The sequence below is a fragment of the Juglans regia genome, chromosome 11 (genome assembly GCF_001411555.2).
Source record: "Juglans regia cultivar Chandler chromosome 11, Walnut 2.0, whole genome shotgun sequence".
Lineage (NCBI taxonomy): Eukaryota > Viridiplantae > Streptophyta > Magnoliopsida > Fagales > Juglandaceae > Juglans > Juglans regia.
In genome coordinates this window covers 29471391-29584943 of record NC_049911.1, presented here as the reverse complement: position 1 = coordinate 29584943, position 113553 = coordinate 29471391, and the positions used below count along the sequence as shown (strand labels likewise).

At 33.8% G+C, this 113553-nt stretch overlaps 11 protein-coding genes and 1 pseudogene across 24 annotated transcripts; 5 read left to right on the top strand and 7 right to left on the bottom strand.

Moving 5' to 3' along the window:
- Positions 1-455: 455 nt before the first annotated feature.
- On the bottom strand, positions 456-4685 carry LOC108991360 (annotated as a pseudogene).
- Positions 4686-9927: 5242 nt separating this feature from the next.
- LOC108991358 (mannan endo-1,4-beta-mannosidase 7-like) lies at positions 9928-12652 on the top strand. Its single transcript, XM_018965581.2, has 5 exons — positions 9928-10412; positions 10509-10703; positions 10993-11115; positions 11707-11900; positions 11993-12652. Exons 1-5 carry the CDS (start codon positions 10089-10091, stop codon positions 12426-12428), a joined length of 1272 nt encoding a protein of 423 aa, XP_018821126.1. The 5' UTR covers positions 9928-10088; the 3' UTR covers positions 12429-12652.
- Positions 12653-13168: 516 nt separating this feature from the next.
- LOC108991357 (glucose-1-phosphate adenylyltransferase large subunit 1-like) lies at positions 13169-17942 on the bottom strand. Its single transcript, XM_018965579.2, has 14 exons — positions 17066-17942; positions 16835-16957; positions 16452-16625; positions 16174-16266; positions 16014-16097; positions 15877-15932; positions 15679-15772; positions 15384-15569; positions 15126-15206; positions 14681-14767; positions 14506-14610; positions 13898-14004; positions 13754-13814; positions 13169-13624 (listed from the first exon to the last, which is right to left on the bottom strand). Exons 1-14 carry the CDS (start codon positions 17297-17299, stop codon positions 13523-13525), a joined length of 1587 nt encoding a protein of 528 aa, XP_018821124.1. The 5' UTR covers positions 17300-17942; the 3' UTR covers positions 13169-13522.
- A 4186-nt stretch (positions 17943-22128) lies between these two features.
- On the top strand, positions 22129-22955 carry LOC108991398 (50S ribosomal protein L31, chloroplastic). The gene is made up of 2 exons (XM_018965637.2): positions 22129-22272; positions 22374-22955. Exons 1-2 carry the CDS (start codon positions 22198-22200, stop codon positions 22710-22712), a joined length of 414 nt encoding a protein of 137 aa, XP_018821182.1. The 5' UTR covers positions 22129-22197; the 3' UTR covers positions 22713-22955.
- Positions 22956-30564: 7609 nt separating this feature from the next.
- LOC108991323 lies at positions 30565-31362 on the top strand. The gene has a single exon (XM_018965505.1). The coding sequence runs from the start codon at positions 30565-30567 to the stop codon at positions 31360-31362; it is 798 nt and encodes a 265-aa protein (XP_018821050.1).
- Positions 31363-40284: 8922 nt separating this feature from the next.
- On the bottom strand, positions 40285-44358 carry LOC108991343 (jasmonate O-methyltransferase). Its single transcript, XM_018965537.2, has 4 exons — positions 44025-44358; positions 43143-43550; positions 41490-41765; positions 40285-40653 (listed from the first exon to the last, which is right to left on the bottom strand). The coding sequence occupies exons 1-4, from the start codon at positions 44100-44102 to the stop codon at positions 40297-40299; spliced, it is 1119 nt and encodes a 372-aa protein (XP_018821082.1). The 5' UTR covers positions 44103-44358; the 3' UTR covers positions 40285-40296.
- A 15241-nt stretch (positions 44359-59599) lies between these two features.
- On the top strand, positions 59600-67158 carry LOC108991378 (inositol-pentakisphosphate 2-kinase). 3 transcript variants are annotated; one of them, XM_018965604.2, is made up of 10 exons: positions 59600-59935; positions 60112-60315; positions 60679-60826; positions 61383-61423; positions 61576-61686; positions 61903-62502; positions 62813-62994; positions 65410-65587; positions 65760-65825; positions 66660-66706. In XM_018965604.2, exons 1-7 carry the CDS (start codon positions 59765-59767, stop codon positions 62942-62944), a joined length of 1407 nt encoding a protein of 468 aa, XP_018821149.1. In that variant the 5' UTR covers positions 59600-59764; the 3' UTR covers positions 62945-62994; positions 65410-65587; positions 65760-65825; positions 66660-66706. The 3 variants fall into 3 exon arrangements, with proteins under 3 accessions (XP_018821149.1, XP_018821150.1, XP_035551557.1); XM_018965605.2 differs by lacking the exon at positions 66660-66706 and adding an exon at positions 65951-65969; XM_035695664.1 differs by lacking the exon at positions 65760-65825 and having other exon boundaries at positions 66660-67158.
- Positions 67159-68756: 1598 nt separating this feature from the next.
- Positions 68757-70414, top strand: LOC108991354 (protein HYPER-SENSITIVITY-RELATED 4-like). Its single transcript, XM_018965570.2, has 2 exons — positions 68757-69946; positions 70018-70414. The coding sequence occupies exons 1-2, from the start codon at positions 68972-68974 to the stop codon at positions 70384-70386; spliced, it is 1344 nt and encodes a 447-aa protein (XP_018821115.1). The 5' UTR covers positions 68757-68971; the 3' UTR covers positions 70387-70414.
- Positions 70176-76286, bottom strand: LOC108991352 (putative bifunctional dihydrofolate reductase-thymidylate synthase). 6 transcript variants are annotated; one of them, XR_004802806.1, is made up of 12 exons: positions 76204-76281; positions 75157-75677; positions 74703-75081; positions 74410-74454; positions 74134-74199; positions 72979-73043; positions 72823-72897; positions 72575-72740; positions 72365-72488; positions 72090-72196; positions 71354-71531; positions 70176-70276 (listed from the first exon to the last, which is right to left on the bottom strand). XR_004802806.1 is itself a non-coding variant. In XM_018965566.2 (12 exons), the coding sequence occupies exons 2-12, from the start codon at positions 76004-76006 to the stop codon at positions 71421-71423; spliced, it is 1704 nt and encodes a 567-aa protein (XP_018821111.1). In that variant the 5' UTR covers positions 76007-76048; positions 76175-76286; the 3' UTR covers positions 71166-71420. The 6 variants fall into 6 exon arrangements, 5 of the variants coding, with proteins under 5 accessions (XP_018821111.1, XP_018821113.1, XP_035551555.1 ...); XM_018965566.2 differs by lacking the exon at positions 70176-70276 and adding an exon at positions 75962-76048 and having other exon boundaries at positions 71166-71531; positions 76175-76286; XM_018965568.2 differs by lacking the exon at positions 70176-70276 and adding an exon at positions 75962-76048 and having other exon boundaries at positions 71166-71531; positions 76204-76221.
- A 244-nt stretch (positions 76287-76530) lies between these two features.
- LOC108991351 (phosphatidylinositol/phosphatidylcholine transfer protein SFH8-like) lies at positions 76531-83350 on the bottom strand. 4 transcript variants are annotated; one of them, XM_018965557.2, is made up of 15 exons: positions 83053-83350; positions 82403-82703; positions 81739-81838; positions 81338-81604; positions 81149-81226; positions 80939-81040; positions 80780-80829; positions 80577-80676; positions 80360-80458; positions 80154-80267; positions 79198-79330; positions 78503-78903; positions 77781-77855; positions 77655-77682; positions 76531-76613 (listed from the first exon to the last, which is right to left on the bottom strand). In XM_018965557.2, exons 1-14 carry the CDS (start codon positions 83084-83086, stop codon positions 77665-77667), a joined length of 1872 nt encoding a protein of 623 aa, XP_018821102.1. In that variant the 5' UTR covers positions 83087-83350; the 3' UTR covers positions 76531-76613; positions 77655-77664. The 4 variants fall into 4 exon arrangements, with proteins under 4 accessions (XP_018821102.1, XP_035551553.1, XP_035551552.1 ...); XM_035695660.1 differs by lacking the exon at positions 76531-76613 and adding an exon at positions 77368-77377; XM_035695659.1 differs by lacking the exon at positions 76531-76613 and adding an exon at positions 77373-77410.
- A 3690-nt stretch (positions 83351-87040) lies between these two features.
- On the bottom strand, positions 87041-91376 carry LOC108991371 (bifunctional nuclease 1-like). 3 transcript variants are annotated; one of them, XM_018965594.2, is made up of 11 exons: positions 90997-91376; positions 90301-90618; positions 89955-90125; positions 89794-89843; positions 89614-89670; positions 89428-89493; positions 89213-89287; positions 88493-88611; positions 88067-88158; positions 87571-87625; positions 87041-87380 (listed from the first exon to the last, which is right to left on the bottom strand). In XM_018965594.2, exons 2-11 carry the CDS (start codon positions 90599-90601, stop codon positions 87365-87367), a joined length of 1002 nt encoding a protein of 333 aa, XP_018821139.1. In that variant the 5' UTR covers positions 90602-90618; positions 90997-91376; the 3' UTR covers positions 87041-87364. The 3 variants fall into 3 exon arrangements, with proteins under 3 accessions (XP_018821139.1, XP_018821140.1, XP_018821142.1); XM_018965595.2 differs by having other exon boundaries at positions 87042-87380; positions 90301-90699; positions 90997-91357; XM_018965597.2 differs by having other exon boundaries at positions 87042-87380; positions 90301-90621; positions 90997-91353.
- Positions 91377-96125: 4749 nt separating this feature from the next.
- On the bottom strand, positions 96126-101707 carry LOC108991305 (transcription factor bHLH110). 2 transcript variants are annotated; one of them, XM_018965484.2, is made up of 7 exons: positions 101136-101707; positions 99964-100651; positions 99160-99285; positions 98992-99057; positions 98585-98650; positions 96962-97027; positions 96126-96695 (listed from the first exon to the last, which is right to left on the bottom strand). In XM_018965484.2, the coding sequence occupies exons 1-7, from the start codon at positions 101258-101260 to the stop codon at positions 96537-96539; spliced, it is 1296 nt and encodes a 431-aa protein (XP_018821029.1). In that variant the 5' UTR covers positions 101261-101707; the 3' UTR covers positions 96126-96536. The 2 variants fall into 2 exon arrangements, with proteins under 2 accessions (XP_018821029.1, XP_035551367.1); XM_035695474.1 differs by lacking the exon at positions 101136-101707 and adding an exon at positions 100827-100960.
- Between the last annotated feature and the right edge of the window lie 11846 nt (positions 101708-113553).

The window sequence follows — 113553 nt, the reverse complement described above, 5'->3', positions numbered from 1 at the left end:
TCGATGAAGTACTCTGCGAATCATGTACCAATAAAAGCAGAATATAAAATAGAATACAGTGCATAGTCATCAGAACGAGGGCACCAAGGTGAAAGGTGATTATGTAAGATTTAAAATAGATGAAACATTAAATTTAAAATATATTTTAATGTTTATTATGAAGTGGCACTTTTATATTGGATGGTTGCAAATAGGATCATAAAATGGACTGTTTTTAGAAGATGCTAGATCCTTCATGCCCTGCACTACTCCACGTTGAAGGGAACAATCGCAATAATTTGAGGAGGCATTACATGCCACAAATAAATTTACATTACAAACCATCAGTTCATACAACTCTCAAATTAATTCTCCCCTTGAGATCACAACGGGAGATAGCCCTGATCTCAGAAGAGATTTAAAAGACCATTATTTTGAGTACCAGAATACTTGTTACACGTACAACACTTACAACCTTAGTTTGTGCCGTCAAGAGTTTTTTCAGCCGCCGGAGGAAGCAATCCCTTGGCCGGCATGTTTGGACCACTTCCACAAACATGTCCTCCAAGCTGTACTTGAACTGAAACCCCAAATCTTTAATCTTTTTTTTGAAAGAGATAATCTCCAAGCTCTCGTCCACACCCTTGAATCTGAGCATTCAATGCCCAATTAGACTCCAACTTACAGCTTTATGGAAGACATTAAAGACACCAACGAATGCAAAAATGTCAGGACGGTGGGGACTAGGGCTTACTTTGTGGGGACATTGTACTATGGGAATTTTTCTCTGAGCAATTTTGCAACATTAAGAATGGTAGCATCGCATGCGGAGAAAATATACCTGCCCTCTGCCTTGGGGTGCTCAAATCGACAAATGTGGCCCATGCAAAGGTCATCCAAGTGAACAAATTGGCCTTGCTTTATGATCGAATAATGAGCTTCATACCTGCAGTTAAACACATTATTGTGAGTGAAGGCATACAAAGGACCGACTAGGCTTAGGTCCAGTTCCCGGATAACAGGAGCTGTACACAAACCAGGTATAGATTAAAGTCGTGTTTAAATATTGAGTTGAATTGAGTTGAGTTATTTATGAATAGTAATGAGTTGAGATGGTGAAGTAAGTTTTATGGGATTTACCTAAAATGAATTTAAATGTGTTTGAATGTTAAGATGAGCTTAGATATATCTATGAGAAGTTGAAAAAGATTGTGAGTCTCGTATATAAAGAAGTGTTGAATTGAAAAAAAAAAAGCTATAGGTCCATGTGTAAAGAGGTTTTGAGTTGAGATGAGTTTAATAATTTGAGAGTTGAGTGTTAAGTGTTTGGATGTTAGATTCATCTAGTCTGTCAACCAAATGGTAGAGCATAAAAAAAAAAACCAGAAAATCAGGAAACCGGACCGAACATGCCCGAATAGGTGGAACAGGTCCAGTTTTAAACTGGTCCAGTCTGGAATCAGTTTCCTTAATGGAAAAACCAGTCGGTATTGGTCCGGTTCCGATTCTAGACTTTTTAGGCTTGGCTCGGACCGGACCGGTTCCATATAATATATATTTTAAATTATTTTTTTAATATTATATATAATATTATTTTTATATAAGAATAATATAAATTATAATTATATGTAAGATGGAAAAACCAGTCGGTATCGGTTCGGTTCCGATTCTAGACTTTTTAGGCTCGGCTCGGACCGGACCGGTTCCATATAATATATATTTTAAATTATTTTTTTAATATTATATATAATATTATTTTTATATAGTAATAATATAAATTATAATTATATGTAAGATAATGTTATTATAATTTATAAAATAAAAATTTAATCTTAAACATGAAAATTTAATTGATCATATACTTTAAATATAAAAAATATATATATTAATAGCCAAATGCTTGTGGACTGATTGATATAACCCTCAACCTCCAAAATGGAAGTATGGAGTTCGAAACCCCCTCCCCAATCAAAATATATATATATATATATATTAATAACATTTTATCATAAGAACCACTTAAATTGAGAAAAAATACTTAAAAATAAAATTGATAAATCATAAGATTGATAAATAATAAATTAATTTAAAAATAAATTGAAATTGTAAAACTGAAATTGATAAACAGATTTTTAGGAGGGTAACCGGTGCGTAATCAGAATTTTAAAATATAAAATCGATTCATACCAATTCAGTCTTTAATTTTGTTCAAAACCGGATTAAATCGAATCAGTTACACCCTTACCAAACTGGGTGAGAAAATTCAAGAATTATGATAAACAAGGGCATGACGATTTGTATCAGTGATAGGGGATAGCGCGGTTAATGAGACTTGGTGGCATTGAGGGCATGAGAAATGGTCCAACCAGTACAGGGGGTATAACACTGGCGAAATCCAAGTTGTTCTCTTTGGCAAACTTCCATGCGGCTTGCTCAGCCTGTGTCTTTGACACAAAATACATCTGGACATTCGAAAAACTTTCAAAATGTTAAGATGCCAAGTCTAATGTTCAGTCTAAATTTTGTCTGAGCTGATATTCTCTCCTATACTATTGGGGAGGCTTTACAAAATGTTGTTAGACACTAATCTTTACATGGTATCATCTATCATGGATGTACAATATTAATTGAAATCTTCTCTAATTTCTTTATCAAGTCAGATAGTCCAATATAAATAAAAAATGAAAGATAAATGAATCATTAAATATCTGCTTAGAATAATGTTTTTTTTTAAGAAAAATAGTAAAAACACGTCACTTTTGACAATACTTTATACAATAATATTTTAAAAAATGTAAACTATCTCATAAAAATAAGGTCATTTTACAAAAATATCATTTTTTATGACATGTATTATAAAACATGTGAGGTCAGAAAACTGACCCATCCAGTCATCTTTTTGGTACTGCAAAATTCAACATCACTCCAGTAGCTTTCATCATAGACTGGCCTTTGGTGCTCTGAAACATCAAGGGCTCCAGCGGATGATGTGAAGACAAGCCTGCGAAGTTGCGAAGGTTTTTGCTTGGACCGTTGGACGCATGCTTTCATGATGCTTAAGACCCCGTTGACCGTTGGCTTTATCACTTCATTCCGCAGATCGAACAACCATCTACTTACTCAATTAAATAATAAATTAAAATAGGTATTTAATTAACCGAGTTAAAATTTTCTTTTCTTATTTATTCACGTATGATTATGCAACTCATTAGGAATGTTCTAATCGAACATTTTCCATATGTTCGTGTGAGTCCCATTATATTTAATAATGGGATCTGTATTATTTACTGAAAACATTTAATGCTGTGAAATCTGCATATTAGTCTGTGTTTACCTCTCAAAATTATAGAGAATCTTAACTATAATACTATATATAGAGGTTTACTCGTAAAGCCCCAAGGATTACTTCCATGTATATCTAAAATACTAAAGGGTTTATTAAGAGAGTAACGACATAGATACCATTTTTTAAAAACTTTTCTAGGAATATGTTTTAAAATAATGGTATTTTTGTGAAAAATTATTATTTTTATAAATTATTTTGCAAAAATGCAATTATTTTAAAATATCATTATAAAAATATCATTTTTCATAAAATACATAACACTACCACGTGAGGTAAAAATAATAATAATATAAGGATTTGCTATATACTAACTACTATTTATCTTTATATTTAAAATGGTTTTTATTTTTATTTTTTTATATAATATAAAATATAATTAATAATTAATAATTAATGAGAAGAATTATTTATAAATATCCTAAAATCATATACTAGTAAATGGGCTAAGAAAGACCAAAATATACAGGTCGCACTCACGCCTCGGGCTCGGGGTCCTTCGACTCGAAGTCCATAGGCGGGCCACGTGAAACAATCCGGTGCACCCTTCAATCGCGGCGTCAAAGGTTCCTTCGTCAGCCAGGTCAGCCTTCCAGAGTGTTAGGTGCGTCTCTGCTTTGGGCAATCCCACCATGGAGGAATGCTACAGCTCCCGCTCCAGCTGGAACATGTGTTTACATAAAAAAAATTTTTAAGTTATTTTTTATATAAATTTTTAAATTTTTTTTAATATTTTAAAAAAATAAAATAAATTAAAAATATGATTAAAAATATTTTCTTACTTAGAAAATTAAAAAAAAAATTATTAAAAAATATTTTTTTAATTACGAAGTAAAATGAAAAATTATAAAAAAATATTTTTTTATTTTACTTTATGATTAAGAAAGTATTATTTAATAATATTATGAATTTTTTTTATTTTTTAAAACTATTAAAAATTATTAAAAAAATCTATATAAAAAAATAACTAAAAGATATACATTATAAAACACACTAAAATTCTAAGAGTCCCAGCGAAAGCTTTAGCATTTTCCTTCCACCAAATGCTCGACCCTCTTCAGATTCCATGGAACCACCAGACCCGACAGTGACACCCCCACCCCACCAAAAAAGAATCATTATTATTTTTTCCAAACTGCACAATTTTTACTTAACGGCGTGAGACCAGACCGAACCTGTCGCGTTAGGTGGCTCGAACAGTGTAACCAGGCTCTAGCAGCCTCATGACCAGCTATGATCCGATGAAACCAGACGCGCCGGTCACGCAAACTGCTCCTTTTTCTTAAAAAAAAATAAAAAATATCAATCTGAACAAGTCAATAAAATGAGATGAAAAGGGCTAGAAGATACGCCAACGTGCCATAATTGTCAGGTGATCACGTGTGGGTGGTTTGAGCTGAAAAAACAGAAGCAAGGTGTTAGATAGGATCACAAGAAACCACCACTATAGAAGCATCTTATTGGTTCGATCGAAATTAAAAGAGGACTAAAATTTAAATAATTTATGTTAAAAAAATTCTACGTTATATTGAACATTTATAAAATAATTTAAATTTTAACTATAGTACTTTATTAAATATAATTAACTATAATTATTTTATCAAACATTAAAATATTAATTTCTCATTCTAATCAAATAAATTAAATTAATTAGAATATAATTAATTTAACATTTAGAATATATTTATTATTAATATTTAATAATACTTTTAATTATAATATAATTATTATTAACATTTAATTAGTATAATTATAAAATGTGATTAAATTAAATTAATTAATTATTAAAATAATAATATTTTATTATTATATAGATAGTAAATAGATAATCTAATATGGAGATTAAATTTAAATAGAATAGATAAATGTAAATTCACGTGATATTAACTAAAATTTAAATATACATTTAGTCAATCTAATGAGAATGCTCTAATATCGTACAGTTCTCGTCAAGCAAGGCGATCTCATTAGAGTTTTGCTATACAGCCTCCACCACACTCTTCACTCCACTTTTTTAAAATTTTAAAATTTATTTTTTTTAATTATTTCAAATTTTCTATTCATTATTTATATAATAAATATATAATAAAATTAAAAATAATATATAAAATGTAGAGTATAAAGAAATTGTGAAGATTTATTCTTATGTCTATCACGTCCCTAGCTATTTTACAAGGACGCTGCCGAGTCACAGATGAATTCGAAGGTGGCCACCGAGAAATGTAAATTTTTGTTATATATATATTTTATATTTTTAAATATATATTTTTAAAAAAAATTATAATAACATTTAAAAATACTTTCTATTTTTATTTTCAAAAATATTTAAAAAATAAAAAAATAAAAAATAAAAATAAAAAGTGACTAGCGGTATAAACGAACGGTGCTACTCAAGCGGCAGAGTAGCACCGCTCTTTAAAAAATTTGCAAAAGGTCTAACTATTAGTAAGGTGGGATTCATTTTGAAGTAGGGTTAAAAGTTAAAACTTCTACATCTATCTTAGCCTAGAAAAATTCTTCCTCTCCTCCGTATTATCATATCATAACACTTAAAGGAGCACTTGTAATTTGTAAGATACAAGTAATGACTCTTTTTTGTTTTAGTTTTAGTTTTTTTAAAGGATAAAGGGAGAGAGTGGAGATTGGTTTCTTAAACCAAGCTACGAAAATAATTAATTGGGGTTTTGTCAATTCAAATCGATTCATATTAATCGAACCGCTCAAGAGTTGACCCGAATTTATCCAATTATTAAAGATTGATCTGAATTCACTCCAATCCAAACCGTACTAATTCTTATCGGATCCCCATTGACTTTGACGCCAATGGCCCAATATTGGTTGGAAAATACTATTCTTATAGTTAGTTTTTACCGTTAATTTCTACGGCTGTGATTATTATTATTATTATTTTTTAGTTAATAATTAAGTAAATATTTTTTAATAATATTATAATATTTTTATTTTTTAAAAAATATTTAAATGTATTAAAAATATATATAAAAAAATATAAAAAAATACATTTCAAAAATACTAACGAGAGCTCCAGCGGGAGCTCCCAGCTGTGAGAATAGCACCGCTCATATTGGTTACGTTGGCACGAGCTCAAATATCACAGGCCGGTTAATACAGTTGGGGTGGGACTTGGGCCTACACTTGTAAATTAAGCGATACCCAATAATATACTTCAAAAAGATCGCAGTCGGCGTAACATTTGAGCCGACCCCTAACTTTTATATTTGAGCCCTAACAATCAGCAATACCCAGTGTATTTGAGTCCGCTACAAAAGAAAATATGCGAAAAATAAAGGACCCATTTATCAATTTCAAAAGAAAAATATGCACAGCTGTTTCAGATTCACGAGTTCCTCCCATAATGTCTGTCTGTTGATGCCTTCTCATTTATTCAGTACTTTTGTATCGTTTTGGAGCTCAAGGGACGTGATATGACAGTCCAAAGTAGTCTGCATCCCAAATAACAAAAAAGTCCTCTGCTGAATATCTCTGACTACAAAACATATTACAAAGACGGGCACTGCTCCCGAATTTGGGACTTATTTTGTGTTCCGAATAGATTTTTTATTTTTTTATTTTTTTTTAATTATTATAAATATTTTTAAAAAATATTTTTTTAATCATTCAGTAAAAAAAAAAAAAAAAAACATTCAGGACATACTTTGGGTCCCGAATTCGAGACCCAAAGTATTTCCCTTTAACTGTTGAGCTGCGGGCAAAAAAAAAACAAAAAAAAAACCATGTTTTTAGAAAGTGATGACGTTATAATGCCAGAACTGACACCATGTTTCCTTCTTCCTTTTCTATTTTTTGTTTTCGAAGTAACACATCATAATGACCATGTAATATGAATATTCATTATTCATCTTCCAATACGGTTGTGACATTAATATTGTTTACGATCCACGTGCAATGTTCTCGTGGCCGATGGGTGTTAATATCTAATCCACGTGACAATGTCGTCATATACATAAATTAAGTACAAACAGCTTCACGCATGATGTTTGCAAAGTTAAAATACTCTTTTTTAATATATATATATCGATGAGAAATGCCATTAATTTAGACATACTATTTTAACATCAAAACTAAAAGTTTATAGAATTGATCATTGCAACAATAAGATCAAACAATAATTATATTATGTGAAACTTGTTTTTTAACATCAAAAACTAAAATACTTTTTGTTATTTGTGACAAGAGAAATATTTTAATCACAAATAAATTTTATAAAAATAAATTCATAAATTGACGTGATTTTATGTGATACGTTAAATTATAAAATTATTTTTATTATAAAATAAATATAACGTATCATATAAAATCACATCAGCTTATAGATTTATTTTTATAAAAAAAATTTATGATTGTAGCCTCACTTCTCTTGTAAAAATATTATACTTATTCACCTATTTTGATGCTTTACCCAATCCAATGTGCTACTGTTCTAATTAGTTGAAAGCTACAATCTCTCTTAATCACGTGTATATACATATCAAGACTCATGCTGCATTGATGTCCAGCACATGGCACATAGTGTTATTAGGTAAATCCCGATATCATTTACAATAGTCCAATGGAAATTAGTTCAAATCACATCTAAATTTATATTTCAAAAGGAATAGTTAACTTACATTTGAAATCAATTATAGAAGTTAAGATAATGTCTATCATAAATGAATTTATGTTTGGAAATGTTTTAAAACAGATACGTAGTTTGACTTGTAGTTCAAAATTTTCTTATATTAATAAGTCACAACTGTAACTTCAATTTATAAAATGAAATGAAGTATACTTAAAAAAAAAATCAATTATAAACTACAACAATTTATTCGTCATTTAAAGAAAGTAAAATGTTATGGCCGTGAGTCATGTAAGAGTACTGAGGATTTCAACGTTATGTTTAATTTGGAAGACAATAGAAGAAGTACTGATGCCGACCAACTAAGTGGGTTGTGACCACAAAATGACCAATTATGTCCGGGATAGTATGTTATTTTCATTATAATTTTTTTAAAATTTTATATAAAATTAATAAATAATTTAATTTTTTTAATTTTAAAATAATAATAATATTAAAAATTAATATTTTATTTAATTTATCTAAAATTATTTCATTTAATCTAATCTCACCTCACTTCACCTTGTTATCCAAACCAGCACATTGAAACAAAAACTTTCCCGTGATTTATGCTCTCTCTCAGCTTTTATTCTTTGCTTTGGTTAGTGACCGTCTTTTACTTCTCCATTGCGCGTTTGAATCTTTGGGCTTGTCTCCATTTACGTCATTCCAAAAGTCTCGAGAGTTCTCCTTCCATCAATCCCATTCCACTCTACAACCCTTCACTCAGCATTTCAATTACTCTTGTGATCATCGTACACGATCTCCCGATGTCACATAGTCAAAAGAGGTCATTTTCCTAGTACTAATTGTCGTGTTCCACGTGTTATTTCTGTCATATTTCCTCCACAAACTGATGTAGAAGATCACTTCCTAGCAGAGTCCACAGCACGAAATTTCGCCTTGATTTGCGCCACTATTTCGAATAGCCAGCTTTGAGCTCACTTTCCGTCAAAAATATCCAAACCCATATGGCAAAGCAAACACAATAAAGTCTAAAGGAATAGGCAAGAATTGTTTTGAATTGTTGATACAATAAATACCCACTTTAATAAGGTAGTCCTTCATATAAACCATAATTTTCTTGCTTAAAGGGGGATAAACTATAAAGAATGAACTATTTCCGTCGATCTGGGCATAATCGTGGATGCTCCTTTCACCGTATAAAAATGGGTCTAACTCTAAGATATGGCACACCATACCCAAATGAAATGTAGACACATGTAAGGCCATGTTATTTGGTTGGAAAGCACGTATCTTTTTCACAGAATGTGACGTTGACGAGTGCTGGATTCATGGTTTAACCTCATTTCATCCTTATCCAAGTATTCATGTGATATTATCCTACATATTTCTTTCATTAATTCTTATATTTATCATGTTAAAAAAAATAAATTCTTATATTTCAACTCATATCATCTTATTATTATAATTTTTTTAAATTATCATATAAAATATAATAAATAATTTAATTTTTTCAAATCTCAAAATAATTTTTTTTAAATTTTTATATAAAATATAATAAATAATTTAATTTTTATTTTACTATTAATAAATTATCTCTTCAAATCACTTTGTGGACATTTTGAGTTGTTTGACCGACACTTGCTGCGTAAAAGTCCAAAAGGAAATTGCAGTAGCCCATGATCTTAGTGACAACTGACAAACCAAACGACTGTGACATGGAAGTTGGGGTGGTCGAATAGTTATTGCCCCCAACCATTTGGACAAGAACATATTTAATTTATTATATAAAAATAAATATACAAATTAACGTAATTATATATATAATTATTTTTATTATATAATAAATTTAATAAATCATATTAATTTAAAATTTTATTTTAAATAATCTTTTTATTTCTATAACAATTCTACGATGCTACCCCTATTCTTCTCGTACAGACCATCACACACCACGAGGATATATTTGGCTAATCGTTTAAACCGCATAGGGGAAAACAATGGAAGACATTATTACTGCAACAAAAAGAAAAAAAACAAAACTACAGACCTTTTTCAAGCGAATCCATCTATATATGGCACATACTTCATTTTATAATCTTTACCAGGAAATCTTTTTATTGGGTTTAGCTAAGAAGCAGAGATAGATCAGGCATTAGTGCGAAGAAGATGAAGTATTTGGGTTTGGCGCTCGTAGTTCTTATTTTGGTCCAAAACCATGGTGTTTTCCAACATGTCGGAGCAGACGATGGATTTGTGAAAACCAGAGGGGTCCAGCTTGTGTTGAATGGGAGCCCCTACTATGCAAATGGATTCAATGCGTACTGGCTGATGTACGTGGCTTCCGACACATCTCAGAGAGACAAGGTCTCTTCTGCCTTTCAAGAAGCTACGAAACATGGCCTCACAATAGCAAGAACTTGGGCTTTCAGTGATGGAGGTTATAGGCCTCTGCAATACTCTCCTGGCTCCTACAATGAACAAATGTTCCAGGTCTCAGTTTTGATTCTTCCTTCATTTTTTTCTTAATCCAAACATTTATTTGTTTATATTTTCGTTTTTAAAGCTTTCCCTGTTTTTGCTGTATAGGGGTTGGATTTTGTAATATCTGAAGCAAGAAAGAATGGGATTAAGCTAATTTTGAGTTTGGTGAATAACTACGAGAACCTTGGAGGAAAGAAACAGTACGTGGACTGGGCAAGAAGTCAGGGCCAGTCTATTACATCTGACGACGATTTCTTCACCAACTCTGTAGCGAAGGGTTACTACAAGAACCACATCAAGGTCGAGTACATCATTCCTCTCTCTCTCTCCAATGATTTAGCTGTATATATATTACAAAATTTCACATTCTTATTGAGTTTATTTTGCATTAATTAATTTTTTAATAGTCTGGAAAATGGTGAATTGCAGACCACAGAAAGTTAGAGAAATAAGAAAAACCCATTCCCCACATAGGAAAACTTAAAACTGCTTAATTCCTCGTATATTATTTGTGGTTCCTTGGCATTTTAATTGTGACGAAAGATGATATTGGATTTAACTGATAATAGTTTGTGGTATTGTGTTGTAGACTGTTCTTACAAGACGTAACAGCCTGACTGGAATTGTTTACAAAGATGACTCAACCATAATGGCATGGGAGCTTATGAATGAGCCCAGATGCACTTCCGATCCATCGGGAAAAACCATTCAGGTTAGCAAAACCCCCCTTCCCAGGACTCTTTAATTTTTGCATCTATGCTACAAAAACTCTCTCTCTCTCTCTCTGTGGGCTTCTAAAATTTTCTTTTGATCGAAAATTTCTTAAGCAATTTTTTCCCATTTATGTGCAATTTTTCAGTCCCTTATAGCACCGTAGCACTAGAATGGTTTTCCATTTTTATACCTTTTTACATGGACGAAGGCCTCAGTTGTAGCTAGGAATCATTAAAATTTTCCTGTAATACATTTAAATGATTTCATAGTCATTTAAGACGGTCACATTTTTTGTTTTCTTCAATCACTTGGTTTCCATTTTCTTCTTCAAAACCGAGAAACCTCATGTTTTTAAAGTGGAGTCGGTGGCCTGTCACTTGTGCTCGGTGGTCCTTAAGTTTACACTTGTCTGTTGGTGTCTACCCAGTACCCGCCTTCCAGTTGGACATTGAAGGAGTAGATTTTCTTTGCCTAGCTGCTTGAATGGGTGGAAAGTAAACTGAACCTATTAGGCTGGGGCCAGGCTTCGAAATTAGTTTGATTTTAATTAGGAACTATTTGGTTACACTAACGATGTTTTATCTGGCAGGCCTGGATTACAGAGATGGCATCTTACCTGAAATCCATAGATGGAAATCACTTGCTAGAAGTTGGTCTGGAAGGCTTTTATGGAGCATCAAAGGAGTCATCGAATCCTAATTTTCAAGTAGGAACAGATTTCATTTCAAATAATCAAATCCCAGGGATTGACTTTGCCACAGTTCATTCATATCCTGATCAATGGTAGGGTAAAAAAAAAAAAGGTTTCTGCTTAACACTGACAACAATTAACCAAAACCCATTTCCTGAATTGGTTCATTTTCTTTGATGAGCAGGTTATCAGGCTCGAATGAGGAAAGTCAACTCTCATTTTTGAACAGTTGGCTCAACGATCATATACATGACGCTCAGAACATCCTGCGCAAGCCAGTTCTCCTTGCTGAGTTCGGAAAATCTTTGAAGTATTCTAGTAATAATCAAAGAGACCAGCTTTTCAACACAGTTTACTCACAAATTTATTCGTCTGCTAGCGGAGGAGGTGCAGCCATAGGCGGCTTGTTCTGGCAACTTCTTGCTGAAGGAATGGACTCTTTCCGAGATGGGTATGAAGTGGTCCTCAGTGAGAACTCCTCAACAGCTAGTTTGATTGCTGAAGAGTCTCGTAAACTTATTCGAATTCGAAAGATGTATGCCAGGCTGAGAAACGTCCAGAAGTGGAAGAAAGCGAGAGAGACTAGAAGCGGCGGCAAGGACTATAATAGTGGAAAATGAGAAAACGAGTAACGAGACTCCCCCAAGCCCCAACTATGTTAGAATCTATATTAGAGCAAACTGTTAAAGATGAGCGGCCCGATATATTCATATTTTTACATGTGTTCTGGAATATATGACTTTATATAGGTGAAGAATATACAACACTGATTTTAATATTTTATAGCATAAATTTGTACTCCATCTCAACAAAGAAATCTGAAATGGATTCGTTGGAACTGGAAGTGATATATATATATATATATATATGTAGAAATTTCTGTTTTTCGAAATGGTATGGGGTATGCATTCTTCTATTATTTAAAAGAGAAATGTTTTGTTTACACTAAAATCTTACACAAGAAAGTTTATACAATGATTATTTAATGTGTTTCATCATATTGCAAAACTCTTTTTAGTTTGAAGTATAACATAATTATATTAAGACATGTCAGCAGGTAAATTTCCTTGTGTAAGATTTTATTGTAGACCTCTAACACTTTTAAAAAAAATATATAAATACATGAATAATAGCTTAAGAGATGATTTTCGTTCGTTCATGCACTATAAGAGATTCTTCCTTATCACGGTTAGAATAGTCCAGCATTGCTTAGATAAAATTGTATGGTTGCTTTAGGCTCTATAAGCTAAGAGACTCCTTGTAGAGTTCTATGTGTTGTAACACTTTACATGGTGTCAGAGCTAAGTATTTTAGCCCTGATACCATGGAAAGAATTCCAAGGTATGTTGAGTCATGTAAATAAAAAAAAAAAAACAAGGTTTATATAGCCCAAAGCAAATATACAAATCTCATTCTCTACACTAATATTTGTTAGCTTTAACAGTCTTGTGGAGTCGTGGACTTCTAGTAGAAATGAATAAACCGAGCAGAAGTTCTTTTATTCAGGAAGTAGGAGCCCTTCTTCGTCGTTTACATACATACATACATACATACATATATATATATATATATATATATATATATTATAGGTATAAAAATAGGCGCATTCCTGCTAGTGGTTATTGCTGCTACAATTTAAACTTGCTAACGGCCTGCTCTTGCACTTGCAACACGGGCTCAATCTGACGAAGGAAGCTCTTGTATGTGCAAAGATTTATATGACCTTTCCGTCCCTAATTGTTGCATTCTTCAATATGACGGTGATCCCTGACCGGATGTAAAACCCTTCATTTGGTCTATCCGCTTCTTGGACACCCTGAGAAGTTTATGGAATCTATTTCAGTGGGGTGTCAATGGAAAGTTCAAACACCATTCGCAGAATATTTGGATAGCTTGCAGTTTTAAAGCAGTCTAGAATTTGCAGAGCACAGAAAGTTACACTTACATCACCATTTGTGATGACCACATTTCTTCCTATCTTGGCGTTCTTATCAATTATGCAATTCCTTCAAAAAGTTGACAACAGAAATTAGCTAATAGATCTCGCCGAATGAGAGAGAGAGAGAGGCCCAGCCCCATGGGATCTCACCTGATTTTGGTGTTCTGTCCAACACCAATTGGAACCTTTCCCTCGGCTAGCAGAGATGCAATTTCAGATTCAGTTTGGTAGTAGTCTGCACCCATCATCATAGTATCCTGGAAAGTGGATACCAGTCCCATAACCAAATATAATCAGTGTTGACTCATAAAATGAAGAGAAAAACAGTCAAGCTCAGATCACACCATTTCCCCCAATCAAATATTAATTTTAACAGATTCAAACATGATTGCGCATACATGAGCAATTTAATCTTATTGAAGCAACTCTGGATAAGAATAACTTAAAACTGGCAGTTGAGTTCATAAAACTCAATCACTGGCAGGGATGATTAGTATTTCTATCTTTCAGAGTTTTGACATGCTTACATGGAAATTTGTACAGAGTTGTTCCTACTTGTTTATTTTTTAGTCAGCAATATGCAATCTCTGGGTGTCACCTCTTTGTTGCGGCACATATCACGTTTCAAAATTCATCCGCGATGCACGAGGGCACAATCAGTGCCCAAATGTTTCCAAGTGAATTGTAGAGCAGACAGCATGGTCTATGACTTTAAATAGTCTTGTAAAAATACATGAGCATAAAATATGTCACCTCACCTTAAGTTCTACACCATAATCTAAACGTGAGCGCACACCCACAATAGAGTGCTGAACGCTGCATTCCCGCAAGAAGCAACCATGAGAAATAATTGCATCAAGAATCTGCAAGAACCAGTTGAGGTGTGAGACAGAAGAAGCAAGCAAATCTCACATACCGAGCTTACGGTCATACCCTGCTTTTTTCAACTTTAGTTGGTGGCAAGAATCTTGGAGATGTGTAGAAAGGGGTCTTGGGGTCATAGAATTCAAACTTCGGAGGCTGAAAGGAGGAACCATATGATTAGTTCAGAGTGTTTTCTCATTTGTGAAGAAGAAGGCAACAATTTCCAACTCAAAAGTTTAACCGAAGTTTATGCAAAATGTCTTTTTGCTTTCCCAGAAGATGCACAATTTCCAGTTAATAATTAAATGCGTGATGCTTTTCCCCTACTCTTTTATATTCTTGTATTTATAATGATTTGTCTCTAAAGTTTTTCCCCACCTTTTTACAGGGAACTTTCTAGATGACTCAAAGAGTCAAAGCTGCCAGACTATTTGATCATAAAATTTAGTTTCTTTAAAATTGTTTATGAAAAATATTGATTATAAGATGTTATTTGGGTAACAGTGGCACCAACCTGTTTGGTCAGGGCCAAGTTGGCATCAAAAAAAGAACTTATAGTTCCGATGTCCTCCCAGTAATCATTGAATAGATATGCCTGAAAATGAATATGAAGCAAGAAACTGAGGCATTCAATTACCATACTTAAATTTTGCTTCCATGGTTCAATAATATTAGTATTGGAATATTTATAACAATAAATTACAATATATATATATATACATATATATATATATATATATATATATATAGAACTTCATCTATTCAATCTTACTTGAACATTGTGCTCCCTCACAGCTGATGGAATAATTTCAGACCCAAAATCGTTACATGAAGGATATCCCCATCTCAACAGCTTTAGTAGGACATCAGTTCTAAATACATAGACACCCATTGATGCAATGTACGGGTATTTTCTGGCATCTTGTTCAGAAAGCCCTAGCAAAGTGGTGTCAACTTGCTGCAGTGCATGTGGTTGAGATAAAATAACCAATATTAGAGAGGACAGAAGGATGTACACAGAACGCTGAAACATGGTCAATACAACAAGAGTGAAATCAATTTCTTACCATTGCTTTCAGGTCCAGACCCTTGGGTTTCTCGGAGAATTGAGTAATACGTCCTGAGTTACCGATTTTGATCAGTCCATAATCTGATGCACGGCTGCAGTACAATACAAAAGTTATAAGATGTCTGTTGAGACACCAGGAATTGAATTAACGTACTTTATATGTGCCAAACTGTGACAGAAGTTTCACCAGACATACCTCTCATCCATGGGCACACATGAAACTGTAATATCAGCGTTTGTGTCAACATGCCTCTGCAGGTAGCAGGATTTTCCAGCTAAGTAACCAAGTACTAGATGAAATCTTCCACCAGTAAGTAGTTAAAAAATAATTACCTGCACAAAATCCATATAGTCCATCCTATAGAGGTGATCACCAGACAGTATCAATATATGCTCAACACTCTTGTTCTTGGCATCCTGCATGAATGAAAAAACCAAATATGTATTATGAGGATATAATCTTCGGAATTGATTTAAAATCATAATTACGCACCTCAAAGACCCATATAAATTGCCTCACGGCATCTGCTGTTCCTTGGAACCATCTCTTCCCTGCTTCTCCTGGTGTTTGAGTGGCAGCCAAAACCTGTTTGTCCATCATGTTAGGCTTTAAATCATCAAAGAACTTCCACTAAAATCATCCTAATTCCCGAGAAAATTGAGAAAGATTCGAATTTCTAAATGACTATAACAAAGTTACAATTCATCAAGTACTATGCATTTCCTAGAACATGAAAACTCGGAAGTATTCTATCTGCCTTTATATCTTACCTCCACAAAACCATCTCCAAAATTAACACCATTCCCGAGATTATATGTGCGAGCAAGGTGACGGTTGAGGGAAAACGAGTTAAATTGTGTTAAGATGAATATCTTCTTTATGCCACTGTTGATGCAATTACTCATTGGGATGTCGATCAGCCTGTAATACCCCCCAATCGGAACCTGCAGATCATATCAGATAATAAAATCCCACTTCCACCCGCAGATCATATTCAACTTCATCCATTTTGTATTCCCTATTACTGGGTCTGCGTGCAATCCATTTTATATTGCACAAACAAGAAAAATAAAATAAAGAAAGAAACTTCTAAGTAATCAGTTGGCAAAATGGGTAAATTTGAGATCACAAAGCCCGAGTAGTGATATCGTACCGCGGGCTTGGCTCTTCTGCTGGTAAGAGGAAATAAGCGAGTTCCAGCACCTCCACCTAGTATGATAGAAGCTACATTTTTCGGGTCTACTCTTGGAGTCTCAAAAATGGGGGCCTGAAATGTCTAAGATCAAAATTTTAATGCAACCGTGAGAGTCTACCGCCACCTCCAATTAATAAAAAGAATTTAGCTCAAATCTGATTTGACTGACGTTGCTCGGAAGTCACTTACCACAACCTCCTTGTTGATATCTGATGTGAGAACAGAGAAGGGAACACCGGGCTTAACTTTAGTAACCCTCCTACCTTCACTTTCCGAGCTCTTCAAGAATTGTGCACTCAAATCCCTGCGTTTTAGGCTCACCCCTATACTCTCACCCCAAAACCCCGTTCCCATATTCCTAACTCCTCTGCACACTTTGACTGGATGAACGTTGGCCTTCAGTGTCGCAAAACAAGAATCCATGGCTTACCCACCACGAAATCAAATTCCAAGATGACTATTTTTCAGAGATTTTTATTCAAAGCAACAGCAAAGAATGCAAAATCCAGGAAATCTGAGGAAAATTGAAATACTACAAGTGCTATCCAAGGAAAAAAGTAACACGACTTTCACAGAGGTCCCAAACTTTCAAAATCACAAAACACGTCAAAAGTAACGAACCCCAAAAGCAACATCCGGATCAGAAAAACAGCCTGAAACGAAGAATCAGAAGCACCCAGAAGCCTAAAAGAAAAGATCGAAACTTTGATAGAGGTAGCTCTGTCCACTTTTAAAAGTGGACGGTGAGGAAATGTGATCAAAGTGAGAGCTTATGGTCAGCCCAGAAGGCTATAGGTGTTTGAGAGAGTGACAATGCCGATGATGATGGCGAAGGTAGTGAGAAATTAGAATAGTATTATTGGCTTGTGAGCCATCACGAGAAAACCCCGCAAAGTTGCTATGATACTTGGGTTTTACTATTCCACTATGCACTTTGTGGGGTTCTCTCCCTGTCACACATTGATTCCACACCCTACGGTTGCTATGGAGCGGACTTCTCTGGCATCTGAACGAACGAGTCCTTCTGAAAAGTGAGACTCCTTCCTCTCAACTTCAACTGACTCCTCGTTTTTTCGGCCACCAAGATTTTTTCTTTATATTAAAGTAGACTAATGGTATGCCATGTGCATTGGTTAAATGCACGTAACACTACGTTTTCCTTTAAAACTGGAGTCATCTATAAAGTTAAGAGTAGTTTTGACTGGAAAATATTAGCGTGGAGATCATTTTAGGTGAATTTCGGGCCCCGTGCAATATGAAGCAAGATTTGGTTTAGAAAATCGAGCTGTGAAAGCTTAATCCATGGACCATTGATGGCGATCACAATAACGTCAGGATTGGAAGGATTAAGATGAGATGGAGGTTAAGATTTAAATAAAATATTATTAAAATGTATATTAAAATATAATTTTTATTTGTAAATTTAAAAAATTAAATTATTTATTTTATTTTATGTGATAATTTAAAAATATTATAATAATTAGAAGATATAAGTTGAGAAGTTTTAAAAAAACAAAATAAAGCTAAGTTCTCTTGTAATAATTCTTTTTTATAATAAAGGATCACATTCCATTTATAAAAAAGGACATACAACTTTGACTTTAAAAAGTCAGTTACAAACGTTAATAGCACCTCAGCACACTTTCGTGGCTGACATGGTCTAGCCCAGACGACAGAACTCTAAAGACCGAAGTCTAAGAGATTCGTCGTACACATCTCTGTCCCCGACAGAGTAAACAAATCCCATACCCCGACTACGCGAGGTAGGGTACACCAATCCCATACACCGCCAAAGCGGAGATGGGGATATACCACCAGTTCGGACCAAGGTCCGCGGGGACTAAATTTTTTATTTTTGATTTTTTTTATAAAACAGAACACAAGAAAATACATTGGAACACAACTAAAACCAACAGCAGAAAAAAAGCTCCGAACGGCTGCAGAAAAAAAGTTCTGGGCTCACAGACCCCAGCGGCGCCGCGCGTCGCGACGGTAGAGGGCCTCTCGGCGTCGCGAGAAGGCCACTCGCCGAACGCCTACGAGTTTTTTGGCCGCGCGTGCGAGCAACTCGCCACTCCGGATGGCATCGCCTTCTGTAGACTTGAAGATCGGCGACTGGGCAACACCATGGGGAGGCGCGTGCTGATCTATTGTTGCCGGAAAGACCAGATCCGGTGTTCCCCCTTATTTAGCTTACAAAACAAAAAAATACAAAAACGAAACAGCTGTGTGCACAGAGCGGACGGAGGAGGGAGAGGTGGGGAGAGGGGGAAGGAGCCGAAGCTCCCACCCCCTCGAGAGAGACGGATTCGAGGCGCTGAGGGAGGCAGGCGGGTTCGGGAGAGACGAGAGGTGAAGGAAGCCCCTTCGCAATGATCGAGTTAGATCTTCCTTGTCTCCCAGCTTCTCTTGTAATAATTCAGAGAGACATAAATATATTTTACAAATATATTTATTTTACTCAAAGTTTAATATTATCTAAAATATTTATATATGTAGATAAAAATAAACTTATAAAACTTGTTATACATATTTTATCCCTCTTATATTCCAAACATAAAATTGATAAAAAAAACAAACAAACAAACAAAAACAAAATCAAGAGAATTTCAACGCGAGATTTGGATTCAAGTCATGTAAATTATTCACCTTACTTTTTCTTTTTTTTTTAATTATTCACCTTACTTATATCTAATATAATATGATATCTAGAGTGCTTCTAGAAGCTCAATTAAGTGGGTCATCTGGGTTGGCTTTGTATTTATTTATAGAGCGGTTGTGACGGTGGTAACTATATTTTTATAATCTAGTCAGCAATTTCTTCCAATCAAACCTTCCTCGTAGTAAATTATTATAACAAGTATTTCATCCCATATCATATCATCATTATAATTTTATTAAATTTTTATATAAAATATAATAAATAATTTAACTTTTTAAATATTAAAATAATAATATCTTATTCAATTTTTAACTTTTATCTCAATTCATCTCATCTCAATTCACTATCCAAACAGCATCTAAAAATATGAGCGGAAGAACTCCATAAATTTCAACAGTTTCACCGTCATCTGATTTAAGGAAGTCGAGATAATTGTCATGTTTCTCCCCCCCCGCAAATTATGTTGTCTCACTTAATCATTCTTTTATTAAATATTTTTAAATTTATTAAGTCTCATCTAATCAAAGGGTAATAAAAACTCATGTTTTATTAGATAAAGATGAATTACAGTGACAAACAAAATTTATAAATTTTTTTTATAAAAAAAAATAATTATACTATGTAACTTACCATATTAAATCATGTTTAACTTTTACAAAATTTGTATATGTACGAAAGCATTTCCGTTTAGATGCACACGAATGGCGACAAAGCCATTCCAAGCCAACAAATCAAAAAGCCGTATCACATGAACTGAAACAGCAAGAGTTTACGAAATAGCAGAGATTTCAAGTCACTCTGCAAAACAGAAACAAGAAAGCTCCCTTTCGAAAGGAGAGTGGGGACACAAAACAAAGTGCAGTGAATATCAACCACAAGTATGAAATAAAACGGTTATTTTTGTTAAAATTAAAAAGTTGAATAAAGTATCGTTATAATATTTTTTTTAATATTATTTTTATTTTAAAATTTAAAAAAGTTAAATTATTTATTTTATTTTATATTACAAGTTGAAAAAGTTATAATAATTATATGAGATGAAATGAGATAATATGTTTTTTGAAAACAAACGAGACTAATGTTCGAGTCGTAAGTGACATCCGGTGAAACATTATTTCACAAGGGTCTACTACCGATACATTTTATCGGTTCCGATAGCTGGACCTATAATTTTTTTTTATATATTTTTTAAACATGTTTAAATATATTTTTTTTAATAAAAAAAAGTCAATTAAATAATAAACACTTCCTTAACATTAAGGAAGTGGAGCTCATGGAACTTGGAGTCACTGGAACCACATAGAAGACAAATGGGATTGAGGTTATCGGTGTAGTGTTTATGTTATACATGTTTTAGTGCATCCAAAATGTGTGTGCAGACACACTTTTTTTCTTTTGTTTTTTCTATGGAAATAGTCTCATTTCATTAATGAATCGAAGTTATAACTATAATTTATCAATACATGAAAAAATTCAGACTATAAGCCAAACTACACATAAATTTTGGAACTTCCCCACAAACAAATTCTTTTATGATAGACATTGTCTTAATTTCTCAATAAACTATCTCTTAACAAAAAAAGCGTTATGTAAATAGAACTTGCAAGCCTCTCTATCCTCATAGGAAGGAAAAGTACGAGATACTGTTATGGACACTAAATCCAATAGTTTATTTCTATTTTATTAAACACTAAAATAACAAAAAAATAAATAAATAAATAAAATACATTAACAACTAACAACTAAACCACAAAACCACAAGCCTCGGTGCGACCAGGGTGTCACGCTCACCGCAAGCATTGACATCTCGAGCCCTGACTGCACGAGCACCCAGCTCACGCACGGACACAACAACCTCCACTACGCAGGTAGCACCTATGCGCGAGCACTGGTAGTATGATATCACCGGCCGTGACGTCGCCCCCCACTCTCGAATAGCTTTTGCCTCAGATTGCGTCCGATCTAAGGCTTAACACCTCACTCGGGTCAGCAAAAGAACAGAAGAACAGAAAAACAAACAGCAACAAAATATTGGAATAGAACAACAAAAAAACAAAACGAATGAATAGTGCACAATGCGTCGGCATTGGTGCATGTAGGATACTGATCACTCAGGAAGAAAAACCAACGGTCAATTTTGAAAGCTCCGGAGTCAGGGAGTTTAGAGAAGCCAAGTGTGATGGACACGCATTGACGAGATTTGGAGCTTTGTCCCGCGCGTGCGGGCTACGCTCCACTCCAACGAATGTCATATTTGATGGTCTTAAAGATCGACGATTGGGCATTACTTTTTTTTTTTTTGGTTAGTAATGAGAGGTAGATGGGAATCATTAAAGTTAGGTGATCTTCAAAAAGGTTGATAGGTTCATGAGAGTAAACGTAAGGCCCAGAATAGCCCGTAAAAGTTGAAGTTGTAAGCAGACCCAAAAGCATTAATGTAGGACCAAAGTATGGGCTTTTATTGCTTTTGAATCCTGAACCCATTTGTCCCAAAACCCTGAGGCCTGAGCCCCCATCTTTTACCAATATATTTATAATACTAATAAAAAAAAAGACAAAAAATGAAAGGGCTGTAAAGTAATTTTTGATCCTCAGGCACAAAATCTCATCCGCACTCGCAGACGTTCTTCTTCACCCATTCCCCCCCACACACACAGAAATGGCGGTGAGCCTAACCAACACATTCCTTCGAGGAAAACCCTGCCCTTCTCCCCATCCCCCTGTCATCAACAAGGTAGAATCTCTTCTAAAACCCACTTTACCTAACCCCCAATTATAAAAACATTTAAGCAACACTTGTTTGTTTTTTTAATTGTCGAATTACTTCTTTTTCAGGTGAGAGCAGCAGGGACTTACCGGCCTGTGGTGACGTGCAGGAAGAAGGACATACACCCGGAGTTCCATGAGGATGCCAAGGTGTACTGTAACGGCGTACTGGTAATGACCACCGGCGGGACCCAGAAGGAGTACACCGTTGACGTGTGGTCGGGCAACCACCCTTTCTATCTCGGCAACCGTTCGGGTCTCCTCGTTGACGCCGACCAGGTCGAGAAGTTCCGCAAGAAGTATGCCGGGCTATCGGAGATCATGGATATCCCCGTTCTCAAAGGGGAGATTGTGCTCCCCTCTAAGGGCAAACCCATTTCGATCAAAGGAGGGAAGAAGAAGAAGTAGATGAAGAACTCGCAGTGCTTTGGCTTCTCGTGGTAACGAGGAAAGTATCAAAAGAAACTATAGATTTATTAAGCGTTTCCTGGCATGTGAATTGTTGGTGCATATCTTGTTAGTTGTTACGAATGAATGCATATTTTTATATGTTCCTGGAAATACTTGAAGAGTGAAATGCTCATCATCTGTTTGTGCAAATGCTTGGTTTTACCCACAACGCTGAGCTATGCCTGGATTCTGAAGCTTGAAGTCCAATATGTTCTTCATAGTTGATAAAAATTAAAAAAAACAAAAATTGAATTAACAGAACCTTGAGTGTGTATGAGAAGATCCATGAATTGCCTTTTTTAGGGTTTCTGCTGTAGCAGTCACAGTTGCCGGATCAGAAATTGACCTCCTTTTGTTATTCCTTCATTAGATTTTCTTTTCTTTTCACCATCCACAACTCTTCTGCATCCCAGTGTACATGCATTGTAAAATCATATTAAGAATGTAATTATGAATTATCATAAACGCACACAAAAGGATGCATTGATATGCTAGAATTCAGGTTTTAGGAGAGTAGTTGCTTGACTTACTTCCGAATGATTAAATTTCTTGGTGCTTTAATTAGTTATTACTACGAATTGAAACCCCAAAAATTACTTATCTAACAAAAACAACAGAGAAAAGAATAACTCTACTCCCAAAACAACTATTATAAACACACAGCACACAGACAAGCAAGCATTGATATGCAACATTTTCGGTTTTAGGGGAATGTTGCTTCTGAAAGATAAATTTCTTGATTCCTCAATTGAGGACTACTACATCCACAAAAGAATTACACAAAAAACAATTCTACAAACTGATGTAGTTTCATCTGATCCGTTAGATCTATTTTATAATAAAAGTAAGTATATAATCTGTGAATCATATCAAGCCATGTCAATTTGTGGGATTGTTTTTGTGTAATCACTTTTTTGTTTTTTATGGCCTTCACCATTTTATCCTTATTCATCTTTACTTTTGGAAGATATATTTATAAGAAATGGTCAATTAACAGATGACTACAATTTACGCATGCAGTAAAAGTAGCAGCACTAGTATTATCTTATTGTTGACAAACAACAAAGCAATCAGTTGCACATTAAGATTAGTTTGCATAAAAAATTACTTTTATTTTGTGTTTATACGGTTAAGAAGTATAACTCGAATGGGAAAGAAAGAGAGAGGATTGCATACGATAGATAGTTGTCAGGAAGCTACTTAGCCAGATTTGTTTCTGTTCTTTGGGAGGATGAAAGAATTAAGGGTACTCCTGTAGTTCTCGATTGTTATTTATTGCATGTTGCCTCAAAATATCCTTCCTTTTTCCTTTATAATTTGGGGATACATCATTACATCTGAGCAAATCTAGCTAGAAACGCACATTATTTTAAACTTCATAGAAATCGGCCTTCACCCAATTTGTAAATAAAGGAGATGAACATGAATAGATACTGCAGATTTGAATACATAGTGCAATCCTAATCCGCAGTATTTATATATTTGTTATGCAACCTGGGCCAGTGGCCACTGGCACAGCCCATTAGTCAATCTCTATAACATCAGTCGTTTCAACGTGAAGTCCTCTAGACTTTTGGATCGTTTTATAATTTTGGGCCTTGGGCCTTACGTCCCTAAACAGTTGTTGCCCAGGCTGTTTGTACTTTGTGATTTAAAATACAACTGTACTTGTGGGGTACTATTATTCAAAGGATCGCCGAATCATATTATTTCCTTCCATGTGGTGCGGACGTACGGAATCTCAAGTGAAAGCGACATTTGTACACTGATTACAAATTTCATAATCTTAATGTCTGCTAAGCTCGAGCATTAATTTGATCATCACATGGAACGATTAAATATGTTTTAACCCCTATCATCAAGCGAAAATTACTGTTTCTTTTCTTTTTTGAGAGAGAAAAACTGCTACCGGTATCGATAATTTTTAAACATAATTTTTTTTTAAAAAAAAATATCAATTTACTAATAAATACTTTCTTAATCATTAATTTTTAAAAAAAAAAAAAAACAAGTATCGCCACCGGTGCAATTTGGAGTCCAATTCATCGGTCCCCACATTTTGCAATCAAAATATAACCTGTTTATAAATGCGTACATCAACTTTTTAAAGGACATGAAATGTTGCTCTTTTTGACTTTTTCTCCCCCCACAGCCAAATTTCATGTGACAGCTAGAGTTTAATAAGGCAATGAGGATTGAGGAGCAGTTAATGAAATCAGTAAGCCTTTTTCTTTTCATATTATTATACCTCATGACACACGCATTCAGCTCACGAGTCACGACATTATATTATATTATATATATATATATATCAAAACTCGAGCAAATTAGCGCTGCGTGGATGCCACTTGGCCAGAGCCGTTGGGTTTTGTACATCATGTTACTCAAAAGTTTGGTGGTCCTAATTCATTGATTTTACTTATGCAATTCTAGTTTCTTAACACCTATGAAATTAATGGGCCATATATATCTTCCATTAACTCAATCATCTCTCCCTCAAAGTTGGCTTTTACGATAATGATGTTCCTTTTATTTGGTGGGATTCGGATATTCTTACTTCTTTGCATATATATATAAAATATATAAATATATATATATATTACATATACATATATATATTAGTAATTATATATACAATTGTAAAGTGAGTAAACGTCGCGTAATCGTTTTGAAAAATAGTAGAATTCACTGTTAAAAAATTAATTTATTTAATGTAGATTTTATGTTTTATTAATTTTTTTTAAAGTGATTACACGATGGTTGCACAATTCACAATTATAAATATTTTTTTTATATATATTCACTGTTCACTTTACAGGAAAATTTTACATGCAATAATAAATTATAGTTCAACTAGGCCTGAATTCAGAGTATTTAGCAAACCCTCTACGCTCCGTTTCAATTCAAGCCAGTAAAAATAAAAATAAAAAATGCAGAAATAAAAAGTTATAGTCTGGGGCAATCCACGTAGCGCCGTAACATATTTCTGAGTCCTTGCGTGCAGTACTGCCAGTGGTCTTCTCAGCAAAAGATGTTTTTGTCCCAACATCCCCAGCTAACATCGTCATGCATGCTAACAGGCGGCCGGAAAGGTCATACAGAAATCCTATGCTTCTGGAACTTCAAATATTACCACCCATGCATTGACGCGTGGCAAATTTCATTTTTTGGAATCGGGAATACAAGTGACACCGTGCTATTGTTGGAAAGAATGATCTCTCGCGTCAAATCACACAGAGCATGTGGAACAAGGCAACCAAAACGTAGACGTGGCGCTTAATCTACAAAAGGCTGCAGGCTGCATTATTGTTTCGGGGGTGGTTTTAACTTTACAAGTGCGTAGTGTTGGTTTACTTCTTAGAGAGGAAGCAAGAGGAGTATTTCATTTTTTATTTTTTATTTTTAAAAAAAGGAAAAAAATAGGAGGCCGAAGAAGATGAAGAAGGGGGCGCAAAGTGTCACCCACTCCACCAAGCCACCGAGTTAGAATGTGAAAAAAGGAGTTGAATCTTATCTATATATATTAATGAGATACACATGATATATCTCTCGCGCGCATACAATCTTTCAGCTTTCACAATGTCCTGGTTAATCACATATATACAGTACTCTAGCTTCTTTTATCTACAATTCTGTGATAAAATCATATCTCATATGAAAGGTGGCATGCAGTTCTAATTCATATATATATATATATACACATATATATTTACAAGTGGATTTTTTAATCAACTTTTATATAAAGATGATTTGATCGATCCTAAATATTGCTAGGGATAATTAGTTGTTTCACGGGTATTTTCAAAACGTACAGGTCGGTTCCAGAGTACTCTCAACTTGCATGGACTCATCACTTTTTATACTCTTATCTTGCCTACTTTTTGCCATAAGCAATAATATAATATTAAAGTTGAAGTCTATCCCTCGCTCGATAAAGTTTCTATGATCTTCTGGATATGATCACTCGATGCAGATCAACTTGTTGTTACAAAGTGCATATCTGGTGAGTGTTGACAGGTGTCCAAAGCGAATATGATTACATGAACAAGAGTTGGGTCATAATTTGAGTAACAGTAGCTAGCAGTGTTCACTTTAACCTTAAAATCTGGTTCTCCTTCTGTTTATTTACACCACGTATTATATATAAGATATGCAGTATAATTTGACTTTTTTTTTTTTGTTAAATAAAGATAATTCTGATTTCTATGAACACTCAAAAGACTTTTGGGCATATCATGAGTCGCTAGCTTCAAGTAAAATGTCATGAGAGGATTACTCAGCCGTACGTACGTGTCTAATGCTGTAATTGTATCATAATTTACACGACCCTTATTTAAATCTTATACCGGACCTAATAAATAAATAAATAAATATATAGTACGCTTCTTTTCCCCTCTTTGCTTTATTTTTATGACCGACTTCTTCTACGACACGGCAGCTACGTACCTAGCTTTGGTTTATAAGCCGATAAATGTTTGGCCTTCACTTACAGACATGATCATGGATCTACATGAGGAGGTCATTATCATAGTCAAATTCTACATATACATCCAAATGAAATAAATTGTCTTCGAACTCATGTCTTCATGCAAATTCCAATTCTATCGCATTCTGGATTCCTAAATTTCAGGCAAATATTGAATGCAATTTGGTGGGATTAGTTGGCATGCAATTGCCAGTTCTAATTTTCCACACGAGCTAGGCCAGAGTTTTGAATTCTAATCTCTAAGTATTATATCTACTTTGTTTTAATTAGTTAGGAAGAGTAGAACTTGGAGATGAATATAAAACTACGTAGTAGGTGCAAGCTGGCACGTGTATTAATTGGGTTAATTGGTTGTGGTCAAGCTAAATTTTACTTATAAACCCGGAAGTCTTTCCTTTTCTCCAATGAATTTTGTACCAAATTAGCCGAACTTAATTTTGACCTTCACTTCGATTGCTGAATAATATATTAATTCTACTGCATGGGCTATTAATCCAACAATAATTTGAATGACTATTGAAAGTGGCAGGCGACATGATTTCAAAGAAATAGATCAAAATCCTCAGGAAATGTTGGCTTATAAAGAGGCTGATCATCGTATAAGCAAAGCCCTAGATCGAGATCCATATATAATATTCTACCTTTCTTTATTTTCTGGGACCCGTTCAAATGTAGCTTTTTTTTTCCTATTACCCTAAAATTACCTCAATCCAACATAATCTCTACCTAAATCAATCCTAGTCAGTAATCACTTACTTAATCGCGAAGCCAAGGGAAAAAAAGGACCAGTAATATTGGAAGTACAAGCGTTGAACACGGGGAACATTTATATATATATATATATATATATATATATATATATGTTTTCTTGTCTGCTCAATTATACCGCTGATTCCTTCTCACTGCATGGCTGCAAATGGCCCATAATACAGAACCTAACTCATGATGTACAAAAGCCTTCCAAAAGTGCTCAAATTCCAGAACACTGTTTTAGACTTACAGTTGATCAATCATGTTTTGCAAGCCATACATGCTAAAGCCTCAACTACTGTTCTAACTTCTAAGAATTGTATTTGTTTGATGGAGAAGATGACATGATGATGTATTTCTTCTCCCTAATCCAATTGAAACTGGACAAGACAATTTGATTAATAATTACTTCAAGGCCGTCTAATTAAATGGCATGCGTCCCCTCTTTTAGGATCCCTTCTTCCAGCAAAAACAAAAGGCCAGTTTTTTCAGAAGTAGAACTAAATCGTCGTTTTCCCTACCGGGCCCATATTTGAACGTTCAAAATTATTCTTTTGGTGACCAATCAATCAACCCCACGAAAATGGTCGATCTAAAGACTCTTCGATCTCTTTCTGTGACGACCCTAGAGGCAAAAGTTTAAAATCTACATCTTTTTTATTTATACCGATAGATTCGTCAAAACGCATTTCCTACAAGGTGAAGTTATCAGTGCTTCTCCCCACACTCAAGGAAAGAAAAAAGCAGAGGACAGGAAATCCATTTTCCTTGAGAAATCCAGGAAAAAGCAGAGAGCCCACTTGGTCCCTTTGAAAAGTAGGAGAAACCAAACCGTGAGGGTTCTATTTTCCCTTGTTCTTTTTTCGAATATTAAATAAGGAACAACATATTTGCCATTTGGCGTGTCTGTCGCTTGACTTGACTCTTTTTGTGTTCAGTGGTGCGTACATAACAATCTGAGACTGGCGAATAGAAGTGCGATTCTTTCATTCATTCAATCATACCTGCAGAGTGCAGAGGGAAACCCAAGTGGCATCCCTTTTCCACTGCCAGTTCATTCTGGTCATAGTCAGCCTTTGCTTTGGAAGAGCGTGACCTTTACGCGATCAGCAGATGTCCTTTTTAATTAATTTGAATAAAAAATCATGCGTTTCCTCAGCCCCACGGCCAAGCTAGCTCGAGTTCTTGATTTCGGTGTTCTTTGGATGGAGAGACTTTTGATTTTTGAAAGAACGCCGAAATCAATTCCATTCATCTTTATGTATCTCATAATTATAAACTTTTTTAATTTTTATATAAAATATAATAAAATTTTTAAACTTTAAAATAAAATTAATATTAAAACATAATATTTTAATAATATTTTAACTTTTTTTCACATTTTATCTTATTTCAAACTAGCTAAAACCTCCCATTCGTCTCAAAGCAATGATGGTATTATCTCCAGGAGACTTTTTGCTTTTGTTTTTCTATCTCGCTTTTTCGGAATTTCATGAGCTCCCCATGCAGGCCCCGCTCTCCGGATCTTCGGGTTGGAAGTCCTGTCTCCTCATGGCAATGAAAAAATCTCACGGTTTCTTAATTTGTTCATTTATTTTTGTGATTTGTTTTTATTACTACCCACTGAGAAAAAGACATGCGTGGTTGAAATTATATAACTACTTAAAAGTTCACAAAAATAAATAAATAAATAATTAGTATATAAATAACACAAATTAAGACGGCGAGAAATGACACGTTGCCAACCGTCGGTGTCCGTTCTTGACTTGTCTGCAGTCAGCGCACCTACGGGCGCTACTTACCCGCGGAGTCCCAGTCCCAGTCCCAGTCATGCTATATACAGTATGGTTGGCGTTCGCTCCATGTGCAGCAGCTTCACTAGTCTTACCCCTACTCCTCCTTCCCCTACACCCCTCACTTTCGAGATGGAGAAATGATGTTATGTTATTTCTCTATATTTTAGTGTCTTTGTTGCATTTCTGTGAAAATCTGAAATATATCTATTAATATGATTAAAAATGATAAAATGTAAGAATAAAAGTAGAATTAGATATATATATATATATATATTATTTGGCAGGGAGATAAAGAAATTAATATAGTACTGTTTTCAACTTTTTAAAAGAAAAAAAAAATTTGAAAAATGAACCCTGGAAGTATTATTGATCAGAGCTAGCTGATCTATAAAAAGGGGCAGTGGATCTTTCTCTCCACCCATGCCATTCTGAGACGGCCCAATAATTCTTAAAGTTGCAAATACTAAGCTAAACCTCACAGTTCGCAGGCAGCAGCATATAATTTAAAGAGCTACTTCTTCCTCCTCTTCCCACTCTATGTCCCTAGTTTTCTTCTCTCCCTTTCTTTACTTTTCTCGCACTCCGTTTAATTTCTCGGAAATCTTTCCGCTTTGATCACCCGTAATACCTTCCTTCTTCTTCTTCTCTCCCAACGATATAATACCCAACCCTGAAAACCATTTTCTGCGCTTCCTATTTATAAGTACGTACAACTGATCACTTCCTTATATTCTCCCGGCGAACGGTTTTGTGCTTTGAGAAACATACATATCACTAGATGGCTTCGTACGAAATTGATAGCGTCAAGGTTGAGAAAGCCAATGCTTGGAGAAGGTATAATCGGCAGCGAAACCTTAAGTGGATTTTCGAAATTTGTGCTGCTCTGTTAATTGTGCTTTCGATATCCACTACCTGGGTTCCGGTTGCCGTGGAAACAGCCAGCGATTTTCTCCGGCGATTCATCGCCATATTTGATTGCACTTTATACGTCCTCCTTCTCGTCATGATCATTATTTTAATCATATACGCCTACTCCGGTGAAAAAGACGCTACGTCCGATGTGTACGACGAGTTCATCGAACACTACGACTCTAGCAGGAGGTTCGCCCCTGGCGAGGAGCCACCGACGCAGGAAGAGACCTTTCATGACAAGCACATGGTTTGCTCCGACAATGCTGTCTCTCCGGTTCATGAGGAAGATTGCATAGTTTCTCTTGTCACCAAGCCTTTGGTCTCTCCAATTCAGTCAGAGAGAGTTGCTGCGGTCAGTGAGAAGGCTTTGCGTAAAAATCCATATCGGAGGACTATATCCGAGAGATTCGAGCAACGAATTGAGGAGAGGTCTCAACGATTGTTACGGCGATCAGCGACGGAGATATGCAGGAAATTGGTGATTTCCGGTGAAGAACCTTCTCGAAGGTCGTGGTCTTACTCTGTGGATAACTTGAGCAAGGAGGAATTCAACCGCAAAGTGGATGCCTTCATTGCAGAGAAAAAGAAAATTCTAAGGGAAGAGTTTAAGGAAGAACGGAAAAAAGAGTCAACTTTGGCCCTCGCCATCCAGAAGTACTACTGAGCCTCAGCAAAACAAGAAAAGGAAAGAAGAAAGAAGTATATTACCGGCGACTACTATGGATATTACTATGTATTAGGAGCGAAAACCTATCTGGGTTTTCGTGCTAATTAACTAGTCCTTGTTATCATAAACTGAGAAAAGGAATGTACAGTGATTTTCTTATTCCGTTTCTCAAGTTTTAATTAACATGTCATGGCAGCTAATTTAAGGAGTTTGGGTAATGTTTAATCCGTGCTTGTGTTGATCATATATAATCTCAGACCTCGAAACTTATGTTGTTTGGTCTGTTTGCAAGATAATGTTTTCCAAGTAGTTACAGATATTTTTCAAGCTAAAAAGTATCAGTTATGGGATACACAATAGAACAGATACCAGAATCCGGATTAGAGGGTAATGCAAAGGCAGATATACTGGGCTAGCTAGCTTCCATTTTGCACGAATCTTTTTTGTTTGTTTGCTTATGGTTTTTTGGCCTTTTCAATGGTGGATTATTGGTTATGTTAGGCTGGGATCTTATATAAATAATTCATGCGAAACTTCCTTTTTTTTTCCCAATTTATTTATTCCTTTTTCTTCTACTTAATTAAATCCTCTTTGATAATTGTGAATTGACAATGGAGAAGAAGGAATTATAACTTCTTTTTTGGAGATATTCCTGATTATTGGGCGTTGCTATCTGTCTGCTTTTGCACTTCAAATTCTGCATACTGAAAGTGACTTCTACGTCAACCCAAATCCTCCAATGTTTCGTCATTTGTGTAGTAGATTGAGTTTAGGACACCTAGCGTTAGTTTCGAGATTTCTTCAAATCTCTTCTGCTGGAAAAATCTGGGATGATGCCTACTTCTTTTGATCGCATGATTTGCTTTGATATTGACAATTTTCCTTTTGTTTGGAGGATAAGATCATCAATTTGTTTAATTGGGTTTTGCAATATTGTTACCTACTCTTCCTGGTGATCATGATAGTATATATTCCGCAACACCAAACATTGAAAATTTTTATTTACGTTTCTACAGATCTTTGTTTTATATATATCTTTTGGGGATCTCACAAAATTTAATGCTTGTTGGTGTAAATTTTTAGTGGGGCCGGAGGAGAACAGAATGATCGAATTGCCCGTGATGATGTTTTAAAGTTGATAAGATATTGTTTAATTAAATAATAAATAAAGCATATAAAAATTGAATGAAGAGAAGTATATAAATTTAGACATAAAAATTTATATTTACGGATCGTTTGAGATGAAATTCACTATGTTTAATAATAATAATAATAAATATCCGTGGTCCACATGAGTTGTTGAGTTTGAGCTATGCATGCTAGCTTTTAAAATTTGTCCTTGCAGTGATTTTTCCCCACGAATAATTAGATAAAATAGCAATCCATAGTGCATTAATAAAAAGCTAGCGAGCTAGGGATGGAAGGCATGGCGGCCAGATTAATAGGCCGAAAGTCAAGACGGGATTTGCTTTGTTAATATTTTTAAAGAGTAACAAAATTTTCACACCGGTTGTGATGATCATATGATTGATGGTCCCCTTACATAGTGAAATCTTTTTGGTATTAAAAATTGCATCATGTCATTAATTATTTGAAATAATGGAGAAAAATAAAATAAAAAACAAAATGATGGAGGCACAGTCTACCATGCACGCTCAATTAACACTCAAAAGTATGCAATGATCTTGATCTCATGTAAAGTTACTTTGGGTTACACTTTAGGTCCTGCTAGTGTACTAGACTGTCTAATCAGCTAATCTTCTTTAGTTGGGACCTTCATCATTACTACATGCACTAACCATGGCAAATGTCTTTCTTTCTTCTTTCTTTTTCTTTCTTCCTTCTTCTTCTTCTCGGGTGTGATAATAAAGTATAATTTGCAGAATGTACCACAAACATCCTCTTCCACAATGATGACCCTTTTGTGGCTTGTGGGGGTCATGTTGGTCTTCGAATTTTCTTTTCCCCCCCTCCATTAATTTCATTTTAGCTCCCATAATTCTCACCTTTCCATTTGAATTTGTTTGATTGTTTTTGTCAATTTGGGGCCCCATGGAAGAAGAAAAAGGCAGGCAGGCCGGACTTGTAATTGAGAGGTGTAGTACTGCATAAAACACTCTCTTTTGTGTAGATTGTGGGGTATTGGATTTTGGCTAACTTTATTATATATTATTATATATAATCATGTATCTTTGTTTTTTTTGTAATTATATATATGGGGCTCTTTAATTTGTGCAAGGAAGTAGCACAATTCATGAACTTGTTCTTTTTTATTAGAAGAAGACAATACTCAAATTTATTAATAACTCTCATTTATGACAGAAGAAAATCATGATTATAAGTAGATTCAATTGGTTGTAGGAATTATGCAGCTAGCAAAGAAGTCTTGCTTTTTTAATAATAGCACGCCCCTACCATATCTTTCTCTTTTATAGCTTTGTTATATATTTTCCCTGTGTCACTTTAGCCAAACCACCAACAGTTGTCCCAAAATAATTATCTCAATTATTTTGGTTTGGTTGTGGAAGAAGCACATATCCTCTCATCCGTACATGAACAGATCCAAACTTTTTTATTTTCTTTTTTGGATATTTGGACAGTCACTATGTAATTATATTACCTCACGCAGTTGGTACATTCAAATGATCCCATGAATGATTACCAAATTAATTGTCTGGCCTTTGGATTATTTATTAGTGATCAGAATTTTCTATTCAGGAGTGGTCCTAAGTTGCGATTTTGGTCAAACTGTGCTGCTGCATTAATGGAATGATCGTGTGCTGTGAATTCTTTTAAAATATTAGTATTAGATTATGCATCTACATATTTATATATATATATTTATATTAAAAATTTGTATAACTATAAATAATATTTTTATAAATTTAAAGATGTACTGTTCATTCTTTTAATTTTATTTTATTACTTTTTCTATCTCTCCACCAACGAATATAATTTTAGAAAAAAAAATTTAGTAGGTGTTAAATGATATAATTTGTAATGGTGTTAATTGCAAAATATTAAAAAAATAAGAAAAAAATTATTTAGCTCAAAAATATATAATATACTGTGAATTTTTTTTTAATATGTAAAATCAATTTCTAAAAACTATGATTTTGCATATGTCTATAAAAAAAACCAATGTTAGTACTTTTACACTTTTAAATTTTTAAAGGGAGACAGGTGAATGAGTTTTTAGCGTAAACACTTTCATCCAAAATTGCTTTAAAAGTGTAATTTGCAATCATGATTATGGAGCTAGAAGAAGCTAGCCTTATTTTTTCAGATACTTTATATAAATTAGATAAAAATAAATCAATTTAATTATATATGGTATAATATAAAAACTCAAACCATTGGAAATAGTAAATTTTAATCATTTAAATATTAATTAAAAAATATATCTGATGACTGGTTTAAACTGCATTAATCCCCTTCGTTTGACAATAAAAATCCAATCGTTTCAAACTGATCACGCATGTAACCTGATGCACGGTACTTGAAAAAGTTTGACACGACGCATAAAAAAGAGAATTTTTTGAAACCCTAGGCTCTATAATAAAATTGTCTTTATTATATACCAAGCAATAATATCCTTTTGTCGCATGCATGGCTCTCTCGCTTCCTTTTCCATTGATATCACACTTTCTCCGTACCAACAAACACGCACTCTCTCTCTCTCTCTCTGGTCTTTGCCGCCCAACATTATTAAAATGAAATTTTATTAATTGACATGACCATAGATTAATTACAGTGAGTTGGTGACAGATAACCAAAGGGATGACTATAAACAATAGCACGAGTCTTTGAATAGGATAAATCTATATATATATATATATATATAATCCACGTTAATTGCAACCTGATAGGCTGATACTGCAACAAATCTTAATCAAAACGAATATTTGTCCCCACATTTGTTACCATGATGCCCCCACTTCTTAGGTGACGTTTGGATAGTGAGGAGTGTTGAGAATATTTATAAATAATAATAAAATAGATAAAAAATAATAATAAAATAAAAAATAGTAGTGAGAGTACTTCAAGTACTCTCACTTGCCAAACATAGTATTATCTTTTTGCCTTTTGGTCCTCCAGAGATAAATATTATTACACATGGAGTTGTTTTGTTTTGATTAGGTGGCCATACTAATACTAAATTAAAATAATAAATTATCATTTAATTAATGTCGTTTCACGAATACATCGCGTTTTTTTATTTGTTTATCTCATCCATATGAGACCTGAACATCGATGGGGACAAAAACATGGTTGATTGGAGAAGTAGATGGTGAATTGATAGGAGAGCTTCCTGCATTAGTTTATTTTATTATTTTGACACATTTTTTATGGGATCATGAGCCCAGAAAATAGTCTCTTTATGGTCAGAAAACATACAGCTGTAAAGGTTTTATTTTCAAAAATGATAAACAAGCTTTTTTTTTTTTTTTTTTTATAACACATTACGCAAAATGAATGGTAGTTTTATAACATATTTTTATAAAAATAATATCATTTTATAAATATATTCTTACTTTAAAGCATGTGTTATAAAATATAAATACGATAGATTTATTTTATAATAAAATTAATTTTACTTTCTAACGTATCACATAAAATTACGTTAGTTTATAAATTTACTTAAGTAAATTTCTTTATAATTAAAATAGTTATTTATTTTTGATATATTAATATACTGAAATTGAGTTTTATTAATGGATTTGGAAGGTGAAAAAAGAAAAAGAAAAAAATCGATTCCTACTGATGAAGGTTGCCAACCTTTAATCAGATGGGGCCTAAAAGACAAACTGATGGGCCAGGTCCTATCGATTTTGTTTTGGAAGACGACAGGATTTTGCATCCACTTGAAGATGGATCTTGAATTCAATTCACCACAAGCAAGCATATTAGAGCATTCTATTGGCTTAACCGAATGAAGAGATTAATTAAAATTTAGATAATTTATATTAAAAAGATTCTACATTAGATTGACCATCTCTAAAATAATTTAAATTTTTGTTATAATGATTAGTCAAATATAGAGAATCACAATTGGTTTACCAAATATTAAAATAATAATTTCTCACTCCAATTAAGTTTAATTTCAATTTTTTTTATTAACATTAAATGACATTTGAAAATATGATTTTTTTAATATTAATTTAATTAGAATATAATTATTATTAATATTAAATTGATAGAATTATAAAATGTGATATAAATAAATTAAATAAAAAAATTATTAATTTAATAATATTTTATTATTATATAGAGAGTGGATGGTTAATCCAATGTGGAGATTGAATTTAAATGAAATAGGTAAATATAAAAAAGGGTGATATTGATTAAATTTTAAAGATGAATTTGATCAATACAATGAGAATGCTCATAGCGAGGACCTTGCATCTACTCAAAAGTGATCTCTGCATTACCGTCTTTAAATAGCAGGAGGTGATGATTCCAGATTGCAGTAAGTTTTCAATGTCTCCAGCAAAAAGGCAAGCTAGACATTGCCTAGCATCAAAGTACTTGGAACTGAATTAAATGCTTTTCACATTCCAAACAAACATGGATGCCTCCATTCGTCACATAATTAGCAACTGAAGCAACTTGCAGACGGAGTAATGCACTTTTTCGGCTTAATTTTTATCATCCTCAGTCATATTTTAAATAGATGCCATTAAGTTATTGATGGAAGAAATCATTAATTAAAATGTGACACATCAACAAAGTTCAGGATAAATAATAGCATTGCTTGGTAGAATAAGGCCAGGAATCAACCGTTCTTTAAGACAGTCTATCAACAAAAATGATTGGCTAATAATATTATTGTCATGGTACATATATAGGTATGATTGATTTGATTAACTGGGTAGGACAGGACCTCCAAACACTGAATTTGGACAACCCCACCATACATATATATGGACCAAGTGTCATTGAATTCAATCCTTTCCCGTATTCAGCAAGCAGCTAGCCGTTCTTAGATTCAACTGACTCTAGATAAAATAATGATTATGTTAATTTTAACAAATAATTCACACAAAAGAAAACAAAAAAATCGTTCAAAAATACAGAGAAAACGTCTTTGATATTCAATTCAAATTATCAATATTTAAGAATGATCAAATCAACTCACAAGTCGGGATGTAATAGCTGAAAATCAATTGTATTAGAATTTTATCAAAAATATCAAAATCTCAATAATCATACCAAAATTAAATGCGTAATAAAAGAAGTAATATGCAAAAAATCTGGCCCAAATCAAGTTTAAAATCACTTCCAAAATAGTAAATAAAATATTACCATAAAATGTAACAAATAACGAAAAATAGCAGTGGAATTTAGCTTTAAAAATGATGCAAATTGAGCTATGCTCAGTGCCCAAGACATGTGCGCCGAAAAGAGTTTTCCGAATTGGGGTCACATGCTCGATTCTGATATCTGTAACCAAAATTATGACAAAAATATCGAAACATGTTCAAAACTGTCTCAATCAATGAAAGATTACGATTTTCTATCCTCTTTACACTGACATGCCACCTCTAGATATCTCAAAGCAATCAATGTACAGTCTGACAACTCAATATTATCTGACTCAAATCCTCCCACATCATTAACCCTCTCCATTCTCATACACATTTCATGCATGTGAAGTGCACATATTCAAATCTCCCCCACGAATTTGACTGCACGTGTAAAAATGAATATTTAAAGTACACTGCCTGCTTAATCCCAAGTCGTCACAACAAGTACCCAGTAAGCATTTAGATAAATGGATTTTGAATCGTCTTCATGAAGCGAAATAGATCCAACATCCAACATCTTGAAAGAAAAATACTTTAACCATAAATAAATTTTATAAAAATAAATTTATAAATTAACGTAGTTTGATAAGGCATGTTAGATTATAAAATTATTTTTATTATAAAATAAATTTATTATATCATATAAAATTACGTCAATACGTAGATTTAATTTTGTGAGATCTATTATATGTTGTTGTAGTACTTTTCATCTTGAAAAGAGTGCCCACATCTCAGTGAGTACATGCTTTAGAAGCACAAGGCATCTCTCTAGTAAGATATCATTTTTTTCTAAAGAGCGATGCTACTCTCATCGAAAGTTTGGTATTGAATGATTTAAATCACTGTAAACATTTAAAAAAAATTACAAACTTATTAAAAAAAAATTATTAACCACTAAGTAAATAAATAAAAATACAATTGGGTAGAAAAAATTGGTGGGAGTGGTGTTTCTCCTTTCCAAATGCCAAGGCAACCCCTAGGAGTAGTAGCATTATTGCATCACAAACGTAGCATTGCCCGCTCAACTCTCCTTTTGAGGTTAGTGGCCGATGGAATGTCCAATTTAACGGGCCCAGTTCCTTTCTGGTCTCTTTATGGGCTCTATATATATTAAGAAGGCTACTAAGTGGCCATATACTGACGCCAGCATGAGCCCAATAATACACACCGATTCTTGCCCAATTATACCATGACTATAATTGGGATCTGTACAATTAGAACGTCTCAACGTTAAAAAAAAAAAAATCAAAATAATCGAGTTCAATGAAGCATATGGCTTCTTTTGGTTTTTAAATTCATCTCAACTCATCATTACAATTTTTTCAAATCTCAATACAAAATATAATAAATAATTCAACTTTTTCAAATCTCAAAATAATAATAATATTAAAAAATAATATTCTAACAATATTTTATCATCTCAACTCAACTCACTTCAACATCTAAACACTACCTAAATGTTCACCGACAGAGTTTTGTAACTCATAATTTCTATACGATACATACCATATTTTTTTTAAAAATATTTTGGTTTTATTCTTTTTAAAGTAAGAGATTTCGCATATTCATTATATATATATCACATATTTAATATGAAAAAAAATAAATATTATGTAGTGTATTGTGTGAAAATGCTAAGCCGAATTTTTCCTAACGACTGCTTTCGACATATATAAATATTCCAACACGTTTTCCACTTTTTCATGGAGTTCCCGACCAGGCGTGCAGTGTTGATATTTTCAACCAATCAAATTAAATTTCCACGTGCGCCCTTGATTGAAGTTTTCAGTTCGATTTTTCAAAGAAAAAAGTGCTATCAAACACCAAAAATGTGCGTACTGTTGAAGTGTTTGTCATACTTCACAAGTCTTTCGAGAATGTCGAGGTCGCAAGTGGTGGGAATCCAACCATGGAAAATACACAGTGGGTTAAGATATAATTAAATAATAAAATCACTTTCTTTTTATCAGTTTAAATGTTTTAGACAGATGATAATTCACACGGTATTAAAGATTTAAAATAGCGATTTTAGATTTGAATTCTAACTCTATACTTTATTTTATTTAATTAAATATTTAATATGTAGATTGAAGAGGAATCTAAAGCCTTATTTGTTTTTTAAAAATATCTCATCTCATCTCACCTCATCATTACAACTTTCTCAAATTTTCATATAAAATAAAATAAATAATTCAACTTTTTCAAATTTTAAAATAATAATAATATTAAAAAATATATTTTAACAATATTTTATTCAACTTTTTAACTTTAATCTCAACTCATCTCATCTCATATCTGAAAACAAACGAAATCATATGTAAATTTAAATTTTTAAAACAAGTTGTGATTTACATCATATACCATATGTCGTGATACAACATTATGTAATGCGGCGAGATAGCAGGAACAGAAGAAGCAATATTCTTCCAGCATGAGCATATAAAAGAAGAAGTATAAAAAAATATAAGTAAGCTATATGAAAAATAAGACAATAGATGATATAAAGTGATTTTGATTACAGAAACATGAAGGGAAAGAAACGTAGAAGACAAGATATATAATTAATTAAACCGTTGAAAAGAAAGATAATTAGAAGCTAGCTATTGCTTCATTAATTAATTTCCTAGGCCTTGTGACTTTTTGTAACGGAAATGACCAAGTTTATGTACTTAGATCTGGTCTTCGACAAGTGATTGTCCAGAAACTTTTCGTACCTATGAAACAAATAATCCATTATGTCACTTCCAAAGTGTGATTCCAGCGTTGGCTCAATCACAGCCCTCACCAACTTCGCCACTCGCCGCCCGATTGATACTGTGTTAGAGGCCTCCACCACGCCTCCGTCCCAATCAATCTCAAAAACTTCAAGGCGATTCATCACGAATGATCCTTCTTTTTCTATCTCTAATTTTATTTCTTCGGGACATGGAGCATAGTACTGGGTGTTGAAAATATCAACTTTTTCCTCTGGTATAAGACCCTGCAGTACTTGACCAAGTAATAAATTAGTACACAACGACAATCATCTAGAAGTAAATTCAACAGTGAATTATGCTATTTATATGTCGGTGTATAAAGAATACATTCCCTATAAATGAATTATATAAAAATAATCACACATACTCATGACGTGATTTAATTCATGAATTTATATTATATGACAATTTATAGAATTATTTTTGTGTAATTCTCATTTGGGACTACAACAATTTTTCTTTTAGAACATAACAACTTCATTCATAGTAATAACATAATCAATTACAATGATAGGACCATGAAATTAAAAATTAGAATCTAGCAAGACTCTAGACTTAATAAAATCTAGACATTGAGATCATCACCGAACTGTATCATCCACAAGACGAACATGCCTCACAAGTAAATGAACTATTTCATTTCCTTGCCTCCCAACATGAAATACATCATATCTAGTTCACAAAAGAAGAAGAAGCATTTGAATCTCATATATCATATTCCACTACCTTAAAGCCAATAGCTTCAATCATAGATAAAAAATCCTCTTCCAATATCAAATTGGAAAATCTTAAATATAAGATCATTTGTAATCCCTTCAAAACAACCAAAACTCATAAGCAATTAATTATGGTACTTCTATCTAGTGTGTCTATATATATATATATATGTGGAAAATAATTTATACATAACATTTTTTACAACACTTTACACAATTATATTTTAAATGAGTGATATTTTTATAAAACATCTTATAAAAGTAACATTATTTTATAAAAATATCTTCATTTTATAATATTAATATTGTGTAATGTATTGTATGGATATAGTATACGTATATACCTCCGCTGCGACGCTCATCAATGCTTGTGCAAGAAGGTCCAAATGATTATAACAACCTTCTTCGATAGTGGGATCCATAAATCTCCTGCCCATGAACGTTAAGACCATGCGTCCTCCCGGAACAATTTCTTCCGAACGTGATTTTAGAAACAGAGAAAAATCCTTCTGGAATTGCCGATAGTATGAATCTAAGACGCTTTGTGGGCTGCTCTCACATATGTAAATATGCCCTTTGTTTATGGCGGTGCTGGCCTTCATGTCCAGCTCAGGAGGAACCTGTACGTACGTAACCATCGAGCTATATTATTTATTTATCAATCTCGTAAATAAATAAAATATTATTTATCATCCTCATGGACAAAATGTATATAGTCGAGAAATGATTTATATAAATTTTAGATAGACAATTTCCATGCAATTATTTTTTATAAATGTCAACCTCATTTTAAAATATTATATATAAAATCCATTTTTTAATAAATTATTTACACAAAATTTATCTATAGGAAATTTGTACCCGATATTAATTAAAGAAATGACAATACGCTACAAAACGAAAAATATAGGTGCTCACATGCAGCATGCAGTAGCAGGAGGTCGCCGAGTCCACACGAATCAATAATGTGGAATCAATAACTAATGGAATGATAGTCAATTCAGACCAAACAATCATGATGTCGAGGTTGTGGCTGCCCTTGATTATCTTATTAATCGAAAATGTTAATGGACGTATATATATGGAAAATGCTCAAGGCCTGATAAATTTTATCGATTTTATTTTATTTTTTAATTTATTTTATTTTTTTACGTTAATGAAGTATTTTTAAATGAAATTCTTCTTTTTTTTTTTTAAATAAGTAAAGTGATTTTTAAAATATTTAAAAAAAACACACACACAAAACAAAGAAGTACGTTAATGATGGAAACTCTCAAGACACCTCTCGATGGCCTTGCAGTTCCTTATATACATTCCTTCAAAACTTCCAATAGATTTAGTAAAAATAAATTTATAAATTGATGTGATTTTATATAATAAATATATTTTATAATAAATTTAATTTTATAATTTAAACATCACATCGAGTTACATCAATTTATAATCTTATTGGTGGGTCTCAAGGTGTGATTTTTTTGAATCAGACCAGACCGAGACCGACCGAATGTATATATATATTTAAATATTATATATATAATATAATTTAAAAGTTAATTATGTAATTTTTACCTAAGAGATCACCATTAATTATATATACAATGAAATAATTTAACATTCATTAACTATATATAAAATGTTAAAGAGATCACTTAATATCATTAATCATATATATACAATGAAAAAAAATATTCATGAACTGAATCAAACTGATAGCTAACAGTTCGGTCATTTAAAAATGATGAACCAAAATTTGTGGTTTGTGACTCCTATGTACCGGACCAATTATATCTCTAGTATAAATGTTGCGTACTCTTTTTGAAAAAGAGTTAGGTCCACTTTTAAAAAATTAATTTTTTTAAATAGAACTCATATTTTTACTCAATTTTTTTAAAATGATTGTATGATATTTAACACTATAACTACAAATATTATTTCTTTTTATCATGTAATTAACTGATGCCGCATGGGAGGGTAATGCGATGGGTACCATCACCAACCTGAGAGAGCCAGTGGAGGCTGGAAGAAGAATGCACAAAATGCAAGCTGTTGCTCGTAAACAACCTACCGTAGAAAGAACCCGGCACTCCGAAAATGAAACACGGCCCAAAACTATTACCGTTCACTTCCTTCATTTGGTTGTAGAAATCTGGGAGTGAGGCAAAGATGTCGTTGAAATCATTGTTATAAAGATCATTGAGGAAGATTCTAAGCTCCGGCGGCTTGGGAAGTCCCGATTGGCAGCATTTGGCATAGAGTAGATTTGTTATATTTGAGATCACTGATAGAACGTTGGGTCCGGACGAGCAACCCAAGTCGGCGATGCCCATGCTCTCCGGAAAGTTTTTGCACAAAACTTCAAGTATGGCTTCCTCAGTAACACTCTTTGTGACGGATATTATATTGCTCTGCAAAAATATAATTACATGTATATGGATTTGTCCCTTCCGGTGTTAGGATATTAACTTAAGAGGAGATGGGCCTACATGCGAGAACGAGCATTAAGATATATTATAAATATATTAAATAGTCTACATCTTCTTATGATCATCTTAATCTTTTAGGACTACCGATAGCTAAATTTAACACATAATAAAAAATAAAATCAATAAGAAAGATATTGAAATGTATATGTGGAGTGAAAGATATATATATTTTCAAATCGGTGTGTAGAAGCACATTTAGTAAATTGATTAGATTGTATAATTTAATTTAGAAGATAAATTTTAAAATTTAAATTTTACAAATCAAATCTTATTATTTAAGTGATTATGTGGATGATATGTTCTACACATCCGATTGAGAATGGAAAAAATCATATTATATATATATAATATTCCTCTACGAAAAGTAATTAGGACATATGATCAGTAAAATCAAACCTGAATACTCGAGTTCTTTGCATAACTAGTTTCGTCAACGGCCTTGTTCATGTGAAATGATTGCGCAAGTAACTCCATCTCTCTTAATTCAGAAGCAAAATGAGGTTTTGGTCGAGAAAATGGCAGTGCTAGCTGTTGGCTATGTATATATACACTAGACTTTAGCTAGGAAAGCTATAGTTTGAATGTGATGCGCGAACTTATGGTTATCCTTGCTGAACTAGCTAGCTGATCTAGCCAGTTAATTAAATCTCACACGACACAACCTCCGAATTAACCAGAGAAATAAGGGTGAGGGAGGAGGAGTCGATCACCCAGTACTCAAAACCCCAATGCTAGCTGAAGTGACTAAGTGATCAGAAGTTGATCAAAAGGGAGCTGTTGATCTATGTATATATACACAAGACTTTAGCTAGGAAAGCTATAGTTTGAATGGTGATGCGCGAACTTGTGGTTATCCTTACTGAACGAGTTTGGGGAGGCAGCAACGTCGAATCATTTTTTTCTTTCATTTTTTTCATAAAATTAAAAAAATAATAATAATCGATTAAATAACGAATGCTATAATCTTTGACAAGGACAATTAAAAGAAGGTTGTCCTGTCCAAACTGGTAGTTTTAGATGTATAAGAAATAGATTACATGAGATAGCCAAGAAGGCTTTTGTAGCTAAATTTTTAAAAAGAAAATTAAATATATTGATGCCATTAATGCTCTTAGCACAGGTCCACCAATTTTTCTACATTTAATTAAGAGAAAATATATTTACAATAATAAATTATATAATCACTGCATAATCATTTTGAAAAAAGTAAATAAAACATGACATTTATATAAAAAATAATAATTTTTTAATAGTGAGCCTACTCTTTTTCAAAACGATTACACGACGCTTATATACTTCATGATTATATGTAAAATTACTCTTTAATTAATACATGAGACTACTTTGCAGCATGCATACCTAGAACTTAGAGCATTAAAAGTAATTAAATCCACCACTTTTTATCGATTTAAATTTTTATAACAAGGAGTAGTTTCAGCAATATGCAAGTGGGCTAAATACTAAAAATATTTATTTAATGAAGAATATAATGTAGAATCAGAGGTTTGAATTCAGGATTTTTATTTTGATTTTATGTAAAATTATTACTTATTTTAAGAAATTAAACTGATGAAAAATTATAGATTTAGTTATTTATATTATATTCTTAATTAACAAATGTTAAATCATTTAAATGAGCCCACCACAATTGGATAAAGCTTGGATTGAGAGTCACAACTCAGAACAAATAATTTAATTATCAAACTATTATATTCATTCATGAATAATGGCATGTATAAGTTTGGTTTAATTTCATGCAAAGCCTTTAAAAAAAGTGAGATTCATGTTTTTTCAAAATTCAAAAAACTTGCGCGAAAACTATTATTTTCTTTCAACATTCAAGATAGGAAGACGAAAATTAATTAAGCAACAAAAAATATTATTGACCCGTTGGTGGGCAGACGTCTGATCGGGCTAGCTGTCTCTATATTGAGTACTTGCTATATGTAAACTTCATCACATTTCATATTTTCATGGACGGTGCCTATTCACAGTGTGTATATATATATATATATACATATATATATATACACACACACTAGCAGTAGGTAACGTCCAAGGAACGTTTGTTTAACTTTTTGTTTAATTTTTTTTATTTAGTGATTGAAGAAGTGTTTTTTTAATAATTTTGTGAATTTTTTAGTTTTTTTAAAATGTTTATGATGATTAAAAAAATATATGAAAAAAAAGAAAAGAAAAATAAAAAAGTGAAATATACATTCAGAACATATTTTCAAGCTACTTCTTCGTTAGTTGTAGCAGTTCTTTTTAGTTAATTAATAATATTATCATATTTAAATTATGTTAAAACTCTAATTATTTATATAGTTATACTTTTTAAAAAATATTTAACAAAATTTCATCATTTATTTAATGATGAAATATTAGTATTTTATAAATTAAATTTGATAATTTATTTATGATATAATATTTATATGTTAATTATTTATTTTAAATCAGTCTTTAAATTTTTACCATTTGATCAAATTTAGAGAGTTATGATGAAGGGTTAGATTTAAATCCTAGAATGTGCTTGGTTACTTTGAAATTAGTGATACTTGTGTAAAATCCTATATCGCGTAAGATTTTCTAATTGATAAAAAAAAAAAACACGTTTGCCACATCTGTCAAATTAAAGAAAAAAATAAAGTGTAATTTCGAATATTAAAATAGTCTAATGTATAAGAATAAAATTATTATTTATTTATGTTCATCATTTATTATGAAATTTAAATTATATTAAAAATTCAAATTAATTAGATAGTTTTTTTCTCTTAAAAATGTACAGTAAAATTTTATCATTTATTTAATAATGAAAAATTAGTATTTTATAAATTAAAGTTGATTTTTAGTTTATGATATAATATTATTCTCTTAAAAATATTCAGTAAAACTTTATCTTTTATTTAATGATGAAAAATTAGTATTTTATAAATTGAAGTTAATTTTAAGTGTATGATATAATATTTAAATTTTAATTATCTATTTTATGTTAGTTTAAATCAATATTTAAACTTCTACCGTTAGATTAAATCTGAAGATTAAAGATGAAAGGTTGGAATTTAAAATCCAAAAACCAGTATTTTTCCCTACTTTTCCTTTCTTTCTCTCATTTCTCACGCACGATTGTGGTATTACGTCGCACATTGGCATTCACACGGACAAACCCAAAAAGAAACAGAAAAACCAAACAAACATGTGAAAAAAAAAACTATTTACTATTCATAAATACTGTTTATGAACAGTAACATTAACAGTAACAAGTATAAGATATGGGAAAAAAGCCATTCGAAAAAAAAAGAGGCGTCTTTACTGTTCATAAACAATAACCATATAGGCTCTTTTATATATACTAGCAGTAGGTAACGTCCAAGGGACGTTTGCCTATTTTTTTTTAATCTAGTGATTGAAGAAGTGCTTTTTTAATAATTTTGTGAATTTTTTATTTTTTTTAAAAATGTTTATGATGATTAAAAAAATACATGAAAAAAGGAAAATAAAAATAAAAAAGTAAAATATACATTCAAGACATATTTTTAGGCTACTTCTTCATTAGTTGTAGCAGTTCTTTTTAGTTAATTAAGAATATTATCATATTTAAATTATGTTAAAAATCTAATTATTTATATTGTTATACTTTTTTAAAAATATTTAACAAAATTTCATCATTTATTTAATATTCAGTAAAATTTTATCTTTTATTTAATGTTAGTTTAAATCAATATTTAAACTTCTACCGTTAGATTAAATCTGAAGATTAAAGATGAAGGGTTTGAATTTAAAATTCAAAAACTAGTATTTTTTCTTACTTTTTTTTTCCTCTCTCATTCCTCACGCACGATTGTGATATTACGTTGTACATTGACATTCACACGGATAAATCCAAAAAAAAAAAAAAAAAAAAAAAAAAAAAAAAAAAAAAAAAAAAAAAAAAAAAAAAAAAAAAACTTCTTTCATTATTGTTGATAAACAGTAATAAATAATAATATTATAGGCGCTTTTAAGTATAGGCGCATATATATATATATATATATATATATATATATATTAGCTTTTTCACGCAAGTGTCGTATGATCTGATAACAACATCTGATCATCAGCCCATAAAAAGTACTTCTCCTTACCGACTAACATGGAATTTTGGACTTTAAACAACTCTTATGTACCGATCGATCGACACGTACACGCAACCATAACGATTAGTTCATCATGTAATTCCATGGTTGAAGTTTTACGTTCAGCTTTGAATAAAGTAAAATTAAGGTACTGTGGTACCCAATGAGTACCGAATTGATGCTTTGAATATATATATATATATATATATTATAATTTATACTTTTATTACATGTGACATTTTATCAAACATCAATATGAACATGATGATATTTGCTTAGAAAAAAAAAAGTCTGGAGCAGGTAAGCGTTTAAAGAAAAAATGACCAGGATTGTGTGGTTAGAAGGGAAATGCATGGGTTGCATGAGTGTACTTGCCGGCCGACTAGCTATGGTATGATTTGTTTTTGTTTGAAATTTATCATGTGGATCTCATTTAATCTAAGATATTCCAATTTTTTTCCTCTTTTTTGGGGATATCTTTATTTTTTATAAAACTAAAGAATTTTTTTAAGATATAATATATATACACACGCTTCACGTTCTGCTACCTCCCAATTAGCATATATATATATATATACACACACTTCTATATTCTAAGGATCTCCAAATTTTTTTTATAAAATTAAGAGTTTTTTTTTTTTGGCTTTGAATTATGTCATGATTAGTGGTGGCAGTCAAAACAAAACTCAGTATTTGATTTATCTTAAGAATTTTAACCCTAACTCGAGCAGTAAGTTTGAAAGGGCAAATTCATGGAATTGAATAACAACATTCTAGATATTATGTAAACATCGTCTCTGTCTCGCTGTTAAGGAGAAGACTCATGTGCACACAAGTGCTGCACTAGAAATTAACGGCCTTGATTCTACTTTATTCTAGAGTATTCTGATCATCACATGAAGATTTGGTGCGTGAGGCTATGGTAGAGTCGTTGGCATTGTCCTCTGCTGGTCCAGCAACACGGAGTCTTCTCCTTCACACTCGCCAAATCCAAACCGCATGTCTGCATCACTCACCGGCCTTCACGGCCTCTTTAATCCTCCTTCAATTTATTTTTCTACTTTCTCTTCAATTCACAAGACCAAAAAAACAAGTTCGTACTTTTATTTTTAAAAAAATATCAACGAGTGGTTCAAAATCTGAGTCACTCACACCTCATATTTTTATTGAAATAAGATGATTTTAAATAAAAATTAAAAATTGAATAAAATATTATTATAATATTATTTTTGTTTTAAAATTTAAAAAAATTAAATTATTTATTATATTTTATATAAGAGTTTAAAAAAATTATAATGATTAGATGAGATAAGATGATTTATAAAAACAAACGAGACGGAATAATAATACCAACAATAACAACAACAATAATGACAAGTACTCGAGAAGGTTTTAGTGGAGAAACTGTTCCACATACAGTACTATCATTTATAAGTTTTTACAATGTTGGAATCAACAACATATATAATTAGATGAGAATCGGTACATAACTAGCTTTTATAGGTATTAAGTGTTTTGAATTTGACTATGAAAGTTGAAATTACATCCCTTGTTCTGTTTCAGAATCATTCACCAAATGGGTTTGAATCCAATGAAATAACTGACAGTATCCATTTAAATGACAATTAGGCCTACCTAACTCTATATGTGCTTGCATTAATTTGGCTTGAAAAGGAATTAGGCAAATTTTGGAGTTGAATTAGGCATGTGGTGGATCATTCTTGAAAGAAACTCCAGAAAGGTAGTCACTGAACTCAACCTCAAAAAGCATAATGAGAGCTATTTTGGGATGATCATTAGTGATGTTCAAGCTACAATGGCAAAGTTGGAAGCATGTTGTAACACTCCCTTCCCGTAGAATATGAGTGTCACGTATTTTTTATAAAAATAAATTCGATAAGAGATCTCAAATTTTATAAATAGAATTAGAAATTTATTTTGTAAAAAAATATCTAATAAAATGTCTTCCAAAAATATTAAATGAATAAATTAAATAAATTCATGTCATAAAAGTATGTTTTATTTTAGAAAGTCTGAAACTAAAATTAATTGCTCCTTCTATTCATGGCATGTCGTATTCATCATCCTCACCTTGGTGGTTAAAAAAAATATGAAAACAAACTAACATGAGTCAAAGACTCAGTAATAAATCCATCACAATGTAAACATAATAAACATAAGATTTTCATAAAAAATTTCACGCTGAGAGTTTAAAATTCATAACTGTTCATACTGATACTTATGCTATGTATGATTGATTTAACTGAATTAACTGACTGATCTGACTGATTTAACTAATTTATCTGATTTAACTGACTGGCTAACACATTTAACCATGTGTGCGAGGTTGTGCACCGACCCCACGTTCCGCTACAACAAGGGAAGCCGCTGATAGTATTATGGCATACTATGGTGGCCACGTTTGAGTTCGTGGCTTGCACATCCACCCTGAAACTAAACTGCATTGGTACCATGCATCTAAATGGTCATCTGATTAACTTATACGATCTTATCTTGCACTTGAATTGAAGATAGCTTACGTGTCTTATATACATGAGATGCATGACATAATATATACATAATTATAATTTCTGAATTTGAATATGATGCAGAATAATATGATCGTATGCTATGCTAAATGACATGTTTGCATATGACATGAGTAGTACATAAATAATGGTTGTCAATGAACTGGCTTGAATAATACTTATATATAAACTGAACTGTGATGATACTGATTTATGATCAAATTACTTATATCCCCACGTTTCTTCTTGAATAACACTTCGTAACTTGACACCTATATGCAATAATAACTATCACTAAATTTGTTTGAGAATAAATAAGTACTAATATCTTACTTAATTAAACTCACAATCTAAAAGATAGTCAAACAAATATTTTGTTTAACACTATAATCAATAAATCCTAGTATTTAAATTACTTAAATATTAATTTATAATTTAGTAGAAGACTCGAGCTATTTTAAAATAATTCATAAAACTTAAATTCTTAAAAAGTTTCATTTCTTAACATAATTATTAAATCTTATAAGAAGCCTAATAAATTCTATTAAATATTCTTAACATAATAATTTTATTAAATTCTTAATATAATAATTTTATTAAATTCTACTAAATAAACAAATGAATATTAACAAAATGTTAGCAAAATATCCTTATAAAATAGCATTTGACTAATATATTTATTTAAGAAAAAACTGACTTTTAAAATGTTAAGCCAAATAAATTTAGTAAAATTGTTATTGAAATAAAATAAGATTAAATCTAATCTAAAATACAAGTCCATTTAAAGATCATTAGAATTTGTAAGAGTTGCAATATGGCCCTTAATAATATTACTACATGAGCCCAACAAAAGAATAAATCATTCCCACGCACATAAGGGCCTAGGGCTCAAGGCCCATCAAGAACCCAAGAACTAAGGGTTCTTCTAGGAAACAAGACACGTGGGCTAAACAAAAGAAAAACAGAGAGTTTGAGAGAGAGAGAGAGAGAGAGGTTCTACGATGGACTCACTGAGAGGGAATCAGAGTGGCTGGCAAAGGTCACGGCGACGCAACTAGTGGCTTCTATGTGGTGGTGCGACACCGAGAGAGAGAGAGAGAGAGAGAGAGAGAGAGAGAGAGAGAAACTCTTAAATGGAAAACTACTGAAGACAACCGAAGGGGAGAGGATGCTGGCAGCGGTCGATGGCTTACCGGAAGGGAGTGGGCTCGACGGGGCTACACTAGTCGGCGGTTTCTATGTCGTCGGAGAGGTGGTTCGGCCTCTTGAGGTGGCTACCGTGGAGGAGGGCGACGGCTCTGTTTTGGACGTGGAAAACAGAGGTTCACCAAAACAATGATTCGGCGAAGAGGATGGGTCTAAGGCTTACTGTGTTTGGGGGACTCTTGGCCTTGCACGGTGGTTGAGAGTGGGAAAAGGCTCACGGTGTGGAGGAGTTCCCGTGGGGTGGCGCACAGCTTCGAGTTTTTCCTCTTGAATGAAATGAGTTGAGAATATTTGTGAAAACAAACTAGGCCTTAACTATGGCACTGTTTGGATACATAAACGGTTTCATCTCATCTCATCTCATCATTACAATTTTATCAAATTCTCACACAAAATATAATAAACAATTCAACTTTTTCAAATCATAAAATAATAATAATATTAAAAAATATATTTTAACAATATTTTATTTAACTTTTAACTTTTATCTCATCTCATCTTTCTATCAAAACGGGGTCTATGTATAATATTACTCTTGAAATGCGTTTGTCTGTTTTCAACCAAAATTGGCTCCAGGCGTTACCCACCTTTAAAAAAACACTATATGCGTTTACAATTGTTGAATATACTTGAAGGACGATGCTAATCAAGTGTTATTTAGACCTCTCAAATTAACGAGTTAGGGACCAAAATGTTTCATTTTTCCCTTTCTTTCAGTTTTTTAATTTTTTCTTCTTTTAAAAAATAATTGGAAAAATGATTTCTTATTCATGGGAATGCAAAAAGGTGAAAAAAAGTTCAAATGGTTGTCAATTGGGAGCGAACTATCATTTCCCATGGTTGAAATAGTCAGAATCGGAGTTGGGCTTACCACACAATAGAAGATGAATTTTGGGCCGTTGATTAATCTTTATTATGGGCCTTTAGAAATAGATGACGATGGCTCTTGGGTTTTTGGGCTACGAAATGCATCCCATTGATTGTATCTGTTCGGTCAGACATTCTTCAGCTTGCGTACTCTTCTATTCCCCATCGTGCAACAGAGGACTCGTCGTGCATCAATACTGTCAAGAGTAATGCAAAGTACACAAATTTTATACAAGTATTTTATAAAAAAAAGTAGATGTTACTAATAAAAAAAAAAATATTTTTTATATTTTTAAGGTGAGGTCTATTTTTTATAAGGATTTATATAGGATTTGTCAATTTAAAACTTATATAAATAATTTCTATATTGTCAATGGAGTCAGTTTTTTTAAATGGGTTAAGAAAATAAATAATTAAATTTAGTATTTTTGTTAGTTTATATTTACGAGACAATTTATAATCTCATATATAATTATTAGAATAAATATTTTGAATTTGACGTTTAATTATCTTTCCTATTTAATTTAATAGAAATATTCTCACAATTAGGTTTTTGAGAAATCCTGAATTGAATATAATATCAAAATAGAATGCCGCGTAAATAAAGAAGAGAAAACCTGGGCAACAATCCATCTAAGTATCTCATAAAATCAGCCCACCAATCAGAATGCGACACGTTAGCTTCTTACTACCATTACCATGCATCCCACTACACCCGAACAATCCATCCAATTTCTCATTCCCCTTTTCTTCCTCTTCCTTCTCTTCTTCATATTCGAACCCACCACCCGACTCCACCCACTCCATCCCAACCCAAACGCGACGGCACCCACTACATCCCAACCCAAATTCGATGGCACCCCACTCATTCCCGACGGCAGAGAATTGGCGCAACTGCCTCTTGATGGCAGCCTTGACGTCGCATTTAAAGATTTTCAAAAATGTTTATATTTCGAAATTTTCGGTCTTAACAGAACTTCATTTGGACTTGTATTGAAGTTAAATCTCATTTCGAAGTGATTGTAATTTGGACTATGGAAATTATCTTGGCATATAGATTGATAACTCATCTACACCATGAATACCAACTGTTTGTAAAAACGTCTCAAAGGCCCTTCGGCCACTGCACATTACCTATCATACGTGCATCTCAACCACTGCTCATTATCTATCATTCGTATGATTGAAACTACTCTTGTCCATATTTTTATCAGTTTTTTGCTATTACTTTATGGTTATTGTTTTGCAATATTATGGTATTGAGTCTGTTTTAGAATGAAACCGAGAGTGAAGTAAATTCCAGGTCTAGTAGTTTAATGGTTCATGGCTACTAGTTTAAGAGTAACCCATGGAGATGTCTTTGCAGCATGACCCGTTTCGAGATATTTGGGACCAATTGACTGCAAAGCTACCAAAAGATGAACTAGAATTGGCAGGCTCAATAGCTAGGCTCATTTGGAATAGAAGAAATGAAGTTGTGCATAGAAAGGTATTAAGACACCCAAACGCTATCATCCATAAAGCCAAAGAGGACACTAGTTTGTTCAGGGCTACAAAGCTCCAAGTTAGTACCTCTGCTACCACCAGTAGTCCTGAAGCATTGCAAGTATGGAAAAAACCTCTGGATGGAAAGTACAAACTTAACTGGGATGCTGCCTTAAATGTGCAACTGGGAGTGCTGGGCATATGTGCCATTCTCAAAGACTGCCAAGGCATGGTCTTGGAAACAATCAGGTCAAAAAGAATGCTGAGAGACTCACCATTTACTGCTGAAGCCTATGCAATATTAGTGGCAATTCTGTTCTGCAAGGAAGTTGGTATAACAAACTTAGTCCTTGAGGGAGACTCGTTGCAAGTGGTTCAGCAGATGCATAAATCTATGAAGAACTGGAGTCAAGGTGGCCTAATTCTTGAAGATGCTAAGTCTATTTTGAAGTCAATGATGCCCTTAACTGTGTAGAAGATTTATTCTCTCTTGAATGTACTCCTGACTACATTAAGCATGTTGTTTGTAAGGATTCTCTGTAAACAATTTGCATTAGTGTATGTCGAGCAGTGATGCAACTCATGTAAGCTGTGACTTATGTAAGTTGTTTTTTTTAGCTTTAGCTTTGGACACTTGATTTGTAATGAACATGTAAGCTGTATTTTTATTTCATCGCTTGCACTTTCCCTATTTTGAAACAATACTTGCACGACATTTGCAAGACATGCATGCCTACTCAAATATCGGATCAAATATTTCCATAAACATAAGTTTGGGACTAATTTTTTATGATCAACCTATATAACTTCAAGCAAAGCCTACTTAAATTCATCAAATAAACATTGCAAAAATAATCCTTCATAAGATCAATGACGTCCTTTACAAACAAACATTTGGTTATAAGTTCAATAACATCTTTTACATAAGTACATAACCCTTGGTGCTAATTACATAACACCAAACTCCCAAAAAATCACTTGAAATCCACAACATCACTTGAAATTTTTATCCACAAAACTCTAAAAAAATCAGCCTTCAATCTACAAAACTCCCAAAAATATTGAGCTTCAATCGATCAAAACACATTTTTTTCACAACCTTCAAATGCTTCACAACCCTCATGTTACATTAATCACAAAACCATTAATTATATAACACTTCAATTGTTACAAAATCATTTAACATTTAAGGACTTATTTCCAAAATATAAAACCAAAAAAAAAAAAAAAATGGTTCACATACACCACCAAATTTGATTAAGAATCTAAGTTAGTGAGCTCGACCTCAACTATAAGCTCAATATTCCTACATAAATACTAACCAAACCAATAGAAAAAATTAAAATTTTGATTAGAAACCAATAAATAAAAAACATTCACAATCTACAATACCTGACTGAATGACAGTTGTTCCTTATATGTCCTTCGTTTTTACAAATGTCACAACGTCTTTTCTTAGTTGGTTGACTCTCTTTTGGGTTCTTTGATCTCAAAGACTTTGGATGCCCTTTCGTGGGCACCTGTGGAGGATCTTACACTGTCTGTGAAAAATTTGAGACAACCTTACTTATTCTATTGAACACATCATTGGTTGACTCCCCTCTACCTATGCATTTTGATAGGTAATAAGAAATTCAATTCCAAGTAAATAGGCATAGCCAAGTTCAAATAAAGTATAAAAGCAAGTATACCTGGGCATTTTGTATCTTCAATATCGTTATGATCTTCTATCAAAAGTAGCTCTTTATGGACCTTGTCTAAGGCAAGGGAGAGGTAGTCAATTTTTTTTTATAGTCGTTCCAAGTTCCGCAATGACGTAAAATTGCATCATCAACTTGTCTTTTCGCATTGTTTGAACGTCATGTGGTATTACATGCCCTTTGAGAATGGGTATGTCAATAATAGGTCGACTCTTAACATTGATAGTCCATCTGTCTAGAACATAGTGTTGTGATAAACTATGTAATTTATCTTTCTTGCAGAGTATGCACATGATATGCCTACAGAGAATTCCCATAAATTCAAACATATGGCATGTACAAGTCCCCTTGTCTCCTCCACTCTCCAAAATCACAATATAAATATGGGTGTCTTTGCGATGATGTGTCACTATTTAAGTCTTATTTTCACCATCATTGCCCATTTTTTTTGACTTATAGTGTTGACTAATGAAAAATTCATTTTGGAAAATCATGAAAGACTTTATTGTATACACTATGGTAGCCTCTTCTTCAATTTTGTAAGCTGTTTTCAATATAGCCAGGGTAGATTTTGTTCGCACATCATTTTCTTTCTCTTTAAAATAACGTGCATCTAATACTTTCTCATATTGATGCACAAAATCACTAACCATAGTCTTGGAACGAACATAATCTTTGAAAAACTTGTTCATACTTTCACTTCTTTGAGTTGTTGACATACCGACATAAAATGTTGAATGCAAGTAAGCCGGAACCCACTTCTCCTGTCAGTTATAAAGATTCTGTAGCATGAGTTATCTTCTAGCTCATACTTCACTAATATAACACCCCATTCATGCTCAAACTCATTAATTGTAATTGTCTCATGAATACAATGATGAATTTTTTTTTGAAAATCCATAAATATGTTATATACATGAGTCAAATGTTTAGAAATTTTTTGCAGAATATGCCACAAGCACGACCTATAAGTTGTATTTGGGAGTACATCTACAAAAGCTTTCGCCATTGCCTTGTCATCATCAATAATTAAAATTACAGGGGCACGCCCAAGCATTGCCTCTTACCATGTTCTCAATAACTAGGTATATGATTCGGCTGTTCCGTTTCGTTAATCAACAAGGCACAACCAAACATTATGGTTTGGTGATGATGGTTAACTTTAGAAAATGGAACAAAGGGCATCTTATAAATATTTATCAAATATGTAGTATTGAATGTTACAACATCTCCAAAATATTAGTATGCAGCCATTGATCGAGCATCGGCTAAAAAACAACTTCCCATAAAACCATTTTCATCAACTTGCATGAAGTACACAAATCCAGACTCTTTACATTGTCGATCAAGAAAATACATATATAACCTTTGTGCATCTCACTTTTAAAAAAGTTTTCTCCTTTGGTTCCCCAAGTAATCTTCTACATCCTTGCCAATACACCCAACATTAAAAGCACCACCTGCTTCTTTACTCAACGTCGATATTATCTTTCTTGTCGGTACATTAGACTCATTCAAAGTCATAATAAGTTTTTTTTAGACACGTGTCACTCTCCTATGTCTATGAAGCAAACTAATACTTCTTGGAGTGAGTAGCATGTGATTATGTTGAAGCACAAACTTACATACTATCCACTTTTCACCTTATTTTTTTTATCCTCATCAATGCTTTATAACCAATATTTGTCTCAACGGATTTTGAAATTATTCACTTTTTTTGTTTGCTCCTTTCCTGTCGAAATCATTCCCTTGAGCAAACGTAGTCTACAACACATAATTTTTTCTCCTCTTTCGACAATCATGTATGCTGGATCCGAATGGTAAAACGTTTTTTTCTTGCATGCACCTTGTAAAATGCTTGGACGTTTTCTATGTCATCAAATACCATACTGATGAATGGCTCGTTTAGACCACTACTCAAACAAAGTCTCAAATCCACTCAATCTTTCATATTTACTACATTTTATACATTCACATTGTCACTCAAACGAACTTCGTCTTCCAAATTCACAACATCTTCTACATCTTCCAAATTCACAATATCTTCAACTTCGTCACTATTAGAACTCCAAATTTGATTATTTGTCATAAAATAAGAAACAAAAAGTTTAGTACACAAATCACATCAAATCACATTTAATTGATAGACTAGTTTATAGCTAGCTTATGTTATATATATAGCTAGCTAATGGATTTCAGCTTGGGAGGTTGGAAAGCTAGGATCTATCAAATATTCATTTTGATTTCTTTATTAACAACTATACTTTTGATTTTTATATCCTACAATATTATTCTATTGGAGGATCATTTGGATATAAAATATTAGGGAATCGATTGTCCAGATTTTTAGTTTAATTTAGTACATGTAAACTTGATTTATTTAATTATTAAAATGCAGTTAGAGAATTGGAGGTATATTAATACATAGGCAAATGAACATGTAGATGACAATGCCCAAGTTGCATTTTTGTTGCTCATCTTTGTGTAGTAGATATGCAGACTTTTTGAGCACCATACTTACCTGTTCCTTTGGACCACACTTGAATTATTAATCTACTCAACTTTTCTCTTCCTTTTTTCTTAAAAATTTATTATTTAGGGATGACTAATCTGGAGCATGCACTTATCTCTTAAAGTTAATTAATTAATGGTCCATTCAATATTATATAACTTATAAAGAATATTTGTGTTTGATAAGATGCCTAATTTGAAACTCCACTTTAACACTTTTTGCACATGGTGTGGGATGACCCAATAATTACTTCCAATGATTCGACCCAACAAATAGCTATCTATTTCGTATATGCCCAATAATTCCACCCAACACTTTTTGCACTTCTATATTACTGTCCAAATAATTCCAAGTAAACGATAGTAATGCTTTTCTATTCCTTTCGATTTCTTTTATTAGACCAAATTAGTACTCTTCAAAAAATCATGTCTGATATTTTTACAAATAGTTAGTGGCCTCAATTTCTATTTACATTTTCTAACACATTATTGTTTTGATAAGTAACATGAAGGGGTGAAACAAGAGGAAATCGGGAAAAAAAATAAAAATCGAGACTCTACATTCAATGCAAAAGAGAGACAATAATGTGTTGGTATTGTACAAAAATCAGAGGCCTACAAGAGAAACAAAGTGCAGAACCATGTGTTAGTTTATAAAGTTCTTATATGCATTTTTTGGTTTGGAAAGAGACTCTACAAAAGAGATAAATAATGAGCAAAAATCAAACCATTGATGGCGACGACGGCAACTAAAATAGCTAATTTCCTTATCGAAGAGATTTCAGAGGAGTATTTTATAGTGACTTTTGAATCCCTTATACAAACAAAGGCATCATAAATTTTTAAGTTGATTGCTGGACCAGTTGCTCATTGCAATCTATCCTGAACTCAAATAGGAAAAATAAACATGAAATGACCAGAGTGACAGTAATGAAGCATAAACTAAAGAATAATGCTAGAGCTCCCGCTAAGCGCTCTCGCTGGGAGCTTCCGCTGGAGTTCTAACATGTGTTTATATATATATTTTTTAAGTTATTTTTTATATAGATTTTTTAATACTTTTAAATATTTTGAAAAAATAAAAAAATTCACAATATTATTAAAAAATATTTTCTTAATCACGAAATAAAATAAAAAATTATTTTTAATGATTTTTTTACTTTTTAATTAAGAAAGTGTTTTTAATGATGTATTAAATTTATTTTATTTTTTAAAAATATTTAAAAGTGTTAAAAAATCTATATAAAAAATAATTTTAAAAAAAATATATAAAAACACATGCTAGCACTCCAGCAGAAGCTTCCAACGGAAACTATAGTATTGTCCTAAACTATAATAGAAAAATAAGCTTTGATAGTTCTGAACGGGAAGGAAAAGGAAAATAATAATCTGTTTTTCTTCTATTATGAATAACCTCTCATGTCACATTTTACTGATGAGCTGTTTTTCCCCCAACTCCAACCGAGCTGATCGCTCTGAATAAAGAAATATCAGCTTAGAAAAAAAATAAATAAAGAAATATGAATTATGATGGCAAATTCAACGGGTCATCCAAAAAGTAAGAAAAAGGCACAAGCAGAAAAGCAAAAAGAAACGCTCACTTCCACTCATACTTCGTGTCTCCAACTCCACACAGCAAAAAGAAAAGCATCGTTTTTGCCGATTCTGTTCGAGGAGGAAATAGGGCTTTTCTTGATTGTTTTGCAAGATTACTCAGGGGGTACATGGAGGTTTCAAATTTCGAAACGAATATTCAAGCTCGATTAGGTATCGTTAATCTGAAGGAGGAGGATAAGGATGTGGTTCTAGAGCAGAAGCACGCAATTGACTGGGTCTACAGAGGCGAAGGAGCTGCTAATCTTGTTCTCGCATACACCGGATCATCTCACTCGTTTGTACGCTCCTACTTTCTTCCGATTCCTCAATTATCTTTTCCGTAGTTTTTTTTTTTTGACTGAATCAAATACTTGAAAGTCGAAATAATTTCCATTTATCCGAATCCTCATTGTAGCCGTTTTCGAACCTTAGTATAAATGTCCATTTGTATAAATATTTAATGTTGCGTGTATAGATAGGGAAAGTAATGCGGATACCGAAGGCGCCGAGGAACGGATCGCCGCACATGAGGAGTCCGACGGCGTTGAGCACGCACGAACGGCTACTTTGGAGAGACGTCGACGGCATCGTATCGTCCCCAAACAAAGAAATTGCTGCACAATTTTACGTGCAGCACGTCATGGTCCCTCTCTTGGGTTCCGAACATGTTGATGCCGGGGTACGCTTCCCGAGTCCTTTATCTCTCTTTCGGATTCTGGAACTGAAACTTGTTTTTTTTTCATTGTAAGACGTTTAACATGAACAAGGATAAAAGTAGTAGTGTAGCGAACTTATTCATTTGTTGAAATTTTGGGTTTCTGCTTTTTCCGTCTCCACTCACCAGTTGCGTATTAGCACATGGCTTATATCTTGTGATTTTTAGAAGCATTCTTTTTGGTCCGCTAATTTGTCTATCCGTGAGGAATTTCTGGTGGAAATAGTGTGACGTTTTGTTTCTGGTTGATTTCATGATTGATAATCATTTTAAGAATAATAACGTAGTTAAAGTTCTGTGACCTTGGCTTTCAATCAATTTTTCCAGATGCGTGTCCTTGTGTCCAGGGAGTTCCTGGACTCGGTTGAGAAAAATGTTATATGTCAGCGTCCTGCTTGGCGAGTTGATGCTGCCAAGGTTGATACGGATCGCGATTCTGTGCTTCTCCTAACTGATCATTCGCTTTTTCCTGGCGGTAATTTCTTCTCTTTGGTATTACTGTTTGATGCGTTTCTCTAGGTTACACTTAAAAAAATTACAGGTGTGTAACTCACCTTTGTGTCACACTTAGCAAGCAGGCATAAAGAATCTTAGGTCTGAAACCTTACGTTGATGCAAAATTCAAATTGGTGGCTTATTTTTTAATCGACTCACAACGGCATTTGTTTCTCCTTATTTTTTTGAGCCAGAATAATTAGCACCCAAACGTACATTACTTACAAAAAGAAAATTGGTAGTTAATCTTGCTAGATACGAACTTGTCAAAGATTCGATCACAATGGTTAATGTAATTAAGTTTGTCATCAATTCTACCTAATATGCTTTAGGAAAATACCAGTGCGGGACTCTGATAGGAAGAGTAGACTATATATGGGTGCCTACCCTTCTTAGAATTCTTTCGTCGAATATCTTTGACAAACAACTAGTTTGGTTAAATCCAGCACCTAAATCTCCCTCATGGTATGCAAAGTAGTTTGCATTTTGGTATAGTATAGAAAAATTGCTAGTTAATTCCATCTTTTCCATGCCAGGTACTCTCAACAGTCGATCCTGTGTATCTGTTGAAATAAAGGTTCCACTCCCTTACCATGTCCTTCGTCTTATTTCTTGTCTTTGCAGTTTGATTTCTTTTCATTTTTTGTGTTTGAGTGACATGTCAAAATCAAACACCAATAATCTTTATTCTTTTTTTTTTTCTCTGTTGCACTTCCACTTTCCCAAAAGCCCAAATGTGGATTTCTCCCTTTTTCAAGATTCATATCGGACAGAAATGCCATTAAACGGAGCATTACTCGATTTAGAATGCACCAGGCCTTGAAGTTGCATCAAGGAGAGGTACATTCTTTCTTTTCATCTTGATACCAAGTTAGCTTGTATTGAATTATCTTCATCTGTATTTATATTTTATGTTCGATCCGATGGATCCAATTCCACTTTCCATGGGAATTTGTGAAATTATTAATCTTTTTTTTGCTTAGAAGACCTCTTGCAGTAATGATGTTATTTTAGACGTTTGTTTCTGACTCTGGTTTGTTCCAATGCATGCTACAGATATCAGAATTAAGCGAATATGATCCCATCGATCTGTTCTCTAAGTGCAAGGACAGGATAGATAAAGCTATTATCAGTCTCTTTAACACCCCTCAGAATAATTTCAGGGTATTCTTGAATGGTTCTCTCATATTTGGGGCCTTGGGTGCTGGTGCGAACAGTACTAGTTTTGTGATTAGTGAAGCATTTGAAGATGCACTCAAGTCTGTCATCTGGGCAGATAATAACACGCGTACAATGAATTTCCTACAGCTTGTTTCTGAGACAGTTTATAAGTCTGGAGTACTGGATCAGCTTCTTGAGATCCAGAAGCTTGATAATTTTGACATAGAAGGAGCGGTTCATGCATATTATGACATCATATATGAGTCTTGTCCAGTATGCAGAGAATCTGGTGGAGACAAAGTTTCACAGATATATACATCTTTGCATTCCATTCCTTTGGATGAAAGCTTGAAGATTGTAAAGGACTATTTGATAGCGGCAACTGCAAAAGACTGTAGTCTAATAATTAGTTTTAGACCAAGTGAAGATGGTTATTCAGGATCTCCATATAATAAAATACACCTAGAGGCAACCAACCAAATCTTTGATTACAAGGTAGATAGCGCTCAACATGTTTCATTTGAAATTTATATGCATAGTTGATGTTGATTTACCTTTGGGAATTTCATGTAAGAAAATAGTATGACTTATTATCTTGATATTTGGAAAACTCAAATATTTTCTTAACAGGAAAAGAAGATTGTTTAAAAGATTGACAATAGCACCAAAAGTTTTGGAATTACATCTGAAACATCTTAGATAAATTTAATTTACTGACTAAATTCCTAGTTGAAAGTCGAACATTTCTATTTCAAGGTGTCATTTCTTATGACATTGATATCTTACTTGAGTTTCAATTTCCTAGGCATCTTTCATTGACCTAGATTTGAAACCGTTGAAGAAGATGGAAGACTATTATGAGTTAGACAAGAAGATTGTGAACTGCTACACTCATATGGTGGAAGCAGAAAGAAGCATAAAGGCTAATACGACTTAAAGAAACTCAACTTAATGCATGGAGGATAATTCTGACTGAGGATTCTACTGGTATGTGCAAGTATTTTGAGAGGGCATTCCTTTACACAACTGTTATTTGTTTGTAGGAATGCAGGTGACAACTCCTCATCTTTTAGCTACTTTTTCATCCTGTTATCGCAGCAAACATGTTTTGCCTTTGTATAAAGTATTATATTTTTGTATCGTTTTCTTGGTAATTTAAACTTACAAGCGGCATTTTTTAAATTCCTTCTCTTCCCCTTCCCCTTTTCCATATTTGGCTTTGGTGTAGGAGGAGTTTATTTGGTTTAGAGTGTGAAGTCCTCTTTCCACAATCTTTTCTTATGATATATTGCAAAGCATACTTGGATTAGGATTTAACCGCATGCACTATGAGCATGTACTCTAGATTTGATGCTTGCCACTGATTGTTAATCATTGTGACAAAAGCATTCCGAAATTGATTTTTCGTCTTTCATCCACATGCATGCCTATTATGGGTTTTTTCATTGACATACATGTGTATGCTGCTATGTACATCACATGCTATATGGGTTTCTCACGGAGGCCTAGTCATTGGTATTTTCTTTATCTTCTTGTTGTTATATTCAATGGGACTGCAATAAGAGTAGAGGCAAAAGTGACAGAACACTGATTTTGTGCTCAGTGGAGAAAATGATACGTCAACTATAGGGGTGTAAATTTAAACCGGAAAACCGGTCCGGTCCGGAACCGGTTCTTGAATTATGCAAACCGGCCGGAACCGGTCCGGTTCCGATTCTACAATTTCCAGGACTAGACCAGACCGGTTGGGAGAAAAAAATATAATATAATATTTTATATATAAGTTATATATATAATATATAATTATATGTGAATTTTTTATATATAATATATATAATTATATATCATATATGAAATAATTTCATATTATAATTTATAAATTATAACATAAAATGTTAATCTTAAATATGAACATTTGTAATTTGTTTGATCATATGTTATTAATATAATTATATATAAGATAATATTATTATAATTTATAAAATAAAAGTTTAATCTTGAAGATGAGAATTTAATTGATCATATGCTTTAAACATAAAATATATATATTAAATTATATTATATATAGTCTAATATATTATATAGCTATACTAATATATAAGTTTATAACTAATACTAATTTTTTTACTAAAACAGATTTTTTTAGCAGTGCAAATTTTGTAATAGGAAGAGATTTTTAGAACAGATTTTTTATGTACAAATTTTTATTTTTTAATGACAAACTTACATTTTAAAATACCGGAAAACCGGAGCGGAAACCGGTAAAATCGGAGATACCGGTTTAGGAGGTTAATCGGTGCGTAATCGGTTTTGAAAAATACAAAATCGGTACATACCGATTCGGTTCTAAATTTTGTCCAAAACCGGACCGGACCGGACCGATTACACCCCTAGTCAACTACTTCAATGCCATTTCATCTATGCTCACATGTCCTATAAATGCATACAGCTGGATTTCAAATTGACCATGGTGTGCAGAGAAGTGTTAAGATTGAGTTACTGTTCTGGGTAGACCCCCTGGAAGCAAATAACTAATTGCAACAACTCTGCAAACCCGAAAATTGATTAACTTCTACAAGATGTTAAAATTTATTTGAAGGAGTAACTGCTTATACAAATCATATATGGATATTCACATGTTCTGAGATAGTAGAAGCTGCCAGTATATTTCTATCACCACACCACCTTTGTTGTCTTTTGGGTTTTAATTACATCTTGTGCAAGTTAATTATGGTTTGTGGTCTCATCAGCCATCAACCCTACGAGATTGATGATATAGCCGTTTGGTATAAATGCCCGACATCCCTTTTGGACCTAGTTTGTGCACCAGATGTGCCTTAGATGGCATACATGCAAGTTATATGGAGGAATTTAGACCAGTTATGGTTGCAGTCTGCAGAGAGCACCATCAGACTGGTCGGATTGTTACAGGGTTATCCTTCAGGGGATTTGTTTTTAATGTCCTCAAGTTTTAGTGTATTTTTGTTGCTACTATGCACGTGTATGATGGAACTCTGCTTTCATTTGCTGTTTTTGTATCTTTTAAACGCTCTTTTTCTTTTGTTTTTAATTATAAAGGATTTTAACAGTTTTAAAGGATTTTATTAACTCTAATAATATTTCATCTTAGAGGCATGGCATTCCGTTAAATTGTTTGTTTCAAATTTATCATAGTTGGTTAAGTTTTAGAATGCCATTTTTTGCTTAATGTGATCTTATTTTGAGCTTTTATTAATATGTTTATAAGCGTTAGGATGTCTTGTTTCTTAAAAATTGTCTAACCATATAAAGATTCCTAATATTTTTTAAGAGTGCTGGGCCATCCCACTTCAGCCTTTGGCTGGAGGTATCGTTTGGGAAATTCATGTTTTTAATTGCATTTTCGATTGCTCCCTTCTACAGAGAACATTATACTGAAGCAGCAGTTAACCCGACGCTAGAGTGATGGAAGACTGTGAGCTCTGTTCGAGAAGTCCTGATATTTTAATCAGCTTAGTGGAATGATTTTGCGGTCCAATTATGTTTGCCTGCAGCTTTGCTGAAACACGTGCTCAACAACTAGCTCCTGAGCAGTGAAAAGGTATCCCCCCCTCTCTCACTCTCTCTCTCCGTCACACAAAAGTACGAAACATATATTAAAAAGCTAGAGTTGTTCTTAATACAACCAAAAATGACTGTTAAGACAAGGCGCATTGTCTGGTCATTATTTATTATTCTTCTCAGGCTAAAGTAACTTATTATTGCCTACATAGGATCATAGTTCCAAAAAGCACGAAAACTGGATATGGTGCAACGAGTAATGAGAGGGCGGACTTGGGGTGAGTTGTAGAACCAGACATCTTTAAGTTCTCTTTTACACTAGTAGTTTTCGCTGGTGGAATCGTGTACTATGAATTTCCTCTCCCGTGGTGGATCTGAAAGGCGCTTCTTGATGATGTTCTAGGTCATAAAAAAGGGGGGCGGGACCTGTATAGCGTGCGTACATTGCAGCCGTATTCATCAAAGTTTTGTATCAGCGATTGAATGTTTTCCTTCAGCTTCCCACTTGAGCGCTTCTTATCCAGGGTGTGAAATTAGAAAATAAAATGTCTTCCTATATAGAATTGTTAGTGAATGTTAGTTGGAACTAGTGGTAAATAGTATGATTACATTGTTTGAAATATCTACCTCTGTCTGTCTGCATTAAATGCATATGGGATGGCATATGTGATCCAATCAACACCCTCCTTCTGACTGGCATTTATTACCAGTCACCAACTAACAATGTCACTCTTGTTCTGTATTCAACCATACCTGTTCTAAGAACACAAGAAAGGATATCCTAGCACTCTCAAAAACATAATAAAAAGAGAACAATTTATGCATTGCAACTTTCAGATCCATCCATAGTTCCCGAGCCGTTTGTTCTAGTCCCCAACTTATTTTCATCCAAGCATGTCAAAGGTTCCATCTCTCCTCTGCTCATATCCTTTCATACTTAACGCGTATTTCTATCCTTTTGCCTCTGTTTAATTCTTGACCTCTCATTCTCCTCTGCCCTTCTATCTCTTTCACTGACTGACACTGCATTACTTTTTCAGTACATGTGCTGTGTAATATAATTTATCTCCTCAGAAGTTCGTTCTAACCAATCTGAGTCTTCTCTGTTGCAGAAAACTGTGGTGTCAGTGGAACTGCTCTGTTCGAAGTGCAGGCAGAAGGTAATGAAGGTAATTGCAACAATAGAAGGAATAACTTCTATAGTGCTTGACCCTTCAAAGAGTACGGTGACAGTAATTGGAGAAGCTGATCCAGTGACAATCATCAAGAAGGTCAGAAAATTCAGAAAATCTGCCACAGTAGTCAGTGTAGGTCCTCAAAAAGAAGAGAAGAAGGATGAGAAGAAAGACGTTCTTCTTTATACACCAAAGGCATGTCAGAGATGCGATGTGTGGTATGTTATTGCTGAAGATTATTACAATTATTGTTCCATTATGTAACCAAATCAAGCAAGTCACTTTTTCTCGAATCCTTTGTGTTTACTGTTCGTTCCTTTGCATGTATTTCGTGCTGCAAGATGTCATTATTGGGAGGAAAAAAAAATACCTTCTCTTTTACAGTAATTTTATGAGAACTATTACATACATAAAAATATTATACAAAGTAAACCTACAAACTAATGTGGTTTCATGGAATCCGTTAGATCTACTTTATAATGAAAATAACTTTACAATCTGATGTATATCAAGTCATTAATTTGTGTAATCCTTTTGTGACTAAAGTATTTTTTTAATTTTATTTAAAAACTTAACGATTTTTACCGAGTAGTTCCGAGTTCGTTTTCCTTAATTGATAAATTGTTTTTGGCTATTAAATCAATGGGGGAGGTATGTTATATGAAATATACTGTGAATATGCAGTGTTCTATAGGTATTGAATGCTTCTCTCTTCTTTGAATCAAAAGCAGCTCTGATGCGATCTTATAGTTTTTTTATCCTAATTACTGAAATATTTTAAAAGCTAAATACAGTACCCGAATTGTAGAAACCCATTTTAAATTACAGAACCAACAATAATGATAATAATAATAATAACAAAAAGGATAATAGAATGGGTGAGACATAATAATATCATTTGGTTTTGCTTGGATGTGACATGCTATAATACATAAATCAACTACCGTAGTGGAGTTTGTGGCCCAGTGGGGCATTATTGATTTTCTTTTGGTTTCTTCTCTAATTGGACAAAACATAAAATTTGGAGGGGTTTTGTGCAGATTTCCGACCACTGAGCGGTCACTATTTGGACGTTTGAGATGTTAATAAAGTATATAAATAGAGTTTTGCTATGTACAATAAATTTTACGTATTAATCTACGTATTAATGTTGTTATCTTCATATTCTAAATTTAAATTAGTATTATTTTTAATAAAATTTATTTTCTGATCAATCATAATGAATTGATATGCATATTAGTGTGCAGAATCGCTTATAATTAAATTTTTCCATAAAATCCGAGGCATCCATCTGAATCAACATGAAAGGATCATTCTAACTTTGTACAAGGAAAGAGACTTTTAAAAGAGGTTCCGAGAAACCAGAATTTAAACCATCGTCACACTTTGGATTGCAATCACTTTTAGACTGCCCATCAAATACCCTGCCTTTTTTTTTTTTTTTTTCCCCCTTTCCCTTTCAATCATTTCAATGAATTAAATTATCTATATTCTTTATTTGTTGTAAATCTCAAATAATTTGGAGTAGATTTATGGAGAAAATTATTACCATGAAAAGTATTGACTATGAAGGCATGTTGATACTTCATTGAGAAGGATTGTGCAGTGTAGTTGCACAGTTCGGATCTGCTTTAATTTCCTAATGCTTAGGCTGAAAGATGAAGGGGAGGGGGAAACAGTAGTCACCGACGAGGTTTTTTTGAAGCACCATAGCTCAATGGGCTTCTCAAAGTAAAGAAAAAGCCCATTATACGATGGAACGGGCGTTTCATGTTTTTCGGTTTGTGGGCCGTTGATCCAATCCCAGAGACCAAGAAATAACTAGCCATCCATCGCGTAGGATGATCAATGTGAATAAGGGAGTTTACAGATATTTGTTTATCTTACATTTTGTTATTTTTAATGACTTTAAATAACTTTATAAAATTTTATTTAAAGAAGGGATGCCTATACCACACATTTTATATCTTTTAAATTTTTTTTATTAAATTAATTAAATTATTCTACTTATCATCTATACATCACATATCTATTATAAGAAAAATGAAAAAAATAAAAAAAAAAGTTGTGCGGGTATGGTAAGGAAATTATTCTTCTAGTTCCCTACTCTTTTCGCACCAAAAACGAAGAAACACGAGCCTTCTACAAAGTTCCCAACTTTCAAACTCCCCGAGGTCGGTTTCCGACTCTCTCTCCACTAAGCAAACCCTCGTAAAACCCTCACACTTCTCATCCCAAGCCAAATCAGAATGGTGCCGATCAAAACTTTTCTCCAAAACCAATCCATGATAATATCAGTGGCCACCTCTCTCGCCGCCTCAACAATTCTCGTCCGAAACATTGCTAACGATCTCCTCCCCGAAGCCGTCCATGAATACTTCCAGAAGCTCTCCACCCGTTTGTCTTCCCAGCTCACCGTCGTCATCGACGAGTTTGAAGGGCTCACCCAAAACCAGATGTTCGAGGCGGCCAACGTTTACTTGGCCAGAAAGTTATCACCTTCAACTCTGAGAATCAAGGTACATAAGCCGCAGAAAGAGGAGGAACTAGCAGTGGCAATCGACACGGATCAAGAACTGGTCGATTTCTACAAGGGTGTGAAATTCGGGTGGGTTTTGGCGTCTTCGCGCATTGACATGCCGGATTCAAATAAAAAAAGGAATCCAAACGCACTTTCGAGACCCGAGCTACGACGCTTTAAGCTTCGTTTTCACAAGCAGCATAGGGACATGGCGCTGAGCTCTTACTTGCCCCACATTCTGCAACAAGCAAAAGCGATAACAGAAGAGACAAAGACGGTTAAGATTTACACCATTGACTACAATGGTACGGATTATTGGAGCTCCATCAACCTCGACCATCCGGCAACTTTTGATACAATGGCCATGGACCCAGACACGAAGAAGGCTTTGATGGAGGATCTTGATAGGTTTACAGTAAGGAAGGAGTATTATAGGAGGGTAGGCAAGGCTTGGAAACGTGGGTATTTGTTGTATGGACCGCCCGGTACCGGAAAATCAAGCTTAGTGGCAGCCATGGCCAATTATCTTAAGTTTGACATCTATGACATGGATTTGAGGGAGGTTCAGTGCAATTCGGATCTACGGAGGTTACTGATAGGTACGGGGAGTCGATCAATACTGGTAATAGAGGACATTGATTGTTCAGCTGAGTTGCAGAATCGGGATCTGGAGAAGGAAGCCAAATCTGAAGAGGATGGCAAGGTACTTCTCTATTCCTGCATTTACTTGAAAGGTATAATTCAGACCAATTTAATGTGTTCTTCCCATCGCAGATTACACTGTCTAGTCTTTTGAACTTCATTGATGGATTGTGGTCAAGCTGTGGAGACGAGAAAATCATTGTGTTTACGACGAATCACAAAGACCGTCTAGATCCTGCACTGCTGAGGCCCGGTCGCATGGATGTGCACCTCAAAATGTCATATTGCTCCTTTAGTGGTTTCAGGACATTAGCATCTAATTACTTGCAAATTCAGGAGTATCCACTCTTCGGAGACATAGAAGAGCTGTTAGAGAAGACGGAGACCACACCTGCGGAAGTTGCAAGAGAGTTGATGAAGAGTGATGATGCTAAAGTTGCACTACAGGGGCTTATCAAGTTCCTCCAAAGCAAAAAAGATGAAACTGGGCAAATTCAGTAAAATCTCGTTTGATTCCGCAATTTGATTCCGCAGAAGAGATAAAATATTTTATTAAAAATTGAATAAAATATTATTATAATATAATTTTTATTTTAGAATTTAAAAAATTAAATTATTTATTATATTTTATATAAAAGTTAGAAAAAAATTTAATGATTATGTGAGATGAGAAGAGAAGTTTGGTTTTGTTAACCAAACCAGCCTTGAGTTAAGGAAGGGCATTTGTATAGGTTGGGTCAGTACAACGAAATTCCTGCACAACGTTTTTTTTTTCTTTTTAACTTTATACAGAACATACATTTGCATTCTCAGGTGAGTATAGTACGAGAAAATTTGTAAATAGTTATGAAATAATTTATAAATGTTAATGAAATTATTTGGTTAAGATATTTTATGAAGTTTTAAGAAAAGAGAGTTTAGAATTTCTTAATATAGAATTTTTTAATATTATAAAGATAAAATATTATTTTTTAATATTATTTTTATTTTGAAATTTAAAAGAATTGAATTATTTTTTGTGTTTTGTATGAAAGTTTGTAAAAGTTATAATGATTAAGTAATAATTTGATGAAAAAATTTAAAATTAAAAAGTGTTTATATTTGTGGAATTTGAATATTAAAATAAGATGAGATGAAATGAGAAGATCTTGCAATCTAAACGGACTCTAAGATTTCGATTTTGTTAATATGATTATCAAGTACCAATAAATTTCAAGGACTCCATCTTAACAAAGGCATCTGACTGATTTTGTAAACATGAAAAATATAAAGAATCGACATCATATTTTCAAATTTATATTTTAATTCATCCTCTTTTTTCCAAGGGTTTAATCGATAACTTTGAATATGCCTTGAAATTGCAAAATAAAATTTCTGAGCGCCTTTCCAACCAACAAGCAAACACACATACGCAACACTCACAGGATAATAGGGCAAAAGATGCCTCTCCAGAATAAGAAATGGGTACCTCAAAACTAGCATGGGCTTTGAAGGGAGAAAACTAGCCGAAAGTACTGTACTACCCTTTTAAACCTCTACACTGCCATTTTCATTTCTATCTCCTGGTGAGGATCATAGCCTACAAGTTCAAAGTCAGCTGCCACAAATGAATCTATGTCTTTCTTTGCTGGATTGATCTTCAAAATCTGCATTAGTGTGTGTAAGAGAATGCATTTATCAAAGAAATAGCAATAACAAAAATTAGTAAAACGGTATAATAAAGCAAACTCTTGTAGTGGCATAGTTTCCATGTGCCACTTGTTTTTCTCAGGTAGCATTGAACGCCATTCAATTCTTGTTCACTTTTCTAAAAAGGAGAAAAGATAAAAATCTTCGAAGTTTGTGGCACTAGGCTTTGGAGAGTGCAGTTAGCTCAATTTTCCTCTACAAAACACTGACAAATCAGCCTTGAAGAATTCCAGAGATGAACGTAGGAAAGGCTGTTTTATAACTAAAAAGGACAAGCAGTCTTCAGACATAATAAGGATTCATTTTCAATGGCCTTTTAAAATAACTTATAACCAGAAATAGACAGCATCATATCAAGGGCAAGTCAAGTTCTGCATAAATGCTGTTAATTAAAGGTTGTCTACGTTACAAACCGAGCGGAATTCAAAACATTTATGTGAAAAGAATAATAGGTAATTCGACATCATAAACACTCATCAAATGCAACCAGCATTTATATACTTTGTTCTACTCACAGGAAAAGGTTTGGGAAGTTTCTGAAGCTGCTCCTGTAGAGGCCTGATATGAGTTTTATAAACATGGGCATCCCCAATTATATGAATAAAATCACCAGGAAATAGGCCTGTAAATGCAAAATCACATTTAAAAAATAAATAAAAAATCTTAACAGGGATCTCGATATAAGAAGACAAATGGCAACAGTGACATAACCCTAAGAGAATGACAACTATAAATTTGTACCAAATTTCCAATAAACTTCCATAATTCTGATTGTGATATAACTGCATACCACAAACATGAGCGATCATACATGTCAATAAAGCATAAGACGCAATGTTAAATGGAACACCAAGACCCATATCAGCAGACCGCTGATACATTTGACATGAAAGCTCCCCATTGGCTACATAGAACTGCAAGAAAGTCAAGTATACAAAATGGTCGATTACATGTAATAAAAGAACAAATAAATGAAAAATAAATAAAACTGGCAGGTTACCTGAGCGAACATATGACAAGGGGGAAGTGCCATCAACTTAAGATCTTGTGGATTCCAGGCTGAGAGGATAATTCGCCTGTCATCAGGTCTATTCTTGATCTTGTCAATAATATCTGACAACTGATCAAACCCTTGGCTTGTATAGTCAGCATGCATATTGGTATATCTGTAACATGGTACATTAATAGAGGATGACTAAAGTTTGAAACGGGAGTTACAATTACTTTCAGTGCAAGCTAACTACTGACCTAGCACCGAAGTGTCTCCACTGGAATCCATAAATGGGTCCCAAGTCACCTTCTTCCCTATCTGGCAAACCAATACTAAGGAATATACATATATGCTAGTTAGATTTGCATAACCAAAATAAATTTATGACGAGTTAGATTTGATAGCCAAGTAACTGCCTGTCAAGGAAGTCTCTGGATCCATTTCCATCCCATATATGTACGTCTTTCTCCTGTAGAACCTATTGGAAACAACGTCTATTTTAAACTCAATTTCAATCTTCAATATAATCAATTTACAAAAATATAGCATCTTTAGTACTAATGTCCATCTAGAAATAAAATTGTAGAATGAAAAAACCTAGAATGAATTATGTCCTGTCAGTATATTACCATTCTGGCAATGGAGACTCGAGTGATAAAAATTCTGCAACAGACTAAAAAGAGAATGAATCACTTACTCTCAGTAAAGTAACATTCTGATGATTCCTAAAATCTCTACCATGACTCAGGCTCAGTTATATAGGGAAACTAACCTCAAGACTTTGGGTGTACAATTATTAAATTCCACAAAAGGAGGACTACATTACCACTCAAAGAGTATGCCTTTATTGACAGTTTTAAGGTTGTGTTTGGATGTTGAAGTGAGTTGAGTTGAGTTGAGTTGAGATAATAAAATATTGTTAGAATATTATTTTTTAATATTATTATTATTTTGGGATTTGAAAAAGTTGAATTGTTTATTATATTTTGTATTGGAATTTGAAAAAGTTGTAATGATGAATTGAAATGAGTTGAGATGAGTTTGGCAACCAAACTCACCCTAGAAAATGAACCCAACCGAGCTGCGTTTGAATGTTGAACTGAGTTGAGTTGAAATGATAAAATATTGTTAAAATATTATTTTTTAATATTATTATTATTTTGGGATTTGAAAAAGTTGAATTGTTTATTATATTTTGTGTTGGAATTTGAAAAAGTTGTAATGATGAGTTAAGATGAGTTGAGATGGGTTTAGGAATCAAACGAAACCACGTTAAAGAAAGAAAGAGGGGGGATTAAAGATAAGAGTTCCACTATGTCACTCTTTGAGTCAACTTTGATCATTTACAACAGAGACACTTTTTCTGAAAGAGTGAAGAACCCCATAAGTCACATAATATATCACTAGATCTAAGAAAATATAGATATAGATTTAGAATCAATGTCGAACAAATAGTAGTAGAAAAGGTAAGCCAGTTGCAAGAACATTCATGCCAATTAAATATTGGCATTTTCCTTTTACATGAAGCATATGTTAGCTTATTTGCATTATTTATAAGATATCATTACCTTCGCATTTGTTGAGCCACTGATAAACCACAACAGTTCTTCAACAACTCCTCGCCAAAATACTCTCTAGTAATTTGAAAAACAGAAAAGCATAAATATCACCTATAAAAAACATAAGATAAAATTTTCTTGAAAGGCCTAGAAAGTGACCTACGGGGATTTGGTAATAAACTCCAAAATGACAAAACATGACCATATGGGCAAAAAAGAGCAACTCTCAACCAGATGAAAGATAGAACACTGTAATGGAGAAGCAATTTAGAAGGGAGTAAATACCTTAGTTGTAAGAAGCGGGAAAGATCTGCGAAGATTGAACCGCATCTGCAAACAGTACAAGTATTAGAAAGGTGACCGTGGACATAATAATTTGTATGTTTGTAACTAGGTTCAATATTTGTATACTTCCTGTGCACTTGGCTTTGGCTTGTTACTTGTCTCAATAAAATTTTCTTATTCATAAAAATAAATAAATAAAATTATGCCAATATTGGACTATCAACAAACAAAAAGTTACTACCGTCAGAAAAATGAAAAACACAGACGTGTAGGTAATCTTAGTTTCACACTACCTGGCAACCAAATTTAGATAAAGTACCAGTCCCTGTCCTGTCGTCTTTCTGGGTGCCACTAGAGATAATTTCTTGAACCAATTTCAGATACACGTACTCATCATGTTTCTCAAATATCATCTTTGGCAGGAAGGTAAACCTTTCTACGTCAAACTTACTGGAATCCTCACTCCTTGAAGCACGAGCTTCAATTGCGGAACTTCTTACACGAACATAACTCACAAAAGAATATCGTATATGATTTTCCACCAATGGGGAGGATGAGTACCATGGCTGAAATACGGAGAAATCAATATTGGGAGTGAAAGTGTCGCATTCAATGCTTGTCTCAATTTCAGTAATGTGGATGGCAGCACATTGTGAAGAATTGAGTGCTTCCCTGTACCGAAAGCCATCAGTATCCGTCTTATCAGTCAATTATTGATTAGGATGTATATATTAAGCAACAACTTACCTTAGTATCTGGCTGCCTCCAATAATAAACACTTTCTCTACCGACAAAGAATAAGTAGATTCGGCCAATAATTTTAAAGCTGAAGGAATGCTTCCACATATTACAACATTTTCAGCAGTTGCAATATCAGTACTTCCAGAACGAGTCAGTACAACATTCAGGCGACCAGGTAAAGGACGGTACTCGAGGGGGATACTTTCCCATGTTTTCCTACCCATTACCACTGCATTCTTCTTCCCAGGATCTGATGTGGCTGTCGTGAGCTCCTTGAAAAATTTGAGGTCAGAAGGCAACCTCCATGGCAATTTTCCATCCTTCCCAATACCCATTTCACGAGTAGCAGCCAGCACAACTTGGTAAGTCCTTCCGGGATCAGCATCCACATCACAGTTAGAGCTACTCATTGGAGTGCCACCAGCCATGACAGAAAATCTTGGGTAAGATCTGTACTTCTGAGGCACATTCAATACTCCAAATAAGCGTGAGGGTGCAACAGAAGCGAGATTAAGAAAGCAATATACCTGTTAGCAACGAGTACAAAAATTGGTGACAGAATAAAATGTAGTAAAGTTATAATAAGGGCCTCAATTAAAGTACTAGCTAAAATTATAATGGAAATAAAAGAAACATGGCCTGTTCGAATTAGGTAATGGAACAAGGGAAAAAAATGCTGGGGCAAACCAGGAAGCAAGCACAACTGTAGTTTCAAAGTGCAAGAACAACTTCATCTTAGATGGTCACGAAAAATGAAAGAGGCAAGGACAGCCATTGTAATAAAGGAGATAGCTTAGTATACTGTAGCAACCTTGGAAAAGGATATGGTCCTCAGAGCATAATATTGCACCAGCATCTGGACATGTGCCCAAAGTTAACAGGATTTACTCGTCTTTGCCTGGAAAAAGGAGAAAAGCCTATTCCAACAACACAACATGCCTACGCATTATCTAGCATTACTGCCAAGAATACCAAAGATTCACCAGAGAAAAAAAAAAACAGAAAAGAAACTAGGAAATTGTACCGAATAAATCATCGTTGCAGTTTGCTTACGAGTATGTGAAGGGAAAAGACACGTTCGACTATTATTTGCTGCTTAAATTGAAAGAACTTAAACATCTGTGGGAACCAAATTGGAAAAGATATTGAAGTTGCTATAACATCAATGAGAACGCCAATGCGATAGATTCATCAGAAGGTCGAGCACTGCCTGTAATGAGAGAGAAATTAGGGTTTAGTGGAAGGCAGCTTATGCTAATGGAAGGCTTTCAGATTCGAATGCGAAAATTGACCAAAAAATGGGGAGAATTTGCTTACGTGGTGATCGATTAAAATGAGATAAGAGGGAATTTGCTTCGGTTTTTTTCAAAAATGGAGAGCGTCCAATGGAATGTGCGCTGCCTGAGGTACACTCGCAGAGCGAAACAAAAAGAATAGTTTACCTGTGTATCAATTTTCCCAATCTGCAAAGCCCAGCCCAACTCAAAACATAAGTAATGAAATCGATTGGGCCAATATTTAAGGCCCCGAATTTGTTAACAGCAGGTAACTTTCTTTGTAAATTCTGTTAGATTTGGCGTCAAATTTCTACTTGCATATAAAAAATAATTTGTGTAGATTTAGAGCGTGTAAATTTCTACTGCTTTTTTTTTTTTTTTAATAAAAAATCCTACTATAAAAAAGATATTTTTTCATAATAACATCCACTATTTTCCAAAAATACTGTACGAAACTATTTTATTGTAAGATAAGAGTATTGCATCATCTATATTTCAAAATTACCTAATAATTTTGTTAGAATACTTGGCATCTACAATTACCTAATAAGTTTTTGTCGACTTTGTCCGACTTAGACTCTTAATCCCTCGTAATTGTTAAAAATATAATATAAATAATAATTATTAAATTACCACTTATTTAACAAATTTAAAGTATCTATATACTTGTTCTTATTAATTCCACTTAGTTCTTGGCTACCGCTGAATCATGCTGACGCACACGTTATTACTCTCCTCAAAGGTTCATTGAATCTGGAATAGTAGCGCATCACTAATGACAGAAAATTCTAGGCTTGATTTCATGATCCAACGCAAGATTCAAGAAACAGTTCTCATCTACGTATGGCTCGCTGGTCAATGCGATCGCTTCAATTTAGGGCCACTTCTCTTCTTCTTCTTCTTCTTCTTCTTCTTCTTCTTCTTCTTTTTTTTTTTTTTTTTTTGTTTCCCTGACAATTCAAGAGATCAAGATATGGCTGTACCTATGGATTCGATCCGTAAAAAATGATTGCTTATCATACAATCATTTCAACAAATTTAAGAAATACAATAAATTAATGATAAGTGGGGAATACATTTTATAGCTTTGTTTAATTACGGAGTGTTTTTTTGTTTTTTTTTCCCCCCCGAGCAATTACAGAATATATTTATTCACGCGACAAAAAAACTCTGGAAAATAATCGTTCGAATATACAAGCATATATTAATGAAGTAGAGCCAACGTACCGTCTCTCTTTCACCAGCAAGACTTCTTCTGAGGGAAACAGACATAAACAAGATCTTCAGTCGGCGGAAGAGGTAATAGGAAAAAAATTTCCAAGGTACACGGAGAAACAATATCTTTTAACTTACTCTTAACTTGGCTTCTTCCTGTCTGTCTATGTACGCTAGAAGTTCTTCCTGCCTCATTAAAGCTTCATGCAGAGCCTGATCAGGAAGAAGCGTATAAGATTACACGCACAGTGAGAGAAGGATGAACCGTGAATGTGAGGAACATTTTGCAGAAAAGCCACTGACATAGAGAGATCAAAAGATAGAAATGTACTCATTTCCTAACAGAGACTAATGCCATATGTTTCAAACATCATATGCCATTTGCAAGAACAAGTTAAAAACTTGGCTAGAAGATCCAAGAATGTTGAGTAGCAGATAGGCAGCTCTAAAAGGTTTTAACCTTTTAACCTAAATGGCAATCTTCCACAAGGAAGTACATATCAGCATAGGCAATTGTTACTGGAATAAACACTTCAATCCATATATTTCCCTGGGGTTAAACTTTGGAGTGGACCCCAATATACAAACTCGGGGTAAAAACTGATAGCTTCTTTTTAACTGATGGAACACCTGCACGAGGATATAGTGAAAGGCTTTCATAGTAACGGACATTAACAAGCATATATACCTAATTATGCAGATAGGAGCCACCTAGACTTGTAAGTGATGCAATTTGTAGCTCCACATCAAGTTACCCAACAAAGATTTGGTACAGAGCTAGTTGTTTACAGTAAAGAGATGAAAACCACAAATTACTACCATCACTAGGTTGAGTATTAAAGAAGACATGGTATAGTCACCTTTTTTGTTGCAATGAGCTCTGCTTCCAATCCATCAACACGACAAACAGCAGCATTCAGCAACTCCTCTTTCTCGTAAGGCATCTCAAAGGGCTTTGCCTGCAGCATGTCTACTTTCTCCTCAAGCTCACCCAGTCTTTTCAAAGCAGAAGACAGCAGGTCAGCATCTGTCAAACGTGGAGCAGGGGACGGTGGTCGGAACTCCTCCTTGGGTGATTCAGCCATCAGGTCAGGAATGTCGCAGATAGAATCAGGTGCAGTCACAGCAAGTTTCTTATTCACCTGGAATGCCACTGAACGTAATAGGGTAATCAGGGTAATGAAGAAGGCCACCAGTGTAGCCCAGAGTCGACTGAAAATTCCTTCTGAAGCTTTTTCCGTTCTTGGCAGAGAACTTGTCCCTGCAATTGATTTCAACGGGTGTCAAAACCTTTTCACTTTCTTTGGCCTTGATTTCAAGCATTTTTAACAACAATGCATATAACTAGGTCAAAATTATCCAAACATGCCGAAAACCTTTTGCATCTGGTGGCATCAACAGGCAAAGACAAGAGTTCCTTGTCTGTCTTTTAGAAGAAGTATGGCATATTATGCGAAAGAGACTACTGTTCAACAGAAGTGGAGTTAACAACAGCATATGAAGACCAGGCCATACAAGAAATGAGTTCAATAAAAGTACAATCAAACTATCTAACCTTCAGAAGCACGTGGCTCTTGAAGTGATATTTGTTTCTTCCATTCGAGATCCACAGGCTTGTCAATCATGGGAATGTATTCATCATACTCCAAGACACCACCACCACTGCTCCCCTTACCAGCAGTCCTAGCCTAAATAAACATCAGACCATATCAGATATGGGCTGCAAGTTTAATATCCAATACCAACATTTAAAGAAGTTCCCTCATAACGATGTCATGCAACATTTGTGTGGATTTTGTATTTTCCTGTAGCAACGAAGTTTTTCCCCTTAATTTTGTGTAATTAAAAAGACAGAAGGGCAACTATACTCAGATGTTATGCTGTCATTGTTCTCTTAAAAATTGAGATAGTCAAGCCTTTTAATTCAATCCAATTAGGAAAACCCATACAAAGCACTGATTTTTTTCAGCCTTTGTCATGCATGCCAATATTACAATCATTTATATAGTTATCAAGTTCTAAAATCAGGGAAAGTGAATACATACATACATATTGAGCAGTTACACACTGAGTGACTTTGACAATGCATATTCTTCCAGTTCATTTAAAATGTAAAACTCCCAAATCATCCACCAGATGGGAAAATATGATTTCATCTAAATCTGTGTTGTGAGTTAACTACAGTCATGTTAATATCTGAAAGCAAACATTAATCCTGGTGTACAAAAGGACAAAAGAAAAGGCTAAAATAGGAAATTCCTAGTTGTCTTGATGTTAGGCTGTTCCCACCTAGAGATTGGATCTATTGAGCAACATCTAACGTAATTACGAAAATTTAAATAGAGATGTATAAATGCAGTTTCAAGTTATGCAAGAGATGTTTGGCCGTTCAGATGACTCATTTAAATAAATCAAACTAATTCACATGAATCATGCTTTGTCCCGTACCAAATTGATCAGGATATGTCTCCTGCCAATTACTCTCAATCAACACACCGTACAAACACTTACTTCTTCACAGACAGGAGTCAAGCTTGGTTGTGAATAGCTCCTAGTTTCTTTAGGAGAAGCAATTTCTTCCACTTCAGATCCTGACTCTGCAGTAGATGTGTCACTACTTCTTATCTGACTCAACAAAAAACAAAATTAGCATGAGAGAACACAGACTGAACTCCAATGGTAAATACAAAGCTCAGCTTCCATGACGCAGACCGTACCATGTTATAATGTGGCTTGTCACATTCTACTATCTTCCCGTCACTGTTTGAAACAGTTACTATTTGTCTAGAACATTGTGCTTCACCACTGAGAACCATCTACGCACATACAATTTTTGAAGCGATATATATATAGTTGCTGAGAATATAATTAGCAAAACTAGTGAAACAAAAGCTAACAATAGAACGGTCCAACAATATCAAGTGAGCACCAAACCTTTAATATGTTTGGATCATTCCACGGCCCTTTTTCTGACCGCATACAACCTCCCTTATCAGCACATGTACAGCTACCGCCCAGAAATTCTGGCAACTCACTATACAAGTCCCAAAATAAAAATTTTATTCATGACTAATAAAACAGTCCCTAAAAAGAAAACGCACCGCATATCCAAAACCCAAAAAAAAAAATCCAATCACCTTGCATCAATTATTTCAAGTAATTTGCTTTGGTACTTGTTCCCAAGAACCTGCGAGAAAATTCCACTCAGGTAATCCTGTAGATAATTTCTGCTAAATGTGAACAGCACATGCTTAAAGGGACATTAACAAGGTGCAACTTTACATCCTTGTACGTACATGAATCTTTGTAGTTGTTCTGGGATCAAGAAAAGTTTTCACCGTGTTCCAGAGCAGCTTGAAACCAGGGCCAGCATTAATTATGAACATTTGGAAAAGTGTCTGTAGAGATGTGGTTACGTGTTAGAGGAAAAGGCATGACTGCATATGATTCATATCCCATAAGAACCAGAAACTATTTCAAGGGTATTGACAAATGAAACCACGTACTTCAGGATAGTTGTCATTATCAATCTTCTGCAGCCGTGTGATGAGTTCTCGTGCAGACTTGGTTAGGTTTTTAAAACCCTGAAGTGAAAATGATTGAAGAAGAAACACAGGACAGTCACTACAATCTTACAACAAAAGGCTAAATTTAAGACCAGGAAAACTTTAGGCATCAAAATAAACTAAGCATACCACTCCTTGAACATCTAGAATTGTTGTGCTCGAATCTATGTGTCTTTTTGCAGCAATTGAACAAGCGGGAAATTTAATTGCAAAATTCTGTTCAAACCCCTGTACATGGTATCTCACATATCGATCCAAAGTTGTTGCTTGCATAAGTCTGTTGGGATCAATTTTTCCCAGTCTCTCAATGTATATAGGCCTTCCCTCCCTATCTACACCGTGGTAACCCTGAGGATAGTGTTGTAAAACTTCATTCAACTCAAAAAACTCAAATTCCTGAAAAAAGAAATCAAATAAATTAAGAATCACATCAAACGTTTAAAACTTTATAGTTGGAAATATTCCAGTATTTCCTACAAAACCAGCAGAGAGTCAGAAACGTAGCCTTGACTTATGGAAAATTAACTTACCTCCAAAATTGTGTCTGTACCAAAGTCTTTCCTCCATTGAATCATGTTAGTCCACATGTTCTTTGCTTTCTCAATATCAAACTTCCTAGCTTTCAAGAATCTGCAACAATAAAGCTGACAATCAAAACTGTACGCATGTACATTACAGCTAATATGCACCAACTTGTGGTAGTTGTCCCCCCCCCCCCCCTCTCTCTTTTCAGGATGAGTGCCACCAACACATGCTAGCTGAAGTCAAGGTTAAATATGACTGCATGAAGCATCTTTCACGCAATAATCAATGTCTTCACAAAAATGCGAATCAATTTACAGAGAACAAAAAAAAAAAAAAAAAACAACAACAACAACAACAACAACAAAAGGCCATAATTAAACACATATTATAGTATTTATTATAGTATTTGAAGCCTGTAATTTTTGTTTTTCTGGTTAGAAGTCCTTTTAGATAAGTCCGAGAAATCGCACACTTAATGCCACTTATTCAGGACCAAGTAGGATAAAAATATGAAAAATAAGTCCAAATTTTAAATGAGACCAATCTATGGAAAAACTTGAAGCAGACAAAATACCACCATTACAGCCCATATATGAACCAGGATGGTGCAGAACACATAAAAAGGAAAGATCATTTATTGAACATAATGAGAAAACAAAGGGACGGCACCTCAACAACATGTGGTAATCATCGTGTTTCGGAGGAAGCAATTCCTCCAAGATAAGTGCCAGTCGAAAAGCGTCTACGATCTGCAGCTCCTCAACATCCCGCACATCCTCAATCGAAACAGAATTACTGCGGCTAGAACTCTTCTTCCGGCTCTTCTTCTTAAGAGAGTGTCTGAATTTGCTAGAAGCACTGATTGCTTTCTTCTTTAGACTCGCAATTCTCGTCCGCTTGTCGTCCTCGGAGTTCTCGAAGTCTGATTTCCGTTCTTTTCTTTCGTCGTGACCAGAGGACCCCTCAAAGCCTAAAGAAACAGCAAGAAAGATTCTAGTCACGTGCTATTCAATTGCAAGACTTGCTCTGTAAATTCATTTACGGTGGACAGTGAAGTCCAAGATCAAACTACTCGTTGAAGCAAAACCTTAATTTTAGGCCTTTCGAATTCTTTATGTGATTGCATTGCCAAGTAGCAAATACCGACAATTGTGTGCCACCAGAATTTACAGAATTACATATAAGATAAATTCAGCATAACACTCAATTGAAACAAGATTTCAGGAGGCGCATGAAAATCCGAGTAGATTTAGCGGAAATTTAGGAAAAATAAGTAAATGATCAGGAATTAAATATCGACTGAAAGCAAATGTACTCACAAGGCCTTGCGAAGCGATCGAGCGGACCCGACATGTTAACGATATCGAGTCAAAAAATCGCAGGTGAAGGAAAAACAGAGCATGAATTACAGGATTATATGGCACGAAACCGAGTAGATCAAACCGAGAGACAATTCTCAGCTAGAGGATAGGCAGACGGAAAAAGGTAGATCAGCGAGGGAAGGGAACCTATATAATAAATTAAGAAATTCGGCGAAGCAATTTAGCAAAAGATGGCCCAAAAGATCTTGAGAGTTGAGACGCTCACAGACGGTGAACTGGGATATGTATCTCACATATGCTAGATTTTTCTTTTCTTATTTTTATTTTTATTTTTATGTGGGAATTCGTAGGGTGGTTGGGGGAACTTGCCACGTGGTAATAAAGCGAACACCTCTTTTATAGACAACCGCAGGTGCTAACCCCCGCGGCATCGTACTGCCACATCAGTCGATTAAAAAAAAAAAAAAAAAGGGGCAGAAGACAACATGAAGAAGAGAAAGTAGTCCGAGCCGCTAGTGATTTTTTCTTTAATAATTTATCAAACACTTTGTATCAATGTTTTGAATACCGTACTGGACGTTGTACCGGTTAAGGCATCGGAACGAAATATTTTGATACCGGTACTGTTTCGGGATAGCGTTTCAAGATAACGTTTCGGGATAGTCGATATATAAATAAATTATATATATAAATATATATAAAAATTATATTTCAAAATAATAATCTATATATAAATACATATATATAAAAATTATAAATAGTCTAGTCTAAATTATGGGTTAACATATAAATTTGTAGTATGAAAAAATGAAAAAAAAAAAAAAAACATACAAGCCGAAATATCGGCCGGTACCGGCCGAAATATAGGCCAGTACAGGCCGAAATTCAGTCCGAAATGGCCGGTACCGGCCGGTACGGCCGGTATTTTAACCGGTACGGAATAGATATAATACCTGTACCGGCCGGACGGCCGAAACGAAAAATTTCGACCATACCGGCCGGTACGGTACGAAATTTAAAACTTTGCTTTGTATGCATTCTTAACCCTCATCGCAGCTCTTCTTCAATTACATCATTTCTTCTTGATACAACCAAATCAACAAGAAGTTTCTAACACTCCAAATACAATGAACTCTATAGAACTCTAATATCTGTCAGTCTGCCCCTTTTCTCTCCCACCATACCTTCATCTGTTCTCGGTTACTTCATTATTCCACGAATAATTTTAGCAGTTGCAATAACAAAAAAGACAATAAAAATAGCAGAGATTGCAAAGCAGCAAGGTGTTGGTGATCATGTCCAGGTACCACATGAGAATGAGAACAGGGAGACACTGTGAAACCTCAGCAAATTCAGCCCATTAATTTCTATCTTTATGGCTCTTGCGGTTCTTGGCTTTGGATGGTTTGGTAGTCATGCGAGCTCATACTAGATGTATACCTTTTTATTCTGGTGTTGGGAGCATTTGTGAATGAGCTTGCATGCTATAATATTGGTGTGGGTTATTCTGGGATATACTTCATTTTTCTTCCCAATCTTTTTTCTCTATGGGAAATTACTATCACTGGATCAGACTTTTCGGTTGACCTCGGCGACTCCTGCAAGCCATGCTGGAGATGGAGGGAGGGAGAAAAAGGGGGAATGCATCGAGTTCATGCACTCGACAATTTGATAAACTATAGTCTGTAGGCAACCCTCGCAATCACGATGGTTCTCTGGTTGTTGCAAGGTCGAGGAAAATAAAATCTAAACACTATAAATGCTAAAACTTGGTCTGTTCGATATCTTTTAATGACGGTTTTGATTAGATTCAATTGGAATTACTTTATGGGCATGTTAAATCGGACACAGATTCTTAATTGCAGAGATAAGTTCTAGAGATTGGTTTAAGACTATAGTTAGCCTACAGAAACCAAAAGATGGCAGGTCAAAAAAAGCGGATGGGAAAGGGGGGAACGAAGGAAAACAAAACAAAAATAAAACAGGATCGTTTTTGTTTGCCACGTGGAAGACGATGTCGCGGCGGGGATGCAAACAAGTTGTATAAAGAATTTTTGTAAAGTGAATCGTGCTCTTGCTTAGTACGCTTGGTGAGAACTCTTTCGTCAGAGTTGATTGTACTTCTCCCTAAGATTTTTAAATTTTAAACATTTTTTTAAAGAAAGAAAATTAATTACCATCTTATCGTTACGTGCCATTAAATAATAAATTATTAAAAATTAAAAATTTATTATTACCTTTACTATTAGGGTTAGAAAAAGTCTATTTACAATCAACCAGGGAAACCACGGGAGCACCGCATCCCATATGGCCAAATTAAAGTTCAGAAATTGTTCATGCATTTACCTTCGTTTTGTCTGCTCCTTCAGTTTCAAGACAAAGAAAACTTTTTTCATCTACTCCTTTGTACCAAGATCTCGAGGTTTCCACGAAATCGGCTTGCAATGAAAAGTGTTGGCAACACCACAACTGCTACTTCCTCTTTACCAACCTTTAGATCTTGGTTTCTGTCTTTTCTATTTTTTCTCCCATCGGACCCATTTTTAGACTCGGCCTCTGGATCATTGGTCTGCAATTTTTGTTATGGGTATGCTGCAATTGTTAATAATGATTGGCAATGAAGGGGGAGATTATAGGATTGATGGATACAAGGGAAAGAAGAAGAATAGAGAAATATTAGTCAGGATTTGTCACCCATAAAACTAAGAGGATGCTTCTACTGTATTTATGGCATAAATGGAAATGGAAGAAAGATTTTGAAGGGAAATAGATGAGTGTACGCGATCTCTTCTTCCAGACCCAAATTTTTTGATTTTTTTTTGGCTTCTAAACTCCCCCATCTGTGTTTTCTTATTTTTTATTTTTATTTTATTTTTATGTGCTGACATGACATGCCAATTCCCCCACGGTTGTGGATCGGTTGCCTGTAGCACAGCTGTTAGGATTTTCTTCTGTCCTTACAAAACCAATTTTTGTTAAAATCTCGGGATGAGATCTCTCTGTTCATATTTCACATGCATAGTTGGCCAATAAATTATATTTCCTTTTCTTCTTTAATATTAATTATGAAGTTAATAATTAATTAATAGGGTGGTTTTATATCGACCACAGTAATTAACAAAATGAGAGTTTTCCTTAAAATTGGATTTTGAAATTCTCCTATCTGTTAATCTCACATCGCAAATCATATTAAAAAAAGTATGTTACCTATTAATCAGTGTCCTGAAATGAATATCGGTGTGTTGAAGTGCACTACGTGTTTCACACGCTAAGAAAGAGAGGAAAGAAATGAAAGATTCCCAATGGCAAGGAGGAGAGTGAAGTTACACAACAGCCCAGCTCCCACATCAATTCGGGAGAAAGGAATAGATAACATAGCCAGCTGGTGCAGGGAACTGGGACCAACATGCCTCCCTTCAGCTCGATTCCGCCAAAACTCCATAAAATCTTCCAGCCCCACCCTGACTTGCTACCTTCTTTTTGTCACAACGCTACTGCTTCCAAGTGAGCTGACCCAGAGATGGTCCAACGGTCGGATAAAATAGAACGTTAGATTGGGCATCACTGATTAATAGATTACAAGTTTCATATAGATAAATTTGTATAAATCCTTTGTAAAAAAATAGATCTCACTAATAAAGAGATTAGTTAAAATCATTTCAGATAAATTGAAAAATATTATTTTTTAATATTATTATTATTTTAAAATTTAAAAAAATTAAATTATTTATTATATTTTATATAAAAATTTAAAAAATTTATAATAATGAGATGATATAAGATAATTTTTTAATCCAAATCAAGGCTAATTTTTTACTTTCCTAAGTTAGAATTATTTTTTTTATAAAGACTTACACGAAATTTGTACAGATATTTTTCTTTTTTTTTTAAACATCTGCACGTATTCCGCACCCCAAGAGAAGAAAAGAATATTTGGTAATGAAATTACCTTATTCGTTCCGAAAGAAAAGTGAGATAATAGAAGAGAAACGAACTACTAGAAACGATATCATGGAATCAACGAACAATTTGGCAACCAGACATCACTTAGAGCTGCTTGCCTAGCATCCAAAGCACGGCCGGCAATACGCCGGTGACATGAAACTGAGGATCCTTACTTACAACAATCCATTAGCATCGAACCCAGCTAAAGTATGATACACAAATTCAAGGAATCCCACATGTTCAAGAGGTACATTAAAGTTCGTATTTACATATATTCACAAGCTTGCCAGATACATATGGGGTAGGGGTATCAGTGTCCTGATGAGGGACCTCATCAACTTTGAACCGATTTTTTATGTACACGTTATACAGTCCAAGAGCTGAGAAAAACAAAAAAAGAATTTGTCAGTCCAATAATTTAGTTGCTTGCATTGGAGAATGGCATTAAAAAAATCAGTTTTCTATTTCCTTAATTTTTTGGGAGGGACAAGAGGAAAGGTGGCGAGAAATGACCCCACAATCACAGCAAACAAAGTTTCCAATTGATGATAGTATAGATGAGCTACATACCTGTTATTTAAGTTCCTTCTAGCCCGAAGCTGACTGAGCTTGTCACGCCACTGAGCTGTAGATAGCATTAGAATCATGAGAATTCCAACCCTCTTAACATTAAGAAGGAAAATCGACCATAATTACCATAGTTTAAGGGCAAGAAGGAAAGGAACACAAGGATGCCATTCCAAATATTTCCATCTATTTTTTTTTAACAAGTAAAAATTTTATAAATAAGAATAGAAGACTAGGCGAAGCCTGAGTAAACAGGAGGACACCACCGGGTTAAAAAAAATTCTGACAATCAAGTGATGACACCTAATTGTCAGAAAATCAAGTCCATACAAACAAGACCCGCAGTCTGATCCCACTTAATGGTGTAGACCCAAGGTCAAAATATTACAGGCTATGCTTCAAACCTACGGTAAGTTGTGTATGACTTCGATTTAAACATAAGAAGAAATTAGTTATTTAAGAGAAATGACCCAATGCTAAGCAGAGGATAAAAATTTACCAGCATCTCTGTAGCGTTCTTCGACGGCAGCAATCAGCATGTTGCGCACAAGATTAAACTCTTTTGTTTCAATGCAAGGTTGACCACTTGGCCTGAAACATATTATCTTCAATTCTCATTTATCAACTCTCCCAACTTATGGACAAGAGAGTTGGTCAATGCAACATGCCAACATATTTAAGCCACAAGCAAAAACTCATATAATTCAACAACAGATAAATATCGGATTATGCAAAAGCCAGGTAGGCTGAAAGAAAATCATCCAAATCCCCAAAAATGAAAAAGCACTCATACTTTCATGATAGAAAATGGCCCAAACTAAATACCCAGAACCCAACTTGTCTAAACATCCAACATACCAACTCATTCCGAATCAAAGAAAAATCAGATAAAAAGGCCCGAAGTCCGAGTAATTATAACAGTTACCTATCCATTTCAGTAAATAATAAGCCATCTGAAGCTGGAGTTTGCATTAACAGCTTGCCAGATTCAATGACTCTCATTCCATCACTATATGCCAAGTACTTGTTTACCTGTATTGGTACCTACACACGAAAAACAAAAAGACGGTTCATCATTATTCTGTTACTAGGGCATTTAATGCCTTCATATTTCACCGCATGCAGTATAACAAATTCCAAAGCTTGCAAAAGTCAACCTCAGAGAATCATGAAGCTACAACAAACGGACCTTCCTCCCAACCAAGAAGGCTCCATAACAGCGGGAATCGAGACTAACTATAAGTTTCAAGTCGAGTAAAGAGAATGGGAAAGAGAAGCATGAAGCCAAGACCAAGAGTGAATCCAGTCTTTAATATTGGCAACAAAATGAGTCCCGTGCTAAGGAAATCAATCAAGCATTACAGGTACATGTTAAGCCCAAGGCACCAATTACATAGTGACACATCCATAATTCATCGCAGAACATTGGGGCAACTAAAAATTTCAGGGAAAATGTTTCAAGAAAGTATTTCTTCCCTACCATAGCAAACCTTCACTTATGTAAATTCTAATTATTATTGATAAATCCTTCAAAATGTTTCAAGAGCCACTTTATGCATGTAAATAGCTTTGAAATAATGCTGTTCCAATACTGACAAAACTATATAAAGAAAAAAGTTCATGGAGAATGGCATGCAAAGAGTACCTTGCATCTTACTGCAATGTTGATGGCATCTGAAGGTCGAAGGTCAAAACTGACGAACTCTGTCCCATTACCCACCTGTTGCAACATTGAATAGTGTAACCAGACATCTTCCTAAAATCTATGGTTGTATAATTTAGCACACCCCCACACCCTTTTTCTCCAAGTAAAAGAATATACAAGGACAACTGAAGTATAAGGGTATGGTTGATATTTGCCTTGGTAAGGTATAACTGAGCAAAATATGCCTCATGCACTCTCTTAGTAACTCTAACAAGTCTGACCTGCAGAAATAGTCAATATAAATGCTCTCTTTAGTATCATATCAAATCATGCTTTGAAGGATGTTTGAACGTATATACTATGATTATAACACTGGTATAAACAAAAAAAAAAACACATACTTCATAGCCCATCTTATCAACCATCTCCTTAACCACTTGATACAGAGTGGGTCTAGCCTGAAAAAAATAACCAAATATTAGACACATACAAGATTTTGCTTAATTAAGAATTTGACAGTATAACACACTTGGAAACAAAACTCATATAAGAGAGAAAGTGGTAAATAAATTGAAACATACAATTGGAACATTGCGCACTGCTGCCATGAGCAACACACTAGGCATTTCCACTGAAATTAGAGCCAAAGAACAACTATCAAAATGACAGTGGAACTAAAGCAGCAATTGATATAACTTCTGCCATAAGGTTCTATAAAGAATCGGAAGCAAGATGACCATACAAACTATTATGGGAAGAAGAAGACCGGTCCCATCATCAATTTTTAACACAATTGCAGGATGTGGAGCATAATCTGGCAGATGCCCACCATGAGGGTTGTTGTGGACGCATCTTAGATGCCTACCATCCCTCATTTTGACCACGAAACCATCTGCCCCACTCTTCACCTCAACTATATCGAACAAGTAAGGATATATGTATCGACAATGGAGAATTGACCATCACATGATAGGAACATGAAAATGCAAAATCATGAAATTAGAAGCAAAACCATATCTTCTAAAAAACGCCAACATCTGAACAATCCATAGATGCAAAGACATGAGCTACCCACTGGCTTAGCTTACCAGCTTCAATCACGCTAGAGTTAACATACTCTTCATCGTTTTCATTGAAATTCTCGGCGGAGCTTCCGTTCCCATTGGAGGATGAATCGTAACTACAATGCACCCTTTGGCACTTTTGCACGTGTAAATGGTGAGAAAGACTCCCCACTTTAGCCTTGCTACAACTGATCCCTTTGAACCCCAAGAACTCACTTCTAAACAGCCTAGCCTTCCTGAAAGGATCGATCACTGGCAGAGTGTAAAATCCCACTTGCTTTGCTCGAACCGTGGGGCAAACAACTGGCCCTTGCAGAGACCCCATACTACCTTCTTCAATACCTACTAAACCAAATCCAGCAAAGAAATTAACATTTCCCAGCTTTAATGTATACAAGTGCCAAAAAGACCACACACTGTTTGCTGCAAAGAAATGAGCGAAAAAGAAATAATTTTAGTTTTCTCATGATTTATATATCTTAAGATTCTGAGAAACAAAATATTAAATAACTGCTCATAACATAGTATCCCATATTTCTTCTTTCTTTCTTTCTTTCTTTCCTTTCATCTTTCTCGGAAACCAAATAGAAATCAGGCTTTCGAAGAGGCACCTCTATTTTTCCCTCTCAAGGATTTTTGAGTTCTAGATTAGTGTTGGTCAGTCTGAAGTCTACGAGAATCAGCCAGATAGAATAAATAAATAAAAATCTATAATCACACCTGAAAGACTCCAAAAGCCCTGGACCTTAAACAGAAATCAACGATCAATAGCTATTGATCACCGATCACGGATGCAAACTGGAAAATTTTGCCACAGTTTCTGGACCTCCACACGGGATTCCCAATATTCAAGGATTCGGGAAATCAACTCCGACCAGGTGAATTCCTGAAAGAGAAATCGTCGTATGTTTGGCCAAGGAATTACATACGAGTATAGAAGATCCGAATCGAGGAAACCCTGGAATCGGAAAAAGAAGACGGGGGAAATGGTGAGTTTTTTAGCTGAAGAAGAATTAGCTTGCAGAGGAAGCAACTGGAGGGGTTGGCGATGGCCGACAACGAGGATTTGGATAAAAAGAATGTGAGACGAGCGAAAAGATAAGACTAATAAAGGGGCAACATTTTTCAATCGTGTTTGGTTGAATTACGATCATGGCCCTATAGGATCATGTAATTTTATTTTTTTTATAAATATAGGATCATGTAATGGTTGTGGACTAATAGTTTATAACTTTATTTAAGCCTAAAGGTGTTTAATTTGGATATAGGGGGTTTTTCTGTAATTTGATCCTGGTATTAAGTGGACGATTTCTTTGGTTATATGCGCACATAATGCTGAGTCGTCTCTACTTGATAAGGTAATTACTAATTAGCATTGATAAATGAATAAGGCCATATATGAAAAATGATATTGTTTATGTCTTGGTACAAAAATTCCAACGATAGATCCATCTTTTTTATTTTATTTATTTATTTAAAAAAAGTATATTTTTGTTGTAATTATAATTTTTTAACGTTTGAATGTTCAGCTGAATTTAATTTTTTATGAATAGTAATAAGTTGAGATGGTAGAGAAAGTTTTGCAGAATCCACCTAAGATGAGTTTAGATATGTTTAGATGTTAAGATGAATTTATATATATATAGGAAGTTGAAAAAAGTTTATGAATCATACATATAAATAAGTATTGAGTTAAAAAAAATTGTAAATCTCACGTATAAATAGGTTTTGAGTTAAAATGAGTTTAATAATTTGAGAGTTGATATTTAAATATTAGATTCATATTAAAATTAAATTAAACTGAATGAATCTCAATTCACTTTCAAACGGGACTCAATTTGTATACAAGAGTTAAATATATGAAATAAATTTTATAATATTTATTAAATATTTTAAATGTTTGATACTATTAATCTCAAGAAAATGAAATAATATCTGTCTATCAAAAAAACCCACGCAGTAATAAAAACAATAAGAATAATTTATGTATACTTTCTTTACTTTAGGCCTAAATTTTTTTTTTTAAAAAGTCGTAGTTTTATTTTGATATTATTACACTCTGATTGATGTTGTAATCCATTAGTGGGTATTTTTATTTGATAAATAATATTTGTAGTCGTAAAGTGCGTAAGCGTCGTGTAATTTATTTTTTTAAAAAAATAAATAAATACATAATTGACATAAAAAACTTAATTTTTAAATAATAGACCTAACTATTTTCAAAACAATATACGAATTCCTGTAGCATTACGTTTTTTTGTTTTCCTTGCTTTATTATCAATTTTGACTTATTTGTTGATTTTATAAGCAAACTTTGAAGACTGATTGTGTCCTATCCCCAATTGTATGCTTCTATAAACTAAGCATTTGGACACTTAACCCAATTGGTCCCCTTGTCTATTCTATATTTCAACCCAATAAAAATGTCCAACTACTTGATCAAACACAAGGAGTTTAAGGTGGAAGAAAATAATAACTAACGAAGAGAGAGATGCAATTATTGCATACTAATATATATATTATATCGTAAGCATTATGTGGTTAGAGTTTATGCTTTATGTTTGTTTTAGACCACGTTTATTTTATTTTTAAATATAAGATAAGATGAAAATTAAAAATTAAATAAAATATTATTAAAATATTTTTTAATATTATTTTTATTTTAATATTTAATAAAATAAAATTATTTATATACAAATTTAAAAAAATATATACTGATTAAATAAAAATAGATAAAATTAATTTAAAAAATGTTATAAAAACAAACGAGAGCTTAAATCCACAAAACAAGCCGGTCATTTCATTTGTCATTAACCGTTGTCGTGGGAGCATGCGTAGACAAGCTTAGGGAAAGAAAAAGAAAAAAACAAAGGGCAGAACCTTTTGGAAGGGTAAGTATGACTTTTGCTTGAAAACAGACAAAATAAGTGTTATTATCTGAGCCTGACGACTGACAGAACATACCGCCGGCGGCCGATGATATCATGATTCTCGTAGGAGCGCCACGTGTGTATTTATTTTACGGGAGGATCGTGTGGATAATGCCCTTCTTCTCTCTCAAAATATCCAAAATTTGTAGAGTCCAGTGTCGAGTTTGCTTGAATTTGAATGCCTTTTTTGGGATTTTACTTCCAAGCTTGAATACAAATTACATCGGGGCACCCATTTTAGAGTGATTATGTGATTTTTTTTTAAATAATGGTTTTAATTTAATATCAAACGATTTTATATATCAGAATAATCATTGGCATACAAATTAACTAAAATTACATAGGATGAATTTCAAATTCTTTCAAAATTGTAAATATATATTTTTTTAAATTCTTAAAAATTTATTCGGAACCTTATTAGGTGTTTATACAAGAGATTTTATTTATTCTCTCTAATTAAGAAAAATAAAATGAAAATTCACAATTCAATGTGAATTTATTGCATGACGTTAATTCCACGTTCCCAAATCAAGCATCTTAGCTTGCTTCTAATGGTTTTTAAAATATTTAAAAAAAAACTTCCTTTTAATTAATAAATTACATTTGAAACTATATACAGGATCTCTGTGTCAAAACAAATTAAATGATGGCGTTTGTAAATGCAGACACGTAAAGTTAGAGCGAGGCAGGTGTGGATCATGTGTTGATCATTTACACACAACAAATTTGCCACTTTGCCCAATCATATGAATAATTATACTTAACATCTTATATATTACATATTATATATATATCTATATATTTTATAATAAATATATAGTATATAGATAATGAGTAAAAGTTAGAACAACTCAATTAGTTTAATATAAATAAAAAATATATATATATATATAATATGTGGTGTAAAAATTTTATAAGTAGCGAAACTTTAAATTATAAACGTAAAGTCAGCCACCTCACAAACAATTAATATAAAATATGTTATCGAATAGAATCCATTATATTATAAAAGAAAAACAAAGAGTAGTTTTTCACGCACAACTTAATTTAAATAAAATAAAAACAAACAGATTTAGCTACGATTGATTTTTTTTTTTTTTTTACTATGCCAATTTATTAATACTGATTTTCGATGGAATTTGATAAAACTACTCCAGCTACGAGGCCAGCATGCATATTGCTAATTGCTGGCCATGTTAATGTCACCAGGTAATTAATTAAAAGCTTTGAAATCCAACAGGCAACCAATTTGGTATATATGGAGATTCAAGAATATTGTCTCTCTAATATTAGTATCTGAAATATATGGTGTTATTTGATATATTCATATCTTTTTATTTTATATAGATGTAAATTGCTAATTGGCTGAATTTTTTTTTTTTTGTAATTTGTTTCTAATTTGGATTAGGTCAAAAAACTACATTTCATATAATTCTTTTTTCTTTTTTTTTTTTCCTTTCTGTTTTCATTATAAATTTTAAGAAATTGATATACGGTCCAGGGAATAGCCCGTTTACATGATCCAGCCCGTGGTTCATAGCTTTGGGCCTTTTGGGGAAGTTTGAACCTTAAAAAAGTTGTTGTTTACTGATGAATTTCATTCTTGATTGAGTCTGACCTCATAAATAAATAAATAAATAAAGCTTCAAATTTTAATAAATAAATTCAGTTAAATTAAGATAATCCCAATAATCAACTCAAGTGATAATTGATATATCTAAGGAAAAATAAAATACTCTAAGATTTAAGAATAATAGTCATAGCGTAGAGTTTCTTACTATAACTCTATTTATGTATAGTAAAAAATAAAATAAAATATTTTTCCGGCCTTATAATTCGCCTCAAAATGATTTATTTTATAAAGTATATGATGGAAATTAACAACAAATTGTACATGATTATATCGGAAGTAAGTAGCTAGTGTAAAAACTCGAAAGACGCTGTTATTACTAAGAGTTTTGCTATGTATAAATAAGTTTACATACCAATTTACATATTAATGTTGTTGCATTCATATTCTAAATTTAAATTAGTATTGTTTTTAATAAAATCTACTTTATGATCAATCATATTGAATGAGTGCACATATTAGTGTGCAAAATCGCTTATAATTAGATTTTTTCAATTACTAATTAATATAAAAACATGTCACATCAACTTACATAAAAAGATATTGGCACTTTAGTTATTGTTATGAATTAAATGCATCCCACAATAGATATTGGCACCATTAATTTTAGAGCTCGTTTGTTTTTGTAAATAAGATCATGAGATGAGTTGAGATAAAAGTTAAAAGTTAAATAAAATATTGTTAGAATATATTTTTTAATATTATTTTTATTTTAAAATTTAAAAAATTTGAATTATTTATTTTATTTTATGTGAAAATTTAAAAAAATTACAATGATTAGATAATATGAAATGAGATAAAATAAAAAATTTTGTGAAAGTGAACGAGAACTTATAATAAATACTACAATTCCACAGTTTTTCCACGACGTCCACTATAATCAAGAGTGAATTAATTAGCTAGCTAGGATTGAAACTTAGGGGGCGATCGAACGAATTAAGTCCAAATAAATAATTTCTAGAGCACACCGCGGCCTTCATTTTGATGAATAATTTCTCCTAGCTTGAACGATAGTTCGAAAGAAAGCAATATTAATAATAATTCCACCTCGATCAATCTCTAAGCTGGTGTATGGTTTCGGTTTACGCTACGTACGTACCTTATGTAACGAAGCTCTTCGATCTGTTTTACTAACCATGCAAAAGACTCACGATCAAATAAAGAAAGATAAAGAAAAAAAGAGACCCTGCCATTGAAATTAATGAAAACATGCATCTAGCTTGGTTGGAGTTAACTTGATGATCATTTTGTGACTTGCGGAAAAAAGATCGATATAAGTAGAAGCTAGATGAATCATCATAAAAACAAATTAATTAGCTAGCTAGGGTACATAAATAATGTGAACAAGCTGGGTCGGGGGGTCTCTTCAAATTTCAAAATACATGTTATAAATATTGATACATGCATCCATTGTTAATGGATCAAACTTGGTCCATCCTCAGATCATTTCTTTTCTTTTCTCTTTTTTTTTTTTTTTTTAACAGGATGACCAAATTTGCTCCACTAAATTATAGATGCTAGCTAGCTAGAACGAGAAACGTACGTAAAGGCTAGCTCCCGAATAATATTAAGGCCGGGCTTAATAGAATAAGCAGTACTAATTAAGATCTGTCTTGCATGCCCGGCCAGAATTAATTTAGTACTACGGCTGACGTTTAAGATACATGATGATTATTAATTTCATATTATATATAATTATTCTAAGTTCCTCCACCGTAGTTAGGCGCTGGAGGCCAAACGCCGACGCCGACGCCGCTATCACCTGTGACATAAGACATGCACGACAAAGGTACGAGACACAGCCCTCGGCTTCTAAGGTCTCGCTTTGGTTCTTGATCATTTCCATCGTTCACCGAACCCTGAAATCATATTAGATATATTTGCAGAATCATGAGCTAACTGATCTATTATATATGTAATCCTGAAACAGATATTCATGATGATAACATGCAGTACTAGTACTACTTTTGATAGCGAAAACTCCAATTTGTTCCTCCAACTACCAGTACTACTGATCATATCGCTTATATCTTTCATCAATATAATGATCATGATTGGTTTAAATTAACCCTAGCTAGTTTCCTTAATTTCCTATGTTGGCGATCGACTTCTATTGATTTCTTACCACTTGCATTGTTCTACAAGCTGTCTTGTTTCGTGATGATGACTTCATGTATGGGACGCTCAGTGTCTGCAGAAAAAAATAACTCAAAACTTAGTATACATTAAAGCACAGAAATATAATATCGTGTGCGATAAAAAATCAATCAATACTTTTTTTCAGTTTTTTAGCTTACTCCCTAGCTATTGTATCATGAACTAGTGGAAAATCAGAAGCACCATGCATTTAATTTGGATATTAATTTAGAATACAAATCTCTGTGACTATATATATATGCAAACTTCAAATGCCAGAGACATGCAGCTAGCATGCATATATGGATATATGCAGGATCGGACTAGGAATTTCTAAGGACCCAAGCTGGCGTTTGGGTTGGGGTGGGTTCTTCACCATTGTTGGCTCTGATCATGGGCAACTGATCAGAGCTAACTCTCATCGATCTCGGCCTGCAGCATGTTGCCGCAGCGAATCTCTTTCCAATTAAAACAGCAACCAAACTCTTTTCAAAGTCAGAATCGAACTGATCTTAGTGCCTGCAGGATCGGGATTATAATTAATTATAAGATAATGTTGTCTCATGTTTTCCTGGTCCTGGACTCGTTTATAACTTTATGCATGTATATATTTTGAATAGAGCCGCCATTAAAAACATTGAATTCCTATATATCAAGGCCCAATAAATATATTCTTACATCAAACTCAAGCAAAGGTTGATGATCAGTACGTACGTAGTGACTAAATAAATAGTTTTTAACAAAAGGAAATGTGCCAATTAGTATATAATTAAGCTGGAGACAGCTTCAAATATGCTTACATTTTATCATTCAGGAAAGGCAGATCATTATATATACAAATTTACAATTATATATATCGCCAATATCTATTTTTTTTGTGCGTTTTTCCCAATATTAGATTGAAGTACTAATTATATATTAATCCCTCTTTCTTATATATTATCAGTACTACGGGATAGGTGTAGCATGCATGTGTATTTTGCTGATCTAATTAATTGCACAATTAATAGTACCCTTTATTAATTAATAGCAATAATATTATCATTAGTACGTACCCTTTATTAATTGATAGTTTTAATACCACCAATAGCAGGAATAAAAATTGCAACAACAACAACAATTTTTGATAAATTAGCACATGATCACCATCATATATATATATATATACACACACACACACACACACACATATACACACACACCTTTAACACCGTATCATGCCGTGGTGGTACAGGCGATGAATTAAAAAGCTATAGCAGGGAATATATATTAACTTAGAATATTTTTTTGCATATATATATATATATACACACACTATAATAACGTAGTGCACGTGAATCTCTAAACAAAAAACGAATGGTTCAAAATTTTTGTATTATGTTATAAAGGAAGTAAAAGAGCCAATAGTATTAGAACCCTAGCTAGCGGCCTTTCTTTTCAGACGCTGCATGCTGGAATCGTACCCAAGTTTGACCTGCTAGCTGGGGCATGATCTTAGAAAACTTCAAATTTCATTTTCTTAATATTCTTTGAGGACAGACTAGTTCAGAGTCGTCAGATAGTGGGGATAAGAAAAACGACATTCAAGAAGAATGTTGGGAAGTGAAAATACCTCGACCTGGTTTTGAAGGAATTTTATGTACCCGATAGCCTCCATTAGTACCGATGCTGTGTCTGTCTGAAAGATTCTCCACCCCCACATGCAAAATCGACATCATTTTGCATATATTAGCAAAACATTTTTAAACGTAAACAACTTCTATATTCAACTTAATTATAAGTCTGGTGGACAATTAAAGAAGTTTTAAAAACTGTTTTTTGAGTTACATGCTGTTATTTCTTGCACAGTATCCTATTGATTTGATTGGTTAAATGAGTTATTTTATATTAAAAAAAAGTAATGCAGTCATTCACGTGAATAAAATGTGCAAATAATACTTAAAAGTGATTATATATAGAATTTTTGATTGGGAATTATATATAGTGGGCATGCGGGCCGGAAATTAACACTATACGTACCTTGCCAAAGGGAGCCACCAACTGCTGAAGAGCAGCAATTCTATCTCCTAGTTTTTCTTTCCTAACCTGGAACTCAATTCCAAGGCACAAAAATGCAATTCATAAGTTAGTAAAATTTTATATCAAAGTTTATTATATATTTATGTCAAATTGATCATCCATTGGCACCTTAAAGGGTGGACATGAAGCGCGTGACTCCAATCGCGGTTTCTTAGGTGCAGCTTGAGATGACTTTGCCTCCATCAAACTGCTGGGTCTCTTTGCTTCTCTTGCTCTATTTGTGAACAGTGATATCTTTAAAACGCAAAGAGTAAAGATGATCAGTTGAGAATAATTTAAAGTTATAAGTCTCTAAAACCAAAAAAAAAAAAAAAGCAAAAGAAAAAAGATGCATACAATGTATAAAGCTGAAGGTGCCCCTATTCTAGCAAAAAGAGAAGGCTATTCTTTTGGTGCCATGAGTGAATAAAATTGTTTATAATAAAGGGTTTCGACTTTTCTAAATTTTTTTAGTTGAAGATTAAAATGTATGATTTAATTTAATTGTGCCTGTTTATTAATCATGATCTTTATAAAGCTGGTTTATTTGCTAATTACATATATAATTCGACTTGTATTCAGTCGGCATGAGTACTGCAGATTGCAGAATACAAATGTGTATATATATATATATATATATACTCGTTGAATTATTAGGATATATGTGAAGATATTATAATAATCAAGAATAGATACCCAGCTGAGCTAACTGCAAATTCTTGATCAGGAAGACAATAATTTTTGAAGTTATTAAGGATCATGATGATGATCTTAATACCATAAACTTACTAGTAGATTTCGTGATTATATCTGAATGAATAGATAAAGTCGCTTAAAAAAACCTAAACGCAGCGACAAGAAAACTAGGTCATGAAAATGGTCGTGTGCTAGGAGCTGCTAAAGAAGAGAAGATCTTAAGAAAATCGCACTCACATTGCTAGGGCTAGTTGTTAGCCTGTGGGTTAATTGCTGCATATTTTCAAGACCGAAAGGGCTCTCTTTAAATACGCCAAGTCTATCATTCGAATTAGGCAATTGGCTAAAACTTGATCCACTACTATATCTTTCAGATGTTAATAGATCCAAGGCCTGCATGTTCATGTCCAAGGAGCTTGAAATTTCTGACGGCGATGGCGATTGATTCACGTTGGAAATATTTATGCTGGGATAAATCTGGCTGAAGTTCCCTCTACTTGGCATTGCCGCACCTCCAAAACTAGGGAGGTTCTGAGAATTAGAATAGAATCCTTTAGACGAGACGGTCTTCAGCAAGAGCTTCTCACTGAGTTCATGACTCAGATGATCTTTTTGCTCGTCCTTTATGCAGTCTGTTGGATGATGAAGATGGTAATCTTCAATACTTGAAGAACTGTTTAACATTTCAGTGAATTTGGGGAAAGATTCCGAGAGCTCTTCCTTAATTTTCGCGAGGTCGTGTAGGTCATGGGCAGACTGATCAGTAGTACTACTGGTGAAACACCCTGCATTACTAGTCCAGTGAAACCCCAAGTCTTGGACCATGGAACTGTTCAGAGAAGGGACAAGAATGTCATTGTACTGCCTCGAGTCTCTTGGGTTTGAGAAAACTCCGTCGGCATTTGGATTGAAGTTACCAGTATTCCTGCATAAACAATTGAGAGAAACATTTGAAGATTCAAGTGGAAAATTAACAATTCCAAAATTTGAGGCATCTGGAAATCAAAGATTGAGAGAGAATGTCTAGAATAAAGCGAAAAATGAAATTATTATTAATATCACATGAAGGATTTCGCGGTGTAAGTAAATATATTTCATACAGAAGTGTAATTAGAACTAGCTAGCTAGGAGGTTCTTCCTTCCAAAAGTAATCAGATAGATAGAAATAATTCCTGAACCGTTCGTAAGATATCTGATAATTGACAATAATCTAACAAGTAGGTAATTTCAACTAGTTCTGGGCACTTTCTGCTCGACGAACATCAAATCAAAAAAGAAAAAGGAAAAAAGGAAAAAGATTCCAAACTCGAAAGGTCATTTATGATAGTACTTTGAATAGCCAAAAATTCATTATAGAATCAATTCAGAGAGAGAGAGAGAGAGAGAGGTAGGTTTGAAGCTACACTTACACAGTGATATTTGGGGTCCAAGCATGGTTGCTTCCAACTCCATAGCAAGTTGGGTTGGCCAAAGAAGAAGACCCAACAAGCTGGTCTTGGAGCTGATGTTGGTGATGGAGATTTGCAGACTCCATGATGATAATCTTATATTAAAAGGCTTGAAAATCCCAAGATGAGTGGAAATTAAAATTAACTAGCTAGCTTTGCTCTAGGAATCTCTCTCGCTCTATTCAAAGAAAGACAGTTCAGGTGACACCCACATACCTGCTTGCTTTTAGCCACTTTTCTGAGTTTCCTCTTTACTCTTTCAAGTTTACAGCTTATTAAAGTAGCCTTGAAAAGAAAGAAAGAGAGGGCGTGAGATATTCATCTCCATACCTCTCTCTGACTTTAATTATTAATTTTCTCCTCTCTCTCTCTCTCTCTCTCTCCTTCTCTGTGTCGTCTCTGGGCTAGCTAGCTGTATGTGCTTTTAGCACTCTGCAATTACAGGGAGATGATTATACATCCCCTACGCCATGATTAACAGCCCTGCCTTCGATCCCAAGGCTTTCGACAAAGGTGTGAGAAAAGAAATGATAGCAACCATACTCTTCCTTCTCTCATCCCCACATGTCCAAAGCTCTTATATAATGGATTTGGTCGGTATCTAAATGAATGGATTCAGCAATGGGCAGTTCTCTGCAGTGCGCTGTCTCCAATTCTGTCCAATTAATGAACTTACCAATTCATTACATTTGCATCGATCCTAAACATGAGCGCATGTGTGACATAATCTTTTCTTCATGATCTCAAATTAATAATAATATCTAACATACAAATTATAATAAATAAGAAATAAATTTCCTATAATTTAATATCACATCAATACCAATAAATTGATATTGAAAATTGTATTTCAACAATTTTCAATATTCATATTATATATTAATATGTTGGTGTCGTGTTTGACAACCTGAGCAACACCATGCACTAGGTTGATCCATTACTGCATGAATAGAAAATGAGGGCTCGAGGTGGAGGGATACCTCCGATACCTAAATTAATTTGGGTTATGTATTTGTGATCTATGTGATCAGCTTTCAATCAAAGTAGTGTCCTCTGCCAACTCCCTGCCATGTGAGGTCGTCCATGCTTGATCATGGCGATCGCTAACAGCCTTGGGTCTTTGTCATAGCGTGCTCATCTTCGTCTTTCATTAAATGTGACGTGACTTCAGTCATGTACGCCCACCTTCCAGGTCATGCCTAAGGGCCTGGGTTGTCCATGATCCTATGCGTGTAGATTGTCGGCCAGTAAGAGTGTCAGGCCTCCTAGCTTAGTCCCATGCCCCGCGCGTACTACCTCGCTACATCTTTGTGGGTTTCCTGGGCCGACCTTGCCCTTCATGGCTCAGCTCAGCCCAGCTCGGCCCATCCTATTCTCTCATACCGATTTCATCTTATAAGGTTGGCCTTAGGCCCACCCATGCTACATGGGTTGGGCTCGTGTGGTCTAGCCCAACACTAGAAACAGCCCCCCTCACAATATATATGTAGATAATTTATCAATTGTTAAAAGGCACACTTAATATTTGATTTGAAGAGTACTTCTATACTTTGCCTCATTTTCTTAATTTGGATTTGGTTGAGTCCCAGACCTTGCGGATACCCCAAAAAAAAAAAGTGCTACAAAGAGATTATATAAAAGTAAATTGATAAACTGATATGTTTTTCTGTGATTCGTTAGATCTATTTTATAATAAAAGTTATTTTACAATCTGACATACTATATTAAGCTACATCAATTTGTAAATTTACTTTTATATAATCATTAAAATATTTTTTTCAAAAATGAATAAAGAAACAGATCGAATTAAAAAGACAAATTAGAAAAAGAAAAAGAAAGAAAAATAGCTGGACTAGCACTGTTCATCCGGGCCGGGTTTTTTCCCGGCCCGGTCCGAAACCCGGGAAACCGGATTCCGGTTCTGGGTTTCGGCCCGGATCATAACGGATCCGAAACCCGGATTATAAAACCCGGACCAACACGGTCCGGGTACCGGGTTTAAACCCGGTACCCGGGTCCTTTAAAAAAAATCAAATAAAACCCCCCGGCTCACTTCGACTCGTCTTCGTCTCACCTCTCGTCTCTCGCTCTCTCTCGTTTCGCTGCCGAGCAGAAACCCTAGTCTCTTGCTGCTGCCATCGCGACGCCGTCGCCGCATCTCTGTCGCCGTCGCCGCGTCGCCGCATCTCTGTTGCCGTCGATCTTAGATCGTTATTCCGGTAAACCCCCCGACTCATATCTCTCTCTCTCGCTCTCTCTCTCGTTGCGCTGCCGCAAAAGTAGAAACCCTAGGTCCCTAGCCGCCGCCATCGTAACCCCGTCGGGCGCATCTCCTTCGCCGTCACTGCATCTGTTTGCCGTTGAGATGGGTCGTGCAGTGGTGGATGGATGCTTTGATTTGCTGGTGACCGTGTATTTTTAGAATGTTTGGAAACTTGTTTTTTGTTTTAATCTGTATTGGGTATCGACTTTCTCTATTTTATCTGTTTGGTTGTTGAGAAACTTGAAGGAAAAAAGCCCAAATTTATTTACTTCGTCATTTTCACTCTGTTTGTATAAATAATGTACTCATCCATGCTTGTTTCAATCCAAGAAAATTTCCATAAACACCACAGTTGAGTCCAGTGTATCTCAAAATTTTTTTTTTGAAAGTGTGTATCTGGAATTTGAAGTCGATGAAAAGGCTTCTTTCATCTTTGTCTAGAGGGTTAAAAATAATTAAATAAATCCGGATACGATCCGGAACCGGATTTCCGGGTTTTAAAAACCCGGATTCATCCGGGTTTCGGCCCAATTCTGACCCGGATCAATCCGGTCCGGGTTTCGGTCCGGATTTGAGATCCGGGTTCCGGTCCGGGTATACCCGGGTTGGAACCGGATGAACACGCCTAAGCTGGACCATGGTGTAGATTTAGCTGTTGGACAAATGGAAGACACCACATGAGACCCAGCTGGACCGGTTTGACTCCTCGATCGAAGGTTCTGTGCAATGCCCAGTGCTTCATTAATCTTTCGTTGTTCGTGTCGCAGTACGTAGTACCGTCACATGCAATTTCAGCGGCATATAATACATATACAGAGAGAGCTAGCTCTTGATCATCTGCATACGTACGTACCTGGTTAGCTAGATGCTAAATATGTTGACCAATTAATTATGCATCAATGAATTCAGAATGTTTAAACCCTCTCTGATGAATTCAGAATGATATTAATTACGTATATATATTATATATATTCTACGGATTGATATATATGGGCTAGCTGGCTAGCTAGTTGGAATCACATGCATCCATGAGAAAGTATTTTTTAGTCTAGTGTATATGGAAATTAAATGATATAGTCTATAGATATAATAATTTTTCACAACTTTATTAACCTTATTTTAAATTATGAAAATTTTTATAAAATAATTTATGAAATTGACAGCATTAATTGTACAGAAATATTATCAATTTAAAAACATGCATGGCTATTATATAAAGAGCTTTGCTACACAACCACACTCTATACTTCACATTTTTAAAAATTTTTAAAATTTTTAATATATTTTTAAAATTTATTATTTTTAAATTATTCCAAATTTTCTATTCATTATTCATATAATAAATATTTAATAAAATAAAAAAATAATGTGGAGTGTAGAGTGTTAGGAAGTTGTAAAGATTTTTTGTTATATAAAAAGTTGTACGTGTATCACTACTCACTATATATATATATATACACACACACATACATACGTGTATGTCCCATATTTAGCACGGTTGATATAGGCCGGAACCTTAACTTGGATAAAATACATGGAGTGTTTGATAGAAAAGAAGTGCTACAAACATGACAAAAATATTTTATAAAAATAAACTTACAAACTAATATATATGGTTTCATGTGATCTATTAAATTTACTTTAAAATAAAAATAACTTTACAATTAGTTTGTGAGTTAATTACTTTATATATATAATCTCTTTGTGGATAACCGCGTATTTTTCTTAATAAAATACATCATGTATATATTCAAGTCGTGCAGTTAGTTTTTTAAACTTGAATGACAACTTCGATCTGAAGGATTCTCGATATATCTCTATTTTTCAATGCTTTGATACTCTTCGGAATCAACAAAGTTTTGATGCATGCTCTTATATATTTATCAATGTTTTTTTTTATTCGAAGTGCACCAACAGATCAGTAGTACTACCACTAGTCTAAAGAAAGTTGACAAAACTATCAAAAGGAATTAGTAAGTAATTATTGCCATTATTAGTTTTTTAGACGTACGTACGTTTTATTAATTATAATTTATCAAGAGTGAATTAATGGAAGATCACAAAATTAAGTTGCTAATTCATAATTAATGCGGAGTTCAATAATATTTAATTAGGACAATAATATTCCACTTAATTAATTTGCATATATCAGTATTATTCTACTAATTGATCGATTAATGCGAGGACTAGTCATGATAAGCTTTTCAAAATTTTCTTCTTTAATCTAATGATCACAAAAGTAAAAGTTAATAATTAAACGTGCCCACGTATGCTATCATATATATATATATATATATATAATATTGTAGAATACTACTTATTGCTAAGGTGGAAAAAGAAAAACATGAGAAGACCGGTCGAGACCTGGCCGGCACAAATTAACCAATCTATGTTAAGTAGTACTACGTACTATAACAATTAACGTAGTACGTCGAATACATATATAATGCATTAAATTTAGGCAAGGCATCACAACCACGAAAGTCCACGCATCATGAGTATATATATGGAATATAATTAGAGAGGTCATTCAGTTTCTCTTACCTTGAAATTATTCATGTGCTTTTATACAATAATATTAAGAGTTGATTTGGCCTATATATATAGGTTATAGTGTTTCTAGGATTTGAATTCTTAAAAGTTTTTTCTTTAATTAACTCTAACATGCATGCCCAAACATGCGCTAAATCTTAGATTACGCTAAGATCAGAAATAGATTGATCATAAATACATGAAATCGTCTTACAATATTTAATGAATATTAAATAGTACTATTTAAGAAATTAGAACTATACATAAATGGTTTAGGATCCATTTTATATTTGTAATATTTCTCTAATCTCATTTATAAAGATTTTAGAGCTTGACGATTAAAATCTAGCTCATATTTAAGATCAATATATCTCTTGCTCTAGATAACCGATGGTGTTGTCTGTAAGGGATTTTCTTGTCGGGAAAGGCCCATTGGACTTTGGTCCTAATTCAACCCGGTCCAATGATGCCCCAATATGCATATGGGATAGGGGGTCTACCAAGGAAGGGCGCTGTATGGGCGACAAGACTAATCAGCTTGATACTCTACGATCGACTTTAGAACCCAAGGACTTGCACAAAGTACAACGAAAAATGAGGAGAGTCACGCCACATTTATGAAATCGGCGCAGAGTCACGCCGCATTAAAAGAGGTCTGACAACAGACACATGAGAGACAGCACAGACTTTGTGAAGGAGAATACTATTTGACGCCTTTTCCAGACCTGTAGTATAAATAGCAGATTTCAGGTACGAGAATGACTATATGATCCCTAAACTCTCTTATTTATTTGCAACCATCTAAGAATATTTACTAATTTTGGCATTGGAGATTACCCGGCCCCTTGGTCGCCCTCTCCAAGTTGCACTTATCTCCATCTTTTGCAGGCCCATTATCGAATATCTGAGTTGTCGGAACTTGACCCAAATGTGTGCGAAACACGAAGTTAACATTGTCACTAGTTTAGAAATACTTGGGAAAAAAAAACCACAAAGATACATGCATGGGAGCTTTCCTGCTTATGATCTATCGATCCATGTTTTCCTAGCTATCTATCTGTTTAGTATGGACGATACTCATGAGGCTGCCTGGCACAGCTATATATTAGCAGCAACAAAATATAGTCTGAGTAGTGCGCTTATGTAGTTCAAGACTATATAAAGGGGAAAAAACTATTCTCTTCTCGTTGCCCAATATATAGGTGAATCATCAAAAGGAAAGACTACTACTACTATATATTTCCTTCTTTTTTTTTTTCTTTTTTTTGCGTTGGGGGAGATGATGGATATGTGTGTGCTGAGGGGGCTTGCCTTTATACAAAGTAAGATAAGATTTCTTTCGATATTTTTTGTTGTTTGTTCAAAACAATCATCATGATTCTTGAAATATAAAAAATTTCTCAATGATATCCTCATCTCTCACGGCAAAGAAAAAGACTCTAAACCTACAACCATATATATGCTAATCATCTGCTGTTGGCACCAAATTAATCATATTGCGACATACACCTACTCTTCAACCATCCATCTTTTCTGGCCTGATCAATATTTTCAAATCTTCTAGCTATTTATTTCGGTCTTGCCTCTCTGATCTCTCTCGTCTCATCTGTGCGTGTAGTGGATACCTGTCATCGTAAAATTATATGCAGTGCTATATATATATATATATACATGGATATATATATATATATATACGTACGGATCAATCTTAATGGGAAGTACCCAATTAATTATAAATTATTAACTCTTTTGGGGAGTGACCTTTCAAATTTAGAACAGCCGGCCTCAGTCCAGCTGACCACAATGATGCTCAGGAACAAATCTCTCTTCATTCCCTGCTTTTGTTTGAGAGAGAGAGAGAGAGAGAGAGAGAGATTAAGGTGTCTTTGATCTGCTTCAGATTAAGAAGGTTTAAAATGAAATGATCATCAGCCCCACCAAAATTCACATCAGACCAAAAGTTGATGGGAGAATGGTGAGATCAGAGTAGTATATATGGGCGGCAAGCTTAACTTTGCTTTTTTAGATTAACATCGATCGATCGATCTTTCGACTTTTATTACCGTGCGCGCCTACTCATATTCCTTCTACGCCCAATATTAATATCATTGATCTTCTTGAGTTATTCTAGCCAGCAGCTACTCGATCAACTATTTTTTTCTCTTGTTCTTCAAAGTTGGTCCTCTTTATTGAAAGCTTTTTCTCTTTCTTTCCCAGCTTGTTTGTCACCTTTTGCATATTTCCTATCTTGTCTCGGTCGCTACCTTCCAAGATCCATTTCATTAAAGTTAGCTAGTTGATCAAATGTCAATTTATAAGTTTATTTTTATAAAATCTTCTTACGATTATTATAGCACTTCTCTTATATCAATAGGATATTGCAAGACCAATATTTCTTATCCAATTTGAATTATAATTATTTCTAGTTAGATGGACTCGTTTGAATATTACATGAGTACTGATAACGATTACAAGAAGCAGCTGATCTTACAGCTTTTGAATCCATCTATACACACACATGCACAGTACTTTGAAATGCCAACCGTGACCGATTATATATATATATATATATATGATATTAATGTAAGAGGCACCCTAAAGCAATTACTTTGCTATCATTAATGACTTTAGGGGTCTATCACTATCGTCGTCTAATATAAAGCACATCTCTTTTTCAAGTCCTAGCTAGCCTGTCAACGTTGGGTCAAACGCCCACGATCGATCATATATATTTGTGGCACTGACCCTTTATTATATCAGCTTTTTCATAAAGTACTTATACCATCCTCCGAAATAAATATAAAATTATTTTACTTTATTAATTAGTTAGCACCTAAATATATATATATGTTATATTTTTAATGCTATAATTAGCTTTTGTCTTGTTTATCAAATAATAATGTAGAAGCTGGTTCTAATTAACCCATGCAGTACTACAACTACTACTTAAGTACTTACTAATCAAATCCCAGTTTACATCAATATTCAAACTATATATAGTTTCCGGCCTATTAATGGTTCATGGTTTATCTTCCGGCGATTCCATGCATGCCGGCCTAATTGATCTCTGTGGCTAATTCTAAGGTTTGAGTAACTACTGTACCCGGCCATTAATATATATATATGAGTAAAAGTAACTGTTTTACTTTGGTGTTTATTAAGCAAAGGAAGTAGTACTACTACTCATGCCTGCGCCCATGAAATCACTGCAGCTTTTGCCGCTTGATATTCATGATCGTGTGTGTTGATCAAGTAATAGTAATTAATATCAAACCTCATGGCTCATACCATATATATGCAATATGCATTTTCGTTTCTAATTAATTAAGCTCCTTGATCATCTACATGATTAGTGTTAAACTTGATCAACACAAAAAAAGAAAAGAAAAGAAAAGAAAAGAAAAGCTTATGTACTATTAATCTTGATCATTATAAAAGTGTTGGCATTTTTCTGGACAATTTATTAATCACATCAGTACACAAGCTTTCCTTTCTTCTACCAATTATTAATCTCATTATTTGGTGATGTGCTTTTGAACATGAATATATAATATACCTTTTGAGTCAAATATTTGGCAAAGCCCTTAAAAGGAGGTCTAAAGCAGCAGGATTTAAAGTTGTCTTAAGAAGAAGACAAACATTGCAACAGGAGAATATATGCTTTCTCAAGCTTATAGGGGCATGAAATCCAAAGCTAGCTAGGGGGGCCATGCTTTCCTGATCTTTGCTTTCCATGCCCACTGAGCCATTAATATTACCTTATTCTGTGCGATTCCTTCAACTTCCTATAATCTTTTAGGTTTTCATACATATATATATATAGCGATAGCTAGCTCTGAATGAATGCAAAGATTGTCCACAGTTAACGGCACAGCTTTTGCCACGCTTTGTTGTCTGCGTATTTACAAGTATAGTGGAACATGTCTTCGCACTGATGCGTTCCGATTGCCTTCCTGTAGTACTAGCAGACCAGATGAATGATCAATTATGTCGTGCACATGAAGGTTCTCCTAAAAAAAAATACACGATATATGAGATGCATGGAATTTTTTCAAAGTTATACGGCGGGTACATTTAATATTCCCCATGTTTCTGAAATTTACTCCAATAAAGGACCAAGATAAGAGCTTTTTATGTATCTTTTCTTATTGAGGGAAACATGTTCTCTAAGGACAAATTATGGCCATTGATCTTGAGGAGGCCGAGGAGGAGAAAAAAAGAGAAAAGAAAAAAATTAGCTGCTGATCTATAATCTATAGCACCACTACCCCTCCCTTCCCACCTCTAATCTTTGATGCGGTAAGCTAGCTACAAGAAAATTATTTATTTGTGACCAGTTATTTTTAATGAAAATGATTATTTTTTATCAAAATGAATCTATTTTTATCGTAAATAGTTATTATCGTCGTAAATAATCCATCGCAAATGTTTATTCTTCTTGTGTGTGTGTATATATATATATATATATATATATATATATATAATTACTTAAGCTTCATGAGTTACTTTTGTGTGCCATGCATGATTGATGAATTAACTTATAACTCTAGCAAATCTTATTTTGCTTTACTAAATTAGAGATTATAGTTTCGTCTCAGTACTTTCGTACAATTGTAAATAACATATATATATAATTACTATCGTATCATTAACGGACTCAAATAAGAGTAAAATGTTGAAAGCATAACTCGATTCAAAATATTATTGTCACAAATTCACAATCTTTAATATTTTTTTTTCCTTGGGAATACGTACGCGCCTACGTATTACAAAAACGGATTAGTGATCAGGTGGATCATGAATTGAATTGTTGATCCGAAATAAGTAAGAGGCCGGTACAGCTGGACGGCCAGTTGTGCGCGATTGAGTTGGCACTAGGGGTGTAACCGGTTCGGTCCGGTCTGGTTTTGGATAAAATTTAAGACTGAACTGGTATGTACTGGTTTTGTATTTTTCAAAATCAATTACGTCTCGGTTACCCACCTAAATCGGTACCTCCGGTTTCCGGTCCAGTCCGGTTTTCCCATTTTTTTAAAATGTAAAAAATATATAATAAAGTGTTATATCTTATGATAAAATGTTATTAATAATTTAATATATATATATATTATGTTCAAAACATATGATCAATTAAATTTTTATCTTTAAGATTAAACTTTTATTTTATAAATTATAATAACATTATCTTATATATAATTATATTAATAACAAATGATCAAACAAATTACAAATGTTCATATTTAATATTAACATTTTATGTTATAATTTATAAATTATAAATGAAATTATTTCATATATGATATATAATTATATATATTATATATAAAAATTTAATATATAATTATATATTATACATAAAACTTATATATATAAATATTGTGTATAATATATAAAATTAATTTTTATATATATTTTTTTCCAACCGGTCCGGTTCGGTTCGGTCCGGTTCTAGAAACTACGAAATAGATCCGGCCGGTTTTCATAATATAGGAACTGGTTCTAGACTGGACCGGTTCAAAACCGGACCAACCGGTCCGGTTCGGTCCGGTCCAGATCGATTTTTTCGTTTAAATTTACACCCCTAGTTGGCACATATATCAGTTTTCTAGGCTGACCTATGATAATAACGTCCCAATAAAAGTCTCAAATCACATAGTCTATATTCTAAAATGACTAGTCAATGATACAATTGGAACATCATTGAAATCTTATAAAGAGAAAAAACTTCTCATTTCTAAGTAATGTGATATCTCATACATCACCTACACTTATCTTTATCATATGAGGTATCACAATCTACCTCCCTTATTCTCGACGTCCTCATTGAGCTTGTCCATTGTAGGTGGCATGGCACGACTCAAGTGTCACAATTATGATTGAAATAGACTTTGATACCATTGCCTGTCCATATCACTTGGCAGCTTGGCTTCCAGTAATCAATTTTAAAGCTCGAAATAATCACACAATATATAATTTTTTTAAATTTTTCTTAAAAAAAGAGAGAGATGAAGGGATTTTCAATTAATTGCCTGACGTTAACATATGAGCCGTTGGGAGTCTTGGGACAATATTGCATGCATATGCGTCAATTCATCATGAGTGAATATATATGTTGTACCATTGATGATATTGTTATTAAGGTGAGAATCATCAGTTAATTGCGTTCTAAAATGAAGGGGTCAGTGTGTGTGTGTGTATATATATATACTAGCGGTGGTGCCAACGTGCGAGGCACGTTTGCCCGGTTGAAAGAAATATATATATATATATATATATATGGATTTTTTCATGTGATAAATATTTACAAACCAAAATAGATTGAGAGATAGTTTACAGACAATCAAGTTGATGGCCAACACATAGACACCATTAACTACTTCCAATGGTGTACGTACGTCGTAGTATAGAGTTAAAAAACTGAGACTACTTTCTGTTTCAATGATGGGGTGTGTGGGCCAGCTCCATTGCAAATGCATAAATTAGTTTTGAGGCCTAGCGTTTGGGCTCAGTTGGATCCATGGGGCAGTAACAGTCGAATTTTCCAGCCATGGCCATGGGCCATTACTCTGAAGTGTAGCCAGCGGTATTTGGTGTAATTGTTACCTACCCATGCATGATCAAATCTGCCCATATAGGGCGAGTATCTATCCTAAACATGACCTCCTAATTGTCACGTGTTAGGCACTTGACATGGTCCTAAAGTTTATAGGGTATCTATTTTATATATATATATATATATATATATATATGATATGTCAAGAATTAAGCTTCAAGTGGTCTCATGTGCACCATGTTAGAAGAGAGATTAATGTTGTTGCCCAGGCCTTCATGTCTTATTTCCTTGATTTAAAGGAATTGATCAATAAAACAACATTCGTTTTTTTTTTAAAAAAATAGTGATAGGGCATGCAGCCTCATTAGGCTCTTCAGTTAGTTAATGCCTGCTCTTTATCTTGAATCCAGTATACATAAAGTGTGGGTGTAAACCTGACAGGGTATTTTGTATTTTGAGTTTGGACCAAACAATTCTAATAATATCATTAACTGAAGAGTGTATTGTACATTGACAAGGCATTAACTAACTGAAGAGTCTTTTGATTTTACTACCTTTCATCAAGTTATGTTAATAATTTAAAGTTCCTATTAGAAATATATATAATATTTAGACAGTTTTATACACTATATAGTGTTCAACATATTTTTCAAAAGACCTAATAATTTGATATTAGGTCTTTCAAAAAATAGGAATTTACTATTATTAATTAAAATAAGAATTTTTTTTACACAGTATTAAATTTTTTTAGTGATTTTATACATTTTTTTTTTCTTTCAAAAGACCTAATAATTTGATATTAGGTCTTTCAAAAAATAGGAATTTACTATTATTAATTAAAATAAGAATTTTTTTTACACAGTATTAAATTTTTTTAGTGATTTTATACCTTTTTTTTTTTTTTTCTTTTCCACACGGATTTTCTCCTCTGGTGCCCCGAGTCATCCGGATTTTATCCTCTGGTGCCCCGATTCATCCAACGGACCGATGTGTTTCAACCCAGCCCAGCGCCGCCGTACGTCGGCCAGCCT

Coding starts and splice junctions, on each gene's coding strand:
- LOC108991371 (XM_018965594.2), bottom strand. CDS start 90,601: ATGGGGTCTCTGCAAGGGCCAGTTGTTTGCCCCACGGTTCGAGCAAAG. Junction 90,126..90,300: donor CTCTAGCGTGATTGAAGCTG/GTAAGCTAAGCC, acceptor TGTTCGATATAG/TTGAGGTGAAGAGTGGGGCA. Junction 89,844..89,954: donor TCTTCTTCCCATAATAGTTT/GTATGGTCATCT, acceptor CTCTAATTTCAG/TGGAAATGCCTAGTGTGTTG.
- LOC108991305 (XM_018965484.2), bottom strand. CDS start 101,260: ATGGAGTCTGCAAATCTCCATCACCAACATCAGCTCCAAGACCAGCTT. Junction 100,652..101,135: donor TGGACCCCAAATATCACTGT/GTAAGTGTAGCT, acceptor TTGTTTATGCAG/GAATACTGGTAACTTCAATC. Junction 97,028..98,584: donor TCCTTCAAAACCAGGTCGAG/GTATTTTCACTT, acceptor TTTTTTCTGCAG/ACACTGAGCGTCCCATACAT.
- LOC108991354 (XM_018965570.2), top strand. CDS start 68,972: ATGGTGCCGATCAAAACTTTTCTCCAAAACCAATCCATGATAATATCA. Junction 69,947..70,017: donor AATCTGAAGAGGATGGCAAG/GTACTTCTCTAT, acceptor TTCCCATCGCAG/ATTACACTGTCTAGTCTTTT.
- LOC108991343 (XM_018965537.2), bottom strand. CDS start 44,102: ATGGAGTTACTTGCGCAATCATTTCACATGAACAAGGCCGTTGACGAA. Junction 43,551..44,024: donor CAAAGAACTCGAGTATTCAG/GTTTGATTTTAC, acceptor ATATTTTTGCAG/AGCAATATAATATCCGTCAC. Junction 40,654..41,489: donor TGATGAGCGTCGCAGCGGAG/GTATATACGTAT, acceptor CAAGTACTGCAG/GGTCTTATACCAGAGGAAAA.
- LOC108991323 (XM_018965505.1), top strand. CDS start 30,565: ATGGCTTCGTACGAAATTGATAGCGTCAAGGTTGAGAAAGCCAATGCT.
- LOC108991398 (XM_018965637.2), top strand. CDS start 22,198: ATGGCGGTGAGCCTAACCAACACATTCCTTCGAGGAAAACCCTGCCCT. Junction 22,273..22,373: donor ATCCCCCTGTCATCAACAAG/GTAGAATCTCTT, acceptor CTTCTTTTTCAG/GTGAGAGCAGCAGGGACTTA.
- LOC108991351 (XM_018965557.2), bottom strand. CDS start 83,086: ATGTCGGGTCCGCTCGATCGCTTCGCAAGGCCTT. Junction 82,704..83,052: donor CGATCGCTTCGCAAGGCCTT/GTGAGTACATTT, acceptor CTGTTTCTTTAG/GCTTTGAGGGGTCCTCTGGT. Junction 80,268..80,359: donor ACAAGCCACATTATAACATG/GTACGGTCTGCG, acceptor TTGTTGAGTCAG/ATAAGAAGTAGTGACACATC.
- LOC108991378 (XM_035695664.1), top strand. CDS start 59,765: ATGGAGGTTTCAAATTTCGAAACGAATATTCAAGCTCGATTAGGTATC. Junction 60,316..60,678: donor CCGAACATGTTGATGCCGGG/GTACGCTTCCCG, acceptor CAATTTTTCCAG/ATGCGTGTCCTTGTGTCCAG. Junction 62,503..62,812: donor ACCAAATCTTTGATTACAAG/GTAGATAGCGCT, acceptor TCAATTTCCTAG/GCATCTTTCATTGACCTAGA.
- LOC108991357 (XM_018965579.2), bottom strand. CDS start 17,299: ATGGATTCTTGTTTTGCGACACTGAAGGCCAACGTTCATCCAGTCAAA. Junction 14,611..14,680: donor CTAAAGTTGAAAAAAGCAGG/GTATGACCGTAA, acceptor TGGTTCTTGCAG/ATTCTTGATGCAATTATTTC. Junction 13,815..13,897: donor GGACAGAACACCAAAATCAG/GTGAGATCCCAT, acceptor AACTTTTTGAAG/GAATTGCATAATTGATAAGA.
- LOC108991358 (XM_018965581.2), top strand. CDS start 10,089: ATGAAGTATTTGGGTTTGGCGCTCGTAGTTCTTATTTTGGTCCAAAAC. Junction 10,413..10,508: donor ACAATGAACAAATGTTCCAG/GTCTCAGTTTTG, acceptor TTTGCTGTATAG/GGGTTGGATTTTGTAATATC. Junction 11,901..11,992: donor CATTCATATCCTGATCAATG/GTAGGGTAAAAA, acceptor TTTGATGAGCAG/GTTATCAGGCTCGAATGAGG.
- LOC108991352 (XM_035695662.1), bottom strand. CDS start 76,269: ATGTTTAAGTTCTTTCAATTTAAGCAGCAAATAATAGTCGAACGTGTC. Junction 75,678..76,203: donor TCTTTTCCCTTCACATACTC/GTAAGCAAACTG, acceptor CGTTGCTAACAG/GTATATTGCTTTCTTAATCT. Junction 72,741..72,822: donor TGGAGACACTTCGGTGCTAG/GTCAGTAGTTAG, acceptor ACCATGTTACAG/ATATACCAATATGCATGCTG.